The sequence below is a fragment of the Athene noctua genome, chromosome 4 (genome assembly GCF_965140245.1).
Source record: "Athene noctua chromosome 4, bAthNoc1.hap1.1, whole genome shotgun sequence".
Classification (NCBI taxonomy): Eukaryota; Metazoa; Chordata; class Aves; order Strigiformes; family Strigidae; genus Athene; species Athene noctua.
In genome coordinates, this window is record NC_134040.1 from 69,260,009 (window position 1) to 69,380,321 (window position 120,313).

At 39.7% G+C, this 120,313-nt stretch overlaps 4 protein-coding genes across 9 annotated transcripts; 2 read left to right on the plus strand and 2 right to left on the minus strand.

The window, feature by feature from the left end:
- Positions 1-1,278: 1,278 nt before the first annotated feature.
- On the minus strand, positions 1,279-2,828 carry C4H4orf46 (chromosome 4 C4orf46 homolog). Its single transcript, XM_074904058.1, has 2 exons — positions 2,643-2,828; positions 1,279-2,549 (listed from the first exon to the last, which is right to left on the minus strand). The coding sequence occupies exons 1-2, from the start codon at positions 2,802-2,804 to the stop codon at positions 2,394-2,396; spliced, it is 318 nt and encodes a 105-aa protein (XP_074760159.1). The 5' UTR covers positions 2,805-2,828; the 3' UTR covers positions 1,279-2,393.
- A 335-nt stretch (positions 2,829-3,163) lies between these two features.
- Positions 3,164-21,787, plus strand: ETFDH (electron transfer flavoprotein dehydrogenase). Its single transcript, XM_074905685.1, has 13 exons — positions 3,164-3,287; positions 5,329-5,475; positions 6,250-6,479; positions 7,345-7,426; positions 7,692-7,810; positions 8,143-8,220; positions 10,884-11,030; positions 12,792-12,932; positions 14,921-15,064; positions 19,028-19,196; positions 20,205-20,387; positions 20,725-20,946; positions 21,251-21,787. The coding sequence occupies exons 1-13, from the start codon at positions 3,254-3,256 to the stop codon at positions 21,412-21,414; spliced, it is 1,860 nt and encodes a 619-aa protein (XP_074761786.1). The 5' UTR covers positions 3,164-3,253; the 3' UTR covers positions 21,415-21,787.
- Positions 21,788-22,186: 399 nt separating this feature from the next.
- On the minus strand, positions 22,187-38,263 carry PPID (peptidylprolyl isomerase D). Of its 2 annotated transcripts, XM_074905686.1 has the most exons (10): positions 38,035-38,257; positions 35,960-36,100; positions 35,403-35,509; positions 30,753-30,941; positions 29,830-29,952; positions 28,108-28,214; positions 25,379-25,520; positions 23,054-23,140; positions 22,932-22,974; positions 22,187-22,392 (listed from the first exon to the last, which is right to left on the minus strand). In XM_074905686.1, exons 1-10 carry the CDS (start codon positions 38,117-38,119, stop codon positions 22,304-22,306), a joined length of 1,113 nt encoding a protein of 370 aa, XP_074761787.1. In that variant the 5' UTR covers positions 38,120-38,257; the 3' UTR covers positions 22,187-22,303. The 2 variants fall into 2 exon arrangements, with proteins under 2 accessions (XP_074761787.1, XP_074761788.1); XM_074905687.1 differs by lacking the exon at positions 23,054-23,140 and having other exon boundaries at positions 38,035-38,263.
- A 7,654-nt stretch (positions 38,264-45,917) lies between these two features.
- FNIP2 (folliculin interacting protein 2) lies at positions 45,918-96,423 on the plus strand. Of its 5 annotated transcripts, none has more exons than XM_074905689.1 (18): positions 45,918-46,277; positions 68,848-68,974; positions 72,275-72,409; positions 73,492-73,592; positions 73,675-73,746; positions 74,412-74,512; positions 74,660-74,749; positions 75,879-75,950; positions 76,547-76,676; positions 80,051-80,252; positions 80,805-80,893; positions 81,745-81,891; positions 82,018-82,187; positions 85,512-86,829; positions 87,617-87,773; positions 89,879-90,079; positions 93,775-93,890; positions 95,086-96,423. In XM_074905689.1, exons 1-18 carry the CDS (start codon positions 46,183-46,185, stop codon positions 95,162-95,164), a joined length of 3,402 nt encoding a protein of 1,133 aa, XP_074761790.1. In that variant the 5' UTR covers positions 45,918-46,182; the 3' UTR covers positions 95,165-96,423. The 5 variants fall into 5 exon arrangements, with proteins under 5 accessions (XP_074761790.1, XP_074761792.1, XP_074761793.1 ...); XM_074905688.1 differs by lacking the exon at positions 45,918-46,277 and adding an exon at positions 61,924-62,266; XM_074905691.1 differs by lacking the exon at positions 74,660-74,749.
- Positions 96,424-120,313: the final 23,890 nt, after the last annotated feature.

The following is a 120,313-nucleotide window of genomic DNA, read 5'->3' on the forward strand; positions in this document are numbered from 1 at the left end:
CAAAATCATCTATTGGGGGGGGGGGGGGGGGAAGATATTTTTCATTAAACCTTTATATTTTTAAATCTCCCATTTTAATGGCTAATTTTTTTAAGAGTTGATTGGTTTCCTCATTAAGATTTTTTTTTTTCTCCTCGAAATTTCTGACTGGCTGTATTTAGACTGCATCAGCTCTTAAAAGCTTTAGGGAGTAATAGCCCTAAGAAAAATATTTAAATTTCATAATTAGACTGGTTTATTATATTTGTCAAACAGGTGAAAATTTTACTCCTTTTAAAAATTTAGCATTTCACTCATTTAAAGACAATCCTGAAATTGTAATGATCATTCTAATTCAGGCAGAACCAGAACTATGAGGAAGAAAAAAAGAAAAGAAGGTCTTTTTTCTTAACTGAGTGTCCCCCTAGCTATAGCTGCTGCAAGTTTCCCCCTTCAGAAGAGCCTCCTTCCCTGGAAAGACTGGACTGAGTATCCCAACATCTTGATGCTGCTCTTTCCCTCACTGTTCCTTAACGGGCTACCATAAGTAGCTCCTCACAGCTTGCAGACTTCAGCCAGTCCTAAGATGTTTTCCCCTGTACATGGAAAAATGGGCGGCAACCAAATAGAAGACTATTAGTCTTAATAGGTGTCATGACAGCTACATTTTAATCCCCTTGTGCATCTGCATATATTTATTGAAGGGAATCTTTCCCATTATGAATTTCTACAACTTCCCTTCTTTCAGCAGCATGCTCACAGTCCAACAGCCTAGAAGCCCACAAAGGTGAAAGATATGCTTCTTTTTGCATCGACGATTTGAAGCTTTAAAAAATGAAACTAAAAGATACTTCCAATGTTTGCACTTAACTTCTTAACAGCATAAGAAGTAGAATTTTAAAGTGTGACTCACACTTCAGCTGTTTACAGAACTTTGGATCATCCTGAAATCAAAGATTGTTAAGGATCTTGTTTCCACTACTGTATGTGTTGTTGAAATAAAAGATTATCTGCTGAACAAAACAGCTACTTTTTCAAGTTGCTCAGCAACATTTTGGGTTGTGGGGTAAGTGAAATCCTGCCATCTGTATTGCCTTTAAGTGAGGCGATTAGAACTTAATTTATTAGAAATTGTGTACTCTGAGGTGCCAAGCCTTCTCAGTGACTGTAACTGCTTTTGATGAAATGTACAAGGATGTTTGTCCTCAGCATTACTTCTGGTTTTCACTTGATTATGGATATAGTCAATATGATCTTTGTTTCTATAAGTAACATAAGAATATTCATTATTTCAAATTTTTTGTAACATCTTTATTGTTTTGATAAGAAAACTACAGTTTGTCTTTTAAAAACTCCTTCTACCAGTAAAAAATAAGGCTGACTAATAAACCACAGTAGAGCCATGTTCTCCTACAGCCTGCCATTGCATTTCAGTATTACTTTTTTCACAGTGCTCTGGTAAAGGTACAGGAGTTTCAGTACAGCTATTTATTACAGATTAGTGAACTTTCAGGCCAACACACTCTTTTAACAGTACACTCTAGACTAACTAGTAACTGCTTAAGGCAAAGATAAAAAATAGGACCAAATACTGAAAAATGTCTAATGTGCTACTCAAGAAAGGGGAAAATACATTTCACACATACAAATGGAAGCATTTGCTTATAGTTCAAAATAATCCATCCTATCAGTAAACAATGCTGTTAAACTTCTATCATGCAGAGATATATGGTCCACCATAAGGCACTTTATTACAACAAAAGGCAGTGTAAAATTGTTTGCAGTAATCAAACACCTTGCAAAAAATCTGCACCTTTATAGAAATATATTGCAATACTGCTAAAAACAGTGAGGTTTGGGATATAGGGCTTATCTAAAGCTTGTAAATAAGCCACAACTTGCCATAGTATTCTATCCTCAACACGGAGAAATAGTGTGCGTAGAGAAAACCTGAAGTTTGTTCAGCAATTTTCTCTGGAGTTGGCAGGGTTTCTGCTAGTGGCAGCTCTTAAAAAGGAGGGCTGACAATACCTCCTCGCAGGACACCACTTCCCCACCAGTAATGAGTTCCGGACGTACCATACATACTAACTTGGCATCCACCGCGTTAGCCAAAAAAAAAAAAAAAAAAAAAAAAAAGGCAGAGTATTTCATGGACGAGATGGCTTAAGCTGCAACGGAAGAGCCTAGAACTGATGTCCTAAACAACGTTATTTTACTCGGTGACTTACATACAACAACCATACGAGTCAACAAGTACTTCTGAAAGAACTCCGGGCTCGCGGGGAGCTGCCGACGGAAAACAAAAACCCACGTGGACTCCTTATAAGGGGTCGTTTAACAAAAACCCTGATCCCAGTCCGACACGAGCAGGCAGCTCAGCGCGACCCGGCGGAGCCGCCGCGGGGGCAGGGTCAGCCGCTGGGCTTCAGGGCCTCGTAGCCCTCCCTCAGCAGGTCCCGCCATGTTCTGAGGAACCGGGCGTTCTCCGAGCACTTTGTGGCGAGCTCCTCCACCTGGGCCGACACGGCCGACGTCGCTTCCAGGACCTTCGCCAACGAGAAGGCGGCCTGGAGGAACGACAGAGGTTGGGGGTCACCGACGCCCGCCTGGCACCACCCGTGAGGGGATCCCCGCCGCCCGCCCGCACTCCCGGCACTCACGTCGCCGATCTGCATCTCCACCTCCTCCAGTAGCTCTCGCGTGTCGCCGGCCGGCAGCTCCGGTGGCCACGACCCCTCACTCCCGCCACGGACCCTCCGGGGCCCAGCGCCGGGCGGTCCCTCGGGCACCTCGGCGGGCGGCAGCGAGCCCGCCTCAGCCATCTCCCGCGCCGCTCGCCGCCCGGCCCCGCCCCGCCCCGCCCCTCCCGCGCCGAGCCCCGCCCCCGCCCCAGCTCCGCCCCGGTATCCCGGCATGCGCTGGGGAGCGGCGGGCCGTGCCCGCGCTGCCCGCCGGGAGCAGTAGTCTCTGCTGCCGCAGTGCCTGGCGGCGGCAGCAGCTGACACACCGCCCCGCCCCGCTTTGTCCGAGCGCCTCCCGCTCCAGTACTAGAGGAGTGAATCCGTTCCAGCTGTTAGAGCCGTCGCGCCGTGAGGGAAGCTCTGGGAGCTGTGGTGCTGCGGGCGGGGCGGGGCGGGGCGGGGCGGGGCGGGACCGGACCGGACCGGCGTCCCGTCGCCGGCAGCCGAATGCGCAGGCGCGGCGCGGCCGAGGGCTGGCGGGGGGCGGGCGCGGGGCGCGGAGGGTGCTGCGAGAGTCGCGCGCCGCCGCCATGCTGCTCGCTGGGTGCCCGTCCTCCAGCCGAGGTAACGCGCCGGGCCGCCCCGCCGCGGCTGGTCGTCCCGAGCGGGGGACGGGGCTGGGGTGGCCGCCGCCGCCGCTCGGCGGGGCGGGGCTGGCGGCTGGCGCGGCGCGGAAGGAGAGCAAAGGTCGCGGTTGGGGCGCGCCCGGGCGTCTGGGCGGCCGCCGGGCCGGGAGCGGGGATCCTGCGGGCGGGGGGCGTCGGGCGGCAGTTGGTGTCAGCGGTGGCGCGGCCGTGGCTCCCCCCCGCCCCAGCGGCCTCTGTCCGCCTGAAGGCGCTTCTGTCCGGGCGTACGGAGCTGCGCGGGAGCGCTGGCCGAGACCGAGCCGCGTCTTGTTAGTCTGCGGTTTTAGTTGTCTGTGACGTGTGGCATCAAAAGTGTAATGTCTTCTGGAACGATACTAGGTGTTACCTGTTTTAAAGGATAAAATAAAGCAATTGAATGCATGCCCTTGCTGACGAAATAATTGTCGAGACAACATCCTGCCAGCAGTTACTGTTAAAGAGCTGCAGAAAAGTAAAGTGTCTCCTTGGAGATTGCTTGCTTCGTGTGACCGTTTCACACCGCCTTACCAAGTCTGTAAACTCTCAGCAGCGTGGTAGCACAGGCTCAGCTCGCTCACGGAAGAAATGATCAGCCCGTTCAGGGTTTGGACCTACCTTTGTAGTTAACAGACGTATTCTGAGCTGAGTTTCACTTCTTTTGCGTGTGTGTGTGAAGTAGCTGACATTTTTAAACTATTCTATGCGATTCATAGTACCATCAGTTCTGCTCAAGTAAAAAGATCTGAAAAATTAAGGTGTCATGTTTTAATATACATGTATAGGCATAGTTGTTATCATGATTATTGCTTGTTCTCAGATCCGGCCCGGTTGCAGGTGAAGGATAATTAAGAGTCATGAGAGGGTACGATAATAGCTTTTATGTTATATTGGTTAAGTTCAAAATTGCTGTTAAGAAACCAACATAGGTAATACTTCTTACCTCGCATATAGAGACCAGTATCTTGGCTGTCACTGTGCAGAGGTATAATGGAGGATGTTTATGCTGGCCTTGCCAATCGCCATTCTCAGCAAATTTCAATCGTAGGATAATGGTGATTTTTACTTACGTAGTTTTGCAGAAATACTCTAAATACAGTATTCTCCTTCACCTCTGAAATTAGAGAAAGGGAAGGAAAATTACCTGTCAAGGTGCATTAATTCACAGACCTTTTAACTGTAACTAGTTTTGATGTTAACTATACTAGTTTTCAGATTACAGGTCACGCACATCTTCATGATTTTTTTTTTTTTTTGTGAAAGAAGAAAATTAGGGAAAGAATGCAACATGTAATAGCCCTGCTGAACAGAGTCCTGTTTTGATAATTTTAAACTTTAATTTTGTCCATTTAAAAATTTTGTCCATTTGTCCACTTTAAAAAATTCTAATTTGTTTATGAAACTATTAATGTACTGCAGCAAAGGTAAAGATTAAATGTATCTACTGTATCTAATGTATCTAGTTTTGACTTGGGTTTAAGTCTGAGCTTTTATTGTAGACCATGATGTTTTCTTTAGATGAACTGTCTAGTATCAGTAGCCCAAACTGTGTGCCTCAACATGTGTTGAGGTGTCAGAAGAGATGAACTTGCACGTCCTATCTCTGCAGTTGTTTGGTCACTTTTAATGAAGTCTGAAATAAATCTTTCAAAGTTCAAAATGAAATAGGAACTTAAAATGTGTTTCACCTGTGTACACTCATGTTATCCTATGTCAGCTGTCAGAAATGGCTGGTCAGTGTATTGAGTGGTATTATGTGAAGGATGCTTAAAAGGAAAGCTCCTTATTCTTCCCCCCCCGCCCCCCCCCGCCCCGAGATAAAATTATACAGTGCATTCCTAACTTGAAAATTTTAAAATCTGTGTTTATGGTTCCGCATCTTCACATCACCTGGTAGCCTCTGGGAGGGGGAGCTGTTACGTTTGTTGTGCCACTTGTGTCTCTGGAAAGTAAAAAAATTTGGGAAATTACTGATTTGACAAATTTGTTTCTTTTTTTTGCAGCACGTTGGTGCTTTCATGCTCTAAAGTTGATAAAGAGAGACTGCCTTCCATCACTTCATATTGCAAGATGTGCATCTACTGCCTCTGTGCCTCGCATAACTACACATTATACAATTCATCCTCGCGACAAAGACAAGCGATGGGAAGGTAAGATCAAAAATGCATTCTTTAAAAACTTCTTTATTATTGCTCAGACACTGAAATGTGTTGCTGTTCTTTTCTTTTTGGAGAAATTCTGTACTCTTAAATACAGTACTAATACTCCAAATGAAATTTTGTGGTTGCTGTCTCACAACGAGTGTCTTTAGTGCTATAAAATGGGACCAGATTAAACTCAATCCTAGTTATTTAAAGAAAATACTTAAGCAGCTTTTATTTTTGTGACTATCGGAACAAGGTTTAATTCTGTCAGGTATGTATCTATTGGATTTTTTTCAGTTGTTCTTACCATGAGAGTTTATGAGAAAATAAGATTTATATATATCTCTGGGCACTCCAGCCTCTACATTCAATAATTTCAGTGGCTTCAGTTCCAGAAAAGACACTGATTAATTAGTGTAAAATAAAGTCATGTGTTCTGACTAAAGGTCTCTTTTCTTTTATTTCTCTCTTAACTACTTTCACTGAATGTCCTTGATAACCTAGCCAACTTAAGTTTAACATTCTAAGACGATATATGCCATATGTTTTATGGTATATCTTCTTACAGCTTAAAAAGAGCTAATTTTACATTGGGATGCTACTATCCTTCTGCATTATACCAAGTACTGAAGTGGGGATTCTGTTAAATATTTGGCCTTCTTTTACGCAAGGTAGTACTACTGCAATACCCAGTAGCCAGTATCATAGAGCAAGCTTTAGTGAGAGAGAGGCTGGGGGAAATTGAAGATTGATTTATCTTACTATCTTTTTTTATTAAAGGGGTAAACATGGAAAGATTCGCAGAGGAAGCTGATGTTGTCATTGTTGGAGCAGGCCCTGCAGGTCTTTCTGCAGCTATTCGGCTCAAACAGTTAGCTGCTGAGCACAGCAAAGAAATACGTGTTTGTCTGGTGGAAAAGGCTTCACAGATTGGTGCGCATACACTGTCTGGTGCTTGTCTTGAGCCAAGGTCCTTACAAGAACTTTTTCCAGACTGGAAGGAGCGAGGGGTACGTATGAGCATATAAACACTGAAATTAATTACTAACTTGTAATGAACTCCATATCTGATTCATTCTGATATGACTTAGCACCTTGATAACACTGGTACTTAGTACCATTTTAAAATATGTTGATCTAAAAAACCAAAAAACCTTCTACCTTCTTTTTAGTCTGTTTCCTCTAGTTCAAAAATGCTCAAGTGTTGTACCCACACAGATATGCTGTGGCCTTGGCTCTTTTATATAATAGTTTTACTGCATATACGCAGTATGTCTGGTGCATCCTGGGATGCACTACACTTCCTGCATTTGTGCAGAATCCAGCTTCTGTGCACAAGCAGTAAGTTGGTAGTTCTTAGCAATGTCAGACTTGCTGTTTTTCTACAGTAGTTCTTCACAGTCTCAGGAAATGGCACATAGTACCCTGATTTTTGTGCAGACATAGTGGTATAACGGAGGTCTAAGATGCTTTTAGGTGGGAGGATCGCAAGAAATGAGCAGCCAGCTGCCTGCTATCACCTGGGAGCTGCAAGAAGTGAGCCATTGATTAGTTGTTTTGTCTTACTGGGGTAAACATGCAAGTTGAGCTGCCACCTTTAGAAGCATCTAGAATATTGATGAGGTACAGATTATAGAAGTGATTTGCAAGACCCTGTTCCTTTTTTTTTTTTTACCTCAGTAGTGTTGCTTCTTGCCTGTGACTGTCTCATAAATACTTCTATCTTATCTCTTGTGATACCTTCCTACAGAAGGGCTTTATTAAACCTTTGCTTAACTGCCAGTTTGATTGTTTTATTTTATTTTAATTGGTTTTGTTGGATTGGCTAGAAAAACATAACTCTCAGTACTGTTTCTATTTTATTTTTTTTTATAGGCTCCACTTAATACTCCTGTAACCGAAGACAAGTTTGGAATTTTAACAAAGAAATCTAGAATTCCAGTGCCAATTCTTCCAGGTAAAGTTTAGCAAGTGGTAGAGAGTCAAGCTTGCTCTCTTTTTCAACTTTTCCATTAATCAAACAATTTTGATTCAGTGTAGTACAGCAAGTGTATGTAGAACGTAATAGCTTAAAAGTGATAAGGTCTATGTAGATGATGGCTGTGGTAACTTATGACATTACTGTGAAGATAGTGGTTGTAGAAGATACATCTGATGTATACAACATCTGTTATTTTGTGTAGTGTTCTGTGTTTTATGCGTGTGTGTTCTTTTTTCCCTAGGACTTCCAATGGTTAATCATGGAAATTACATAGTACGTCTGGGCCACTTTGTGAGTTGGCTAGGTGAACAAGCAGAAGCTTTGGGTGTTGAGTTGTATCCAGGCTATGCAGCAGCTGAGGTAATAATGACATCAGCGTGTATGTGAAAAGCATTTTTGGAAACCCCTTCAATCTCAATTATTTCTACATTCACAACATTCCTTTTAACAGAGGTGTATTGTGAAAACTGTGTTTCAGTGTCTAAATTCCCTGGCCCAGATCCAGCAAAGTGCAAGTGCATCATACAGTATGCTAATAAATGCATAGTAATTACATAATCTTTGATTGTTTGGCCAACACATAATCTTTGATTGTAGAGACATAGTGCATAGAAGTTCTGCTTTAGAACTTTTTATGAACGGATTAAAATGACAGATCATTGAAATGGTTGTTTGTTTAAATATTTCCAAAGGTTCTTTTTCATGAAGATGGTAGCGTGAAAGGGATAGCAACTAATGATGTAGGCATTCAAAAGGATGGAGCACCTAAAGTAAGTAGCTATCTTCCCTATAACTAGGGGTCTAATTATGGAAATTGTGATATATCTGCTTCTACTACTATCAGTAGTCTTGCTGTAGCCTAAGAAAAAGTGTAAAATTCAGTACCTGTCTTCCCTCTCTGTATATAAAATAGATCAGTTACCTGTGAAAGTGCTGGTCTCGAATACTGTAAACTTCTGAGATTAATAGAAAAGCCTTCGCAGAAAGGAGGTTTGTTTGAGGGTGACTAGAAGGAAATATTTCAAGGTTGTTTTGGTGCATGTGAAATCAGGAAACAAAGGAAAAAATTCCAGGAACTCCTAAAAACAAGGTGCGAAGGTGAAATAGAAAGCTGTTGTCCAGCTGGTAACTAGCAATCTGTAAGAGTTGCTTCTGGCTGACCTGTTTTCTCTGATATTTACAACTGCAGTCGAATTTGTCAACAGTCTGTCTACTTTGTTGGGGCAAGGTACATGCTGAATCTTTATACCTTTTTGCTGGTTGATCACGTTTCTGTATCCAGAAGGTGACTCCCTGCCCAAAGTGTCGGACTTCCAACTGATTTTTAGTTGAATCAGAACCTGCAGTGAGTGTGTTGCTTCCCTATGCAATACGTAGGGAGAATTTGGTACATCAGAATAACTCAGGAAGACATTCACGCAGAATTATTTGGCTCTGTAAATTATGGGATTTGACTACATAAATTATGGGTGTGAAGCTTTTTTCTTAAGATTTAAGGTTTCTAGCTAGTTACATAGAGTTTCAAAGAGGTTTAACTTCCACATAAAAACATGGGCTATTTTTCCTATTTAAAGCAGGGAATGAGAAGAAAAGACTGATTCTTGTTTGGAGAAAATATAGCCTATGGAGAAGGAAGTGGTGGCAATATATTTTCCCAGTATGATACTGTCTATCTCCTGTAGGGGAGAGACACGCTCTTCCTTTCAGGTGAACATGTTCTCCAGTAGAAGGCACACGTAATGCGTACAGCTTTCTGTGGTATAAAGATTTATTGGGAGTTTGGTTTGTGTATGTTTTAAAACAGGGATGAACTATGATTTTATTATGTTTTTTTAAGTATCCTGAAAACCTGGAATTTTTTTCCATTTATTCTGGAAGAATGTGTTTAGTAACTTTTTAAATGTACATAATTAGTGTGCCATTAATGCAATTTTTTGATGATTCAAGTGTTTTAGCTGTCAGTTAGGTCAGATAATATGACCTCCAGTCTATAAAGGTTCAGGTAAATAGACATAGTTTGTATAACCTTCAAGGCAAGAATATCTTCAATGTGTTTATACAGAGTCTAATCAAATAGACTGTGGTTAATGAATAGTTTCATCTTGGAGTCAGCACTAATCAAACAAAAATGCCAATGGTAAAAATATGTAGTAAAATGTTGCACATTGATTCTTGTGTAGATGCTGGAGAAGGATGTTAAGTATAACTTTTTGACATTACAAAAACATTTCAGATTCATTAATTTCTGATATTTACAATGTGGAGTTAATTGATTTATATAAATCTACTTCAAAGTGGATGATATATATTTTTAATTTCTAGATCAAGTAGTAAGTCCCTGTAGTTCTCTTAGTATTTTGGAATATTAATTCATGTTCAGGTTGACAATCAGAAATTCAAAGAATCTACAAAAAATTTGGCAAAATCTTGTAACTCCTGTTTAAAGGTAATTCCTGACCAGAAGGAACATTTTCATTTGCTAGTCTTTTTCAGAGGTTTCCAACCAGTAAGTTACAAGTGGATTGCACCTGAGAGACAATTCAAAACCAAAGCAATAAGCTTCTTCTGGACCTATGACTTACCTTGTGATGGTTTTATTGGGTACTGCTGGATAACTTAATGCAAAACTATTTCCATTATCTTTTCAACATTAAACTTTTTGACCCGAATCAAGCTTTTTTCTTTTTAATTGTTTTTTTTCCCTGCAAGTCTGTGTATTTAGAATACTGTATCCTTACATTGCAAATATAATCCAGTAATGTTCTCATCCAGTTTGCTCACATATGCAGATGACATGCTGATACACAAGTATGCTAGTTCCTCTTATCTTACTCTCAATCTCATTGTTGGAATTTTTGATGAGAATTTTTTTTATAATGATACTTAATGTTAGTTTAATTTTACTGTATGTTTTAACATGTAAGATCGGTGCAACATTATAGTAACTTTATTCTAATTAGTGGGTTCTTTTGGGGACAGGAGTAATGCAGATTTTTCTGATGTGATGTTTCTGTCTAGCCTCTGTCATATGTATGTGTGGGGACACACAATATTTTACTGTAATGTGACTTCATGAGCGAAAATTAAAGTGTAAAGCTTTAAGTTAAAATTCTTCTGTCAGGGTTCCTTTGCACCATATGAATGAGCAGATGTGATATAAGTATCCTCTCATCTGGAAAAGATTCTCCTTTTCAGTAATGAATGATGATTCACTGTAGTGCAGCTTTACTGGAATCCCCTTTACAAGATTTGCCAGGGATGCATCATGGTTAGGTGGAAAAGGCAGTTGGACTAGAGCCATAGCTTGCAATGGTTTGTGGGTGCTGGGCAGTGCCACAAAGTAGCGTAAAATCACTTTATGGCCCTCCAGTTTCTTGCTGTGAGTTTGGTGTGGCAGAGAACTTATTGCTGATGAAATACTCTACTTTTGCAGGCTACCTTTGAAAGAGGCTTGGAACTCCATGCTAAAGTCACAGTCTTCGCTGAAGGTTGTCATGGACATCTAGCCAAACAGCTCTACAAGAAATACAATCTAAGGGAGAAATGTCAACCCCAGAGCTATGGCATTGGACTGAAAGAGGTATCACCTGCATAATTTTAACAATAAGGAAAATACTTTGAAGCTATAAGGTAGTTTCTGTTTGCTTCAAGCTAATTTGTGTAAGACATTAGAATTACTGATTTTGAGTTACATTTTCAGACTTCAGAACCTTTGCTATTCTGAAGTTGGTCAGAGAAGATGCTCCCTGGCTGTTATGTTTCAGCTGCTTCTTCTCATAGCTGTGTTGTATCTAGAGGTACCTGTGAACCCTCTCTGTTAATGTCTTAATTTGATTTAAAATTATGTTCATTTGTGAAATCTGTTTTCAATACTTTTACTAAATGAGAGAGGCGTTCATGCTGCCTAATTTTAGGGAGTTTTAGTACCTGAGGAGGGGAGGAAAGGCTTTCTATACATTTTCTGTATATTGGTATGAGAGAGAGAAAAGAGCTGTTACAGATGATGAGTCATGCTCTCTGAAACACCTTCTGGATGAGCTTTTTTTTCCCAAAAAAATCCCTTTACTTAGTTATAAAATTGGGATAGGGATCAGGTTTCCTTTTTGAAATATTTTATACTGTGGAAATATCATCTATGAAAAATAGCTGTATTATTTACAGTATGTTCAGAGTTTGACTATAACATATTCTTTATTTATTACTTTAAGCACGTGCTTCCAGCTACAGAATATTTGCTAAATAATTAGTTTACACTTCTGTAGAGAATAACCGCTCTGGAAATGTATGACATAATCTTAGTTGCAATTTGTAATACCTAAGTTGTCGTTAAAGCAGCATTTTTGCTGTAGAGTTTCTTTACTTCCAGATGAGACTGTGTCTGCTTTAGCAAATAGTACAGTCCAATAGGAATGGATCTGTAAAGTGAAATTGTTGGTGCTGATGAGCTGATATCCATACTATGCACATTTCAGGTTTATTTTTACTTCTGATCCAGTCCCGTGGACTGAGTGCCCTTTCGTGACTAGAATGCTTTAGATGGGCTTCTGGAGCCTTTCTTACAGTTTAGCTTCATGTGAAAGGAATCTAGTTCATGCCTTCTGTGGCTGCTGTATGAACCAAAGCACAGTAAGTGTGTGAATCAGGAGCCCTGCTCAAAAATGTGCTTCTCAATCTAAACTGAAACATTAATGTAGATGTACCCTCCATGCTTGAGCTGATCTAAAGGCGCTCAACTGACCTGTCATTAGAGTGCACCTGACGTATAGCTCCATGGTGAACAGACGTTTTGTGAAATGATCAGAAAATTGACTTGCTAGTGGAAACATGAAGATGCTTCTGTGGGTTCACCATGGGTCAGATGAGTACTGGAGATGTGTAGGAGAGAGCAAAGAGAGGACAACCTGTTTGACAGCAAATATTTAGATCAACTGAGGCATAGTGTTAAGCCTGACCTTGAAAAACTTATGAGGAAATTACAGTGATTCGTATGAAAAAATAATGGTTTTAAAGAAAAAATTAAATGTCAGCATTGCATCCCTTAGGAGAGTATCTATCAAAGTCACTGATATAAAGAATCTTGTGGCTGAATTAAAATTTTGGGTATAGTACTGGACGCTCAGTCACATTTTCTGATGCACAACATTTTAAGAAAGAGAAGTATTAGGAAATTCTTCAGTGGTATCCAAAGAAATATACTTAATTACCTGGTATTTTGTTGTATGAATTTATGCATTGGTCATAGCAGTAAATTAATTTTCGTCTACATTAGGTTGTGTGTTTGTCTTATATTATTGAAAGGACATTACTTTGCAATATAAATTTTTGGTCATCTGCATGACAGTTATGGACTATTGATGAAAAGAAATGGAAACCAGGAAGAGTAGAACATACTGTAGGCTGGCCTTTAGACCGACATACATATGGAGGATCCTTTCTTTATCACTTAAATGAGGGTGAACCTTTAGTTGCTCTTGGATTTGTGGTAAGTGAAGTTGCTTTTTTCATGCTTGTTGTTGTTTGATCTTCATTTCTATGCAATTTTTTTCTTCTGTTTTAATGTGAAAATAAAACCACAAGAATAGCAATAGACCAAATTTAGTACTTTCTCAATTTTCAGTGTGCTTATGCCCATATTAGGAAAGGTTAATTTGTCATATTAATCTGTCTTTAATCCAGTGTCTTTTATTAAGAACAAAATGGAAAACTTAACAAATAAATTTTTTTGCAAACCAAACAAATTCTAGTAAAGCCAAAACCAGATGATTAATCAAAACTGTGCTCTCAGAATTCTTGCAAGTTAGGAACTGTCTTCCATTTCCTTGTTAATGTGTCAACCTTGGGTGCAACTCCACTTTGAGAGAAGTGCATAAAGTACAAGCACACTGCAGTTCCACAAGCAGCATCCCTTCAATTTCTGAGCTCTTCTGTTTGTTCTTAGTGTTCTTCACCCACTTTTGCCTCGCCCTCTTTAGTAGCTGTCTTTCTGAATTTTACAGGCAGCTTCTTCCTTCTTACTACCTCTATCAGAAGCATTGAGATCACTAGAGACACAGTCTTGTGTCATTCTGCCAGCCAGTGATGCAGGGAGCAATAGTAGGAAATGTTTTCCTAGCACCTACAGTCATAAATGAAGCACACACTATTTATCCTTGCATGTGCTTTACACACAGATGCTGTGAGAGTCAGGCACATGATCTGGACTTTCAGCAGCATGGGCCTGAGGTGACACTTTGGTCTCCTAGATTTCAGAAGGATTCCAGAGTGTGTGTGGGTGAAAACTGTATTTTTATCTAACTGTTTTGTAAGAAACATTGAAAAAAACCTTGTTAGCTTTTCTCAGACATGCATGCTTGTCCTGTGCAGATTCCAGTATTGGAATTAATAAGTACAGACAGTAGACATTCAAATTCTGTTTGCTCTTAGACGGGTAGAGAGCTTTGATTCTTATAGAGAATGCTAATTAGTAATTTTCAGTAATAGGAACGTTATCTCCAGTTCAGATAGGAGAAAATAACTTCTATGTGAACATACAAGCACTTTTTTGTCTTTGAAATTTACACCTATGTCAGTCTGAGCTGATTCTTGTAGTAGGATTATCTTGCACTTAATTTTGAAATCTGTTTATTATCTTTTATCTAGTAAGGAAAGTAGATGCAAGCAGTATTCTAAAAGCAGTGAGCTGCCAGAAAAATCAAGATACTGTTTGTTGCTGACTCATGATATATATATATATTTTTTTTAATCTCAAATAGAGCTCACAGTAACCAGAAATAATCCCTTTCTCAAAAGAGAAAATTCAGCAGCATAGGCCCTTTTAAGAGTACATTCAGGATTGGAAATACAGAGTATATCTTTGGTCAGATTCTCAAATGCATAAAAGAATCCAGAGCATTTAGCCAACTGGCAAAGTGTTTTCCCCCATTTTCTCCTTTCATCATTGCTCCCCCGTGCTTTATTACAATGGCTCACCTAATTGGAAATAATTGACTCTGCTAAACAATGTGAAGAACAGGTTAAAATATGTGAGCACAAGGACGTAAAACTATATACAAATAATTGTTTACCTCTCCTTCCAGCTTTTTTAGGGCAAAGAGGTTTTGAAACACAAATTTAAAACAAGTTTTCTCACTTATCCTGCCCATTAAACCATGCCTAATTTAATTTCACTGTTTTATTTCAAAGGCAGATGGAAGGTGATTACAATGCGTTTAAATATTTTTCATGCTTCAGGTTTCAGGTAGTGCAGAGAACAATCTTGTAGCAGCGAATTCTCAGAATTGCTTCTACTATAATCTTAATAAAATATATTTTTGGCAATAGTTTCTTTAAGTAGAAAGATCCTGGGGTTCGTTTAGTATAAAATAGATTTACAGAGTTGATGTAGTAATATGTGATTGCTTTCTTTTCAAACTCTTGTTGAAATTTTATACTTTTATTAATGCTGCACCTTTTTTTTGTTTGTTTTAAAAGGTTGGTTTAGATTACCAAAATCCCTATTTGAATCCATTTAGGGAGTTTCAGAGGTGGAAGCACCATCCTAGCATACAGCCTACTTTGGAAGGTGGAACAAGGATTGCCTATGGTGCCAGAGCGTTAAATGAAGGCGGTTTCCAGGTAGCTTTTTCATTAAGTTTTTTACTTCGAGTTCTCTATAGCTATGTTTTTAGTGCTGTAGATTTGGGTTCCATGCTGTTGGGAACTATAATAAAGCTGAATAAAAGCCAAAAGTTTTAGTGGACAGAAAAGCCTTGTTATCTTGCTGGATACTGGCTGCTGAGATTTACTACACTTAGGCTGTTATACTAAAAATCTTCTGACATAGTCACTTTACTTTCTAAATGAAATATGAAGCAGAGTTTATATTGGAACCAAATGTGTTCAGCAGCAAAGAAACTACAGGTATTTCTTTGTTGTGCCTGAAAGCCTGGAGAAGAGAGGGTAGCACCACTCATTTGTTGTGGAGTTGGGGGAGGCGTATTTTCCAAATTATATGTTTATCCTAGCAGAGCGCCTTTCCAGTCCTTGACCCTTAAGCCATTGATGGTGCTGAAATTGTTACGTGGCTTGGCAGATAGAAGTCTTCACCTCTAATTACCTTTGCTGACTTTCATGCACAGCTTTGAATTTCTACTTTCTTGGGAGGTGGCGTACTTTGTTCATTTTGTTCCCTTAAAGATCTTAGGAGGTGACATTTTAAAAATGTATTCATCAAGTCAGTTGAAAGGGCTGGAACAACTTTCAGGAGAAACACCTGTTTGCTTCTCATGTGAGAATCTTGAAACAGAGGACATGGCGGTGTGTCCTGGACTCCCAGGTCCATCTTACAGATGCTGCTTTCAGTTTGGAACTTAAAAATAGCTTGAGTGTGATCCACGGGTCATACCACTGTGCTCTCCGACACCTGTCTTTCCTTTTTGAACCTCTTCTTTAGTTTAAGTGTGGCTTTGTGTAGTTTTTGTTATACAAGTAGAATTTCAGTAGCAGCGTAACTCCTGTCATGGTCCATGGAGTTAGGCTTTGACACCAGTATGCATGCCTGCGACTGGGTCACGTGGGTTCACAAAGCAATTTCTTGATTACACACACGATACACATTTAATCCATCTGTGGATTGATTATTTTGTCCACTCTGAAGTGAAAATACCACGTTTTAACATGGCTGTGTTACTAGCTCATTTCAGAAACCATTGTCAGTCCAGTATTAAGACAGGTAAGATACAAAATACCAAGATGTCTTAACCTAGACTTTTTATACAAGAGGGGCTTCTGTTTCCACCCCATGCACTGGTTTCTCTATCACAGTCATTATTGAATTTCTGGCTTTGATGGAGTAGCCAGATTGTGACTTCAGTTGCATATTCCTTATACTGCTTGAAACATATGGCTGAAAGAACACAGTATTTGTGAAGTCACTTACAGACATTGTTTGTGCCGAGTTACACACAGACTGTAGGACTACAGCTCTTGCATATCTCTGTCTAATCTTTGGACTACTTCTTTGCTGGACTTGAAACAACACATCACTTAGTTGGCACTGTTCCTAATACAAGAGCATGTTCTGTTTTCTTAGGCTTTTTTTTTTATTTACTGTAGATAGAATTATCTAGTTAATCATGAAATCACACTTTTAAATGGCTTTTTTTTAATACATGCTTTCAGTAAAAAAAGCTTTATTGATGATTCACTTAGGTTTTTAAGATTAGCTCTTCTTTTGCATGTGTTGCTTTGATTAATAACTGTAGCAGTCTGACTCATTTGCATCACTGGAGTCCAGGAATATTTTCTTATGTAAGTCATTCTGCAGCTTGAGTTTTTATTTTAGTGAGAGTATTGCATCAAATAGGTGTATAAAATTATGGTTGATCTACGCTTTTTTTTTTTGTCTGTTATAGATAACCTTACGACCATGTCCTTTAGTCTTTACCATATAGTGGTGCTAAGTTGGTGAGAGAGAGTGCACACGCTCTTGGATGTTTCCCTGATTTTATAGCTTTTTGGGATATGTGGAAGGAGGGAGGGAAGAGAGTTTAATAGACTAAATCTACATAGCTGTTGTATCTTCTGTTTCTTAAAATTGCAAAATTAGGCACTTTAAGAAATTTCTGTGCAACTTCTGTTTTGTCTTCATTTTATCAAAAACTTTGAAAAGGTTTAAGAGTTTTATGGAAAAAAATAAAAGGTGCTGCTGTTGCTGAGCAATGTATATTATGAATATCAGGGGAAAAAAAACCTTCATATTGATGACCCAAGCAAGTGTCCAACATTAGACTCGCTTAGATTTTCAGCCCTGAGCTGAGCTAAGGGGAGGAGAATGTGGGGTTCCCTGTCTGCTGGCAGAGAGGACTCTGCAGGAAGCAGGTGTCTTCCCTTCTTCCCTCCCTCAAACCTGCTGCCAAGAGAGTGATTGCTGCTCCAAGTGCTCAAGGTTGAAAGGATTTCACCTTGTATCTCAGGGGCAGGAAGGGCTTGTGCCGAACTGGCAAGATGGGTTTCTTCAACTGACTGCGAGAACAGGCACTAAGTTCCACACTACTAATGATGAAAATTACTAACAACGCTGCAGTACATGTAACCTTTTGTGTTATATGACTAATCTTTATTCTCATTTATACTTTGACAGTATGTTGGTCACTGTGTACCTATTAAGTGAAACAGTTGTTGCAGAAGAAAACTACTTTATCACCATTTCTTTATGTAATTCAAAGAGTCAGTCAAGAATCTTTCTGTGCTTGTGTCAGTGCTGTATCATCGTGTTCTAATGAACGTGACAGAATGTTTTCAGCCAAAGGTCTTGTGAAAAGAGAGGATATCCTACTACTTAATTGCTTTAAAATGTTATGTAGCTGAAATTATGACTTCTGATCACTGAAAAGTGCGTTAAAATATGAAATTTTGTTTTCAGCCTAAACTACATTTCCTACAAACCAAATTACTCAGTCTGTGATTAAACAAATTGCCCAAAACACAGGGAAAATGCTGGGTAGTACAACTTTTTTTAGTGACTACTATATGAATATTCAAAAGTAACCAGCCCTGGGTGAATAGTCAACAGATAAGCAGAACAAGCAGAAGAAACAAAATGTTTGTTTCAGATTATTGTGAATTTCAAGGGATATGTTTTTTGGACATTTTTCATTAAATAAAAGTACTTGTTTGGGGTCAAATTATTTAGGCTATTAAAAAATTTATTATTTCAGGCAGCTTTAATAAAAGCAGGATGCTATATTCACAAGTGCTGCTCAGTACTAAAGACTTTTGAAGGAGGGTCATGTTCATAACTTAGCTTCATCAGTTTCAGGCCTAGGGTGTGATCACAGCTTTCTGCTCAAAGTGCTGCAGTCAGTGTATGTTTTGAAGCTGTTCCCTGAAATCCTCATCTTATTGGATAAGGGTGAGAATAGCTATCTTGATAGTTGAGATATTCCTTAGTTAATATAGGCACATTACATAGTATATTAATAATACGGACCTGACGTTTGCAAATCATCTGGCTGTCCTAAGTTTGTGAGGTGAATGTACTCAGTGACATGCTTCTTACAGAACGGGAATAAGACAATGATTTTGCACCAAAAGTGTATTTGTTGGCTTCTGAAGAACTTTCAAAATAAGTGGGGCCTGGATGGGAACAGGGAGAGCACTGTGTGGTTTCACAGAAGAGATCTATGGAAAAAAGCACTGAGTAATAAACTGTGAGATGAGATGCATACAACTTGTGTGGAAAATGGGAACATGAATGTCTTTTTTAAAAAAAAAAAAAAAATTCACTTACTCTTGAAGGAGGAAAACAGTATCAGTGAGTGACATTACCAGTCTTGTTGCAGATAAAGTAACTGGAGAGAGGATATAAGGAAAACGTTGTCGTTATTTTATCCTCAGCCCTAGTACATCTGTATCCATAATTGTTTACTATGCCAAAATTCCTTGATTAAGTGGAGTAACTGGTGGATGTTTAGATAGTGCATATGCAAATCTAAAAATGCAAAGGACACTCAAGCCTCATGCCAGTTCCATTGCCAGAATGTTATTCTCATTTTAAAAACCAATAACCAACCATCTTTCTTTCTGTTTCCTCTTCAGTCAATACCCAAACTCACCTTCCCAGGTGGCTTATTAATTGGTTGCAGTCCCGGACTCATGAATGTTCCTAAGATCAAAGGGACACATACCGCAATGAAAAGTGGCATGTTGGCTTCAGAAGCCATCTTTAGCCAATTAATCAACGAAAGTCTCCAATCAAAGACAATAGGTAAGATTGCTGTACTTTGATTTGTAATTACCTTTTGTTCCATTAGGATCACTGGCAACTTAGCAGTAACTAAATGTGTCTGAAGGAATTAGTTGGAAATGCAAAAAAAATCATTAAATGAGCCTGGTGGCTTAAAAAGATATCTATTGTTTATTTACAATTTAGACTGACAAATTCTTTAAGAAAGAAATGAATAAATTTCTGCTTAGTTATTCTTAACTATTGATCCTACTGCTACAACAATAGGCCTCAAGTATTCACATAAAGACAGGGCTTAAAACTTACTATTTAGAACATCTATTCCTACAGAGTAGTAATGAGAATGGTGAAAGGGAAGCTCTCAGAAAACTTCCATTTGAAGAAACATTTTTTTTCCTGAGATAGTTACTTGGCTTTAACTATACTGCAGTAGATGTGTCATATGTCAAGCATGCAGTGTCTAGTATTTATAAAGGGTACAATCCAAGAGTTTAAATCAAAAGCTTGTAGTCAAATATATCTCATTAACTTGCTGATTAAAAAGGGAGAAAAAATGTTCTCTAGCAGTGGCATCATCCATTGGTCCATAGTCATAGTTACTGAAATCAGAATGTTTGTGGTTGCATAACTTGTCAGGTTCAGAGCTTTTTCTTTACAATATTAAAATTATAAACTCTTGGATCACACATAAACTGTCAATTCTTAGATTCTATGAGCGAGTAGCTATTTTCCCATAGATGTGCCAATACAGCCACCTGGCCAGTTATTGGTTTGAGGCAATTTAGTGCTGCTTGTGGGTCATTTAATAAAGGCTACAAAGAAGCACTAGATACCTGCTGCTAACTGCCAACAAAATGGATCTCTTCAGGAGGCTGAAATGCGTTGTCTAATGTATTCCTAGCTTACTATTCCGAAATTCTCATTTTGCTGCCTTCATTGCTAACAATTGCCTTTATTCAGCTATTATTTTTTATTTCAAGGATAGTCTTTATGTACTGTAGGTACCTAACAAGTAATGTACTGCCTTAGGACTTGATGTGCAAGAGTATGAAGAGAATCTGAAAAAGTCCTGGGTTTGGAAAGAGCTGTATGCGGTTAGAAACATCCGACCATCCTGCCATAGCATACTTGGTGTGTATGGAGGGATGATTTACACGGGTATATTTTATTGGCTGCTGAGAGGAATGGAACCATGGACATTAAAACATCCAGGTAATTTCATTATCTCCTGAAAGAAGATACTAAATGTGTATGTCAGTCTTTGCTAGTCTTAGTTGAAGCTAGAGCATACCTGGTCAAGTGGTGAGGCCTTAATGTAGAAAAGAAATCGGTAAGGCATTGAAGCAGACTTTGTCATTACCTAGCACATAATGTAAATGAAGACATTAAACCACTGTTAGCATAGTTTTTTGTCTATGAAAAGGCTACCTTTTATAAAATACTTCATTCTGATGACAAGGAGTTAAAATAGATTAATAAAATTGCTCTTGAGTAACTGCAAATTACAGTAATTCTGTACTGAAACTGTATTTATTAAAAATGTATTTAGGACCAGATTTTGCTCAGCTCAAGCCAGCCAAAGATTGCACACCTATTGAATACCCAAAGCCTGATGGAAAAATCAGTTTTGATCTCCTGTCTTCTGTGGCTTTAAGTGGTACGAACCACGAACATGACCAGCCTGCTCATTTAACTCTCAAAGATGACAGCATCCCAGTGAGCAGGAATCTGGCTGTATTCGATGGACCGGAACAAAGATTTTGTCCAGCAGGTAGGTAACAAAAATGTGTGTCTGAGCTGTTTTTGCAAGATGAAAGACCTGAGTACTTCAGGAAGAGTCTACCTGGCCTACTACTTACTTCAAGCAGTCCATCCAAATCTTCCTCCTAGAAGAGGGTTTGAGTGCCTTAAAATATGTTAACAGTACTTTCATGACAGAATTAGTACATATGGAAGAAGGCAGTTGAATCACACTAGTAATACACTTCCCTCATTATGTTTGCTGGTAAGTAGTAGACCATACATGCAGGGGGAGACTGTTCAGTGAAGTGATAGCTCTCTTTTGCTCTTTGCAGGAGTTTATGAATATATTCCTCTGGAAACAGGAGAAGGATCAAGACTGCAGATAAATGCTCAGAACTGTGTCCACTGCAAAACATGTGATATTAAAGACCCAAGTCAGAACATTAACTGGGTAGTGCCTGAAGGTGGAGGAGGACCAGCTTATAATGGAATGTAAACTGATGGGAAATCTGTTCAGTGACTTCCGATCACCAACAAATAAGTTGGAGTATTTTATGCTGTGGTGTCATTACAGCACTGACTTGAATGTTAAAGGAGTTTGAGACTAATGTGCCATTGTGAATTTTAGGTACAACTGTTGCAGTAAATGGGAAGTCAGTGCCTTCTGGTTAAACCCTAGCCTTATTTAAATAGGACTTCTCTACAGGAGTTGTGTGGCAGGCAGAAGACAGTTCTTCTCAGGACTAACAAAGGAGCTTTGGAACTTGGATTTATTGCTGAAGTTCAGTGATAATGGGAGCCATATCCAGAATTGTGGGTATGGTGGAATTCAGTACCTGCCCTTAAAAAATAAAAGTATTTTCTCTCTATCTGGAGTGATTTATTGTATGTAATCCTACCTTGCAGTAGGGAAAATACTGTTACTGCTTTTAAGTGTTACATATTTTATATCAAATTTACAATTAGATTTCCCCCCCCCCCCCCCCCGATGGTAACAGGGAGCCCAGCTACAAACATTGTAGAAAAAAGAAGTGTAATAACTTGCATCTTCATTGTATGTCTACCAGTATTTTTATTTCTTACAAGAAAACAGGCCTGCTCTAATAAAATCTCTAATATAAACTGCCTGAATTGTCCTGGTGTGAAACCAAGCTTCTTAAGAAGCACTATTAAGCTGAAAAACAGAGCCACTACTGATTTACATGCTAGGAAAACATTCAGGTTGCAAAACACAAGTTACTACAGCTTAAAAAAGAAAACAACTCCACCTTTGAACAATTCGTGTTTATTATTAGACACAGAAAACTGCAGTACAGGGCAAATGAAAGAAGCAGCTCTTTATCCTTTTGCATGAGTTAGTGCATAGATTTAAGTTAGAAAAAAAATCAAGCAAACATTTTAGCATAAGCTGCCTTCTCTTTCTCCTTTTGGGCTTTTATCTTCTGCTTGATTCTGAGTGTTTCTGTCTGGATAGCTGCTTAAAAAGAAAATCCATGATACAGTTATAGTAATCTCATTACATTAGGTCTCCTAATATGTCAAGACCAGGTCACACTGCTGCAAGTTACCCATGTTATTTCATTTAATAGAACCTCATTTAATCTTCTATTAGGTCAGATACTAGGAGCAAGAAATCCCTTGTCCCTTACTTTGTTTCACCTGGTAAGGTAGCCAGGTAGAGGAGAGTGTAGCAAGCACAGTATTGCTGTCAGCACAGAATTTATGAGATAAAAATTTTGTCCAACTAGACCAAGAAATTAAAGTTAGTAAGACCCCTATGACATAGAGGCATGGTCTTGACCTACATAAGCAGGTTTCCCAGCACAACAGAAACATCACTACTTTATAAAAACAGTCTTTCCACCTCTGTGGGCTCCAGGCTCAATATATCAGCATTTAAGCTGTTAGAAGGTAGCATTTTAGGCATCACTGATGTGATTTACTACTAAGTATTACCCTCGTTATTTTTCTTTAACAATGTAAAGAATTTAGAAACAAACAGCTTGATTTTACCTTTGTCTTCAGGGGCTATTTCATGAGCCTTTTTAAGATCAGCCTTAAATAAAAGAGAAATATAAATTAATGTTCTGATTAAATTCTTAGAATAAAAAAAAATTAAATACTGCGTTCATTACCAATGCCTGATCGAGATCTTTTATTCCCTGCCATCCTTGAGCCCGTCTGTAGAGAGCTTTAGTATTTGCTGGATCTATTTTAAGAGCCTGTAAATTTAATAAAATTGTCACATTAACATTTCATATACTTCACAGCCTCCCATTTCCACAAATGGTACAGTTCACACCAGCAGACAATCTCCCCAGTTGGTTTGAGGGTAAGCTGTCAAAACATTAACTGTGTAAAAAGGAAGGCTATAATGTAGCACACGGAATAGCTAGCTAATCAGTTTTAATACTGTTGCACCAGAAGTGGTCTTCTGTGAAGGCCCAGCATATCTGAGGATAAAATGGAACCTCTGTGTGTGTGTGTGTCTCTCTCTGTCAAGGCAAAGGTTGCTGCAGTTTAAATTATCCTAACCTTGAGTCTCACCGTATGACTTTCTATATTGCAGCTCCTTCCTTCACACCAAAAAACCCTCAAATGGTGTCATAAAGAAAACACAGATTTCCTGTAAAGCTTTGTAGGCTAGAAGGATACATACAAGCAATCCATCTCATGCTTCAGGAACCTTGCCAAGTTCCAGTCATTATGCCTTTTTTGAGCTGAATGATTTCACTAACGTGCATATGTCCGCTCTAATATGACAATATCAAAATAGGAAATACAGTGTCGGGGCAAAGATACTGTTCCACTATTTGATTACTTAAATTATTTTTTCAAAATACCTCAGTTAATTTTGCCAGCTAGCTCTTTTGTTTTCTTGCCTGTGAAGCACACACTATAGAACTCTCCTGCAGATCATTCTATAATGTGTCTTTTTTTGAATTATTTTAAAGAACATAGTTTCTTGCCGATTAGAGGAAACTTCTTTGCATGTATATGTGGCTCAATAAATTAAATTAATAAACTTTAAATCATTAATTAGGATTATAGACATTAGGTGATGCATCCAGATTTTTTACAATCGCTTCAGTATTGGCTGTTAATATAAAGGAAGGGTTACTCTGGGTGCCCATCTTGATCTGTCTCCTATAAAGCATAAAGCCTCTTCTGTATCAAGAATTAGAAAATTAGGTGTCTGTATTGTGTACACTTGAGTAGCATTCCTTGGTTTTAGCTCGACCACTGTGTTTACAGCTACCTTAAAGCAAGGTTTGTTAGCACAGGTTCAGGCATTTGTAATTCCTTATTTACACCAAATAATGTGTGTATTACAGATTGTTAATTTAAATCACTTTGGACCTTAGGAAATCATGAAAGAGGAAGTGTCTCGTTAACAATTACCTTGAACTCTACTAGTTAATTTTAGGAAACTGGTGTTCTGATTAAAATACTGATACACTGTTTAACGCTTTGTTATGAGATGTATGTTAAATAACTTACAGAGGTCTGTTACAGCTATGGAGTTGCCTTTACCTAACAATTCTGTAATTTTTAGAAAAAAGGAAGCAGCGGGTTTTTTTCACAATGGCAAGTATTATGATTAATAATTTCTATCTGTAACACTTAAACGCTGTTTCAATTTTTATCATTTTCTAAATGACAGATATCACTCCTTACACAGTTGCGTTTTTTTCTTCCCTCATTCCCCATTTGTCCATTCTGAATATAGGTTTATGAAAGTTTTCCATCAGCGGGCTAGAAAGCAAGCCAGCTCCCTAAAGACCCCTCACACACCGATTAGCCTAAGCCTGCTGCTCAGGATCCTCTGCTAACAGATAAGAGCATTTTTTACTCTGTTTCCTTCATAATTTCATAGTTCTACTGAATTATTTAAAGTTTCCTCAAATGTACTAAATTCTGTCAGTTTGTCTATTAACACTGTTCCTGTAATTCTATTATATTTCAATATTTACATATTTATTTTTCTTTCCTTCTTCCTATTCCCTGGTTTCATTTCATCATGAAGCCTACTCAAAAGGGCTTTAGTTAGAAGAGTCACTTCAACTAATAAAATACAAAACCATCAAATCTAAAAGCAAGTAAAACATTTTGCTCAGACTAGTCTTCCTGAGAAAAGTATTCCTCTTTCACTGAAGACAGCTTAACTCTCTGTAATATAAAAATTAGCTCAGCAAACCAAACTGACAATGACAACATGCGTTTTTTCTGGCAGTAAGCAACAGCCCTCTTTTGTTTGTTTCTAATGAGTCATTTCAATTTCAAAATCTTTTTAAAGAGCCACATACTGGAAAGTTAGTAATAACTTCACAATCAGCCTTCTACTTTGTTTATTTTCAAATCATAAGCTTGTCAGAAGACCCTTTAAAAAGCTTTGTAGTTTCAGTCTTCATTTTCTATATAGGCCAATTGTTCATCAAAATACTAAACATTAAATTTACCTCTGAACAACTTTCAATGGCTCCCTGCCAATCCGACAGTTTTAGTTTACAAGCGCCAATGTTTAAAACACAGGTCAAAGCAGCTGTCTTTAACTTTGGTTTGTCTGTCTCCTCTGCCACTGTTTCAGAAGCTTCTACATACCTGCAGAAAAACAGATTTACAAAGAACATGTATTAATCTTGCAACTTCCATCTTCTTCTGTCCTTAGCTATCTTTCCACAGATATGTGCGAACTGGCCTCTCCAAACTGGTATTTTTAAAGCAGCTTCAATTCCACTACTACAATTACTTTTAAAACTAAATATATAAAACCTACCCTGACAAAAAAGTTGAACACACTGATGAATGTTCTCCTGTAACTCCTAGTCCTCCACTGTACTAATGGAATTCTTTTTCTTAGAGAAATGCACTATTCTAGATGGCATGAAACCATTTTAATTTATCCCAATGACTGTTCATTCTCAAAAACCAAGTTGCTTATCAGTGGCAAAAAGTCAGCACCACCACTGCACCTTCCACGTTCACAAAAAGCCTCATCTCTTCTTCAGTTCCCTCAGTAATATTTTAATTAGTTTAGGCATTTATGGCTAAAATCTGAAACTAATTTATACTTTGTAAAGGAGGGTGGTTTATGAGCATTAGTAACTTCTCCTTCTTTCCACTGTCTTCCTTCATGACTTTTTTCCTGAACTTCAAAACTGACACTGGTTCAGGACTAAGCCACATCATTTACTGCTTCTCTTTTCATAGGCAAACTATATCTCATTCTTCTTAATTTACAATGTGCTAATGCTTTCAGCTTTTTATTTCAAGTGGCAAAGGTCTGTTGTGGATATAACTCTTTTAATGGCCTACTTGATAGCACTTCTGTTGTTTTTATTTAAAAAATAAAAAGCATGTGTTTGCATACCTTCACATTTTAAGCACGCTATGATTAATGCAGTCTTTGAAGATCAGTGCCTATGTAAGCTCAATTTTTGCATGCCTTATCTTTTGAATGTTGCATGGTTTGTATACAACTTTGGATCACAGAAATAGGAAATACTTAAAAAGTAAATTAGACACAGTCCCAGTGATTTTTCCACTTGCTGGGCATCATGTAAAAGATGAGAACCAGAAGAGAGAGAAAAGGATGAAAAGCTAAGGAGAGTTAGAATACAAAACTGTGTTATGTTCAAACCAAACAGAATATACATACAATATTTATAATTCACGCCAAAACATGAAAGACTGCAACCATTCTGGAAATAAAATCGAAGCTTCCAGCTCAGTAAGAAATTAGTTAAGATGAATATCAAGGGAGACAATAGGAAGTAATACTTTTTTGACAAAAAAGTGTCAATTCTTGCATATAAAATAAATTTTTTAAAACTGGTTAAGCAGCAGTAAGACATGAACAGAAAGTTATAATGGTTACTGTTGGTACAAGGAAAACAGCACTGCCAGATATTTTGCTAGGTGAGTTGTACGTAAGACATGAGAGATACCCCAACAAGACCTATTCTAGTCTTATCAGTTTTGGCAAAGTGACAGCTAAAGTGCACTTCCTACCTAAAGTATTAGATTTTAAGATACATTAACATGGCGTGTCCACAGAAGTATGACCTATAGAGAAGAGCTGGAATGATCAGATTTGTTTAGTCTAGAAAAGTTACTATCATCTTCATCCACAAGGACAAATAAGCACCAAATAGCAGCTGTCTACTCAAACTGGAAGAGCCTTCATTGGGTGTGCTTAAGAGTGAGCAAGACAGCTGATGGTAAGGGATGGCATAATTATACCTGATATTTACCTAAGAAAGGGGAGAGGAAATTGACAGACACAACACAAAGGTCCCTAAAGATCCATTCCAGCCTTTTTTCTGTATGATTCTAAAAGGTTTACATAGAAATCCTATTTACTTAGGGGTTATTGTTGGTCTATGATGGGCTTTTTGAGGGCAGGCATAGATGTAGCATCTTGGCTTAGTATCTGTAATTAAAGGAGTCATTTTTATGTTTCAGAAAGACATCATTTGTTTGAAACCCAGTCATTTAAAAACTCAGCTGAAGCATTAAGTATGCCTGAATTCTTTTTTTTTCACTATTGTTACTGCTAGTTAACCACTGATCATTAAGAAGGTAGGGATAAAGATCAGTATTAAAAAAAAAAAAAGGGTTTTAGAAGAAGATCATAGTCAAAAAGCTTGAGAAGAAGAAAGGAGCAGCATGGAAATAAAAGCAGAAAGACCATGATTTTGAAAGCAAGTCTGAATTATACATGGAGTCAGAATGATGGTATGAAGCCTCAGAAAAAATCATAATGAATTAATAAGGGTCTCATTTGGGGGTATTCTCTCTTGAATTTAGCAATTTCCTAAACCTACTGGTTTTTAGAAATCAGAGAAGTATCTCCCTCCTTTCCTGTCCATTAACTACCCAGTATACCATTGTGCTTTTCTTCCCAGTTATGCACCAGCACAGCAAGTATATTAAAAAAGGAGCATTTAGTCAGTTCTAAACAATACTTCCTGTCATCTATATCTCTTACCTAGCAATGAGTAGAAGACCTACTTGAATAAGTAGCTAAAAATCAGTTAAATGTTTTCTGGATTCAGGAGGCTCCTCTTTTAAAAAAAGAGAAGAAAAGAGCACAGCAACAGGCACTTTTTAAATGCACATATCATTGCTTGATAGCAGTATGCATTTGGGTTACAGGAACTACCTGATTGAATGATGATAGCCTTACCGTAAACTTTTACTATACTTTTTAGCTGCCACTGCCCAATTTTGCGATTTGAAGAAAGTATTTCCTATATTCTTTATGTCTTCTGCTATGGCCACAATCTTGTCAACCTAATAAAATAGATGGAAAATATAAAGTATGAATGTACCTATGAAAGAAGAATTATTTAATGTTTAACAGTAGGATCCCATGTCCATCCTCTTTCAAAGATTATAAAATCTGAATAAAAATATTCCAACTTTAGACAAATACTAGCTTCAAACCAGTGCTATATTCTCTACTTTATGTAACACAGTAGTCTGACATATGAAATTCCTAATGGGTTTTCTACAGTGTAAAGGGTGAGAAAATACCAGAGACAACATAGCAGTTCAACTCCTTCCCCTAAATGCTGCTACCCACACAGAGCTATATAAAAAGGTGTTGACCGTTATTCATAGAAAAGAAGACATGCTAACAATCCAAGTATTCAACCAAGACTGCCTTATTCCCAAGATTTTCTCTTCTGCTTCTCAAAACGGTGTTAGTCACCTGAACTCTGCATGCTCTTAAACTAGAAGTTGTATCAACACAATTCTCCTTCTTTCAAAACACATAAAACATCTATGGAATAAGAAAAGGAACCTGCCTGTCTTTATCAAATCCATCATTTCTATTTCCAGAATGGCATACATTTCAAGCGTTAAGTTACTCTTCCAGTGGCTTTAAACAGTGTAGAATTACTGCTGTCTACACCACAGTTGTCTTAAGCTCTGTCAAATGTATATATTGCCATTTGTAATACTATCAGTTTACACTTCTACGCTACTAGAATTAATAACCTTGAAAAAAACCTGATCACAACATGAGACCAAAGTCACCATGGTTTCTGTAGTTGGTTTATCTGAACAAGTTTAAAGTTAAAGGAGGCAGGCACCTGCCAACTTCTGAACCACAGCAAACACTATCCAAAAACATTTTCACAAGTTGAAGTGTTTCTTAATAGCCAGATACAAGGACTTTCTGGTTTCTAGCTGTAATGTTTTTTTACTATTCTAATTCTGCATTTGGAATCTACACACGCAGTCCTCTTTTTTTCCCCTCTCACAAATCACTGTTTGATTTAGACAGTTTATCTGTTTCACTTTCATGATAAGTAAAAACCTGGAGAAGAGTTGCTTGCTTTCACCAGTCTGCTCGCTAACTCTCAACAACAGGTCTTCCTTCAGTTTGAACAACCTGAAAAGCAAACAACTACTGGGAACTGAGAATGACTAGCTCTTTCTCAAATCTTTTAAAAAGGTGGATCCTTTTATTATTTCTAGTAAGTGAGGGAACATCATTTTAAGAGTGGTTATTTAAAAAGTTGCACAGAAAAAGAAAAGCGTGTAGGTATAACACTGAGTTAGTTATCTGCAGGATGGAGTTCTAGTAATTGCAATTTGTCACTACAGCACAAACAAAAGTAAAAAGAAACGAAGAACAGAAAAAAAGTAAGTGTAATAATTGTAAATAATTGTGGCTTTAGTTACTGGGGAAGAAATCAGCTGCAATTAGCATTGAAAAAAAGAGACAGCATCTCCTCTCACAGCATTCTCTTTCCTAAAATTGATTGTCACCACTTAATCAGGACCTTGATCAATTCTTAAGAAAAAAGGCTTAGTGAACATCATCACAGACACCATATAACTCAGATTACCTACAAGTCTTGCAATCTGTAAAATACCTTAAAAAAAAAATACTTACATCTTTCAAGTCTATATCTGAATCTTCAGGAAAATCTGGATGAGCATCTCCAGATCCATCCTGGGGAACAATTCCCCAATCATCTCCTTCCTTTAGCTCTCCACATTCTGCAATAACACACAACTGAAAAAATAAAGGGTAAATAGCAGTCTTGCTTATTAAGACAATTTAAAAAAAAAAAAAAAAAGCCACAACAACTGAGTGCTCTTTGAAATTCAGTAAAACTGCTTTTTCATCTGTTGTTTGGGTGCAGAAACCCATCAAATAGATCATTAGCCTATCCTCCTCAAAAGGCTTTTAACACAGAAAGTGTTGCATTCAGAGGAGCAGCATTCCAAGAACACCATACCCACGCTCCACAGAGAAGCTGGAAGAGGAACTGGCAGCAAGCTGAGCTGCAGCAAAACACAAGACATGGAAGTTCTACTACATTAGAGAAGATGGGTCTTTCTTAAACTGCCAAGTCTTTTAAAGTTACAGAGGTATTACAGAGGTATTAATTTTTCAAACAGCCACAAACTGACATGGCCCACATACTGATTGGTTTTCCAGAAATACAATGACTTCGGAGAGAAAATTTGCAAGAATTATATATTGCTTAGATAGGGTTGTGAATTCCACCTTTTAATTTCGTCACCCGTCCTACACTTCTAGCTGTGCATTTCTACCTTCACCCTGATTAAAGGCTTCCACCCTCACAGCTGTGTTGAACAATAAATCAATTGTTTGTGCAAGGGAAATTCACATCAAAAGAACAAAAGCCTCTTAACAAGGAAAGTAAAACGGAAACTAACATTGTTTGTAAAAATAACTGGCTAACATTTAATAGTTCTAAACATTACACCAAGCATTTAGAAAAAATTAATATACATCATATAATGGAAGAATAAACATCTTTGCTAAATGCTTTGGATTTTGTTTACCTTAACCGGATTTTCTCCTTTTACTTCAACATTTTCTAGTATTTTAACTACACCCATTCCTTTGATCACTTGGCCAAACACCACATGCTTCCCATCCAGGTGAGAAGTAGGCACCGTTGTAATAAAGAACTGAGAGCCATTAGTACCAGGTCCTGCATTTGCCATGCTCAGCAGCCCTGGTTTATCATGCTGCATTGGGGGTGGGGGGGGGGGGAAAAAAAAAAAAAAAAAATCACAATCATCATATAAAAGATACATTATAAAACCATACAGAAGGCTATTAATATATACAGGACAGCCATGACAACTTGAAAAACCACACAGTTAAGTACAGTTGGCAACTAATTTTACCTGTCAGGACTGAAGAGGACAAATGCCCAGCTCTGCATCTTCACTTGCTACCTAGCAGTCTAGCAAGCAGAGCCACATGTGTGACTCGGTGCTGTAACACCTGTCTGCTGCTTGTACGCCCAATTCCCTGCACAGCTTCTCACTTCACAGATCACCTTGACAGACATGCGAAGTTCCTCCCTGGATTATTCAAGACCACTGGCCTCAAGAAACAACGCTAAATACCACTTAAACCAACTTTAATGTTATACTGTCAAGATGGGTATATAAGGACTACTCACACAAAGTGTGTTGTATCGTAGAACGTTGGTTTTAGGGAACTGTGGTCTTTATTACTTAAAAGGTTGGTGGGGTTTTTTTAACTCTTTCACTTTCCTAGAGAGACAGTTTTTATTCTTTTGGGATTTTTAACCATGTAATTATTTTCATTCATGCTACCAGGCTACAAACTAAGAAAAATTTATTAAACAGCCAAACATGAGAAGATAGTTTATCTTGTTCCCTCTAAATACTTTTTCCTTCTTTGAAATAAAAATTGTCTTGCTCCATCACACAGATTGTTTCACTTTCACTTGTACTGCAAAAATGTACTTTTCATATGTGTTATGAATCTCTTGTTGTTAAAGTGGCATGACACAGCCATTAAGATATTGTTCTCTCTAGGTTGAGCTTGTTATTAAGTGCAAGGAACTCTGTTTAATGCAACAAAGTAGGTCATACCAAGACACTGGTACATGTCTGAAGCATGCAAGCTGTGGTATCCCTAAGAAACTTGATACTGTGGGGAGGAGGGGAGGGAAAAAATAAAGAAGTATGACACCACAGAAGAGACAGAAGCAGAAATTGCTGTGAAGTAGAGCTCGGAGCACGATGAGAGGTGGATTAGTTTGAGACAACAGCCTGGGACAGCTATATTTATATAGGTTTGTCCCTATAGTTTCTACCACTTTGAAGAACCTGTTGTTTTGAAATCTGTTTCCACACAGTGTTTGGATTTCCATGGTGGTAGGGAGAACTCCTTGCCCGAGGTGTTCATCCAGTCATATGGCACAATGAGTCTGAATTTTTCAACCAGGATTTGGCTCAGGAACTCTGGGAAACACTGGTACCCCTGAGAACTAGAACTGCACCTAGCCAACAGAAAGCTACTGGAATAACCTTGGCTTTCCCTCTTCTAATCTAGAAACTCATCCTGGGAATCAGATACAGCAAATGACAGAGAGGAAGCCTGTGTTCCACAGCAAGAGAAGGCATCTGCTAGCAAGCCTGCAGGAATGCAGCCTCAAAAACAAACACCTGACATTTTGCATTGTAGGTGCTGGCAAACAAGTTACTCAGAAGGGTCCCCCTTTGCAAATATTTTGAGGCTCGTCACTGATTCACTGCCCAAGAGGCTGAATAAGACCTGTAAATCTTAAATTTTTTTTTAAAATTAAAACTAATGCTAGACAGCAACGATTTATAAACAAAGAGCCAAGTAACAATAAGCTCTGGTGTTGCCTTACACCCGCACGTTTACCTTTTGTCTGTAAAGATCTGGAGAACAAGTTGTAAAGTTATGGTCAGCGGTATGGCAACTCCAACCTTCACACTTACATGCAACCCCATTTTGTTTGGGACCAAGTCTCAACAGTAGTCCCATGATGAGAGTCCCTATTTATAAACAAAACTGTTGTCACTCATGCATTTTCTTGCAATGAGTGTTTTGAAAACCACTGCAGATAGCTAGTGTCATTCCCATGACAGTTTCTGCTTGTCATTTTGTAAGCTCATACAGCAAGTAAAAAAGTCTGGAGAAAATCACATCCTCCGATAGAGGCTTGCAAAACTATGCCATGGTAACAACACTGCTTGGGGACTGTGCGAGTTGGGTGTTCTACAACAGCACTGCCATTAGCTGAAGAAGTGACACCAAAAAAAGCCTAGTGGGATTGATCTAACATGGTAAGCTGACTACTGACAAGGTTTTGCAGTTTATTGCTATTTACAGGAAACTGTACAAACAACACAAGAACAGAACAGGTATCCCCAGTGTCCTCAAGTGTCAACAGAAACAAAGCATTGTTGTTCAAGACAGTGGTTTGAGGCTAATCTGCAGGACTGCCAAATTAAGTGCAAGATCCAGTGAATTTCTATGTAGTAGAGGGCATTTAAGTTCCACTAAAATCCTAACATACTTGGCCAACAGATGATGGCAACTGAGCTCCCAGACTGCACAAGATCCAAGTGAGTTCTTCCACTCATGCCCGGCACGTTGACAACTTTTGTTATAGCTGAGCCGTCAGAGATGTACAGCAATGGGGATCATTTCCATTCCATTCATAATTACCTCCAAATCTCACTTGACAGTACAACCAAAAAAGTAACTGACACAAAGTCTCCTTCTTCATGGAGCTAGAGATCCTGTGAACAAGGGCCAATGCAGAAGAGTAACTTTAAGCAGCAGTGCTTTGGGCACCACCACAGCAAGTGTCAGACTTCAGAGAACTCTCACAACTGTAATTAACTCTATGATGAATGCTGGAGCTACATTTACAGCTATTGCTCTGAACTGGTAATGAACTTTGATGCCTGATTAATGGAGGACTGTCGTATTTTCTTTTCCTAAAATACTATTTGGAACAAGCACAACTGCAGTCAGGGCTTTATTTTAACCACAGGACAACGATGTAAGTTTTTTAGTCAGTGTTGTTGAAGAGTCATTCATTCATATGCTATCACATCATAACACAATATGAAAACAGTTAACACCAGTGCTGAGAATTGTCACACCTACAGCAGTGGGTGTCCTGGCTGTTGTAAGGGGTACTTGCAGAACATGTTGTTTCCAAGTAGTACTCCTACCCAGGCTCAAGATGCAATTACTGATAGCTCAAGCACAGGGGATTTTTTCCAGCCACACAGCCCTTTATGTACAGCTGAGAACACAGATGAGCACTCAGAACAATTATTACCGTTGCCAGAATGGTAAGTAGCTAGAATATATCCAGAATAGCTAGGTCTGCTATCCAAAAAATTTAAGTCACAGCACAGAGGTAATACTTAAATTTGGAGATCTTAAAATACTGTATAAATTGTATGCTTGAGGTACACAGACCAGCTGTACGGTATGGTGAAAAACAGTCTTCCTCCCTTTCTGGAATACCCATTTTTAAAGAAAGGTAGAACTAAAATGCTTTAAAAACAAGAAAAGATTTAAAAATACATAAGGCAAACATTTCTTCTTTGAAAGCATAAAAAAGAAATCAATCTTATGTCAAAAGACAGACCCTGGGGGCATCAAGTGCATTTGATTTTGATGACAAAGAGAAGCCTGAAGAATGATAATGGACATTCTGAAGGTTATGTCTTTGCAAAAGAAACAAGACACAGGACACATCCTGATAAAACTGTTGTTCAAAAATCGTACTAGTTATGTATTGCACCTGCAGTCTTCCTGGTGTCACGAGATGTGAATTTCAAGGACAAAGACAGTTTTAGAATTTCGTACTCTTGCAGCACAGCTCCCTCCGAGCTTCCAGAATCTGGGCTGACAAAACTCCTTGTGGGACTGCACTAATGGTTGCTAGTAATGAAACAGTGAGCTCTGATGCAGGAATGGGAATAAGTAATGGGAGGGGTAGGAATTTCTGCCATCAAAGCCAGCATCTCTTAAAATGACAAATCAAGACCTTTGCATAACAAAGCAAGAAGTTGCTTTGTTCACATCACATTTTCCCAACATTTTGGGTGAAAAAAAAAGCTGTTCGTAAACAGCCTTTTATTTCTCATTTCTCTGAAAATAACTGTAGTGGGGCAAATGCTTGCTTTTACATTTTCCTTTGGATTAATTCTACAATCTACCACGGATTCCCCACTTCTTAAGAAAGGTATTTCTCACATCTGATCTTATGAATGTTAGTAGTATACTGGAAAAAAAGCACATTTAATGCTAACATGCTGTATATGCTGAGTGACAACATTTTCCACTCTTTTAAAATAATATCCCTATAATTTGATGAGAACTAAAATATTGTTTCAAATTAATTTCTGATGGTGAAATGAAAAAGAAAATGTGAACTATGGTTTTCTTTGTGTTAATGAGGTTGACCTCATTTTGTATCTATTCATACATGTATTTGTTCTGTATTCAACAAAGACTTTGAGGACAAACCAGTTTGTGGCTTTTTTGCTGCATCCTTTCCACTGCTTAAAAATACGTTAACCTTGGACTAAAGAGCGCTAATTCTGAACTTGAAGAAAAATAACAATCACTGAAACTTCAAAAACTGAATACAATTAGTAGTTTCAACAGAGTACCTTATAATGGAAGTTCTCATCTTCAAATTTTTCACCATATATACTTTCTCCACCAGTGCCATTTTGGTTTGAGAAATCTCCACCCTGGACCATAAATTGCTTAATAACTGTAAAAGAAAATAACTATAAGATACAGCAGCAAGGCAGGAAAGACACAAAGGAAAACAATTCAGAGATGAAGAGCAATCCCTGTCACCAGCATCTGCACCTAAATAAAACCAAACCCCACCTTTTATTTATCGTGTCCCCCAAGTATTCCGTGTCAGTTAAGTGGACATCACTTCATATTTAATCCTTTACCTGAAATCCATTTCAATCTATTCACAACTCATAGTAAACTAGTTTTACTATTACTAGCTTACTAGTAAATTTATAATTTACTATTCTCAATGCATGGTAAGAACATCTAGTCATTAGGAGGATCAAAAAGTCAAAAACTTACTTTCAGTCAAGGTATTTCTTAAACAAGTGTTCCAAAACACTATATAACATTATTTCAATACTGATAATGGAAGACTTTTGTTACCAAGGAAAACAGAGGATTTCATAGAACTTACTTCTGTGGAAAGGACATCCTTTATAATGGAGAGGTTTTCCAGTGGTAGGCCCTGTTCCTTTCTCTCCTGTACATAATGCACGGAAATTTTCAGCAGTTTTAGGTACAACATCAGCAAATAATTCAAAGACAATACGTCCAACTGAAATGACAAAGAGAGAACAAGACACAGTTTTAAGTCCTGTCCTTGGTATGATGATGCGTTGAGCATTGGACAAGTGCAAAGGAAATTAAATGTTTCAGACTTGATTACTATTAAATTTACATTTTGGGGTTGTTCCACCGCAATCGCTGGCAGAGTTGGTAGGTTTCTAGCAAGCTTATTACCAACAATGAATTCCACTATCAAAAATAATTTAGGGAGAATAAAGACAGATTCTGCCAAAAACTACCAAAATGCCAAACACATTTTCTGCCAAAAAAAAATGTGTGTGTGAAATCACACACACATAAAGCCAAATTATGTATTTTAACATGCATACTTATGTCTATTCTAACATGCTTATGTAGCTTACTCAATCGAAAATACAACAAAAATAGACTGTCTTGTGGAGATTTTTTTGTGATCTAAAAGCTTATGTCAAACACATACACCGACCTTACTCCTTGTTCTCTTAAACCCCAATTTTACTAAGAGAAAGTACTTTTTAACATGCATATGAATAACGGCTGTTTACAGTTACAGACACCACAAGCAGTTGTTAAATCAAAAAATGTACGTTTTAACCAAAGGAAGTGAATCTGGAGTAGCTAACAGATCCTGTAATAGTCGATAAATGGATTCTGTGTCAAATGCTCATTTTTTCACAAACTGGCTTCTCAGAGAGCTATTTCTCACTCCTAGCAGCCGCCATCAGCTGATGCTCCTGTTTGCTCATCAGCCTCACAAGTCAATTAGTTAATATTAACTTCACTCTACTGGAAGCTAAATGTAAATATACTAATTCTAATTAATACAGGAATGAAAACAAATTAGACAACTGAAAGTCAATAAAAGGCAAATCATCTTACACTCTTCTTTTACTCTTTTGAGTAGCAGGATGAATAAATGAGAGGCAATATCTATCTTCACCCATGCAAATTCTGAAAACCCACACTTTCAAGTATTATCCCGGCTTCCGCGCTGTTGTTTTCTTGTTGCCATTTTGACCGTCGGCCCAGATTTTCGAGTGACCTCTGGCAACACCGGCGATGCCAAGAGAACCGGCATGGCCCGCCAGCTGGTCCGAGCTCTCAGCCCGGCAGGCCAGCGCTGCCCAGGCCGGCGTGGGGCAGCGGCCCGGGGAGGCCCGGCATGGCATGCTGCCGCACGTCCCCAAGACGCGGCGGGCGGGGGGGAGGCCGCGGCTTGCAGCCGAGGAGCCGCGGCCGGGCAAGCGGGTCGCTGTGACGGAGGCCGAGCTCGGCGCAGCGGCAGCACGTGGCAGCACGGGGGCGGGAGCAGGCGGCCGCCGCCACCGTCACGCCGCCGGGGACCGGCGCGGCGCCGGGCCCTGCGCCAGCCTGCCGCGCTCCGCACGACGCGGCCGCCAAGGGAGCGTGGCGCTGGGGTCGCCGGCGGCGGCGTGTGTACCTCCTCCTCCCCGGCATCGCCCACGGGCCTCCCCTCAGCTGGGTCGCCGCGGGGGATGCGGCGCCGACGCTGCCATGTTGCCTCTCTCTCCATTTCCCCGGACCTATCCGTTCCGGGGGGGAGGCCGCAGAGGGAGGGCGCGGGGCGCCGCAGGGAGGCCCCCGCCCGCCCCACAGGAGGCCGGTTCGCGGCGGGGCCGCGTTCCTCCTCCTCCCCGGCGCCGGGTGCGTGTGCGCCCGCAGCCCGCGGGGACGACGCCCGGCCCGGCCCGGCCCGGCCCGGCGCCACCGCAGCCCAGCGCCGCCGCCCCGTCGAGAACGTTCTGCCCCGCGGCATGGCCCGGCATGAGCCGCGCCGCTCCCGCCCCGCTCCCCGCCGCCCGGGCCGGGCCCCGCGCGTTCCGCACCGGGGTGCCCCGTTCCCTCCCCCCCCCCCTCCGCCCCCCCGCGGCGGGTCTCGCCGGGGCCCCCGCCACGGGGGGTCCCTTCCCGCCCCCTCCCCACCTCGCTCGCCCCCGACGTCCACATCGAAGAAGGCGCGGGGGTTGCAGGGCTTGCTGGGCCGGGCGAGAGGGGACGGGTGCGACATCGCGCAGCTGCCCGCCGCCGCGGTGGCTCCGCCTGCTCGGCCGCCCGCGATTCCGGCCGCCGCGGGGTCGGGGCCGCTTCCCCGCTCCTCCCACCGGCGGGGGCGGGCGGGCCGCGGCCGCCGCGGGGAAGGAGACCTGGCCCCGGGCGAATGGCGGCGGGCGGGGGGCGCAGGGGGAGCCTGGGCCGGCGGGGCGGGGGTGCCCCCGCACGGCCTCGCACTGCCGGGCGGCGCCGCGGGCGGCGGGGCGGCGCGGGGGGCCGCACGGCGGAGCCAGGGCCCCGCCAACGGCCACGGGGCAGGAGAGCCGCCGCTGAGCCGCCTGGCGTGACGCGGGGGGGAAGCTGCAAAGAAAAAGCGTTTCTTTCTTGAGGATAGATACACACAGAGAAGGCCTGGGAGGGCGGGTAAGGAGAGGGAGCTTTGATTTTGCCTGGGTTTATGTTTTCTGAGGGAAATGCAGGCTTTGTGAAAAGTTGGGGCCCATGAAAAAGCAGGCAAATTGGCAAAAGTGACGCCACGTAAATGTTTAGGAACACCGGATAACTCCAGTCTTCTTAAGGGCTGAAAACAAAACGTGTTGCTTCCCAAAGCATGACTGTGACAAGAGTTGCTCCAAGGCAAACAATCTCTTTCAGCCACTCTGTTGGCCAAGGAACGCAGTACCATCAACAAACTGTTGGGGCTCCTCAAGGTGCGGGATTCCCTGGCAGATGAATGCTCAACACGGCCACGTCCTGTGCTCGCTGGCATCATGAAGGTAAGGTATGTGTTGAGGCAAAAGCAGAAGGGGCAGAAAGGTGCTGGGCTCTGACTTTTGCAAACATACAATCCATCCAGGAATGCTGTTGATCAAAATGAGCCTCTCTTTTCCTTGGACTTCTCTAATCCATGCCAGAAGCTTCTGCACTCGTTCTTTGATTCATTGTATCCTCCAAAGGCTTTCGTCTTTAATTCACATCATCTTTATATGTTTGGACTTGAGCTTCATCAAGCTGGTTTTCATCTTTCTTTTTCAGTATGTTCTCAATATTAGACGTGTCAGAGGGAAGTTGTAACTCCCAGACTGAAAGAAAAGGTAAAGTAGCACTGATACTAATAGCACAGCAGTCCATATACTGCATCGTGATCATTCCCACAGCCTCTGTACCAGATGTTGGATAGAAGAGGTGATCGGCACCGAGTGCTGTTGCATATCGCATCTGGGAACCCTTAACAGAAGGAAAAACCATCTGCTACCATCTGGGAACACTTGGTGAGGAATCAGTGCAACCACGCTAAGGCATTTCTTGTTCCGAGCCAGGTCATGCAGCTGTGTCAGGGATTTCACATGCTCCACAGTGTCAAAGGCCACCGAAGTTCTGAGTCATCTCTAAGTTGCCAGGCATCTGGCCATGGTCACTGGCTGAGATTTTTATCATTACACTTAGCCTAGGTGAGGAGCAGTGGTGTAGGAGAAGTGATCTCAGTGAGGCAGTTGCTAGCCAAGTGAGTACGGTCTGGAGGAGATTTCTTTAGCAGACATCAGAGTAAAGTGTGTTTTGTTGGTGTGTGTCCCCCGCAAGAGCTGTTGGCAGCTTCCTCTCAGGAAGAAGCAGTGATTCATTCTTCCAGGAGCAGACTTACGCAGTCCCTGCAGTTTTTTTCCTGGCCAAATTGGAATAGTCTAGATTCTAGATTAGTAATTCATATTACAGTAGTTGCTCTGAAGTCCCTATGTGCAAGGTACTTTAAAGGGGCAACGAAAGAGACAATCTAATTTGAAGATGTGAGCTGAACAAGAGAGAAATTAAACAACCTTCTCAGTGTCAGTAGGAGGTTCTGAAAAATATGTGAGCTGAATGAGTATCTCCCAAGCACTGCAGTAGCATAATGACTATACATATTACTTTATAGCCATTGACAGATTATACAAAGCAAGTATAGTGTGACTTCTGTCAAGAATTTACTGACTGATTTTATGTTCAATTTAATATATTAAGTCATACACTAAACTGATACATAATCTCTTTCAATGTCAGACTTAGTTTATAAAGTCTTCTAAAATCTCTGTTTTCAAGCAGTAAGATTGGCTTTGTGATCCTCTAATGCTTTGTGCTTGTAATTTAAAAATAATTCCTATCACCAATGCTTCTATTTAGACACTTCCAACAGTTACGTAGTAAATACATGTAAAGCAGTGCATTGAAAATAGGCCCTATAACTGAATGGTCTGTTAAATGTTTTGATTCAGGTATTTATTTTTCTGCACATACAGCTTTGGCTACCAAGTAAAATTAGTGTGATTATTATCATTAGATAAACACGTGCTGGGGGTGCTAAAAACTTGAAGCCGTTGGCTTCAAGTAGAGGTCTCCCTTCCACCAAGTGCATCAAGCACATCATACTTGTATGACACTCCAGCCTAACTGAACTCGGAGATCAGAGAAAGGCATGTGGATCTTATATGTCCAGTCAGTTATAAAATCTTTGTTTTCACCTCTTCTTCTCTCCCTGACTAAAGAAGCTATCATTGTATAAGTGCATGTGCTCTGATGGAAGACATAACAAGCAAATTTATTCATAATCATTCTAGCCTGTCAGATAGCATTCACAAAAGAATAAACTGTAAAATAATTATTTATAATTGTTGCTGATTGTGTCAGATGGTCAAATATGTACACATTCAAACTAGGATTTTTTGCCTTTTGCTTAATTTTCTTGCTCCTTTTTTCACCTCTAATTCTGTATTTGACACTACGAAGAAAATGGAAGCTTAAATATGTTAATTCCACCACAAGGCGAGGGCTTTGGCTCAGCACAGAACTGCTTTGTCTAAGGATATCAAAAGCCATTTTGTTTTGTATAAAAGTAATCACATATTTGTGGGGTTTTCACTGGACTGAATTGTAGCTTCAGAATATGGTCCAGTGGAGTACTGATGTGATCCATCTGACAAGTGACTGAAACACATACCTCACCAGCTTTTCAGAACAGCTGTCAAGAAGCTTCCAATATGCAATTTTTTGATAACAGTCTTGGTACGGATGCTTTCACTGCTTGCTGTGAAATAGAGCAGCCACTCAGCCTTTCCTGTGCCGTGTGACACACAGGGTGCATCATGTGCTATTCCCATGTGACCTAGCACATCAAGCATGTCACCTTCATGAGAGAGACACGAGACAGAGATTAATAAATCTGTTTTCTCATCATCAGGCTTATTGTTTCCCATCTGCACTGAGTCTTTTTCTGCATAAAGCTGTCCCAGATTAAACTCATACTGAGCAGATTCCTCTAAGTTGAATTAAAATGCAATGTTAAACAATCAAAGAACCATATGTTCTTGTCTCAGGATGTTTTAAAAAGAAAATTGTCTACACAGAGATGACATAATATGACAGAAATTGAAAGAAAAGTTACGCATTTTACTCATCACTAACTTTCAGATTACAGCTGACCCCTAAAGAAACGGTTTAGCTAAGAACCAAGCAAAAATAAACAGACTTTTTAGCTATATATTTTAGCTCCGCTTAGAACATGTTTTAAAGGTAAATAACCAGAGTAGCATTTAGGACCTCAGGACTTGAGGAGGCATGGCAGAGAGTGCCTCTGACTCCTGGTAACAGTGCAAGCCGTGGCTGGCAAGGAGAGGCCCAAAGTGTGAGCTAGCTGCTGGTAGCTGTTGTCACAGTGCTGATGTGGGATGTTGGTTTTGTTGCTAAATCCCTGCCCTCACTTTTGATACAAATGTATGCCCTGTATATTACTGCAATTTCGTGTGTGTAATGCTGTCTATCACAGTTATCACCAAAAGGTATTACAGTATCGATTATGATGCCTGCATTCTTTATTATGTAGAAAGCCTTTTTTGGTCTGCATCTAATGTGGGTAGGATGGAGTCCAAGGTGAACTACATCAGCATGGATTTAAAGTCAAGAGCGCAACCAGCAAATACGAAGTCCCACGACAGATTCTGCCATTGAAAATCTGGCACATGAGGATTTCCAGCTAGACTTTGGACAGAGTCCTGGGCAAGAGGCTTAGAAATAGTCAGCCAGTGCTAACAACTCTGCTTCAGAGAGGAACCAAACCAGGTTCTAAACAAGTGTTTGAACATTCACGGGTACATACATCTTCAGGCTCTTCTGGAGGAAAAAGTAGTGTACCTTTGCTTTAGGAAATTTGACAAGATACATAAGTAACAGTATTTCAGAGGATTGTGAATACCTGTTACCTTCACACAATCAATTCTCACCATATTACTTTATATTATGGTGATTAAAAGAAGACATCCCTTAACTGGCGTCTCTATTTTTAACACCAAAGACTGTTGAAAATTAGTTGTTTAATTACATACATCAATACTTCCCAGTAATTTTGAAACAAATTAATATTTCCCTTTAAAATGTCTTTCCTTTTTGACTGACTGTATCTTCTATGTAAAAAGACAGTGAAACTGCTTATCTATATTAAGGCAGCACCTTTGTGGCACTGTTCTGGGGCTGGGAAAAGTTGCTGCAGCAACAACGCAAGTTATGTAACACTCCATTCAATGAAGGATGAGTAAGCTGGTTTGCAGGGGGCTGCAATCCCAAGCGCTCCATTTCTGTTGGTTTCTGTCCCTGCTTGCAAAGTGGAATAGACGCTATTATAATAGGTTTTAAAATTCTCTGGGGAGAGTAGTTTAGACTTACAATACTGAATGGTAATAATAGAGAGAGAATAATTCTAAACTTTTCTTGATACCACATTTTACTTGGCATGTTTGAAGTGGCAATAATCAGATTTTATTTATTTTACAGAACCAAAAATATTGCTGATGCTTGCAAAGTGTAGCAAGACTTATCTGTATTAATGTAATTTATACAGCATGCGTCACCACACTAAGCAGTAAGTCATTAATGAGCATCCAGGATTAACAGACTTTTTGTTAAATTTTCAGAATTTACCTCTTCTGGCCTCTGTCTTTTTTTTTTTTTTTTTTGTGGTTCCTCCAAAGCCTGGTTCTGGCAACAGAGGTTTAGGAGCATTTTGGACTTGTGTATTCAGAGCTGAGTGGAAGGGAAACAGCTGTAATGGAACGCAAAGTGTCATCCACATCTAAGTGACAGGTAGGCAAAGTGTGACCTAGGAGACTTGGCTTTTAACCCGTCCTGTCCTGGCTATAAAACCTACATTCTCGGGAGAGAATCTTCAGAGAGATTTATGCTCTATGAAGTACAGAAATACTTATCCGAGCATTCAGCTGTTCCAGGATTTGAGTGATCCTTTTTATGCATTGACAAGTTTCTGACAAAGTTCCATCTATTTCTGCATTAAAAATCTGGCTCCTTTTCTGACTGAAGTTTCATCAATTACATTGTCTTTCTCTGCATGTGAAGAGTCTGATCCTTAGTCAGAATATTACAAATAAGGTTTCACTTCTCATGTGCCACATTTTTATTTCCTGTATTTCCTAGAAGAGTGAGGACTGTAGACACACTATCTTGCTGTAAATGGTCTTTGCTTGACAGATGGTATGGCTTTTTTCTCTACATCTGCTCGTATTTTGCACTCATCGGTTAGTGAAAAATCACTGTGTCTGCTTTGCCAGGTGTTCTTTACAGCCAAGCTCTGTTTTGGGGTACGTACTGACTGTGAAAGTTATATTGTAGTCCTTTGCTGATCCTCCCCATTGTTTTTTTCACAAATAACCTTCAGAACACTAGTGTCTTAATGTTTTGTTATCAATTTTAGACCATAGTGACCGTCACACACATAACAGAAACTATTGAGAACTAATTTTGCACTGAGCATCAGCCAACATGTAGGGTGCATTTACACTGCCATTTTTGCTCAGATCAGAAGAGCATTTTTGAAGTCGGTATCCCAGTTGTCCTCGATGACTTTGTCTTGCTTCACATTTTGGAGTGGCATCTGGGCATACAAATTGGATTGTTTTCAGATGAAACTAAACCAGATGTTTTTCAGACACACATTCAGTGTCCTCCAACCACTGACACTCAGTCTGCTGTCAGGACCAGATTATAACTAGTCCAAAATAAAACCCTGTAAAATGCTCATGATGTGGACATCAGGCTCTGTAAGACAACTGGTTTAGTCTATGATTTTTCCCCCCACTGGTCAGCACTACTTGCTAACGCAGATGTACCACAGAGTGGCAGCCATGGTGTTTGCAACTTTAAGTTTCTCAAGACTGTTCTTTGAGAAATACAGTCCGATGCTTATTTCTGGAGCTGGATGCCTAGATTCTCATTAGCATTGATTACTATGTCAACCATGACATCTTTCATCTTGTCCAGCCACACCCTGCTATTCACTTTCAGTGTACTGTCATCACTGTACCCTCACTTTTCTGTCCTTCAGCTTTGGTTGAGTGGATTGACCTTAATGACTGGGGCATTTGGTGAGGATGGTGGAAGTGAAGAATCAAAAGTGGTAAGATCATCCAGGCTGAAAGATTTATGTCGGGTATTCAGTCTTATAGATGAAGTGGTTAAGAGCGTTCAAAATGGTGATCCCTTCTGAGAACGGACCTCCAGACCGGGTCAGACGAGCATTACGAGATTCAGTCTGCTGTTACAGAGGGATCAACTGATCAGATTATCAGGCCAGTAGACAGTCACCTCTTGATGTTTATTTTAAAGAGCAAGCAGCTTCTCCAGCCACTGAATGACTGGCTCCAAAGCACCAGCATGTCCTCCACCTCACCTCTTCTGCCACTACTGGACGTTGAGTTTGCAGTCCACTATTGTAATGATCTATTACAACTATTGCATGATCGCCATTTGCTGTGTCCCATCTCCAGTTTCCTGAAAAGAGCAAGAAGCTGTTGTGATTCTGCTTGCTACCTAGCCGGTTAAAAAGGAGCACTCACAATTGTTTTCTCTTGGTGGGTGCATGGTGGTGTCATCCTGCTGGTAGGCAAAACCATACAAACAGCTCTTGCCCCCAAATTAAACAAACAAACATAAAGCTCCAAGTGACCCCCAAATACTGTAGCATTATCTAATTATTTTGGTGATGAAATAGATCAGTTAAAGAGAAATGAGTGAAAATAGGTGCCGCCACAGCACAGGTACCTTCCTGCAAAAATGTTCTTGCTTGCCTGGTCAAAGACTTAAGTCAAAGATCAGATTGTCAAAGGGAATTGCAGTACTTCTACAATTTTATGCCTGGGGTCTCTCCGTTACAGAGACCATGACTAGAAAAAAAGTCAGATTAAAACTTTCCCGGACAGGTGACTGGAATTTGTGCGTGGAGCAAAAAATACATGTCCCTCGTGAGCTTCCCAAAACCCCCACGGATTTTTGTTTGGCGTGAGGGAGGAGGGGAGGCTGGAGCGGCCGCGTCCTCGGTGCTTCGCCGTCAGCCCGGAGGGGGAACGGCCCCGTCCGACACAGGTGGTCGCTTTGTTCGCGCTTGCTCCAGTGCGCGAAAACGTTGCTGTGAATCACAGGTTGGTGGTTGATGTGCGATATGCAGGGGACGCACATGGACGTGGGTATGCACACCAACACAGAGAGAGAAAGACGTAAAATGTATGTTATAAATATACGCATAGGCGCGCGCTCATTCTACGGGCAGATGACCCGCGGGGGGCGCATGTGCCCAGACATACCTGCGGGTCCCGCCGCCGCGCACAGGCCCACCGGCCGCCCCCGCGCGCGGGGCAGGGCCCTCAGCCTGCCCCGGCGCCTTACCACGTGCTGGGGGCGGGGCAGGGAGCGCGGGCAGCCAATGGGGAGCGCCGGAGGGGCGCGGCGCGTTCGCGTCCCCGTCGCGCCGCGCTGTGCCGTGCCCCGTGCGGCGGCGGGCGGGCGGCTGTCAGCGCCGCCGGGCGGGCGGGCTCGCTCGGCCCCTCGGTCAGGTGACGGGCGGTTGCCGGAGCGGCGCGGCTGAGCGGGCCGGAGCTCGCCTCGCCTCGCCTCCCTTCCCCTCGTCTCGCCTCCGCGCAATGCTGGGCGGCTCCGCGGCGGCGGGGATGCTGCCGCGGCCGCCGCCGCTCGCCGCCCGCTGAGCCGCTGCGAGAGGCGCGGTGGGGCCGCCGCCGTGCGGGGCGGCGGCGGGGGCAGGGCGGCAGCATGGCCCCTACCCTGCTCCAGAAGCTCTTCAACAAAAGGGGCGGCGGCGCGGCGGCCCCCCACGGCCGGGCTCTCGGGGAGGGGCCCGCCTTCAGGTGAGCGGCCGGGGCGGGGCGGGTCCGGGCTCGCCGGAGCCAGCTCCACAGGGGCCCCGGGGGCCGCCGCGGGGTCGGGGGTGGCCAGGCTGCCGGGGAGGGGCCGGCGGGGAACGCGACAGGCGCTGACCCCGGCCGCCTGCTGAGGGGCCGCGGCGCAGGTGTGAGCCGCAGCCCCCCCCGGGGTCCCCCACCGTGAAGTTTCCGCAGGGGCCGGGGGGAGCAGCCCGCGGGGAGGGGTCACCCTCGGGGGGACACACGGACGCCGCGCCGGGGGGGGCTCTTCTGCCGCCTTTCCCTCTCGTTGGATCTCTCAGCCATTTTATATCCGAGCTGGCGGTGGCACGGCAGGGAGCTGCGAGCCCCTCCCCGCCCGGCCCCTCGGCAGCACCGGGGGAGAGGCGCCAGGCCTGCTCCCTCCCTGCGTCTGTATGGGATCGCTGCGATAACTCGTGTTCAGGTCTCATCAGCACGGGGAAATCAAAAAATGGCTTAATTGTTGTGACCTAAATACACGTGCATAGTCTGGTGACCCACTGAGCATCAGGTACCTTTCACTACTTTCTCAGCTTGTGGTATCGCAAACCCTTAAAGGTGAGGTTTAGTAGCTATTGCTACTTTAGGGCCCGAATATGTAATCTTCATATCATATGGAATTCTTACTGTTTTCTGAACCTTCGGGGACAGCATTTTGCTCAAGCTGGTGGTTTAGAGCTTTGTTACTTTCAGCATCTGTTCCGCTCACAAGACCGAACTGGCCCTGGTAAGCACAGAGACTATCACATGTGTGTCCGGCAAGTTCTGTGGCTTTTCTTTAGTTCGGCATGACTAGTCCTGTGATCAGGTAGTATACAGGATAGAACTGGAATCTGGGCTTTCCCTGATGGAACTTAACGGTAAAGGAGTGGGATGGAAGATACCTTGATCCACAAAGTTCTATAGCGCCAAGTATGAAAGATCACAGTCACGGAGCCACTGAGCTTTCAAAGATGCTCTATGTGGGCCATGGCCATATGTGTGCCCAAAGTTGGAAGATCATGGTGAAAAATGGAGTAGCATCAAAATGGCATTAGGGTGTTTGAGTTACAGGCTGATTCCATTGAAAGCGGTAGGACGCAGTACTGGCTTTGCATTCACATCAGAGAACAGGGCTGGTGAATTTCAGGAGGCTGTAAAGTCTATATGCTGTACTTGCTAATTACTTTTTGTAGCACTTATTTAAAAGAAAACAAATATGTTTTCCACATTTAAACTGAGTGACAATTCCCAACTCTATGATTTTGCCGTGTACTTAAAATCTTATCAAGTGCTCTATATCACAGAACAATGCTATTAGTTCCATTTTTAAGGTTATTGGATTTGTTGATGATCTCCATGAAGACAGATTGCTTGCACAGTGTGTCCCTCATTAAAATCAGTAAGATTGCTCCATCTGGAGTATTTTCTGAGGTTAAAGGTTCTATGTGTGTTGGTCTTACTATTCCTTAGGTAAGTTATTCCACACTTGGTTTTCAGTTTGAATAACATTTAAGTGATGTAAGACTTCAAACAAAAACTGTTATCATTAAAATACTATTGTAGGTACCCTTCACTTTTTATCCCCTATTTTCCCCCATTCCCTTGCTATCTTGATTAGGTTTTTGGCAGACTTAAGGTTAATAAAGTTATTTGAAGCATTTTGCATATTGGGGTTTTTTTGCCTGTTAATACTGCTTTAAGCATTTTCCTTATGACTTCTAAATGTGCTGCAATGTTTTTTCTTTCTAGTCATCTGTTGATACCTGCAGGAGCATACTTACTGGATCTTAGAAGCTCTACTACGATGTTTTTAATAGACTTTCTGTTGAACAGTAATCTCCGTTTGAATGGAGGGGTGTGATAGACCCAAGTAAAAGGGGAAGACTTAATCCTCTGGTAGCTTCTGTATTAAGCATATGCTGCTGGTCACCCTTAGAGGCAGAGCGGCAGGATCATTTTCTGCTTTAATAGCAAGCCTGTATTTTTAGGATTTGTTACTTTTAGTCCCTCTTCATGTTTTGGTTAGTAAGGTCCCTCCACATCCGGTATATTTTGCTGTACATAGCTCTCTTAAGTGGCCCTGTAAGAACAATAACAATCAGTATCCTTGGATTTGAATTGTTATGAAAGTCTTGAAAGCCTAAGTGTATTTACGCACCCTCTTTATCCAGAACAATAGCAGAATCACCAAAAATCTCCTCAAATTAACTTGACAACTTTTTCCAGTACATTGGAAGGAAGGAAGCTTTGCATTTTCTAGTCTTCCCTGGAACACCAGGAGAGGCTCTCTTGCAGAGGGCTGTCAACCAGGCTTGAGGTTTACCTGTAACAGGTACTGCATGTGCTTGTTCTGTTTCCCTCTCTCCTTTATGGGAGCTAAATCTTGACCGAATGTTGCTGTTGCTTTCTCTCTTTGGCTCTAAAGAAAACAGCAAGTTACAAGGTCCGTGCTGCTTACCAGGATGAGCTGGCACAGCTTCAAAGAGAAAGAGAGACATGATGCCTGTAGCTGAGCCACAGGAAATAGTTTCTTGGGTGCATGAGCATTAACATCTTAATTTGGATCAGGAGTGCCCTTTTAAAGAAAACCCCTCAATTGTCTCCACTTAGAGCACTTTGGCTCATATAGACAAGTGGCTTTGGTGCATAAGCTGGATTCCTGTTGGAATGAATGAAATTAGAATGTGTGTTCCAACCACTAATGGGCATTCAGTCCCTGGGACCAGGCTACAGCTGGTCAAAAGTAAAACCCCAGAACACGTATAGTGTGGGTGTCAGGTCCTTAGCACCAATTAATTCATTCAGTGGATCTAGGCCTCTTGGGCTACACTACATGTTCTTGTAAACACAACCCTTACTTGCTGGGTGAGGAGAAAGTAAACATGAGGTGTAGATGTTAATATAGAGCTATTAGGATGGTAGGATTTCCTGCTGGTCTATGCCTCCCTTCAAAATAATGGCAGCATGAAGTGGTAGAAAGATAGTAGTTAGAATTCTAGAATATCTTAATTCTTTTTTTAAAAAAAGAAATTATAAACCAGCTGGAGAACAGATGGGTATTAGTGACATGATACTGTATTTGTTCTAAGCAGTTTTGTACACAGATCTTCAGCTTCTGGTTTCTGTTACTACTGCTTTTTGCTTCCCTTAACTAAAAATATCTGTATATGTGTTTGTGTATGTATGTGTATAGTGCATACATAAAAATATATGTGTATCTGCATACACATACCTTTTAACAGAGACATCTGAGTGACTGAGATATTTCTATATATCTATAGATACATATCTATCATATACTTACCATATTTCTTTTTAGCTTCCAGCGGTCTGGGGAAATCCTAATTACTTTGTGTGTGAGAAATGTGTATTTATGTGGCTAAATTCCCCTAATATTTCTTATTTCCTTATCAAGTGTTGTAAGATTGCTTTAGAGTAGTTTGTACAGGTTTTTGGAGTGCTACTAGGGTCATGTGCTCAGCAGAATGCTAGCTATTACTGCAAAACCAAAGCATCCTATTCCCCATGAATTTTAAAGATTGAGTATTTCATAAGCACGTATCTCAAGACCAGAATGTCTCAAGTGCTAAGCATATATTTGAGTAAGGTGTTAGGGATGGCTCTAAGGACATGGATATGGGTTGCAGATAGTTTGTGCTTCAATTTATAGCAGTTCCTCTGTAATTGTGTTTATCTGAATCTAGAATGAGATTTCACATCAGTGCTTTTCTGTACTTTTGAATGTGAAGGATTGCTGCTACACTTAAATTGAGGGCTAAGGTTTCACACTAATTTCTGATTTTGATAGTTTTGGTGGTTTTTTAATGAAGTACCTATATCCAGGGATGTAAGAACAAAAAGCAGTGCCTTGGAGTTTGTGGAAGACTCTGCTTTTACTGCTAAATATTGTAATTTCTGCACTGCAACCTCTGATGAAATTTCTTTGATATTGGTATGTTTATTGAAGGAATGTTGTAAAACAGGGAATAACTTCATTTTATGTAGATTCTATTAAAAAAAAAAAAAAAGAGGTGTTATTTCAGCTGTGTCTGAAACTTGCAAACGGGCTGTTTCTTCAGCTTTAAGTATCAGCTGCTCCTTCTGGTGTCTGTAATGGAGTGGATGTCATGTTGTAACTGCAGGATATCTATCTGGTAAGAGTTTGTTAGCTTTGGTATATGAGATCATTTGTTTGGCAGCTGATACTAGTAATTCCTTTGGTCATAGCGCTGAAATGCTTGGTGAGATCCTACTCGCTAAGCATTATTTCACAGCATTTATAACCAGCCTGGCAGTGTTCCACCTTCTGAAAAAGGAAAGCAGGCAGTAGTGAGCTTTGAGTCTGCTTGCATGTCAGTTTATTATATCTTTGTTAAAATGAAAGACTCCTCAGTAAATTCTTGTAGCTTACTTGAGTTTCTCTTGAGCTTCTTGCAGTTTTGTAGACATCTACACAGCAATAATGCTACTGAGCACCCATGTACATCTTCATACATGGAAATATTATTAAGCATCTGGTTACAAAGCCTTCAAAAAGCATTTGAAAGAGAATCACTATTTTATATCAGGTAGAAAGGGTGATGCAGTTTAGGGCCAGATCTGAGCATGGAGGCAAGGAAGGTTCAACAGCAAGTCTAAGCCATTTACCTCATCACTGACAGCTGAAGGTGAGCCTCAAGGTGCAGTATTATGCCTCTGCACTGGCATTAGCCATTCCTCAGTAATGAGAGCTAAAGAGTAAGTTTTAGCAGAAAGAGATTTATTACAATCTTGCTCAAGAAAACAGCTCATTTGAAAGTATGGTCTTGACGTGGAAACCATGCCTTCAGCTTGAGGCTGTTTTGAAGGAAAAAAAACCCACCTCAAGTCCTCCAGATTTTGAGCTTTGCAAGAACCAAGGCTGTTCTTCTGAAGTTGTTTAGATTTCCCCTCCCCTAAATAGATTTGTGTCACTGAACAACCTCGTGGTTTCCTCTAGCTTTGCTCTGACAATAACTTTCGTACTCTCTTAAAGTTGCAAAAAGACACTCCCTTCTTTTTTCTTCTTTCTTTTTTGCCACAGATGGCTAAAACACTGTGTGAAAATGCTGCTGATGTTTGGAGAGGAATGGTTGTACCTTGGTTATTTAATTCCATGAAAAGATGCATGCTTGCCTGACTGATCAAATTGGTTTTGCCAGTGGGTTATCTTATTTGTGATTTACAAGTAACTTCTCCATGTGGCATAACCAGCTATTAGTTTATTTCCTACACACCTGATTCTTGAATTGATGCACAGATGGATGGTAGTTTCTTGATTCCTTATTTTTAGGGTACTTTTGCTGTTTACATGTCCAAAACTGGGTAGGTGAGTACTCTGCCACATACTATGCTCAGTAGAAAGTGATTTGGGGAATAGCAACAGAAAGCCTTGGAGCTACCTTCCCTTGTCGGTGCACAACTTAAAGCAGAATACACTACAGTTGAAAGCAATGATGCTAATACTGGTAGGGGAATCCTTTGTTGATGTGAGCGAGAAAATAGAGCTGCTTGGGGCTGAAAAATGTGGTCATTCGTTCATAAAAGCTGAATTTGTAGAGGAACTTTTTAACAGCCGATGCAGAGCTTTACTGGCAGTAGAGCCTGGCTTCATGTAACTGTGTCATCTTTCTTATGTAAACTTAGTTGAAGTAGCAGAATAGCTTTATTAAAACTTGAGATGGAAGAGGTTTGACAAAAATTTTGTAATCATTAGTCAACATGTCATCCTACTTTGACATTTTGTTATGTAGGTGTTCCAGTGCATGGTAGTGGCCTTTAGCTGTAGCTTTTGGTCTGAACGTTGAATAACAGCAAACCAAAAGCCTCGAGCGAGTAGATGTGATAAAACAGCTGGACTCAGAGGGGCCAGAAAATAGAGTAATTGTTTTCATAAAAGCAATTTATTTCTTGTTCTGGCATTTCAGTAGCATTCAAGCTGCTGAGGACTTCTTTTGCAAAGATAATTTTTTGGACTAACGCTGACTATGTGTGCTACAAACCTTGGTGACATACCTGTTCCTTTAGGTATTCCTTCTGACACTAACAGTCATAAACTTTCATTGTAGATGAAATCTGGAAATCTACTTTGCACCTTAGTGATATTTGGGATAGCTTCTGAAGAGAAGACTGAGTTTTAGAGACATGTATTGGATGTTATATTTGTCAACAGTTGTCTCTGCTAAGTACACCCTTGATTAAGAGCTTGTTGTCTTGCATGATGCTTAGACAAAATGTTGTAAGAAGAATGTTCTTATGCTATCCTAATTATCAATATTTGATATGTGAGGGTTTCCATGGGTACGCTTGTTAGGCAAAAGGTGAGGAATACAATTCTGTAAGATGGTGGTTAACAGGCTTGCTAGAGAGAATAAGCGAGAAAAGGAGGACTCTGAATTGAGTGAAGACAGCAAATGTGTCTGTCTCCACCATTGCCTTCGCTTCCTGCAATGGTGTTCTGATTACTGCTGATCTGACTGACAGACATGGATGTAGTTGTTCACCTTTGCCTGTTGTGAATCAACTCCTCTGTGTGTCCTCTGCCTGCTTCCACTTCTTCATCTTCAGACCCAAATTCTTCGTTCTTCTTTCTCCTTACCTTAACAGTGCTCGCTGCCTTTCTTGCCTCACTCCATTTGCCCTATTTGTATGTGTTTGTCACTCAGATACCTTAGCAATGTCATATGACCTCAATCTTGCATATAAAAACAAAACAAGCTCCCTCTCAGAGTGCAAGGCAAAGCATTCTTGAGGCACCGAGAAGACTAGCTTAGGAGTTTCAGTTAGTGCTTGTGCCTTCCCCACTACAATTAGGGCAAGTATGGGTGCTTTTATGTGACCAACAGCCAAAATAATCTGTTTTGTCAGTTAGCATGCTTCCTGGATATTGGTGAGATTCTTAGAATTGTACTCATAAATGGGCATAAGGTCTTTACATCACATTTGCTGCTGTTAAAACTGACTCATGATTTTCCTTCCATAGACTACGCTGAAGTGAAACTTCAACTGCCTATGATGTAATTACTGAATCAGTATGGAGCTTTCTCTGCAGAATGTTTTCACCTCAATGCAATACACTTCAACTTTTCTCCTCCAAGGTGCTCAGTGAAGTTTCACACATGCTAATGAAATCAGCTGTACGAAGTAAACAATCTGACAATATTTACTTTTCTAATAGAGGTGCTAATAAGCTGAATTTGGTATGAACACTTTCAAATTAGAAATCTGAACACTTTAGTACTTTAATATTTTATAATGAAGTCAGGAAGTTTCTTACAATGAGAGCTCTTAGCTTTTATTGTCATTAAGTTTACTGACTTTTAGGAAAGAAAACAGTGACTTTAATGAACTCAGTGGTATGGATTTCTGTGCAGTCTGCACTGAATTCTGAATGCAGATATTATCTGACACCTTGAATTGCACAACTTTTGACGTTGGGTGTATGAATGTACAGCTTCAGGAGTACAGAAAATCTGAGCAGAGTACATTAGATTATGTTTTTGAAGGAATCCACAGAGAGAATGATCTACAAACTGTTGAATAGATAGTTCTAAGCAGGTTATTCTTAAATTCTTATTCTTTCACTGAACGTGGATGTTTTTAGGGAATTTAATGTTGTAATGTTAAAGTGCTCTGTGGTCTGGAAAAGACAGTTACGGAATATTTTTTTTAAATCTACAATTTGAAGGAATTGGCTAATGTTCAGACAGATTTTTGTGTTTGTCTTCTGTTTTCCTGTCTATGCACAGGAGCTTGTCCAGCTCTTGCTGTTTAGTTGAGTTCTTGTCTCTGTCATCTTTCCTTGCCTTTCCTTTCATGTTCTTACAAAATGACCTTCTAAATTCTTCACATTTAACACTCTGCTCTCTAACTTGCACTCTAAAATGGGTTGTGCTTTTTAAGACAAATCGTACTGTAGGAAAGGTCATGGGCCTTTTGTTTCTGAAGTCCTGGCTTCTTTAACATGACAGGGTTAAACAAGCTGGACGGAGACCTGTTAATCTGCTGGCAAGGAAAGTTGGTAAGCTCTGGTCAAGACACAAGGAAGAAGCAAATTAGGTGCAGAAATCTCTGCTCAGCTGTACAGCAGTGGGGCTAGTCCATGTGTGTTAAGGCTCTGGTCTTGGCAAATGGCTGCAGTGGTACAAGATGCTATTGCATTTTCCCATGCTGTGTTGAAATTGATTATTGGTTGGACATTTGTCACTAGTGTTGATAGAATAGAGAGCGTTGGAGCCTTCCTGGGTCATGTCTGTGTAAAGGTCAGTGATATAACCATCTCTTGCAGTAGTTTGTGTTAAGCTGCCAGACTTCATGCAGAAATGGTTATGGAGGGCTCATGTGTTCTAGTCCTCAGCTGTGTTGAGAAGACTGGAATAAAGAGCTGGGAATTGTAACTACTTCAGTTCACTTGGCAGACAACTGTAGTGACATGCATCTGAGTTCTTACTCGATCTTGGCTTTTAGCCTGGAGGAAGGCTGTTCTCACATGGTATCCAGTTCAAACAGCTTCAAGAGTACCAGCCTCTGCCTTACCAACTGTTAAGAGAGTTTTTGAATCACATCAACTTAAAGAGTTGGAAAAATTAACCCTCTCTGATTATAAAGATATTTATGACATCTGGCTGTGGATATACAGCACTTACTAAGCTCTAAAACAATTTCATGTATGATTCTAAGTTCTGGAGTGGGTGAGTAACACCTGATGACTTAAGTATTTGGGAGACTCGGGGATGTAAGTTAGTCATCCACTGTGGACTAGATCAGAGTAAAGTTTATTTCAGAAGCAATTTGGATACTAAAGTTCTTGTGTTCAGAAGTTCCTGTGTGCAGTCTTACAGACAGGAGTATGTTTGGGAATGCTTTTGAATGGAACTAGGAAAATAATACATATTTGAACACCAGATTTTTCTGTTTGTCACTTGATGGTAGCACTTGGTAACTGTAAAATGCCTGTGTATAGCTGAACTGGATAATGGGTCTAGGGGTGGGTATGCAATGGAGAGGAAAATGAGAAAAGAACACTGTATTTTGTAGTGGACGTGGGGTTTTGAATCAGTCAATTCAATGAACCTGTGTACACATTGATACTCCATCTGCCTGATTTCTTTGTTTTTAAGTAAAAAAACCACCTGGATAGAATGTCAGAGATGACTTGAACCTCTGAATTAAACTTTGCTTACTGCTTAAAGAAATAATTGTATATTTGTATTGAAATGTGGTGTTGGCATGTGAACTAGAAATCTGATTGAAGCAGTGGCTTTTTGTTTGCATTACTGAAGCACTAAAAGTTGGCTAGAGTGTAGACTTCATTAGAGTTGGATCCTTGGGCCCTGTTTTGACTAGAAAAGAAAGTGAGAGTTTTGTTTGTTTTTTAATGAAGTTGTCCTGAATTTGTAATTGTTATGGCAGCTCCTAGTGAGTCTACTCTAGTAGACTTCATCTCAGGAGAAAGATCCATTCTAAAGGACTTTCCTATGCAGTGTTTTACTGGGGGATACTGAAGGAGCTTGACCAATTCTTACCTTCTCATGAGGAGAAAGGTTTCTAATTTGTCTGAATAGATAATTGCTACATAAGCTCACTGACTGAAATTTTCATTTGTTTCTATCACTGAATCTTCAATGTGTGAAGAATTTTCCTATTGCATGACGTTGTTGCAACTGGCTTTTTTTCTTTGAGTTTTGTCTGGATATTTCATATCTGATGGACTGCTACTTGGCAGCTAAATCTTAGCATGTTACTGGGTGTGGTCAACTGTAATTATGTATGAACTTGGCTGTATAAACTTTAAAATCTAAAATAATACCAGTACTTTTGAGAAAATGTTTAGGATCCTATGTGAGTAGTTAGAGCGGTTGGTCTGCTTTAAGGAAGAGGCTATTTCATAACCTAATGACTATTTATACATTCAAAGTCCTACGCAATTGGTGGTAAACAGAATGTAACTCTTGCATAGTGTATTGCAGCAAGGTTACGTTTGCCCATGCCGGTCAGCTGCAGGACTGTGGTTTGTTTCGTTGGTTTTGTGTGTAGTCTTTTTCATTGAGAAGGTATTATGGTATGTGGGATTTAATTACCCTGATCTTCTGTACAGGGCCCTAAGACATAGCTCCTCCTTCCCTTTCTAGTGAGACTTGAAAATAAATGTATGTAAGCCTTCAAGTTCGGGGCTGGTTACTGGAAAGCTACTTTCCATGCTGTCTCCAGGAGAGGGTTAAGGAAAATGTTTTGGATGGAATAGACAGATTATTATAACAAGAGGAGCAAAACATTTTTGGCTAAAACAAGTGAAAAATGCTGGAGCTGACGTTATATCCGTCCACGTTATCACTTCAATCTAAGACAGGATTTCCTGGCATTCATCTAGACAGAAGCAATGGACTTTGCTGTTCATGCTATAGCAACTTTTGGGTGATCTAGCATGGCTTCTCCTGTACGTGTCCTTTCCAATATTCTCGGCAGTTGGATAAATCAGTAAATTTTCATAAATATTCAACATACTTAGTTTATCTTCATTCTTTTCCTCATTACTGCAGACTTACCTTTTCAATTACAATCTCTATTTCAAAAGAATCAAAGACAGTCTTGCTCTTAAAACAAATTAACATAACCATTTACAGAAGGCTCACCAATATTCTGTTAGCTGATCAGAAAGACTTTTGTCTGCTTCAGCTATCAGCACTGCTGGAGAGCCACATCTGATATCTTTGATTTCATATATTATGAATTTGGGAGGATACACCTAGAACCAGGTAACTCTTAATTTTATTTTATTTTTTTTTTTTTTAGTGAAATCATACTGTTAAATATGCACTTCTGGGTTAGTTGAAACTGACCTCTTCTGAAGGAATTTCCCTTGGAAGAAGGGTGTGGGGTCCCTGGGTAGCGCTTGCCTCTGGCCCCAGAGCGTTCTGTTGTGTGGTGGGAGTGTGTGTTCAGCACAAGGACAAGGAGGGGATTTGCAGTGCTTTCTGCGCCCCTAGAGAGAGTACCCTAAACTTAATTTGACTGTAAAGTTTGAGAGAGAATTCCACATCCTCTGAAGTTTACAAAGCCTTCTTTTGAACATAGCCTTTTCATAGCAGGAGTGGAGGAAATTTGTGAGGAAATTCTTTCTCATAATATGCAGGTGGTTTTAGTTACTTTGAATGAAGGTGTTTGTGTGTGTTTTACCAAAAGGAGTATTTCTCAGCTAAGTAGAAAAAATCAGGAGGGGGGATGTTGAACATCAAACGTTGTTCGTATCTCTGTCAGTTTAATGTGTATTTATTTATGTCAAATTATATTGTTTCTTAGTCATGTTTTTTTATTTTCATCTTCTAAAACTACTCCTTTGAACAGAGGCTTGAAAGCTGCATGCAGATGTTTTCTTATTAAAAAAACAAAAAAACCCCAAAAAAACCCAGGGCTTTACAGAAGAGTGAGAAGGAACAGGAAAGAGCAGGCAACCAAACCCATGCCTCAGGGATACCACCCCAAAGGTGTGGTGCTGATGTCTGTGCTGGCCTGTTCATTTATGTAGGAGATAATAAAGGTCTGAGATCCCTCAGTACTTTCATACAGCGTTGAAATGTACCAAGAACTGGTACAGTGTTATAAATACCACATTCTGCCTTGCATTATTGCTTAGAATCCTCCTTCAGATGTACAATGTGTAGTTCTTCATTCTGCTCAGGAGAAGGTGGGGAAAGGCAGAAGCAGTAAAGCTGGTAGGATAAGAGATTTCTATTCATCTAATTTTCTGGCAGAGGCAGTTCTCAGACGTGCCTTGGCAGTGTCTGTATTTAGTAGCTGTGTTCCTGGACGCTGGCCCAGTCACATGGCGCCGCTGGAACAAGTGACATGGGAATGATGCATTAGCCGAGACCCGGCACTGCGTGCCAGAGGAGGTGGGGAGGCCCGGCTGTCCGGGTGGCCTGCGCCCTGGTGCTCAGCAGAAATGCTGGACCAAGCACCGCTTGCTCCCATCCAGCTGCTGCTGTTTGGCTCAACCTGTTTGGCTCCAGTGAAAGCTGGAGATTGGTTCCTGGAGGTGCCTTAAAAAAAGATAAACGGGACACCCTTCCCCACCACAAACCCTAAAGAGTGTTAAATTAGCAAGTAAACCTTCAGTTCTTCAAAAGAATAAAGATTACTGCTATGAAAATCTTCTGCAAAATATTTGACTTAATTTAGATCAGCTGAGCTCTCCTAGCTGTTAGAAGATGTGGAGGCTAAGGGGGGAAAGTTAGTTAAGAATACGTAAGGCTTTCTGTGCCCAGGAAAGGACTAGGTGATGGATCTAGGGTTCTAACCTTATAGCATAGTTTCCCATTCTTTGTTTAAAGTCCTACTTTAACAAAAATAAACACACTTTTCTAAATGGTAAAACACAAATATATGCACTTTTTTGTGCAATTACAAGTCTTGAGCTCTTCTCTTTGCTACTGAGGAATTCCATTTCTGGAGCCAGCAACTGAGAGCACTGTCTTTGTGCTGTTTATGGTACTAATTCAAACACATTGTTCTTGTTGGGTTTTTTGTTTGGTTAGAGTGTTCTGGGTTTTTTTACATTATCACTGAGAATACTCTATGAAACCTAGCTCCCAAACTTCTGGCTTGTTAGATAAGCCAATGAACAGTGAATCCAAGCTTACTGATGTTGGCTGAGTTGTGAAACACTAGTTTAATAGGCTGTTCTTGATGCTTGTGGAAAGCTGATGTATGCAATTTATGGTGACTTTAACTTGTACAGATCTGTTTGTTAGCCTCTATCAGGTGTGTGTGGTTTCTGTGGTCTTTGCGCATGTGTGTGATGGTATTGCTTTCTAGCAACAAAGAGGATGAAAAATGCTTACCATCTTGCAAAAATCCAGTATATTCTCTTTCCCTAAGCAGGGAATATGTGAAATGCTAGTTTTTCAGTGAACAAATATATCCAGTGTTGTTTTACTTTTCATACAGTAACATATAGAATTATCTTTAAAAAAAAAAAAAAGTAACCTTTCTGTACAGTGATCTGATACAGAGAACTTCATTTTTCTCCACCAGAACTATTTCTACAGGAAAATCTAAACTGTCACCGAAGTGCTGCAAGTACCATGTTCCTTCACTTGTTGCATGACTAATCTGCAATGTATCCTGCCTAACTTGTGTGAAACTACTAGCTATGTATCATGCTTGAACAAGGTGGTTCATCTGAGGTTAATAGTGCTTTACCATATTAGGACTACTTTAAATCATCCTGGAAAAAGAATGTGGTGTGGCATCAGCACAACTCTTCCATATCCAAGGTTTTAAAAAGAGGAGCAATGCAGGGTAAATACTTCAAATTGAGAGGGAGGACAGGAACCTACATCTTTTACATAAGCTATTCAACAGACTGTAAGAGGGAAATTCATCGTTAAGCAATTGAAAATAGATTCTACTTCACTTTTAAACGTGTGTTTTGGCACTCATCCTGAATGTCTGGGTCAGACATTTTTTGTGTATCAGTTTTTCTAAGTGTATGTTTTGCAAAAACAAATGCTCACTGAAACAGCAATTATGGTTCAAACTTTCTGTTTTCCTGTGTTTCTCTATCCTGCTTCTAAAAGCTCTTTGGAAAACAAAACCTTCCAGGGGACTCTGCAAATATTCTGTTAGATCTGAAAACAGTACGTAAGTTTTAGTGGACAGCTGTAACTTATACAGAAAATTACTCTTCATTAGATAACTCCATTGTATACATTTCCTCTTTCCTCCACCCCAAATTTTCTTGCTAAAGTATTACCTTGAGTTGAAATCCTTTAGGCAAATTGTCTCGCAGTGGAGATGAAGGACAGGAAATGACCTACAAACAGAGCAGGTGACATGCTGTCACACAGCTTAGAAAAAGACTGGTTAAACTTTACTTCCCAAAGGATTACTGGAGAGCAGGACTTTTTTTCCATTTTCTCTGTTATCTGCTCCTTGGACTCAGGGTGTTTTCCATGTGTGTTTGCATTTTTGTTGTTGTTGTTCAGAAACAGTTCTGTGGATTTTCAGTAGTAATTCCTGAGGTATTTGGGGAGTTCTAGTTATAGTCTGTGATGTGAATCCAGTATTGTGGTCATTTAACTGAATGTTTCAGAATTTTGTTTTGGTTTTTGTTTGGGGAGAAGCTAGAACAGAAGTGAAGGCTATCAGTTGCTGATCTTAGGCTCAGTGTAGAAACCTGTCCGTCAGTTGCTTGTTTCATTCGCACTTCAATGGTGGCTAGGAACACTGGTGTTTAAAGTAGTCCTCCTCAGTGAGGGGATGGCTAGGAGTCACCCCCTCCTAGATCATTTGAATAACTTGAGAACAAGCCAAGGGTTTTCGCTTGTTTTTTGATTGTGATCTAGTACTTCTCACTACTCTGGGAATTGAAACTGAGCTCTTTTTTTAATTTTGCTGTAGGCTTCCCTCTGCAACTGAGCAAGTTGTTCAGCCTAACCTTGCTTGACTTTTGTCCAATGTTTAGAGGTTGGGGTTTACTGAGATTACAAAATCCTTTTAAGAAGGATGGTGTGCTATTTAGCAGGTAGCACGTAGCACTCACTAGGTTTTGAAATCTTACTGTGTTTTCTAACTCCACTGCTGTGTTTCTGCATGACCACCAGTGAGTTTATTTTCCCTTTTTAATCTGGAAGGGAAATGGCACTGTCACTTCATCTTATAAAATGTTTAAAATTTTACTGATGGGAGGGGAAAGCAATGTAATACATGAATTATGAGCAGACATGTATGGATAGCTTTTTTTAAAAGCAGGAGTGGGGAAATTCTGCAGTGAAATTACCTGAGCCTGAACAAAACATCATATTCCTTCATTCTGTTTAAAAACGTGTATTTTCTTGGTCAGAAGTGTTTTATGACATATTTTTGTCATCAGTACTGCTGTTAAATTGTTTTAATAGCCACATGGCTATAAAAACTTCTCGACGAACTTGCTGTCTGTGACAACCTTTTTTTGGTGGTGGTTTTTACTTCTATTTTTTTTAAAAAAAAGCTCTTCAAAATAGTAATTTCAGACTCTTGGCCAAGTGTAAATACTATTTGTCCTTAAAAGTAAAAGCATTACAGTGCAGAATATCTAGTGTGTTTCTTGCTGTTGTTTTTTGTTTTTGTTTTTTAAAAAAAACTGATAACCATATGGCAATGATGACAGATTCTTATTTGCTCTTAAGCTGTATGAGGTTGCTAGGGGTTGTCAGATGACACTTGCTCACATGAGAGCCATTAACAGGGTGTTGTAGCCAGTGTTAGAACAACCTTGCAACTAAGGGCGAGTCACTGCAAAAGCAACTATGCTTTTTTTTTTGTTTAAGAGGCCATATGGTTCAGTCTTGTGACTACATAATTGCTAGCTACCTAATCACATACCAGGAAACAAACATAGTTAAAGTCAATATTAGCTGTTGTATCTGCTACAGCTTTGTGCCAGGCTTGGTAGGAAAAACTCTGAACGGCAGCAAGAGCAAGTCTACAGTGGCTTCTGAAACTTGAAAGTCATGTCTACTCCTCTGCCTGGAATAATTGCAGCAGTACATTAGCTACAGCTACCTTTTTGTATTAATGGCTTATAGAATATATGAAGATCTCTCTGCCTTTTTTCCTCCTAACAGGAAATTCGGCAGACTGTGCGTCTGTATAGGGAAGAAAGCCGATGATAAATTACCATTGTTAATGGTTGATCTATAGTAAAGAAATCCGCTTGAAGCCGTAGCTCTTCAGTGGGTATTTAATTTCTTTGAGGGAGCTTTACAAGAGGATTTGTAGCAAAAGAAAATGTGTGGGGGTATACCAAAAGCTACAAATGGAACAGGGGGACAAATACAAAGAGTAAGAAACAACAACGAAGTACCACTTGGAAATAATCTCTCTTGTACCAAATTGGATGAAAGGATTAAAAAATCTTGGAGAGACCAAAGTGTGAGCTATGTGAGCAAAGTGACAGGACTTCTGCAAAACAGGTATGCATGTAACTTTTTTGATATATATTAGACAGGGAATGGAGGTTTTTAGTTGATATTAGATACATAATCATGTGCCTGAAAGGTTATTTTGTAAATAACTTCAAGAGTTGTATTAGAGGCTTATTCTTGCTGCTGATGGTGACTGACACTCCAGAAGGTCTTCCCTGTTTAAAACTGAATCTGCATTCTTGACTCTGATGTGTAAGATTTATGTATATGCAAACTGAGGCATGAAAGTAATTGCCTTTCTCTTCAGTTGAAGATAATTAATCTTACGTTCTTTCTAGTTTTCTAACTAATTCCTCCTCTTTGCTTTTTTTGCCACCTCCTGTGTTGGTGGGTCAAGTAGTAAGTGTGCAGAGCAGACAGGAGAGAATGCTGTAAAGTGAGGGAAGAAGGGAGAGGGGAACCTTCTGCATTACTTGTAAATGACCTCTAGATCAAGCATTACATCAAAGTATTCTGGAATATGAATAGTGTTTCTTTGACTACTTTGTGGTGTCTTTTTCAGGTGTGTGCCAACATGTCCTCAATGCCTGAGTGTTTTCTGCTATATAACTGTTGAAAACACAGTTCATGGCAGCTTCTTCCATATTCTACATTGAGGATTTCTGATCTAAGAAGTAGGAAAATATAGAGTTATAGATAGGTATATAGGTATGTTACAGCCTTTTTATTTCTCTAGGCTATAGATGTGACACTAAAGTAGTGAGTGATTAGTCACTTTCAAAAACGTTTTCAGGTCAGTTGAAGTAGTTTTTGAACATAAATTAATAGGTCAGTCTTCAGTTATTGCATGCATGCTGATTATTTTAAAGGTGAACCAAAAGCTTTCTTTGTAGAGATCAGGCTCTGGAGTTCTATATTAACTGAAAATACTGATCCAGGGCAGAAAGGGGCAAACTTTTTGTGACTTTTTTCCAGAAACAAAGGAGTCTGCTTTCCCTTAAGTAAGAGAGATCTCCTTGCCTTGATGTATCTGTAATGGAAGAAATGTTGAACAAGTCAGAATAATAGAAAATAAAGGAAATTTAAGCTTAATATGGAATCTGGGGAGAAAACTTGCCAGGATAGCTGTAGGCTGTTCCAAACTTGTGGCTTTCTTTTAAAAAAACCCAAAACCAACCAACCAAAAATATTATCCATAGTGTTTTAGTATCTTTAGCAGACCTGATTTTCCTGTTGTATGAACATGGACATCTTGAGTTTATTTTTTTTATTTTGACTTGAAGATGATGTTTATTAGTTCTAGCATCTTCCACATGCAGGAAAGATCCACTCTGAAAGTGAGGCTAGATAAAGCTGAGCTGTTCAAATAGATTGCTGATGCTGAAGGAAGTAATCGCATTGCTTCCTCTTCCTTTGCTTTCTGGCATAATGCTCTTGTCTTTTTTTTTTTCCCCTTGTGCTGCCCTTGGCCTTTCCAATCCTTCTGGAACTGGCTCCCCTTAGGGAGTCAGTTCAGCTCTCTAAGCAGGCAGAAAACTGACTTGGGAGCAGGAGAACTCAATTAACATTCTAACAAGCCTCAATACTTATTTTGACTATACTCGGAATGTTTTATTTGTGCTCTTTTCCTGAAGGTATATAGCTCCATGGATGAAATGAGTTAGTATAACTCATGCTGCCACCAAGAGGTGGAGGTTCCATTGCCTTTTACTTCTTCCTTCCTTTTGCCAGCTGTTTCTGATCCACTTTTGTGTGCTGGGACAGACTTCTGCTGCAGAGAATTTGGTTCATTTATGGAAGGGTCCAGCAATTGCCAGAGCAGACATGAGTAATAGGAAGGCTCATCTAGTTAGAACAAGGGGAGAAAGGAAATGTGGGGCTTTTATTTTTGCGGTCAAATAAGAAAACACTATGTTCAGTCAAAATAGCCACATTTAACCTGAAATATGAACATCTGCACAAGCTCATATTAATCAGTTGAGCTAATTTTTAAGAATATGCAGGACCTGTCATAAGGCATTGTTTATAAGCCAAAGTGAAACATCTCAGCTATCAGTCTTTTCACTTCCTTATCTTTCTAGGATGTAACGTTATCAGAAGCCTGTTTTGTAGTACATTGATACTCAGGTGGCTGAAGAAAATGCCTGCTATAATTTTGTTTTATTTGTAACATTTGTTTTATGTCGCTTAGCAATATGTATTCCTTCAGCACAGATCTTTTTTCATTCTGTTTATTAAGTAGTTCTTAAAAAGGAATTGAAACGTGTAAGATCTTTCTTGTGTAAGGAGAATGAGAAGACTTACAGAAAAAGGGCTAGGGCAAATGATGTTTCAGTTAGTGTTTAGCAAAACTTATTTTTGAAGGCTTTTTTAAGCTGACTGAAAGAAGCAGCCATTGTTATCCAAAAGTAGTGATTGTAGCACATTTATTCTTGCTAAACATATAAGAAATATGACGCTTATGATGGGGACTGTATAGTTATCACAAGTAACAGTTTCAGCAGTAGGTACATAAGCAAAACTACTTGTATTATGTAACTCTCACCTAGCTTCATTCAGTGCTTACGTATGGTTGGGTGAGCTGTTCTAGACAGAAACAGAAAAAGGAAACAATCAACAATCAAGTGTGCTAGCTGAGATTTTACCAAATTAGTATAAGGAAAACAACTGAGTCTTGAGACATGAAGTAGGGGAGTGTCAGGAGTGGTGGTGAAAAGCTATTTTGATGTGAATAAACATCAATATTTGTTATAATTGGGCATGGAGTAGACTGTTAGAATCTCATAATGTGGTGCAGCTGGAAAATAAGGGGCTTTTTGTAAGTGTCTTGAGGGTTTGCTTTCTAGTCTAAAAGTGGAAGAATTAATAATAGAAATTGAATCTGATAATGTGCAAATTTTGGTGCAAACTTTTCATGTAACACTTTCAGAATCTTCTCTTTCCTGATCCTCTACCTATCTCCCACAAATGAATCATGAGGTTTTTTTGTTGCCTTAAAGTTACCATTAGCTCATATTGTGGCTTTGGAGAGGGAGGGGAAAGTCTGTTATTTTCTTCACTGTTTATTTCTGGAGGATAGAAATATGCATCCCTTGGTCAAACTTGGTGATTGATTAGTGAATTAACAAATAATTAATTGGTCAGGGTGAACCTGTATGCATATAGGCTGCCTGTGAGCATAGGAGCCTTTTTTCCTTAAGAAAAAAACAGGCTAAAATATTTCTGTTGCCTATTTCAGACATTTTAGTCTTACTTTTTAGAAACAACTCGTGGAAGAGAGAGGGTTTTTTCTTCTTACTCAAACCCTTAAGCTATTACTTTCTAACATCTAAAGGAATGTTAACCTATACAAAGTGTGGTGGGGTGTTTTCAGGAACTGATATTTTGTGCAAGGCAATCTTATCTCTCTTCCAAAAACTGTATGTGAAGAGGAAACAAAAAAGCTCATGCCTTTCAGCATTGCTAAATAAGCAAGAAGCTGATACAGAGATAAGTAATGGGTTTGGGGTTTTAGTTTTTATGCATGTGAAAATGGAGCTGACACAATGAGTACGTGTACTGTCAGTATTCTTCAACACTGCTTTTGGGAGATGACCGAATACTCCCACTGTCCCTGTTTTGGGGACTGTATGTTATGTAAGCTGGTTTAAACAATAAAGAGTGGAAGTAATGTAAGCAGTCTGCTCATCAGCTTTTGTGATAGGGAAAAACAACCCGGTCACCTGACTAGTCTTGGGCCTTGTCTAGATTCCACGTGGAAGTAATGAGACTGTGGGTTTATGTGCATGTATAACTTGCCTATAGATATGCTGGATTTCATCAAATGAGGCTTTAGTAGGATGGATCTCTTCTGTAATAGAGCTGCTGCAGAAACTACATCTGTGTTCTGGGTAATCAAAGTCTGAAAGCAGAAGACTTCATTAAAACGTAAGTTTGATATTTGGTTAGTAATATAAAAAGTGTTATCTGAAGTTACTTTCCTAGATTTGGTCTATTAGTTGCATAAAGCTCTGTACTATAGGTTTTTTGTAACTTCTTAGCTTGTTGCTGTCTGGTACTAGAATCTGAACTTCTGAAAGATTGCAGCAGTCTCTAATTCTAGTGTGCTGTATGGAAAAGGCACCTTAGCAAGCTGTTAAACTGGCTTCTACTTCAGCATTTGTTATAAAACCCAGTTCATGTCTTGTACAGAAGTTGGCACTCTACAAACAATGTGAAGTTTGCTTTAGTGCAGAATGTGGGAGTTCACCTGTTCATAAAGAAACCTAAATTCATGCAACACAAGCATTCGGTATGGCTTGAGCATTGGTGGACAGGTGCAGGGCTGGATTGACTCAATCCATGCCTGAAATGAATCTTTCTTAGTTTAGAGTTGCAGTCCTGTGGTCTCAACTATGCATCCTGCTGTGCTGGTCCTGGAGACAAATAAGGCTTTACTCTTGCATAGAATTTAAATGAAGACCACAGAGATATAGCTTTTTGTTCCTAAAAGGAGGGAAGACCTGTGGTCTTTCTAAGAAAGCAGCAGCGTTGCCTCAGGTATTGTCTGTTGTAGAAAGTATGTAAGTAAATAGGTAGCTGTATAACTGAAGAGTTGTTTCAGAGTACCTGGTACTGGAGAGCATCAGATTCATGCAGCAGACTAGAATGAACTCTATTGATGGCTCTGACTTCTCTGTATTCTGTATAACTGTATTTTGTAATAGCACTGAACAGGCAGTGGGCTGAGAAACTAGTAACAGACTTTTAAAACAGATGGTGTAGTTGCAGCTCTCTGTATATGTGAGGTGTGTAGGATCTTTGTTGGGCAACTATCAACAATGGTATCAGGTCTGATCTCATGCAGGTTAACTTAATGCTGTGACTCCTTTTGAAAGGGAGGACTTGAAAAGAAATCTGCCTGGCACTCCTAGTATTTTGGAGGCAACGTGTTAAAAACACATCAACAAGTTTTCTCACTGTTAATGGCAAAACAGAATGTAGCATCGTTCCATGATCTGGCTTTGATGTGTACTGGACCCTTGTATATTATGTACACAGAGTATACTTATATCAGAGTGCCTATCTCCACCATAAGGTATCTGGCTTATTCTGTCCCAAGCTATTTAAAAATAGAATAAACCCTTCCCAAATTAGGTCTTTCAGCTCTGAAAAAGGGGCCAATTTAGGCTTATTTTTCTATCTAGCCACATAGAAAAGGGAGTTGATCTCTGAAATGCAAGATGAAGCACAAAAAAAGTAAGCTGGATTTACTGATGATTTTAAATTTGCAAGTGTCTGTGTGTTCCTCAGACAGTTGCCCATGGTTACCTCACTGATTGTAGCAGGAGTTGATGGTGTTTACCTCGCTATTGATTTACATCTGTTAACAGAGCATGGAATAAAAGAAATATCTTCAGAAATTCTTGTCTTTCAGCAGAATAGAGTTTTTGTGCTCTTCCCTTAATTCTCTACCTTCGTTCTCTGTAGAGCATAGTTTGGGAAAATTACTAAATGAGACATCCTTTTGGGTGGGAGAACAGTGTGGCCTTGACTGAAGCCTGTTATGTAATTTGTTAAACCAAGAACTATTAATAACAGTTGTACTCTCACCCCTTAGATGCAGTCCATCCAGGTCAGGGATGAGGCAATATGACTGAGCACCAGTACTGTGTGGCACTGCTTTATGCAGTAGTCTTTTTTTTTTCCCGTTAGTTCCAGCTTGTCAGCTACATAACATGAAAAGTATATTCTGTAGTTGAACCTGAGGCCAAGCAAATTTCCATGTTCTGATGTGCAGAAAAACTCACTTTGGAATTGGGAAATAAAGTCTCTTGCCATCACAGTCATGACCAGTTGTGCTCCTCAGCCTCCTGTGTAAGCACAAGGAGGCAAGTCGTGTGCTGTGGTGTACCTCTGAGAAACAGGCTGATTCTGGCTTGGGAGAGTTTTTTTGCTTCAGGTTGAATGTCAGTGGTATCTCGGTTTCATCTACTAAATGAGTTTTCATCATAGTCAGAGATCAAGTCTTGATAATCTATGATTGCTCTGTAAACCCTGAAACATCTCAGAAAAGAAACGGGAAAAATAATGGAACAACATAAACTTTGTCTTTCGGTTTCAAGAATTAAACTTTGGATAAATCATCATTTATATTGACAGGAATATGTCAAAAGGAATTGAATTTGCTTTGTTTAGAAGAGAGAAGGATGAGGGAGGGTGTAAGCTTTGAGCTTGTGAAAGGCTGTAGTAAAGAGTTTGGCAATCCATTGCTCTTTATTGACACTGAGAGAATTGCACAAAATAGTACACCTACCTAAGGGTGATCCAGACTATGTACAGAGAAGGGACTAAATTTAAGAATAGTTAAGCCCTGAAGGAATTGCTGAGACAAAGTTTTGAGTTCCCTTTCTGGAAAATTTTGAAGAAAGGTTGGATGAAAAATATTCTGGCTGTGCCTGCCTGTGTATGAGTGATGCTGGGCTTAGATACTCCTTTGAGTTCCTCTTTGGTCAGAGGAGGTCTGTGATTACAGCCTGATTCTTGTAAATCCCAAGTAAAAGACATATTTGCTGAATACCTGTTTCTTCACTTAAATAAGCCTGCAAAGTAAGCACACTATTTTAACATCTTGTGTTTATAATCTGCAGCTGGTCCTCTTCAGAGTTTGACTTGAATGAAATCCGCCTGATAGTTTACCAAGACTGTGAGAGGAGAGGCAGACAGGTTTTATTTGATTCCAAAGCAGTCCGCAAAATTGATGAAGCTGTGGTTCAGGTATGAAATGCTAATTTTGCTTTTGTCCTACTGCTCTTTTGTTTCCCTTCCCAAAGTAGGAATTTTAATATGACAGGGTCAACTTCTTAATCTTTCTCGTGATCTTTCACTTGATCTCAATTCTGTGATAGCTGCAACAAGAGAATCTTAGATTCCAAAAAGCCTATGAACACATCTGGTATTTGGTATTTATAATATAGGTATTGAAACTTAAACCTGATTTGCTTTTAAGTAAAGCAGTCTATACCTCTTTAAGATGAGTATTTCCTTAGCCTTTTTAATGTTGTCTGGGATTGATTTTTGTTGTTAGCCCTGGTTGTGCGGTCCCATTGTTCCAGTGATGTCTAGCATGTCTCTAAATGTGCTTGTCTTCCTTTGGTGTTTGGATTAGTAAAGTTGTTGGCTTTATGTGAATTAAAACAACTTCACTTTGGCTAACCATGCTGTAATGTGTAAGACTGACACATGGCAATATACGGCCACATAAGTTTTGGTGACACACATAGAAGCAAGAGTAGATGCTGTCAAGATGCAAATTCTTTGTGCTGCTCTCCAGACACACAAACTGTGGAGTAACACTTCCAACAAACTTAGGTTATTTGAAGACAAGTAAAACAATAGTATTTTCTGGTTTGTGGTAGTGTTTTTTTTTTTTTTTTTTTTTCTTAGCTCTGTGTTTTTCTTCTGTGTAGAATTTTCGATTTTTTGTTTGTTTTGAAGCCTTTGTTACAACCAGCAGCCTCACCTGTCAGACTAGCATGGATTATTGGAGAATAACTAGTTATATATGAGTAATTGTGACTTGTAGAAATTACTTATGAAGATGCTTTAAAAAAACAGCAATCTCTATTTCAGTCCCATGGCAAATATGGCATTGTGCCAAGTCAATAAGACTTGAGCATCATCAGCTGACAGATCATCTGCTTAAGAGGTTAAATGGGCCAGATTGGTCTGTTAATCTTGCTCTTCCTCTCCTCCTCTCACTGCCAAATCAAGGTTGTTAATTTGTATCTTAAAAGTTGGTTTAAAATGCTCAGTATGTGAGGAAGAAATATATTTCTGGCTTCATTGAAATACTTAAATTATTCCACTTACTTGAATACTTAAAAGTTAACTACAAAATGTCTGACAAAACAGATTATAACCTCCCTCATAACACATGATGCAGTCTGTAATCTGTTTTCTAGCCAGACACTAATCTAGGTACGCTTTTAAAACAGACAAAGCACATTGAATACCATGCAAACACACAGATGTTAGTGATATTGATGCTTGGTCATTTGTCTAGTATGTTATCACACAGCAAGCCTAAAATTTGATTCATTTAAAATTAAGACTAAATTAATATCCAGCTCAGTCCTGTTTAAACTGAAGTCAAGAAAGTGTGTATGTGTGTTTATCCATTTTCCTGAAATACAGTAAAGCTTATGCACATTGAATATTCAAATACATTGTTTATCTTTAAAATATCTAATAAATTTACCTGGGGGAACTAGCAGATCTATATTCCATTTAACTATATATTTGCTTAATATGCTGCATTTCTGCTCAGTGCTCTTAATCTAATTTCCAATTCTTTCTGCAGATGGTGTATATCAGACTGCTTTTATTATGCATTTTTTGTCAATAGCTCATTAAACACATGACTACTGACACTAATGACAGTCACAATGGGATTAAATAAGCAATAGTACATAAATACTACACCAAGAAAAACTGCATAGGAGGAGTGCAAATATAGGATATAAAAGTCCAGTATTTTACTTTTTTAATGAGCTTTAGTAGGCTTATTTTTAAAATAGGTAGGGGAGCTGTACTATCACTGTCATTTAAACTCAACTTTTTAAAAAATGACAGATCATCTACTCTACTCTTCTTGGCTTTCTCTTCCTCTTTTTCTTCTGCATCTTTCCTTTTGCCCATTTCATCATCTTGTCAAAGTGACTTGCGTATTTTAAAATTTACTACAGTTACTGCACTTTAGTACAGTTCATCTTAAAAATCAATCTTGTGGAATATTGGATTCTACTTTTATTTCCATTTAACTTTCTGTTATTGTCCCTTTCTTGTCTTGCTGAGCCCAACATATGTGATGTAAGTTTGGCTATGGATACTTTTTACTAGCATCTAGGTTATTAATATTTCTTTTTGCTTGCTCGCTTAGTTTTTTTTATAAACTATCTACATGTACCTTGCTGACATTAAAAAAAAATTTAGTTGATCTCTGCCACTGCACGTTCCCAATGAGGTAAACCATGCTGATATAAAATGAGACTTATAAAAATAAGCTTCATTCTGATGTGCACCAAATGAATGAATCTTTAAATTAATACATTGTAAGGGATTTTGAATTTCTTAAATATATAAGAAGTTTAAGAGTGTGAGATAAGCTTTCTAAGATTTTCTAAGTTTTCCTTGCTGTAAGGTTGCAGTTTTGCTCCCTTTATACTTCAAGTGCATGTGAGAAGCGTGTTCGCAATGATGTGGCCTTTTTAACTGACATCTCATGGACGTTCAAATTGAAAAAAAAAAAGCAGCTGTTAAAGAAAATAAGACACTGGGTTTTGTTCAAGAAAACTGTAGTAAGGATATCCAAATGAAGCTTGTCTTAAGAAACATGTACGAATAGCATTAATGTAACTGATATCTTTCTGACACTTCTTTTACACCTTTTTGATCTGTTCTAAAATGTTGTTAAAACAGTGATTTGAGAGCAAACTTTGAATTAAACAATTGAACAGTCATCTGGATTTAAGCATTCATTTGCCTTTTTTTACATACCTCTTTTACAGGTTTAATAAATAGGTTTTTACAACCTGGTAATTCTACCAAATGATGCATTATTCACCCCTTGTTTTTGTTGGCTGTTCTTCTGTTTTAGAAATCTGTTAATCAGCTGGGGAGTAAGTTATATGCAATTTGAGTGATTAATTGTGCAGATGATTACAGAAATTGGTTTGTAAGCGACCCATAAGCTGATATTTCGTTTACATAAACTTTGGCAAATGTTACACAGAGCATTTCATAACAATTGGGAATGATCTTCCAGTGGAACTTTGGATTAATTACTCTGTATGATACTATGAAAACTCGTCTGACAATATAAATGTGAGAATAATTCTGCACTTTCTCTGATGCTGGCCTTTTAAAAAACCTTTTAAAACTGATACGTAGTTTTTGAATCAAATAAGAGCATCTTACTTCTGTAGCTGAAGAAAAGTCTTGCCATGGTATGTTTACAGATCAGAGTTCTCATGTTTGCTTTCATTGTTTTCATCATATTGCTCTGTTTTGACACAGAAAATGGCAGAGGATGCTTCTGTAAAGGCTTCTGCCAAGAACTGCCAAGCTAGCAATGGGAACAACAATATTTCCTCCCATAGTCCCTCAATAAGCTGTATGCAAAATATCAAAGAACAGATACCGAAGTATCAGGTAATGTTCATTACTTTTCATGCTTGTATTTATCCATTTTACTGAAGAAGTTTGTGTAGAAAGCCTTAACTTACATGCATTGAATGACTGGTTATACTTATACTATATTACAAGTTAATCTGAATCTTGAGATATCTACCCTGTCTTTAAAGTGTTGTAGACTAAGAACATGTGGGTACATCTTAACCTGTTGGTCTGTCTTGGTCTTACCTTTTGTAACTCTTTCAAAGACATTTAATAGCATTATTAATTGCGAAAGTCATAAAAAGCACTATACTGTTCTCTGTTCTTGTTTTGAAAGATGTCTACTTAGGCTTTAGGTCAGCTCTTCTGAAGAAGCTGTTGAACATGGTATATTGAGAGTCCCTTTTGTTGTACTATAACATGAAATTTTTAAGAAAACTATTTTTTAGGTACTCTGGCTGTTTCTCAGTAAAATCATCTAGAAAAACATAACTTGAAGCGTGTATAGATTAAGGTAGAAAAAATTGTATTTAACTAGAAGGTGAGGGATTTCCTTCAGAATTAACAAACTTCTCTTAATATTTTCTGTTGATGATCAGTCTTTGAAACAAAATAAGAAATCAGTCTGATTATATTTAGAAACACAGTCTTCACAATTTTTCCAGTCAAAAATTTTTCCAAGAAGCTTTCTATATATATAAATACAGAGAAGGATAATTTACTCCTTTGATTGAGGAAGACAATGCTTGGGGATCCAGAGCACAGAGTCTAAGTCCTATGACCGGGTTTTATCAAACACTCTGTTGTATGGGAATGTTGCTGGACACAGCTATTTATTTGAAAATGCAGTAGATCTTTTTTCCTCTTTCATGCCATTGGAGGTTACCTTGGAACAAGTGTAATAATGCCTGTCTAGTGAGCAAAACAGAGTACATCTTCCAGCTGTACTTGCTTGTACTTGCACTCACTATGTGGGAACCACACAGGATCTTTGTTTGTATGGAAAAGTAGAATTTATTTGTATTCTGCATTCAAACTGTAGCACTATGACACTATATTAAATTGAAATAGTATGTCAAGTTATTACTGACCTTGCTCTTCCCATCTTGTCTGTGTAGTACACCAGACCAGCCTCTGATGTCAACATGCTGGGAGAAATGATGTTTGGCTCAGTGGCAATGAGTTACAAAGGCTCCACCTTGAAAATTCACTACATACGGTGAGTGTCCTTTTCTGTGATGCGCACTCTTGTCAGGCACTTGGAATTGATGACTCACTGAAATGACTGTTTATCCTTTCAGCTCTCCCCCACAGCTGATGATAAGTAAAGTCTTCTCAGCCAGGGTAGGAAGCTTCAGTGGAAGCAACAATAAGTAAGAACATATTTTTTTTTCTTCCCCATCCCATGCAGTTGTTTTTCCTTCTTTCTCATTCTGTAGTCCTTCTGTCACTACTTCTAAATTTGACTTAGCTGAAGTAGAAAAGTCTAGTAGAAAATCACAAATGGTAGGCATGGAGAAGGATTCACTTGATAGATCCCAGCCAGGCCACCCAAGTTTAAAAAATAAAATCTCTCAGAGTTTCTGCTTCTTAATTTGTCCAGGGCATGCAATAAACTTCAGAGGTTAGGTGCTTTGGACAATCAAAGCCTCTATCTTCCTGCTGCCAGAAAGGTGAAGAAGGAATATATGTTGAGAAAGCTTTGTGTCCCTGTACCCCACTTCTGTTTCCTTCAATAACAACAGAGGATCCATGGTTTCTCATCTGTTCCCTTTTTCCTTGTCCTCAAAATGGGCAAATATGAATAAACTGAATCCCAAATGTGACGTGCATATCTTTTAATAATCAAAGAGGGAGCCTATGAAGAAAATAAATGCCTATTTCCTTACAGGTTCACAAAACCTACTGGTCCTTGAGTTTGATTGTAAAGTTAATCTTCAGCCTTCTATTTTTCCATAAAATGAGCCTAATTCTCAAGATAATATTAATGCCTATTGATCACATTCTTAAGGAACACTGGCTTTTTCCCCTTTTTTAGCTTACAAGATAGCTTTGAATACATCAATCAAGATCCTAGCCTGGGAAAGCTGAGCTCAAATCAGAATGGTTTGGGAACCTGTCGCAGTGGAAGTAATTTAGGTAAATATATCCAGGTTCTATGTCTTTCTGACAACATGAGGCCATCTGTTTGTTCAGTTTAGTTTCTTTCCTGTGTGTCACCTTTTTTCTTTTTTTTCTGTTTTATTTTTTGCATTGCATTTTCTCTACACTGCTTTTGTTTCCTAGGTGTGTTACAGCTGTGTAGCAGCAAACTGCTGCAGGGTGTGTCTGAAGGAGGTCCCCTCCGGCTCATCCGCAGTGCTTCTTTCTTTGCAGGTTTGTGTGGAATGCCAGCCACAGTGTGACCCATCCATATGCACACACAAATCCAGCTCCTTCTGAATCCTTGCAGGACATACATAATTACTCTCTAGAAACAGAAAGGGCTAAAATAGTGGCAACAAATGTATCTGGCTTATGCTTTAAAATCTTTCTTCCAAAAAAAAATAGCAAAATTTCTTTTTGTTCATATTTCTTTTCTAATTCCTGTGATTAATTCTAAAGGTATTTTTACGTAGTATTTTTAATAATAAATGAGCCTTTAAGTTTCTTAGAGAACTTATGTTTCCTGGCTTATACCTGATTTCTTGCGAGTATGCAGGTGTCTTGCTGGTGTACAGCTTTTTCTTCTCTGACCTCTTGCTACTTTTGTTTTTTAATTTGATAGCAGACATTCAGAATTATTTGAGCTAAGTCTGAAAAGCTTTAAGGTTTTTTTTTTTCTTTAACAATATCAATTTCTTTAATTTTCAAAACTTTATGTAAAGTCTGCTTTTACAGGCATACTGATGACCCATGCAGGTGGGTAGATCTTAGGCCTAGTTAGTTCTGTTAATTGCAAAAATATGAACTGGAATACCAATGAAGTTTCTTCACAGCCTTTGCAAATCTTGCATGCTCTACAATTTGGGTGACTCTGCACTACTAACATTATGTAATACAACATAGTCTGAATGTTTCTTACTGTGAGGACCTTGGATAATAAATCTCTGCTTGGGGAGTAAATCAGAGCTTAATAAACCTTGTATTTGACTATTTCATTATGATGTTAACCTGTGTAGAATTACAATCTTGCACTTACAAAAAAATATTAAGAGTAACAGATGGGGATACCAACAGCCCTTATATTCAAAGCATATCTGGTAATGTCAACTGTGTTCACATTCTTAAGCTTCTTCTAAAGCTTTTAGATTGGGGCAAATAACACACTTTCTCTAGTAACATGATAGTATGGGAATACCTTTTGCTGCCCCACCTGCTCACACCATACAGCTTATTTGGAGTAACAGTACAGGATGTAACTTCGCTGTTTTATGAACTTTAAACTTAAGCTTTTTTTTAAATCCTGACAAATAGTATGATGACTTATGTAATATTTTCTATTTATCTGCTCTATTTGTTTTAGCACACAGCACGCCTGTTGACATGCCTAGCAGAGGACAAAATGAGGACAGAGACAGCGGCATTGCTCGGTCAGGTATCTGCTGTCTGTCTTGTTTGGCTGCTTTCGTAAATATGTTACAATTCTTTGGTGCAATGATTTACCCAAAATATAGGTACCTTATGACCAGTAAATCCAAAATTTTTTTTGATCTGCTAAGTGGTTTTCCTTCTGATTTTCCTGAAGCCTTAATGCAAGAATATTTTTTAATGATATTCTTTTTTTACAGCCATCATTTTCTGGGTTCTTAACCAAGATTTAAGGTTAATAATGCTGGAGCCTTTATTAAAGCACGGGAAGAGAAGATGGGTTTTGCACTGAATAGGAAAAGGAGACTAAGAGATCTGACTATTGTTATGGAAGGGCACTACCTCTTAGGACAGAAAGCTTTTATTGAGAATAAGATGACTTTTTAGTATGTTCTAGTAGGGAAGATCTCTGACTGAAAAGAATGTCCTTGGGTGGGAAGATTTATTTAAAATAATTGTGTCTCCTGTTGCAAGTGACTTATGTCAGAAAGATCAGCAAGCTGGAGCAATATTTGTGGGAATTTGTTCCCATTACAGTACAAAGAAAAATATTTAACACTCTTTGTCACTCAGTGTATGTGTGGTTTTTTGCTTTCTTGATAGCATCTCTGAGCAGTCTTCTGGTCACTCCCTTTCCATCTCCAAGCTCTTCATCATCATCTTCTAGCAGCTACCAACGTCGCTGGCTCCGAAGTCAGACAACCAGTTTAGAGAACGGAATTATTCCGAGGTGGTGAGTGAAATACCTTTCTTCTTACTACAGCTGTTTGGCAGTAATTTAATAGTAAATAGAGCTTAAGCCTCTCTTCTTTAAAAGGACAAATCCTGTTATTAAATGCTTTCAATTCAGTCTGACTTCTGTGCATATTATGTAAGATTGCCAATATGAAGAAAAATCAAGTTTTGGCTGATAAGACCTTCAAGGCCTGATTTGAAATATACTTACTTTTATTGAACATACAGACTCTATCTGAAGCCACATTCCGAAAAGCAAATTAAACTGTTTTTCAAAGAGCATCCTGTTAAGATGAAAGGGAGTGTAACAGCACTGCTGACATAATTGCATTATACTATGGTGAAGTCTGACTAGGGAGCAGTTACTGAAATTTTGGAGTAATAGTCCATGAATACTCTCTTGACTGGTACAGGATGTTCCTGTTGTGACTTGTGCCAAAACAGGAAGAAAAAAAAAAAAAAGAGCTGTGATCAAAAAACCTTGGCTTCTGTTTTGGAATTTTATTAGCTTTCAACTCAGTGGCATAACAAAGCATGGAATGCAGCAGACCTTTCATAGCCAATAAGCTAATTCTTCCCTTGTCAGTTGCAAAATAGCAAATGGTTCTCGATTATCTGCTAGTATGTACTCATCCACCTGCACCAAGAGACAGCATGGAATTAGTGGAGAGCTACAAGAAATTTCTACTGTTTGGCCTCTCTCCCTCTTCACTGTTTCCAGTTAAGAGAAGCTTAAAAGCTGCCAGTTGAAATATGTGGTCCAGTAAAAACAAAACCTTTTTGAAAAGATTTCTTTCCCTAGTGTCAGCACTTGAAGCTTTTCCCTGGATATTCTTACCAAATAATTTTTAACATGAGGAATTGTGCAGCAGTCTTAATGTATCGGTTATGCTTTCTAAATCATGCTTGCAGCTGAGAAGAAGTTATTAAATGTTTTGGTTTTAGTAATTCAAATTCAAGTACTAGTCTAGTTTCCTAAAGAAGTAAGGTTGAGAGTAGTGCATACAAAACATTTAGAGTAAATAAGATCATTTCAGTCCAGTTTAGGAAGTAGCCGAAGTTTGACAAATAGAAATTTCCTCAAAGTGTTAAGGATGTAACAAATTGTTTAGAGGAGAGTAGCCTTTTTGGGCTGCTTGTTCACTGTAGGGAGTAAGTTGTCTTTCTTCCCCATTGGAGGGTCTGTGCTGAGGAAAGATACTGGAAACAGGACATTATTATTTCCACTATCTAGAACTACTCTTGAATTTTGAGGCTCTTTTGAAGCCAGAAAGCTTCTTCAGATACTTGTTTTCTGATTACTTGCTAGAGAAACAGTAGTCTTTGAGTTGAATGCTTCAGTGACAGCAGAATTTGCACTTCAGATTGTACAGCCAAGATTCTACAGTTTCTGTGGCTGATGTTTTAGGCCAATAGCTCAAAGAAAAAGAGATGTCTAGCTGGAACTCCATGTAGTCAATTGGCAGGCAAGCTAGATTTGCAGCTTTGTTGAGAAGACTTCTCACAGACTTAAATTCTTCAATTTTTGTTCCTGGGAAGCAGTACAAAAGCTTGTGATGTTTCTTAGATGCTGACTGACCATCCTTTCCCAACTTCCTTGGGAATTTCTGTCTCTGCATGCAAGTTCCTGAAGTTCAAATGAGGTTATGTTTTTGTCTTGAACTCTGGTTTCCCACAAGCTGTCTTTTGCTGGGGTTTTATTGTGTGTGTTTTCCTGTATTCCTGGACTGATACCTCAATGATGAGAAACTTTTGTATATTTAACTTTGTCAAACCAATTAAGCTGTAAATCACTTATTTTTAGAATGAACTTAGAATGAATGCTTAGCATTCAGGCTTCCCTCTTGTTAATTGCTTCATAGTGGTCTATAAATGCCACAGGCTCCATTTCAAGATAGTTCTGATACGAAAAACCTTCAAGCTTTTAATTACCACTCACTGACGTTACAGTCTTAACTTACAAAGAAACTCCAAAACCAAGCTATTTCCATATGAGCTGCTGCTCTGAATGTCTGCATTTGCATTCTAATGGCTTTCTTGTCTGTTCTTACCCTTCTTTCCCTATAATTTCTTAGTGGATTAAAAGCCATTATTCAATTAAAGTTCCTTCCAAAAGACATTTTGACTGTACCATTTTACTCAGTGATATATATATACTTTTAAAAGGCTTTTTTTCAGTGAAGCTGATTGAGAAACATTAAGCAAGAAAAATAGTTGTTCTCTAAATCCATCAGCATTAACATCTAGTACTGCAATGCAAGTATTTATGGAGGAACAGAATAAGGGGATTGCCACCCTTTTGTGTAATCACAGAAGAATTTATGCTAGCTTGAGACTTGTGGGTATCATCCAAATCAGTTGCCTGTGCAAAGGACTAGCTTGAAATTTAGATCAGGTTGATGTGGAACTTGAATTGAGTCTTGAAAATCTCCAAGGATGGAGATTCCGTGGCCTCTCTGGACAGTGCCCTCTGCTGTATTGACCATTTTCCACATCTGCATCTGTCACCTGCAAACTCACTGAAGGTGTGTTTTGATCCACAGGTCAGGCTGGTAGTGAAGATATTGAGCAGTATTGATCCCAGTATCAACCCATGTGTAATATTGAGAAGTGGCATAACTGTTGAAAGAAATGTGGCAGAACTATCAAGTGAACAAACAGAACTTGGGGAAACAATAATGGTTGTAAAGTAGCCACTGGTTTGGTTTTTTTTTTTTCATAAAGCAAAGCATTTTAAAGTATATCCAACACTGAGCTAGGCACACATGTATTTGTAGGCGTTAAGTTTGTGTTTTCACAGTAATTACTAAGTGGTGACATTTTGTCTTCAGTTAAAATAGAAGGTTTTATTTTGCATGGGTAAGTGCCTTAAAACATTCATCTTAAGATGCCGAAACAGTATAGGTAGCATGTTTCCCAACTTCCCTCATGAGCAGCAGATTCAAGAGCATCATGGGCATACTGCTGAGCACCTAGGCAGGAGCTTGAGTGTTGAATGCAGTTCACAGCTCTGAAATTACCTTTAACCTTTCTTGCTAATGATTTTTTGCATTGTGTCTCCATTCCTTTTTTCTTAATCTCAGAGATAAATCTAGAAGGAGGGATTTTGTAGTACCTCTGGTTCAGAGGAAAGTGTTCATGCCACTTTGAGTTGATGGGCTCTTTGGGGGTTGCCCTCCTCCTATCTGAGCAAATGTAGGCCTTATCCATCAAAATGTTGGGTATCCTCTGTTCAGAGACAGGTGACAGCAAAGTTTTATGTAGTCAGTCAAAGGAGGCCTAAAATTAATTACTTTCTGCTATATGGAAAGATGAATAGAAGATGAGTTACCTCTCAATACATTGGTAACTGTCCTAACATCTGTCTTACAGGTCCACCGAAGAAATGTTTAGCATGGCTGATGAAAGCTGCAGCTCCAATCCTGCAATGGTTCGGAGGAAAAAAATTGCAATCAGCATAATCTTTTCTCTGCCTGAAAAAGAAGAAGCACAGAGAAACTTCCAGGATTTCTTTTTCTCTCACTTTCCTCTCTTTGAATCTCATATGAACAAGCTGAAATATGCGATAGAAAAGGTACAGAATACTAGTTTGGCTTAATGTGGAAAAATAAGTGTCAAACAGAGTGAAGTATTCTAGAATCTGATGGATGAAGAGTGGGAGAAAGTGCGTGGTTTCAAGCTTCCCTCCCTCCTTACACATGTAGTCTTGAGCCTGAGCCCAGTGTAGGAATTCAGCATTTGATGAAAAAGAGGTGCAGTTTCTTTTCTAGTCAGAATGAGAATGGAGAGTTTTATGCTATGGGTGGCTTCTTGTTTTTTTAACTTCTCACCATATTTCACTATGAGGTTTTCTTGACTCCTTGGAGACTGTATTCTATCCTTTTATACAGTCACTAAAAGAGACACACAAAATGTTTGTTGCTGTCTTCCCTTCACTCTCTCAAAAATGTGTTCTCCCTGTGTCCAGTCTTAGGTATTGGTCTCTCATGAGGTAGAGGGAGGTTGGCAACTGTTGCTGTCCTGAGTGGCTGTATAGCACTGGGGCTAGATCTTAATTATTTTGACATGTTAATGAAGCATGTGAATCCTTTAAGAAGCTGTTTTGTGTCTTTAACTCTTAATCAAGGCCATGATCTCATGTAGAAAAATAGCAGAATCCAGCCAAAGAGTGCAGGTTTATATCAGCCGTGTCATGGATGCCCTGGGAGAATTCAGGTGAGTTGATGGAATTCTGAATTACAAGGAGAGCTCTTCTCATGCCCCTCTAAAGATATTTGTCACTTCCAATTATGAGCAACTGAATGTAGGGTCTTGTCATTTAGCCAGTCTTGAAGTTACTGTGAAAGAATTTTCTGTGTTGGGTATGGGGTAAATGTGTTTAGAAAATTTTAGTGAAACCAGCTCAGCCATTTTCAGAATGAATGAAAAGTAGTTGTGTTGCACTCGCCTGTAGCTGGGACTGTCAGTTAAAGTTTTTAAGATCTCATCAAGAGTTGAACTCTGATGATGCCTGTGCAGACAAGTTAATTGATTGTTGTGTTCAGGCAGATGAGTTGTCTACTCCTAGCCACAGATGATGAACAGTGTAACTGACAAAAATCTTGCTGTCAAAGGCGCTCTTCTTGGTACCTAAGAGAGGAAGAAATGGCCAGAGGCCAAGAAAGGCAGCCCAGGAAAGAGGTGTGAGGCTTTGGTGGGATGGAGCTTCTGTAATGTCTGGAATGTGGAATCAAATCACTGCAATGAATAGAATGGGCTGTGTCCCCCCTCAAAATATCTGAATCGTTTCTCTGAATACAGATACACAGGGGAAGGCAAGAAGGGGAAGACAAATATGTAACTCATGAAGACACTTAAGTTACTGGTACACTGGATTTAAACAGACTAGTGTTCTAGGACACTAGTAATTAGTGTGTCTGGAAAACTCTTCCAGTTTTTTTAGTTCCTAGATCTTACAAAAAATAAATAAAAATCAATAAACAGTAGAAGAGGAAAGGGGCTACTTGTACTTGCAAGATTGAAATGTACATATTAACACTTACTTTTGTGGAATTTTCGTTGAGCAGAGTTACCATCTGGAACCTATATTCTGTTCCAAGGATTGCAGAGCCTGTCTGGCTTAATATGATGTCCAGCACCCTAGAAAAGAATCAGCTATGCCAGCGTTTTCTTAAAGAATTTACATTTCTGATAGAACAGATCAACAAAAATCAGTAAGCTTCCCCCACCCCCTTTTTCTTAAAAAAAGCTTGTGTACTTCCCAGTACATGTGGATGTGTTAAAGCCCTTAATGGGATATTCTTTTGCTAGTGTTACTTTGCTCATATTCTTTTTCCTAGGTTCTTTGCCGCTTTGTTAACTGCGGTGCTGACGTATCATCTGGCTTGGGTCCCAACAGTAATGCCGGTTGACCATCCTCCCATAAAGGCCTTCTCTGAGAAGCGCACATCACAGTCTGTGAACATGCTGGCGAAATCCCATCCGTATAACCCTCTGTGGGCACAGCTTGGTTAGTAAGAAATGGAAAGCTTCTGACTTCTCTATAACTACCACCTTCCTGAATCCACTCCTTACTTAAGAGCTACTTGTGATCTAGATCACATTTGCTGATTTGACTTGCTGTAATCTGGGCAGAACTGCTAACGGATATCTTGTGCCTGGTTAAACAGGGCATTTAGAGGCCTGCATGCATAGCCTGAGTGCTCTGCTTTTTTTCCTTGGTCCCTTGTTACCATCCTCTGTTACACTGCCTAGTTAAGTAACTTGGTATAGAAGCGTTAAGACAGTGCAAGTGCTATGAATGATCTGAGCAGTTTGGGAAGAACAAGAGGGAACAAACTGGACTGAGGGGAGTTCTCTGGGCCTTGGGGGCTGTTTGTAGTTGAAACTGCCCTGGCTACCTCCTTTTATCTCTTTCTTGTAGAGCTAGGATGGACACCAAGGCAACAGGGTAGAAGTCTGGCAACTGGCAGTGCCTCCATTCAGTCACAGTTTTTGTGAGTGGGCTTGGGCCAAGATTTTCTTTCTATGCCCAGCTCCTCAGGCTGTTCCCTGACAAATACTTTATAGCTTGTAAGTTATCTTCATACAAGGGATTAAATAACTGCTGTCAAATCAGTAGGTGAGTGAGAGCTGAGAGAATAATACTGCCAGTGGTAAGTTCTTGAAAATTCCTCCTTGGTATGGCTATGAGTCTTGACATCAGATTGGTCTTGACTTGAACTAATATACTATATTGCCATGTAAAACAACACACATGAACACTAAAGCAATAACATGACTTTTACACTGTGCTATTGGTTGTGATTCTTGCTAATTGTCTTAGTTATGTTTGTTATTCACCACAGTCGTCATGAAACTAAAAATTGCTGTCTTGGCCACGTAGTTGTAGTAGAAGTGTTTCTTTTTTTAGGATGTCTATAAAACGTTTTGCAGAGGAGTAATGGATTAGACTTGGAGGGGAAAATAGAAGTTTGCTCAGGGTGTTGAGGATGGAGCCAGGCCTAGGGTTATAAAAACCATCTGGACTGGAGGCATAAGATCTGCAGTAGCTCTTGTGGTCACTCCCAAGAGCCGCCGCTGGTGACTAGTCAAGAATCTGTTTCTCTTCTTGCCTTTCCAGTCCGTACGTTGCTGCTAGCATTGGCCCAGCCAAGTTCTTGCTGCCTGAACTCAAAATGCTTTCTGGTTTCGTTTGGTTCTTATAAGCCCAAAAGCCATTATCAGGTGGTTGCAGTAACTGATAATGAAAGTAAGATGTTGCCCTCTGCTGGCTGTCATCTTTAGAAAGAGGAGAGAAAAATAAAAAATCATGGGCCTTAGGGCTTTAAAATGGGAATGACTTTTTATAAGAAGGGATTTTGACACACCTGTCTTCCCACCTTCAGACCCATGTTTTCATTACGTATTAAATATAAATTACTATTCCATAGTGATACAACTGTAAGTACCACTGTCACAGTCTTAACAGTAGGCATTAGTATGTTTTGAAGACCATAGTTTTGACTTCTTGTACTATCTTATTAGTAATGGTTTTATATAAAAGTCAGTTGTGCAAATGAACATGAAGCCTGAATCCGATTTCTGTAGCAACTGTACTCAACTCAGAAGTAAAAAGATATCTTCCCATTTCCTTTTCAGATTGCTAGCCCTTGTAGCCCATCAGACATTGAGATTAATTCCAGCTGCGTAGTGTGAAGCCCGCTTTCCATTACTGGGGAAGGAATTTGCTGGCATGTTAGGTTGTGGGGCTAGTTGCAAGGGTGCTTTTAACAGCGGGTGGAGAGCACACTGATGCCACCACACAGCAGCCTTTCCAGTACATTGCTGGCATTATGGGAGATCTTTGCAGGGGAGACAGTAAGTGAGAACAGTAGAATTACTGTCTCAATGATCCTTGTTTTGCAGGAATGGCATCAGGATCCTTACTGCTTTTATGTTCTCTGTGGAAAAGAGAAGACTGGGCATGAATGTGGTTTGGGATTTTTTTGCTCCTTTTAGCCTCCTCATGTTGAAACCAGAGGTCCCCTTGCCCTTTGTAGAAACCTTCCTGAAGTTCTGATTACAGCTTCCATTTAGTGTTGCTTCTTGAGGTCTAGTACAAAATCCTGGTGGCAAACTCAGTCCAGAATATTTGAACACCCCTGAGCAAGGATTTAGCACTTAAAACAATCTAGTAGATTAGCAGGTAGCTGATAAAACTTCAAACCAGAGAAGCCTGCTTTCAAGGTGAGCACTTAAGGTGGCTAAAGAAAATTGAGCTTTTGGTGGTTGTCTCTTATCTGCTGGTGATATTAGTCACAGTTTGGTTAGGCAAAGACAATTTAGTGGGTGTTTTCTAATGGGGATCAGGTGAAGACAACTGGGTTAAATCAACCTGGTAATAGACATTTTCTTGAGTTAACCCATTTGTCTGATAGAGCATGTGAATGTCTCCTTATTGGCTATCTGTGTTTACTTCTCACAGAACTTTGGAATAGAAACCATTCAGCTGGTGGAAGATTGTAGGCAGCTGGACAATAGTTACCACTCTCCCAAACAAATATGTTGAAAGTAGGATATGTATAACCTTAGTTCTGTTAAAAAAAGCAGTTCTTCAGCATAAATGAGCTAGCAAATAACCAGTTCTTGGGGGAACTCGGATTATGCAGTAGTGCCTACCTTTCATATTACAGTTGTATTTTAAGTAGTGAATATATTTTCTAGTTCACCACCACCCACTGCCAAAGATAAATGCTCCTGTTGCTGAGATTGACTCCGAGTACATAGAAGTGCATGTGTCTTGCCCAGTAAGATGGTTACATGCCTCTATCTATTAAGTTAATATTGAATGCTTTTTTGATATCTTAATCCTGAAAAATATAATTTAGATTTTATCTGTATGAAAATTCCTGCATTTAACAGAAAATGGGACTGCAATAAAACAGCGTAAATTTGTTGTGAAAGAAAATAAGTAGAAAAATAGAAAATAGTATAGCTGGCTTCACAGTTTAGCTGGTTCTGTATTCATCTTCACCTGTTGTGTCAGTTTTCAAGTGACAATATTGAAGGCATCTTGTAAATAAAAGGCTTAGTGGTTTTGAACAGAAGGAAACAGCAATAGCAGCTAATCCCTTGACAAAAACACCAAAACCCTTCTGGACATGAGAGGTGTAAGAAGTGCTAGGGGACTGCTTCTGTTACTCTTTGTTTTAAACTTTTAGGAACTTAACCGTGGGAGAAATTTAACTGATTTCTGTCCATAGTAAATGCTGTTTCAAAGTGTGTTGAATTTACATAGTATAGCTTATATTACAACAAAATAAGCATGTGAAATTTTTGGTTTCCTTTATAGGTGATCTCTATGGTGCCATAGGCTCTCCAGTTAGATTGACTCGAACTGTTATTGTTGGAAAACGCAAGGAGTTGGTGCAGCGCTTGCTCTATGTTCTAACTTACTTCATTCGGTGCTCTGAGCTGCAGGAAAATCAACTGACATGGAGTGAGAAGGCTGGGGAAGGAGAGCAAGTGCTAAACGGAAGCAAGATCACAACTGCACTAGAAAAAGGAGAGGTAGAGGAGTCTGATTATGTAGTTGTCACTGTTAAAAATGAACCTGCTCTTGTGCCTCCAATCCTACCTCCAAAGAATGATGGAAGTAAGAACAATAGTATTACAGAGTGGGTACATGACCCAGAAAGCACTCATGCTGTCTCAGCCTCTTCAAAAGAAAAGAGAGAAGTGATAGGAAAGGCCAGTCAGAACTCCGAAGCATCTGTCGACTGTCTAACTAGCAGTTTTCATAAAGGAGCAGGTGATGGTAGGAAAAGAACTGTCACGGATACAGGAATCGTATCCTACCACTTTGAAGAGCCATCTAAATTGGAGGATTTAATGGATATAAAGAAGAGCAAGAACCAGAATGAGAGAAAAGTGGAAAAGCAATTGTCTAGTAGGTCATCTGCTTTACCTTGTCCTGAAAGGACTGGCCACAGGAGTTCACACTTAGAAAAGGTCACCTTTCAGATTGGAAGCTCTGCATCACCAGAGTCAGACTTAGAAACTCATAGAAAAGAAATGGAAGAAAGTCTGAAGGCATTCAGAAGAAATCCAGAGGTGATACATTGTGCCTCAAGTTCCACAAATCTGACTGTGGATGCTTCCCTGAATCAGAAAGAAAGTTGTGAAGCTGTCTTTATACCCTTCAGTAAACATAATGTTTGTTATGCACAAATCCCACATTGTGAGGGCAAGGAGAGTATACTTAACCAATGTATGGAAAGTAAAGGAACTGAAACGAATTTAGTGAACACTATATCTAGTGAACCACTTTTGTCCACAGATAATATAGAAACTGTAAAATTGCCAAGCCTAAAAGAAACTAGAATTTTATGTCCTGGCAGTCTGGAGAACTGTTCCCATGGCTGCATGGAAGTAGGTTCTGCTGTCAAAGAGGATTCCCCTAAAGTAGGTGCTAAAGATGTCCCCTATGGGGATGCTGAAAGGAAAATCTCCTTCAGAGTTGAAGGGGACATTCCAAGGAATGAGAGTTCGGACAGTGCCCTTGGAGCCAGTGATGAAGAAGGTGACTGTTGTATCCCTGATGAAGTGCATCATGGTAATGTCAGCAAAAGACTTGAAGAGTTTGCAGAAGTGGAACTTCCTTTACCAAGGTAAGGAAGTTTAAATTAATTTAGAACTAAATGGAGTCAAAAGCTGTTGTTACTTTAGAGATGGTCAGGGTTTCAAGTCTGAAATCTTCTGGGATCTTGACAAAGTTCCTTGCAAACAAATTCATTACAGACCCTGATCTGGTTTGGATCCTTGTAAACAGACTTGACAAAAAGAAAACAAAGATGGGCAGGCTTAGGTAGCAAAGTTTTGTGACAAAGGTGTTCTTCAAATGTCTAATAAGTGATCAAATTTTTTTTATATAAGCTGCCTGAAACAATGTATACATGTAGACAGAACATCTGAGGACAAGCAGAACTTTGCTTAAACTGACAACTGTTTAGATTTGACATGTTTGGCAAATCAAAGACAGATGTGAAATAAATAAGGGCATCCTATTTGAAAAGTTTTGAACTTTGCAGTTACTCACGAAACTTGCTGATGCTTAAGGCAGGTATCTAGAAAGAGTTTACTTGGGCTGAGTTGAAGAAAATTCAGATTTAGCAAATCTGTTAGGTGCAGAACAGAGAGCTCATACATACCACAAGCTGTAATACATGTAGGTTTGTCTTTTCATAAATTTGAAGGAATCAATACACTGTTAAAGTTCAGCTTTTAAAATCATTGTTTCGAAGAGCACCAGTAATTGGTTTACTGTATTTTGAATACAATTGTTGATTAATATTTGCTGTAGAAACAGGGGTGATAAACCTAAATCTAAACTAATGTAAAATCTGAATGCAGTTTGTCGAGCAAGAATCTTATCTGCTTTGTATTTCTGTATTTCAGGTCAAATACAATCAGCAGTCAATGCGTGAAAAATTTTGGAAGATCACTTCTAGGTGGTTACTGTCACACATATATACCTGATCTAGTGCTACATGGAATAAATAATGATGAAAAACTCAAGCAGTGTCTACTAGCAGACCTACTTCATGCAATGCATGTGAGTTAAAGTTCTGTTCTAAGTCATAGTGGGAGTTGTGATATTACTGAAATCTACAGAAGCAAGTCCTTTGAATAGGCTTCTTTCTACTTACCTGTTCTTAACAGCCACACCTGACATGTCTTCCTTCTAAAAAATGTAAGCCCTTAATTCATTGTATGCAAAGACTGTTCATGCAAGAATCATGTGTGCTTTGCTTTACCCTCTCTTAAGGCTTCTCTTCAAAGATAAACACAAAAAAAGTTGTTCACAACTTTGAGTTACAAACAAGGAAAAAAAACCCATCAAATTGCTTCTCTTTTCAGTCACAGTAGCAGACAGAATCATCTATATTTCATAAAAATTATATGCAAGTTGAAACATCTTATTTTGCCACTTAGTAGCATGTGTTGCAAGGGAGATGAAGCCTTGTGGAGGCCTATGTTAGACTAGACTTCAGCAGAACTGACTACAGAAAGTAATTGTCTACAGGTAGACAATTGTCTATAGGTAGACATTGCTTTGTTCTCTAAGTACTCCTAAATTATATAACTAACTTATAACTAACCTTTCACTAAGTCACTGTGACCTTAGTATGCAATTTTAAATGTTCATCTATTACTAGTCAACAGTTTCTCTCTCTGGCAATTAAGAATCATCCTGCTAGAATGAGTTCATGTACTATCTGAAAGTGATGAGTATGTATGTAAATTTAAACAACATCAGATTGGTCTAATAAAATACTGTCTCTTCATACATACCCTGCCTTGATTGTGCATGGTGAAATCTCTCACATATTTCTGGAACATTAAATATACTTTCACCATCACTCGATCAGTTTAATTACTACAGTTTTCATTTTGGAAGAATCATCTTTTTAGAGAAGGTGGAATACTTGGAAAAAAAAAAAAATTGGAGTCGTGACTTGTGAAGCACTACTTACTTACACAGAGTCACAGAATCATCTAAGTTGAGAAAGACCTTGAAGATCATCTAGCCCAACCATTAACCTAACACCGACCATTCTCGACTACTCCATATCCCTAAGTGCTACGTGAACCCGACTCTTAAACACCTCCAGGGATGGGGACTCCACCATTGCCCTGGGCAGCCTATTCCAATGTCTAACAACCCGTTCTGTAAAGAAATGCTTCCTAACACCCAGTCTAAACCTTCCCTGGCACAATTTGAGGCCATTCCCTCTTGTCCTATCGTTTACTACTTGGTTAAAGAGACTCATCCCCAGCTCTCTGCACCCTCCTTTCAGGTAGCTGTAGAGGGCGATGAGGTCTCCCCTCAGCCTCCTCTTCTCCAGACTAAACCCCCCCAGTTCCCTCAGTCGCTCCTCGTATGACCTGTGCTCCAGACCCTCCACCAGCTCCGTTGCCCTTCTCTGGACACGCTTGAGTCATTCAATGTCCTTTTTGGAGTGAGGGGCCCAAAACTGAACACAGGAATCGAGGGGCGGCCTCACCAGTGCCGAGTACAGGGGTCAGATCCCTTCCCTGTCCCTGCTGGCCACGCTATTGCTGACACAAGCCAGGATGCCATTGGCCTTCTTGGCCACCTGGGCACACTGCTGGCTCCTGTTCAACCGGCTGTCAATCACACCCCCAGGTCCCTCTCTGACTGGCAGCTCTCCAGCCACTCCTCCCCAAGCCTGTAGCGCTGCTGGGGGTTGTTGTGGCCCAAGGGCAGCCCCCGGCATTTGCCCTCAGTGAAACTCCTCCAGTTGGCCTCAGCCCATGGCTCCAGCCTGTCCAGGTCTCTCTGCAGAGCCTCCCTACCCTCGAGCAGATCAACACTCCCACCCAGCTTGGTGTCATCTGCAAACTGACTGAGGGTGCACTCGATCCCCTCATCTAGATCATCAATAAACAGAATTAAATGCCTTGATCAAATTGGCAGTTAAGACTTAACTGACCTGACGTTGGTGAATGTAAACTCTGTCACTGAAGCTGGTATTCCTCATCATTTTTGAGATGTCTTTGTTTTCCTGTTGGACAAAAAGATTCATTGGATCACTTATTCCCTGCCTCAGTGTGAATAAAAGCAGAATCTCAGTCTAAGTTGTGGAAATGTATGTGAAAGTGTCACATAATGTTTATATTTTGTATTTGTTGCAGCATCCTGTGCTAGATGAGCCCATAGCAGAAGCTGTCTGCATTATTGCAGACACAGATAAATGGAACGTTCAAGTAGCTACAAGCCAGAGAAAGATGATGGACAATATGAAGTTAGGCAAGGATGTTTTGGTTTCAAGTCAAGTATCCAGTTTATTGCAGTCTATTTTACAGCTTTACAAACTCAACGTCCCAGCTGACTTTGTAAGTATTTCTTTACTGAAGATAACGAAATTTCTTAGCTTAGATAGAAAATGCAGAGTGTTGTGTACCATGTTTCTATACCAATAAACTAATGTCTGAAATAATGCAGAGTTGGTACAACTTACTTAAATGAATGCATGCTACAGTCCAGTAACAGGTACTGTTTTATCTGTAACATATCTGGTAGAGTAGCTAACGTTAATCAAATCTAAAATACATATGCCAAAACTAAAGTTGTTCAGGCAATTTTAGCAAAGTCCTCATGCGTTTATGATTAGGGCTCTTAAATTTGGCTTTTATTTTTATGTTAGTATAATTTTTACACTTTATGTTGTTGAAGCTTCTATCTACCCAAGCCTGTTCCTGGTATACAAGAATACTTTGTATTCTTGAGTTTTGTATCCTGCCCCGTGCAGTGGATGCCTCTTCTCTCTCCTCCCCAAATAATTGTGCCTATGTGTGTGTTTACTTGACCCTTCTTCTGTGCATTTTTTAGCTAAGCCTGTCAGCAAGTGCTGTCTCAGCCTTGCTGATGTCTCCATAGGATTGTTGGGAGGAGTCTGAAACCTGAAAACACCTGAGGGTGGGTGGCTTGCAGCAGGGGATGTTACTTTGTCATATTGTGTACTCCCTATCCCCCAGCATTCTTTCCTGTCCTCATTAGTAGTGGAATTCATCAGAGCAAATCAGTAATGCTGGTTTTGCTGACTACAACAAATTACCCACAAGTCTGACAGAGGTAATTATAATAGTTTTTAGTGCACAATTGTGGGTGGCAGGAGATGGGGTGTTTTTTTCAGGAGTAACCCCTCTTTCAATTACTGCAATTGATTTGTCCTTCAGCAGATAGCCTTGAGAAACTTTGTAGGAAGCCTGTGCTAGCAGATGGAAGAGGAAGATAAAGCTAAACACTAACAGCTGTAAAATAGTATTAGTTGGCACTGTTTTGGATAAAATTATTGGTATTGATTACACTGAGTTCTTGAAGTCAAGTGCTAGGCAAAATATGTTGGATACATTGTCAGTGTTGTCCCTGGATTCTTCTGGTCATCAAAAAAAAAACCCCAATGTAATTGGATTAAAATAGTATCCTAACACTTGCATGGTAACACCTTAAATTCTGACATTTTTAAACTGAATTGTTGATTTTGCAACTGAAGTGTTCTTTCCAGTGTTGTTTTGGGGTTTCTGTATGCAATTTCTGTATGCTTTGTGTGGTGTGAGAAGGGTTTGGAGGTGGAGTGTTTTTCAGGGTTTATTTATTTCTTTTTTTTTTTCTCAAAAAGAAACAGTGAAGTGGCAGTGCTAGTAGTTTGTAAATTTTCTATAAGACACGTTAGAGACACTTTGATCCTTCTGTCAGTGGATTTTATAGCTCTTTGCTAAAACAGAACCATCAGTGTATGGAAGTTAAGTGTTCCACTAAACTCTAGGGGGAGAAGTGTGACTTTTTTATTTTAGTGATTCTATTGAGTTAAATTTTGACAAAAACATATGTACTAATATTGATCAGAGTGAGCATAATGTTGTATGTTTGAAGTTTCCTTTAGGAGTGCGTGTTTCTTTACATGCAGTTACTGTTCAGATGAATAAGTCTTTTGGGTTTTTTGTGATACAACAAAAACCAAAACCCAGCTTGAGACTGGATGAAAGGCAAGTGGTGATATCTTTGTTGTGGCATTTCAAACTAGTAACCATACTGCAGAGAGCTTTGCAGTATGTCAGGGCAGGAGGGAAGTGATGAGTGCAACTGCTGTATGTCAGCAATATGTCAAAAGTTTTACATGCACCTTTAAACTCATTTTAAGCTACTTTTCTATTATTAGAAGTGACTTGACTTTTTGTGTTTAGTCAATGAGAAAAGCTGCAGAGGGAGCTAACATAAAAAAAAGACTTCTGTACCTCGCTTAATGTGGACATTTTGAACAAAATGGATTCAAGTACCAAGCTTATGGGGAAAAATGTCTTTTGATTCTTTGCTGGCATTCAGGAGGAGCAGATAATTTTACGTAAAGAATCTCTCTTCTAGAATAATGTGGGATTCTTCCATAGTTGCTTACAACTTAAAAAAAAAAAAAAAAAATTCCATAATCTTTCAGCATGATTACTGGAATTGAAATATATTGAATGCTAGTTTCTGAATTAGCTGCATGCTCCCCTGAACCACTGAGGAAGTGTTCATAGGCTTTTTGCATTTGGGCTACCTGGAATGGTAAAGATAAGAATGTTTCCCTTTCAATTAGAATCAGAAGTGTTATGATTATAATGACTTGACTGAAAACTTGCTTGAAGCAAATAGATCAAGCTCCTCTCAAAAAGCTTTTGCCTCTCCTCCACTAGTGGCAGTGATCTTATTCTACTATGTAACAAGGGTTCTTTAAATGCCTCTATCTTCCATGATTAAGACCTGATATAAGCTCAGAGAATTGTTAAAAATCTTCATCTTGCTCCAGACCATCAGAAAAATACATGGTAGGCTATCTATAGGCATGAGTTGTCCTTTTGCTCATTAATTAGCAAAACTGGTTTCACGGGATCTCATTTCTAATACTTGTGATTTTCATTCAACTTCAAAAGTACATTGGACGATGGCCTGAAGCTGTTTGCTGCTACTGTTTCTAATTGCTGTCTACACCTGCCGGATGATTATATATTTGATAATGTGTGGTTCTGCATGCGATTCCTGCCTTCATCTCCTGGAGTTTGGAGAGCTGAACTAATTTAACTTCTTTGAAGTGGTCATTCCTGTGAAAAGAAGGAATATATCAAATTGAATGTACCTTTTGTCCTAGAACAAAACACCTGATAATACATCCTACCTACTCACCTTGTGAAGACATCCTACCTACTGATCTTGTCTTACCAAAAAATCTTTTGTTTCTCTTTGAAGCTGAGGTCCATCTGCCTCTCATGCAGTTGGTGTATGAGAAATTACCATGCATCACATGACTGTATTTAAAAATAATATTCATTTTTAGCATGTTCCTGCTGAAAGAAAAGGGGAGTACTTAAATTGGTAATTCAACTTGAACTGTTACCTTTTGGCAAACAGCATCAAATGTTTAAGCAATTTTAAACTATAAGTACCTAGGACTAATAAAAACAAATGCCTAAAGAAGATTCATAACCTAGCTTTTACAGTAAAGCAGTGAACAAAAGAGCTATAATTTTATGACAAATAAGATAAGGGTGTCTTATACTTCTTGTGTCTTAGTTTCTTGAATGGCAGATTCCTAGAGCTAAAGTGCTATTTTTAGGAACTGTTGTCTAAAGTGAGTTTCAGAAAAAAAATAGTACTGACTTATAACAAAGACATCTTGATCCTAGTATTCTGGTTTGTCTCTTAGATGTCTTGAGTGTCTTTGAACCTGGTTAAAACTATTTTAGGTCAGCAGAAACATTGTGGCTGACTGAGTGGAAAAGCGATGTGCAGTTTGTGCAACAAACTTGCTGCCCAGAAACACTAGAATGCCCCAGTTCTATGAGGGAATTCCCCTTTGAGGGGGTAGTGTAACTTTTTAATGTAGCTAGCACCGCTGAAACAAAACCAATTGCTGCTTCTGGATTTTTGGAGTGGAGATTTGGTTTGAAAGATGTTCTAGCTAAGATAAAAGCTAAAATTATATGCTTACATTTCTGTAAAATTTGCATGTGATTGCTTAAGCCGTTCTGAGGTTTCTGGTCTGTGTTTACAGTGCATAATGCATCTTGAGGATAGACTACAAGAGATGTATCTCAAAAGCAAAATGCTTTCAGAATATCTGCGAGGACATACAAGAGTGCATGTAAAAGAACTAGGAATTGTGTTGGGGTGAGTATTGCGGGTATCGGTCTTAACCAATGGCAAAACTTGGGGCAGTTGTTTTCAGTTTCTGATGTTGACATCTTGTTCCCATGAGGACTTGATTCTTACTTCGTATTTAGCACTCTCCTCTTTCATGTAAGTGTAAAAATGGGTTCTGCTGAGCCAACTGGAAATCAGGAGGAAGCACAGTTCTACAGCAAGAAAAATTACTTTTCATTCTGAAGAGTTAAGAATGACAGAAGTTTAGATTTTGGTCATTAGGAGGTTATCCATGCATTTATTCCCACTCTGTCTTGATCTCCATAATGAAAACTTCATGCCAACAAGTACTTGAGAATTTTTGGAAAGTTAGGTGGTGCAGTTGTATCGAGGGTTCTCAAAAAGCAGGTGTAGGAAAATAGACAGGTGCCCTGTTTGGCAGTTGTCTTCTAATAATAGTACTTGATTAGCACACAACCTTTAGGGATGCACCTGCTGACATCAGAAGAGGGGGAAGGGGGAAGAAGTGAATACATGTTCCCAAGAAGATAAGTTTTAGCACTGTAGCTAGAACTTAATTTATCTTTATCCACACTGTTAAGATTTCATACTGAGAAATGTAGCTGTGAAACCCTGAAATAGCACTTTTCTCAGTGTGTGTATATGTGTATAAATACATACACGTGTTCTGGCCTCTTAGCAGCTTTACATTTGGAAGTGGTTGGTAACTGACCGGTGCATTGGAGAGACATTCTGTTATTACATAATTAATAAGTGCATCTTTTGGGCATTTTTGGTTAAAAATGTGCTACTATATGGTGGACTGAGTTATATTCAAAACATGAAATGCAGTCTCCCATAAACCGATGTTTAGCACTTTCTTGAACAGGTCTTATTGGTGCCCACTGACTGTAAGACTACAAGCTAAGGCTTATGGCTTAGTAAACAAACAAAAGTTTTCATTTCAACCTCAAAAGATATAATATACCACAAACTGTACTAAATAGTAGCATGCTTCTTGGTTTTAAACATTATTACCTACCTTTACTGGTATGTTATGACTAATGACAATAAATAATAATTAAACAATGAACTCGGTTATAGCAAGACATTTCCAGTTTCTTTAAAGTGGATGAAAAATATCTTGTGTTTATCTTCTTTTGTGAAGGTGACTGTGTATTTTAAAGTCTGTCTCTTTTTTTTTTTTTTTCTTAATTTCTAGGATTGAATCCAATGACTTGCCTTTGTTGGCTGCTATAGCAAGTACACATTCCCCGTATGTTGCTCAAATACTCTTATAAATTAAAATCTCAGGATAGTCATTCCCTTAAAGTAAAGAAAATGGGAATGTTGAATGAAGAAAAGAGGTGCCAAACACTGGTAAAGGGGAACACTGAGGAAAGCAGGTGATGACTGTACATTCTCCCACCTTTCGATTCTGATTTCAACCGGATGTTTTATCGGAGGACTTCAGTTTACATAACGTAAAAGGCATTCAGGTTTTTCTTATAATCTCACTTCTGACTTAAATCAAGAAAGTGACTGCATCCTTGCATTTTATTTTTATTCAAAGGACAAAAGTTAACACTATGTGGCAGACCAGGAGCTGCCGTCCAAAACGCTGCTCAAAACCATGAAGTCACAGTTAAAAGAACAAGTGGGTTAGAATGGATTTCATAATACTACGCTTGCAAGTGTGGTGTGCTGTATGTTTCTTGGCTGACGAGGAAGAGGAGCTGTAAACTAATGTATATAACATTCCTATACACAAGTGTATTAGATGGGACATGATTTTCTTGCAGAGTATAGTAGAAGTGGTGGCTCGGAACAAAGAACCTGGATTCAGCAGCCAAATGTAATGTGGGAGTGGAGGTGTACATGAGGTGATGTGACTTCTCCCATTAAGGATGAGGCTAGAAAGCTGTGGCTGCTTATGTTTTAATGAGGAGGCATTCAAATGAGCCCATGACTAGAAGTGGAATGGAATGAATTTCTGAGATAGGGATTTTGTTGGAAAGCCTTATGGAATTTCAGTTTACATTTGTTGCTGATGCAACTTCAACAACTCTTTTGAGTTTCTGTGTGACTGTAGTCCTGGGAACTAAACCTGTGTCTTGGTGTCATCAAGTATTACTATCTCTGAGGAGTATGAATTTGAGAAACCTTCTGTATGATACCAGTGCTGTTAGCGCGTGTCTGTGCGCATGTACACCAAGCAGTTGGCACAAACTGAAAACAATCTTATTGGGAAAATAACAAACACCCCCCCACCAAACCTTTAGTCAAAAGTATTACTTTTTCCAGCTACTAGTTACCACTCTAGGAATAAAAGAGGAGCATTGTTTGAAGTAAAATGAAATGTAGGGGAGAAACCCCGATATTTGATATTACTATGAATGTTTGCAATTACCCTTTTTGATTCTACAGAAATCTTGAACTATCATCTGGGTGCCTTTCCTTAATAGGTTAACTACTCTGAGACCAGAAACTACTTCTCCACTAGCTGATACTGGCCTTCTGTATTTCTAGAAAGCAAAATAAAATTTTGTATTTTAATGTTTTCATGTGGTTGATAACGTGAATGTAAAAAAAATACAACTTTTTTTCATAAAGCACTCTTAAGCTGGATATGAAACTATGGATCAGACTGAGGAGAGAACAAAGAATCAAAACAAACATTCTTAAAGAAACAGAAAACTCAATGTTGGACCATTCTGTTGTGAGCCAGCATGAATGAGGTGTATGAAATTGTCAGCTTGCAAGCAAATTGATAGCAACACAATTGCTTGGGAATAGTAAATTCTAATAAGAAACTCCTGGTCACTGGTTGTAAGTTCTCCTCGTTGGTGATTACAGATTTTTAACACTGAAGGGACACACTTTTATTAAAAGTGTTTTTATTTCCTACTACCTTGATGTTTGGACTTTTCTACAGTAAACTTTCAATGATTTGAAATAATGAAATGTGCATATTGTGACTTGTTTAAATGTGATGGAAGTCTTGATTAACCTTGTGTTGCTTTTTGAGGGAAATAGGTAGACTGACCTACTGTGAAGAGAGGTTGTTTCCAAGTGGAGGGATACTTAATATTCTGATACAACGCTTCTAAAGCTGTTCCTTATATGCTGGGTTTCTGACCTGACATTCCAGATGTTTCTTTTATTGCATTTTCATACTTGTCCCTACTATTCTGCCTAAAAAGGCTAAAATGGTTCAGATTTTCTCCTACTGCTTATAACTAAGCAAACATTTCATATTTTTGGTCTGTGAATCCTTTTATCTGCTGGAAAGTAAACTTACCTCTGCATATAACTGTTAGCAGACATCACTCTCTAATCCACAAGGTTAAGACAAAGTGAGAACCGTAGAGCAAGGCACATATTCATAAACTACTGCTGTGATGAGAATGTGTGCGTGTGCAAGATTATGAAACTGCTTCCCTGAGTGGATATAGAAATCCTCATGTGCTTTCCCTATTTCATGTCACTCTTAAATAGTAGCTGAGTTCATTGAAAGTCAATTCCAGTTCTCTTAAAGTATTAGTTGGGTTTTTATCTGAACAGGCTCTGGCAATTCTTCAAAGAAATATGTGCAAACATAGAAATATGCTTTTTTATAGAGTGTACTAAGGAGGTCAAAGGTCAGACAACACTCAGTGATTCCAAGACTAATACTATTATCAGTAACACCTGATTTTACTACATCAACTATTTAATTCTTTTTTTTTTTTTTTTTATCTGCCTTTTGGCAAAACATTAAATTAACCTAAGGGATGGCATTTGAGCCGGTGGTGAAAAGAACTTGGATTTTCTTCAGCCCAGGCTAAAACTTTGTAGTTCTTGCTGCTTTCTCTAACATTTTGCTGCTTTTCAGAAATTACATGATGAACTATCTTGTTCTCACAGTTTTAGTTTTGGGGGAAAAAAAATCCACAGTGAAAGCTGTTTATTACCTTTAAAAGACTAGAGAGTTAACTAAGAAAGTTAAACACATATTTTTCCCTCCACCAAATGTACTACCTCAGTTGACAGGATTCCACCTTCTAGGGCTTTTTTGACTCTTAAGTCTTGTTTTTGGTAGCATCTTGCTGTTTATGTAAATTAGCGCAGCATGTAAGTACTTACAGATGTGTTGTTAGACATCTTTAGGGCATGTTTCTGATTTTATTTTAATAGGATGAAAAGTGATATGAATGTACAAATGTGTTTAAAGTTGATAATGTAGCTTAATTTTCAAATATTCCAAAGTTGGTTTTATCAGTATTACATAGTTTTTTGTAAATTTAAATACATACTTTCTTGGTTAAGTGGGAGTGCACAGTCTTTCCAAAATCCCACATAAATGCAGTTTACATTTAAAGAATGTATGCTTTTTTCAGACAAGACTAAACCTTCATCCACAAAGGGGAGGAATGAACTGCTAAATTGTAGTATTTGATTTAAACAGATTCTTTAGCCCCAAATGATACCAAGATCTAAACATGTTAATTTAAGTAGGTATTCTGAACTAATGTATACAACTTTCTTCTGCCCAAAAGAAACTCTATAGACACTGGTTCTGTAATTCACAATTCTAATGGCATCCTCCAGTTACAGATTGATCTTCCCCACTCCCTATTATATTCATCTTTACTCTTAAAGTCAAAACCCCTTTTCAGACACACTAAACTGTTGTATATAAAGTTTATGCAAAATTATCTCTTATCCCTCAAGTATAACTTCTACTTCAGTTAAAAGGACCTAAATTAAAATCGAGTCTGAACTGCTGAATATAGACTCTTTTTTTTTTTCTTTTTTTTTTCTTTTTTTTTTTTTTCAGGTCAAGGGGGCTAATTTGACATACATAGCAGGTTTTCCATAGTAGAAAAAAAATGTGTGTTGCTATTGCATGTTTGGAGAGCATAGGCTTTTTTAGGAATGACTGAATACCAATGTCAAACTACATGGGTTTTTTTCTTATAGTTGTTTATGTATGCTATCATTTTGGTCTATTTCTTTGCGGCATTTGGTGCAATAAACTTTCTGAAATGAATGTAAGTGGTATTTGGTATCTTCATTTTTAAAACTTCTGAAATAGCTGTTCTTGTTGGAGTTGAGATCTAATAGTGCTTGGGCATGCAATAACCTATTGGTGGAGTAAATAAATGTTCCAAGAAATGTCTAGCAGGAAGGTTTCACAAAATTTGGAACCTGATTGAACCTTTCAGTATCTTTGTTACCCCACTTATATATGTAAGCAAGAGCTCTCATAGTGTGAAAACTAGCTGCAAAAAATAATGGAAAGTGAAGACAGTAACTGTTGGAATAGGTCCTGCAGAGGTTTCCCAGACCTGTGTGGCTGGCATTTACCTCAAGTGCATGTGAAAAGAGCTATCTGAAAATGTGTTGCTATTACATAATATATCCAAATTTAAAAATTATTCAACCTAACAGGAATGAGTGACACCTTGTGTCTACTAGATGGTGAAATGGTTAATGGACTTGACATGAATTAGTTTAAAATAAAGAGGTCTTCAATTTGTGTCAAACTTCCTGTGACCTGAATTTCTATTTAGTGTTCTGCAGCTTACTGGAAAGTCCTTATTTATGAAATAAAAATGGAGAAGAGGTGGTCAACTGTAATTATGCTAAACGTCTTTGAGCAGGTCTGAGTATAGTATGATTTGTAGGGTGTAAGCACTTCTTACCTGTTGACTGAAACGTTAGAAGTTTCCTTGTTGGTCAGGCTAACGAGGATTGGAAATAAAACAAAGGCCCAGGAGCTTTAGCATCAAGGATTTTTCACAGTGCCTGGAATACAGCTTCTGGCTTTCTCATCTGGCTGCAGTAATTATCAACTCTGGAGCACTTGGAAATAGCTGATTTTTCTCATGCCCAAAGGTGCTAAATGCTTGCGTGGACACACTTGAAATAAGGAGAAATGCCTGTTGCATTGTCTACTATGAATCCTGTGTAATTTGTGCTCCTGTTAGTACTCCGCACATATGGTGACCTGTTACAGAGAATAACCAGATTTGGTGTTTCACGAGAGTGAAATTTTTTAGTATGAAAAGTACATGAAATGATGGTGCTGTGGTGAGCTGTAACCTCACTCCACCTTTCTTCTTGACAAACTGTGTCACTGGCTCCACATCTATCAGCCTTCGCTTTCATGAGAAGACTTGAAACCATTTAATAGCTAACCCCTATAAGTAGGGGCAGACCCCAGTACCTTGTTTGGTCTTTCCTCCTGCAGTCTAGCTCCATCTGCAAGTTTCTTACACTGTGGCTTGCTCTGTTGCTCATTGAATCACTCATAGCCAGGTGCAGCATGTTTGCATTAAAAAAGATGCTGATGGTTGTCTGCTGTGTTAACAAGTTGAATTTGGCTCCAATAAGTGCTAGTGTAAGGGCAAGGGAAGAGATTGGACCCCTCAGCTAGAAACAAGAGAGGAAAGGAAGGAGATTGCTCCAGCTCCTGGTGTCTTTGATACTTGTGGGTCACTGGACTGACTCTGCAGTTTCTGTGGGGTGGCAAACTGGGATTCTACCCAGGCTTTGTAAGACTCCACAAAGCTCCTCTGCTCTGATTTCAGCACTTCTAAAAAACTGTAGTTAATCTGTCAGTCATATCAACTGGTTTAACTTTTTCTAAAGGATGCTTAACCAGTCTCTTTCAAAATTCATATGATTGGGACTGTGGCAGGTTAGCAAGAGGCAGATGCACAGACTGACCAGTATAAAATGGCCAAGCACTGGGAAAGGCTGGAGAGGGCTGCCAAGGAGCTTTTAGCACTGACAACAGTAGAAGATAAAATAATACCTAGATTTGAAAAACTCTTGAACACTGCAGTCAAATTCTGTGATTTGTTCAAAAAATGTGACTTGAAATAAATATTAATGGTGAACAACTGATTTAACTATTTTCTCTCTTATATAAATGAAAAGGAGGACCTGTAACGAGGACTTCAAGGCTACAGCAGGCATAAATAAACATGAACTGTATCACAAAGTATTTAAGTCCTGTGCCAAATTCTGCCAGTCTTTCCTCCCTCCTTTTGTCTCTAAATGAAAAAGTCATATAACATAGCAAAGCTTTCTGCTAAGCATCCATGCACCGTATTCTTTGGTTTTCTGTACATATATGGTTGAAGAGAGCGTGACTGAACATGTCAAACTGGATTTTGGACGTGAAGGACATGCAGCTGAGTGACAAACCCTGAGACTGTGACCTATAAGGCTTCTGATCCCATATAAAATTAGCTTAAGTGGCCACATGCTTGTAATCCACATGCTGGAAAATGATTCTTACAATAGTTAGAGTCAGTTGTCTGTCTGGCACAACCCGAAAGCTAAAACAGTTTAAGCGGTACAAGTAAGAGTAGCATTTTGTCTCGAAATTGTAAAGGTCAATACAAAACCGAAGGACTTAGGAGTGACAGTCAAGCACTTAGAAGAAATCCAGTTTATGAGATTATACTTATTTTTGTTTGGCGCTACAAGAGAGATTCTACTGTGATCTGAGTATTTGAGAGAGAGCAGACTCCCCTGAGGAAGGAGTTTCCCACCAAGGAAGAAAGCTCCTGCTCCTATAGGCAGAGAAATGTTTGTGGATGTGGAAATACAAAGTGATCCTTAGGTCTGCTTGAGATCTTCTCGGGGAGTGGTTGTGTTGTCTGATAAGAGGGCCATGGGATATCTGGCTCATGAAAATGTTTTCCCTTCCACTGGATTGAATTCAAACTCTGTATATATCAAATTGTTTCAAATAGTCCTTAACTTTAACTACTCTTTTAGCTTAGGCAAAATGAGCCCAGTGAGTTTTCTGTGTGTTGCTGTCATGAATGTTTTCGTTTTCTACAGTATTGTATCACTTTTTTTCTTTCTAAGATCTGCAGAGGCCCTATTAGCCTTAAGATAGATAAGTCTCCTAAAATTGTTCACTTTCGTTTTGAAAAATATAGGGGGTTTGAATTGAGCATTTTTTTGTCGAACTGTTTGTGATTCCCTAGAACATGCAACTTTTTTGACCTTGAAACATGAACATGCTATGAGCAATGTGAAATGAAAAATCACATTTCCAAACCATCAGTTCGTCCTGCCCTCTGTAAGGGACTGGCTCATATCAGAGCACTAAATTTCTGGTGCAAGTGCTTTAATTCTTCAGGTTTGTTTCTAATAGAGAAAAATCTACCTTACCTTTTGATTTGGTAAGCAGAGGTGCCTGGGATGCCCAAATCACTGCAGCGTATTTGCTGCATGGGTGAAGACAGCCTTCCTGGCTGCCTGAGTCCCAGGCCAGCCTGGTCCTTGCATTGTGGCCTTGTTGTTCAGGAAGATAGGGAGCAGGCTGCCTGACAGGGGGATAAAGCAAAAATGGGAGATAGCACTGATGGAAAGATTACTTTTTTCCTTTGCCCTGCCTGCCCATAATTGCACTTCTGGCATCCTCCTGTCAGGGCTTGATGTCCCTAACGTGAAAGGGTGACTGACCCTGAAGGCTTGTTGAGCAGTGTCCTCTGCATGCCCGCCTGGCATGGCTGCCAAAGTGAGTGACAAACTGACCAATGTCAGTGCAGTACAACTGGGGACATAACTCAGACACCAGCGTTCCAAGTGAGTTTGTCAGGTCTGTGGTATTTAAACCATGTGTATTAGACCTAGCTCTGGCTACACCCCAAAGGTAGACAGTCGCCTCCGGTTTCCTGTGTGCCATTTTCTTCCCACAAGAATGCAATGATCTCTCCTGTTGCTCAGCAGTGGGTAAATACCAAAAGATGCAAAGCCCATTTGTGATGTTGCTAAATAAATTCTGAGTGTCATAGGTAATTAATTGGGTAGTGGGAGCAATTGGAGGAGTAGCTCTGTGTTATTATATGCTTGAATTAAATAAGCTCTGAAGAAGACCTGGTGGCTTCCCAGGTGTGAGTGACAATGCTCTTGATAGATACAGGGAAGCTGGTAATTCAAGAATGCTGTTCTAGTCTTCAGAAGGCTTCCTGTCCTGACCCTCATGATATTTAAACTGTGTTGCTGCTAAGGACCTAATCTAACTAGCTCATCTCTGGGATCATACTAAACTTTACAGGGAAAAGCTGGCTTGCCTCCTCTCTGCCTTGCTTCTCTTCAAATTAGTATTCTCTCTCTCCTTCTAAATATGTGAAGCTTTTTCTGCCTGTCTCTTTTTGTGGCCAGCAACTGCTCTGCCAGCCCCAGAGAAAGCTGGTATGGACTTTGCGATTTGTGCTGAGGAGATTTCAAACCTTGATCTAGTTGGAGAGTAAGAGCTGGGTGGTCCCATCCTGGAGGCAAAGTGCTTGAAGCAGAGGTCCCTGGAAATCACTGTCCCAATGAACCCAAGTGGCAAACTGCACCAGCAGGTCATCTCACTGCTGATTGCTGAGTGTCAGTAAGTGTCACTCTTTCCCCAACAAAAGGGGACTACTCTGAAAATCATGTAACTACAGTTTTGCACACAGATGAGCTCGTTCGTCTGTGGCGAAGTGTCTGGCAGCATCAGACCACCCTTTGCATTGTAACACTTCCAATAGTTTGATGACGGTTGGCTGCCAACATGCACACCACTGCCCTTTTTCTCAGGGCTGTGACACTGAACTGGGATGCGTTGTAGTTGAGGTTGAAATGTAACTGTGAATTTTACGGTGTGGAGGACTTGTTCAAGTTAAATGCAGTTTTACATGCTGTGTGGTGTTGTATAGCATAGAGCATCCTGAAAGCACAGCTTGTCAGTGTAGTACAACACTATGCAGCAATACTGAGATCATCTCTGGATTCATTAAACCTGTCTCTAATCACTCTGTAACACATCTTAATCTCAGTACCATGCTGAGTTAACCACACTGATTAATCATTCCTAATTCGTGATTAAGCTTGGCTGGTGGCAGGTCAGGAATTTTCACCCTGTGTCTGTGGCTCAGCATAAAAGCAGCTTCTGTTTGTTTTCTCAGCGTTCTGGTAATTACTGCCGTTCATTACAGAAGGATGAGGCACTTGGCCAAAGGTATGCGGGGAGGCTGCGGCAAAGGTTAGTACCTGGTCTTCTGAGTCCAGATGAATGCCTTTGTCATTGGACAGTCCTACTGGCCAAGCCTGGGTGGGGGGATGTATACACCTCCCTTTTTCCCTTCCTGGCAATTGCTTTAAGGAGTCAGAGACAAAGTGTGTCTGTCATCCAGACGGCTGTCTTGTGGGAAAGAAAAAAAGAGGAAAACCATTCTCTCATTCTAATATACTGGCTCAAAAGCTTATTGCATACAACTGCAATTATACCTATAGGGATAGTTTAGCTGGAAGTGTCTACTCGATGGATGCTGCCAAAGAAATTTATTTTGGTTTTCCAAACACCAGCTTCTTTGCTTTTATGTATCTTTATTTTTTGCTTGGGATGCATGAATGATGTGGGGAAAAGTAACTCATGACAAGCTGCTGAGCAACACTTAGTGAGAAATAGCAGGAGTCATTAACCACTCAAGAGAAGTGCTAGTTTTCAGAAAAATAGAGGCAGAATTGAAAGATCAAACTTGTCTCTGAGTGAGTTTCTTGTTTGAGGCAGTGGGAAGGTGTTACAGACAAGCATGTGGAGTGTACAAGATGTTAATTTACTGCTTTACAGAAACAGCTTATGTGCTAGATTTTACACATTGGCATGCAGGTATCTGTAATGAATATTCTGCTGTGGGAATGCATCATCTTCATATCTGTCTATTTTAATATAGAAAATAGAGATATAATATAGTTTTGCTCTGAAGTATGCATGCAAGCTGAAATACTGTAACCAATGTTATGGCTTTAAACTATGTGAAAGGACAGGAGGAAATAGAAGAAGAATGTGAAAAAAAAAAAATAAATATGGGTCATAAATGCCACTTGACTCCATACAAGTGTCTGTTATGAGTTCCTGATTCAGTCTTGGTGCTGCTTATTTTAATCCATGTGGTGGGAATCAGAAGATGAAAAGCAACCATGAGTAGACAAGATGTGACTGTCATTCTGTAAGGAATTACATTCTGTAATAGCCATGGTGATCCTGGCTGGTGGTGGTGGTGAGCTGGCTGGTTTTGGCCAGCTGCTGGGTAGCTGGAGATGGTGGGTCCCCTTGAGGATAAGGTGCCTTTTGAATAATTAGATAAACATACAAACTGTCTCAAAACAAAGGATATGCAATTATTTCTTTCTGCTGCTTGAGATTAAGTAGTGGCTCTTGTAAAAATGAGTAACTGAGAGGCACCACTGGTTTCTGAAGAACAGCAAATGCCAAACCCAGTGGGAGCCTCAGTTTTTCCTGGATGTCAAGGGGAAGAAATGCAAGGTTTCACACCAAGAGACAGAGGATTAGGCGCCTGCTATGGGAAGGAATACTGTTTATAGAATTATAGAATAGTTTGGATTGGAAGGGACTTTTAAAGGTCATCTAGTTCAACTGCACTGCAACGAGTAGGGACATTTTCAACTAGATCAGATTGCTCAGAGCCCCATCCAACCAATAGGCACATTATTTTGATCTTTGTGCTCATCAGATGGGGCTGAGTCTGAGCTCATCTCTCGAGCATGTGGGTGCCACTGCCAGTGCAAGGGAAGTGGCTGCAGCAGGTGAAGAGGACAACAGTCTGCCCCTTTCAGCATAGTCATCTTAAAGCAGTGATGAAATTGGAATCCTGGGCAATGGGTTTCATATTAGTTAATCCAATCTGCTGCTGATCACTTCTGTTTGTTGGTAGAAATCTACATTTACCTACCTGCTTGCAGTAGGGGTCAGATGAGAGCTACTACTGATGCCTTGAGAATTCATAGCCAGGTGTTGAAGATGAGAGGGAGGAGTACGATTTCTCTTTCCAGCATTGCCTACCCATTACTTCAGCTTAGGTGTAACGTGAAAATTGCACCCTGAAGGACTGGTGAAGTAACAGAGGTACAGCTGGCTATAATATCAAAACGTGTGTTTTGTGGGACTGGTGCCAATTGAATTCTCCTTTTCCCCAGCTGCAGTTAGTGTAAAAGCTGGTTTCGGATTGCTTGCCTAGCTCTAGATTGGCATCAAATCACTCAGCTTTGCAGACCTATTACCCTTTATGGTATGTCATATCGGACCTGTTTGTTATTCCACTGGAGACTGTCTAAGGTAATATCCTAATTGTTCCCTTCCTCACCACTAAAGCCCCCTGTGAGGGTAGCTATCATTATTTCTGACCTTAATAACACTCTAGCAAGAGAAGTAACTCCTGGAAAAGTGCAGAATATATTCATTCCATTTCCAGTTTGTGACTGTTTCCTGACCGTTACAGAGCATCGGCAGGGATGTGGGGCTGGCACTGGCTATCGGCAGAAGCAGGACCCAGCAGTCCAGCCAAGCATCTCCCACAGCTGTGAAAGCTGTAGAAGGGCATCATGTAGCTCTTGTTTCCTTCAAGAGTGGAATCCCAGTTCTGTGTGAGTTATGACCACGACTGTCAGTGCTCTGAGCATGAGCAAAGCAAGCTGCTGATAAATTAGGTGCAGTAGCAGCAGCTGCAAAATTGCTGTCCTGCTGACTGGGGAAAGGCAAAGTCATCAGAGAATTAAGATGAACTGCTAAGCATATTTTGCACTCAGAAGGCAGCTTCATAGAAATTATAAGGAAGACAGCACCATATAAAAGTTTTTCTAACTTCTGCTGGAAGTAGCTACAGCTGTTGTTCTTCAGGCCTAATATTCTTCCACACAATGAACTGCCCCCACTCAGCTTCTTCAAATAGGATCAAAAGGGTCAGCTGGAAAAATCCATGAAGTGGGGGAACAATTTGAAGAAGAATGCAGGGGCTTCTCAGAAATCAAGGTCAAATCATGTCTTAATAGCTAAGAGTACACTCCGGAGTTCAGACATCTTAAATCAGACCTTAACAGTCATGACTGGGTAGAAAACAAGAGTCCACATCTCTCTTTAAACTCTTGTCTATTGTGTGGAAAATTGGCTGTATACTGCTAGCAGAGAATAAGAAAATGTTGTCTTCCTCTTTCAAAGCTTTTTGCTGATGCTGATGACTTCACACTAGCTATCCTATTAAAAAATCGGTAGGGAACTCCGAAGTATTAACTACTCAAGCTGTGCTGTGTTTAGGACATGAGAGTCCCACTGAAACTGGGAGTTGGTCATGTTGTTATTTTAGACAAAATTATATTAATGATATCAACTTTTAAGTTGCTTTTCAACCTTGTGCTTCAATGTAACTTGTCCTCAATTATTTTGGTCACATGTACCTCCAGTTCAGGACTTGAGACCACTGTAGTGCTATTTGTACTTTTTGCAGTGTATTATTTCAGTTATACATTGCATGTAGCAAATCTTAAGTTTCTGTCATTTACTTTGCAGCTAGCTTCATTTGCCCAAACTAACTGGAAGCTATTAAAAACTTGCCTTAAAACCAGCAACAGGAATAAAGCTGCCTTCTGTATTTCATTCTTGCTGGCACCCAGTGCTTCCTGGCACAGTAAAAATTCAATTTAAAATTACCTGTAAATGTGACCATCTGCAAATCTGAACTTTGCCATGCTAGAACTTTGAATTAAAAGCATTTTGTTAGCGTACCTCTGATACCGTGTCACCTTCAGAAATTGCTCCCACCTAAAGAACCTGACAGAAGTCTGTTTTGCTGAGCAGCTGACTCCTACCTGGTCAATACAGAGTAGATTTAAATAGACTTTAAGACTAGTTCTATATGCATTTCTCAATCTAGAGGTCATGAGCAAGACTTAGCAGGCTCTGAAATCAAAAACCAGGACTCTTCTAAATCTGCCCTCACGATGAGTGCATGCCCAACCACAGCCTCTGCGTCAACATGCAGTTTTCTTATGTATGTTGTGTCAGTGTCTGCAGTGCTGCTGCAGACTTCTGGGCTTAGGCTTCGCCTTTCTTCCTCAGGTCTAAAAGCAGACCATGGGCTACAGGCACTATGGCCTGTTGTAAGGGGGTGTGTGTTCGTTTCCCCCATCTGAGCCCCCAGATGAATCCTCCTCTCTCACGTTGGCAATGCTGTGCTCCCTTAGCACAGAAAAAGGCAACCCAGCTGCAGGGGAGCGGGTGGTGGCTGCCAGAGGCACGTGACAGAAGCAATGATTTAGTCCTTTAACTCTGACAGATCTAGGCTCTTTCACCATCTCCATCTGACCCAGATTGTGAAACCTCTTAGCACACCGCAGAATTCCTCAACAATAGTAATCCCTCTTTCCCAAAGGTATAATAAGGTGAAAAGCTGGCCCCTCAGCCTGTGGTTCAACATAGCTTCCATGAGGCTACAGGGCAGAGTACGTGGCTGGTTCATTACTATTTCAGAAGACTGCCTGCGCTGCGGTACAAAGCTGCATTATTCCCAGGGGCTGGCCTTGCTGAAGTTAAATACATTAAATTCCTTTATCAAACTGCTTTCTGTGATTTCTGCATGTTTCGCAAGATGGTTGAATTACTGGTGAGTAAAATTTACAACTTAAAACCTCGGCCCCTTTAGAAAACAAAAGACAAGTTGCAAGGCATTGCATGCATCTCAAATATTAGTTTTGGGGTGTTCTGACATGCAAGTTGAACCAATGTTAATGTCAATGTTTGGGTTTTTTTTTCATTTAATAAAATCTGTGCAGCTCAAAAATGTGATCACTCCAACAAAATAAAAAGCTTAACCTGCAGAAATGAAGTGTCTGCAGCTGGCAGTTTGGCTGTTTAATAAACTTCCTCGGCTAACAGCCTGTATCCATGCTGTCTTAGTATGTGAAAAATGTGCTCAGTGCCACAGCGATGTCATGAGCCCCAAGCTGATAGCTGCTTATGGCTTCCAGCTGGGCTGTGGAGTGCTGGCAGGCACCGCAAGCCAAGCAGAGCCTGGTTTCGCAGAATCATCTAGGTTGGAAAAGACCTTGAAGATCATCTAGTCCAATCATTAACTTAACACTGACAGTTCCCAACTACACCATATCCCTCAGCTCTATGTCGACCTGACTCTTAAACACCTCCAGGGATGGGGACTCCACCACCTCCCTGGGCAGCCCATTCCAACGCCTAACAACCCCTTCTGTAAAGAAATGCTTCCTAATATCCAGTCTAAATCTTCTCTGGCACAACTTGAGGCCATTCCCTCTTGTCCTATCACTTGTTACTTGGTTAAAGAGGCTCATCCCCATCTCCCTGCTTCAGTGGAAGCAGCATCCAAAACCTACATCATTTCCAATGTCTCCTGACCCAAATCCCTGATTAGTCAAAATGTTGACCTTCTCTGCTGTAGCTCAAATGCAGCAGCTAATGTAGCAGCTTTCTCTTCATTTTTCTGAGCCCCTCCCTTGGTGATTGCTGAAGTTGGCTCAGTTCAGGTAACCTTTCTGCGGCAACACAGGTAGTTGTGTGTTCAGTAATGCAATTGAAATCTGTACTATTGGAGAAGGTCTGAGGTGAGACTGACTAAGAGATAGGGGCCAAATTTAGGAAGAATTCCTGTTCTGATGAGGGGATAAACTCCAGGGAGATGTTTAATCACTGTAGATCAAGTGATATTAACAGTAAATTTTTTTATCCTTTGTGTTAATATCAAAATGTCATGCTGTGTGGATGGGCACAGAGAGTTACTCTGTTCTCTTACTGGCCAGAATTCTTTCTTTGCTAACCCTACTCTCTCTAAGATATTTTTCTCCTGTTCATCTTGGCATATCTAAAATTAGATGACCAGCTTTCCCAGGCAGACACCTGTCCATGCTTATAAAGTTTCTGGTGTACTACTTGAAGGCCACAAATAGATCAGTTAGCTTTTTCCCTTACTGTATCATCTCAAAAGGGAAACTGCTGAGACAAGATCTTTCAGGAATGTAAATGGCTCCCTTTATCTATGCTACAAATGAAGAAACAAAAATAAATGTCACCCACAGGTGACTCCTTTGGAGAGTACTCAAGTCCAGCTGGATTGCTGTGGTTCAGGCATTCCAAGCCAACACTGTTTTCATATCTGAATTAGGAAACCCAGAATTTAACTGGTGAATATGATGCATGTATTTTCAAGAAATCACATATGTATTAGGGGTTAATCTGCAGTCCAAGATTTGGGAATTACTGCAGTGCTTCTCCCCAGTCTAGAGGATGGACTGGAAGGCAGAAGATGACTGACAGTGAAATCCAGTTTTCTAGGCTGGGTGATGTGAAGAGGCAGTGTGCTCTGTGACCTGCCTGCGAGCAAGGCGTGCAGGTGAGCAGAACTTAGCATACGAGTTTGCATGCACAAGTTTCAAGAATTCTGGCTCTTGTGGTGAATTCTCTTCACCTATCTTTTTCATTTCAGACAGAATAATTCCCAATGTTTGTGGGTTTTCTTCTTTTGAGGTGGGTAATACATGAACCATTGTGGCACATCCAGGCTGCAGTTTCTGAAAAATTGCTTGAATTTAATGTTGATGAAAATTTGATGTTCCAACTTTGAGTCAACGCATCATGTGTCAGGCTTTCAGCAGCATTAACTTGCCAATACCTATAATAAAATCCTTATCCATCTGGCTATCCCTAGCCATAAAACCAACAAAAAAAATCTCAGCTACTATCCAAAATCTCAGCTACTAAACCAGATACTGAACCAATCTGAATGTGTCATATGCCATGTAAAAGCTCATATAGATAACAGAGTTATAATCAGTGTTTTTGTTTGAATACCTTGCCATTTAGAGCAGTAATTTTCTCTCAGAAATAGCCTTGAGTAAGAGGGCATCAATTATGATTTTTTATTTTCCTAAGTTGCATGGATAATTGATCTTTAAGATGTATGTAGGCAAAAAAGCCTGTAACTGATAGGAGGAAGAATTTATATCCACACAGCAGTTATTGTGTAAGGGGACCAGAATTTCTATGTTGTCAACTCAGTTGGTTATTTGTATTCCTCCTGTGCTTTGCCCAACAGTAAAATCTGATTGTCTTTTATTGCTGCTACAATATTGCTGCTACTTTATTACATTAAAAAAAAAAATCAAAATAAAATTAAGTCATTAATTTGAGGCAACATTTAAAGGTAGGACATGAGGGGAATGAGAAAACATGGTTTTCCCCATTGGGTTTTGTAGCTGTTTACTAGGCAGCAGAGGTAAGTTGAGGCTCAAGAGCCAAGTGTGAGATAGGACTGATTAAGGACCTCTTCAGTTTACACCTCTACCTGTCCAGCTTCTGCCTTTGTCTCCTCCAGGTCTGCAGCCTTTTCCCACATCCTTTGCTCCTGCTGTTGCCTTTGGGGTCTTCTGCTGTCATCTTTTTCCATTTCACAGTCACCTCTACTTCATGTTATTTTCACACCTTCTCATCTTTCGACCTGTTCTGTCTTTTCCCTGTTCAAAGGACACAGGGCACATTCGGTACTGGGGATATTCCCTGAACTTAGGTGACAAATTCTTATAGATTGCTTCTGAGAATGATGAACTGCTTGCCCCGAGCTGTGGGGTTTGGTGAAGTGGAAACTGCAAAAACACAACCTCATCATGATGGCAAACTTGAGGAATTTCAAGTGTTCTTTCTGGAGTTACTAGGTGTGAGACGTAATAAAACCCATTCCTTTTGCTTGTATTTTATAATAAGGGGGAAGCAATGTACTTTTCCATTCCCCAAATTCTGAGATGAAGGTGGTCCATTATAGCCGAATATTTTAAAAAATGAGACTGCCCATCTACCATCAGCCATTTTAATTGGTTTCTTTGGAAAATATATAAATCACCAAAAGTAGTTGCTTAAAAAGGAATCATAATTACAGTCGTTGCTGCATCTAATACTTGACATACAGAAACCTAACTTTGAAATATCACTTAGGACAAAAAAAAGAGAAGAATGAATGTCATAAGCAGTACTATATTTCTCCCCATCTATCAGGACTGATGAGTATTCATCTTTTTGCTTGGCCAACATCTTAAAAAGACAAAAATTTAGCCAATACAATCAGCAAAATTCTCCTCCTTCATTAACTAAGTGTTTAAGAGGCAAATGGACAAAGAGCTAGGCTCTTCTATTCGGGAGAAGGTTTCAGATTAAATGATGTAATAAATTTACCACTGGGTTAAAAGTGAGTTTTCTGCTAGCTTTCAAAGATGTTGGAAACTTTGCAGGATGCAGGCTAAAATGATAGAAAAAAGCACTTTAGGGCTATGGATGAGATAATGCAGAAGTGGTGTACATCTATGGCAGTGTCCTTTACACTGTTGCTGGGAACAGCTACTATGGCTGCAGTCATTTAGGTGGAGAGCAGAAACTCCATGAAATGGCAGGGACATAAACATTTAATGTCTTAAATATTTAACGTTTAGTATCAAGTAGCTGTCTTCTAAATAAATGCCGTGGAATGTTGTGCACAATTAGGTAAACTGCTAAAACAAATAGTTACTGTTTTTTTTCCAAGATTATTGTTTTTCCCTGTGAGACTCTTAAGAGTGCATTTCCCGTATGTTATCCACTTTATGGAAGTGTATGTGTTATTTCACACATGCCTCATTTTAAATATTCAGTAGTATGTACTTTTAATTTTCACCGAATATTTCAGCATCTGAGAAGGTAGGTAAATATTATTTGTCTCATTTTTGTAGCTAAGGCAGCTACAAAAGTCAATGCTTTGTAGCATGATATATTGGCATTTTGCTTGTGACTAGCAGCCTCCTCAAAACTGAAAGCATGACCTTTTGTGAAATGGCATTCTTTTGTTGAACAAATGTGTTTTTAATGTATTCTGCTATAGCTGCTTGCCGTTGTGATTATATGAAATTGAACTGCCTTTTGCAACAGTGAAAATTACACCAGGAACAGAGGGACTGAGCTGGTTTTGACTCTTTATTCTCTTCTGCAAATCCGCAGAAGCATTTGTTGTAGCCTGTGCAAATCAGTTGCTGCAAATATTAGATCTCACCTTCCACAGTTTTGCTACGGGGTAGCCTGAAGTTATGAGTTAGTGAAGTTAGAAGAAATGAGAGAACCTTGAGCTGCAATGTTTTCATTATTTATTTTTTTTAAGTAGAACATTTAGTCAAGCCAAGTAAATCTTTATTCATTTGACTTGCAATTTTAACTCAAACTATAAACCAGCAGTGGCTGAGAACAGGTTATGTGAGTTCTTTGTGAAATCCCTTTATGTAAGAGACAACATCCTCTTTCCCTCAGCTGAAGACTGAGAAAATGGCAGGTCAAATTTCTGCTTATACCAAACCCCCACTTCTCTGTAGTCCTGCAACAAGCACAATGTCAGCAATTATAATTCCTGACATTTCTAGCTGTGAAGAGGGGAGTGAGAAGGGTAGAGGAAATCTATTTATTTTAGAGAAAAATGGAAGATATGTTCACTGCTGAGAATGTACCAGCAGAGGGCACAGACAAGAAAATAATTTTTGTAGTTCATTGCTTAAAGCAAAAATATATTCTAGGTCTTATACATAAAGAAAACCTTCAAGATTTGAATCAGTGTGCAGCTGACAGTATGAAGGTACAAAAGCTAAATTCTCCGTTGGGAACAAGACTGTATATGGTGAGACATGACAGCTGTGAGCTGGAACTACCCCCTTCATTTCTGAACATGTCCATGTTTTGAACTATTTTGCTGCTGCTCACTTCAACAGATAGAGCTATGTACATAGGCAAAGCTCAGAAGATTATCACCATAGCCTTATCACTAGATTTGGTTGCATCCATGGAGATAGAAGTTGTTGAGAAAGTACATGAGCACATAATTACAAAGAACTGTGTCATGTTAATTATTGATACATTCATTTTTTCTTGTTGTCTAAAAGGAAGATACCAAGAAAAATGCATTAACAGTGGGAAGAGAAAGACTGTCATTAGTAATTTCTGGGTTAAAAAATTGGGATACACATGGAGGGAAACTGAAGGCTAGGTGGACCCAGGAGAGATTCCCCGAGGTACCTGTGACTTGAGATCCACTTAGGACATAGATTGGATTTGTGATTTCTGAGTCTGTTTATGAGGATTTGTCTCCAGAACACGTCTGGCTTTGACAGTTCCTTTCTCTTCTTCTTCCCGAATAACTCACAGCCCATCCAGGCAGTATCCATGGTATGCAATCGTAACTGACCTCTGCATAGAGAGGCAACTGCCAGCATTTTCTGCGGCAATCGTGTGCTGACTGGATGCAGTTTGGCAGCTTTGTTTGTCTTATGATAGATTTGGTCCTGAGGTTTTCTTTCTTTTGTTTTGTTGCTGCCTTATGTTTGCATCTACACTAAACACTAAGGAGTAATGAAGAAAGACAATGGTCTTGTGGTTAAATGGAACTGGGAACTGTTTCTGGCTCCACCACATCTATGGCCAAGGACAAATAATATCTCTGAGTCTCAGGGTTTTCCCATTTATAAGATGAGGATGAAAGCTCTCTGTGGGTGACCGAATGGTTTGAGTGTTTTGATTGCCAATAGAAAGAGCTAGAGAAAATATAAAAAGGATTTCCTAATTGATAAAAATAAATAGCAGATAATTATTCAGTCACTGACTCTTCATCTGCTCTGTCAGAGCAGTTCTGGTTCTCAGTGAGAAAGAGGATGTCCTACGTTGCCTGGCCCACAGTCTGTTTGCCACAGCTGGTCTACTGCATGGTGAGACAGGCAGGTGCTTATCTACGTGCCAGTGAGATTTGAGACAGAAAGTGGTGTACATGTAGGAGTTTATCTTCTTACCTCGCTCTGTAGCTGTACCTGAACAAGTAGTTATCCTGTCATCAGGAACAGCACTGAAAAAGTGTAAAGCAAGAGTCAATCTCCAGTTTTCTCTGAGTACTCCAGTGGGCTTTACAGCATTAATGGTGAATAGCGGAGAAATGGTGTATTTATTCATTCTGATTTCGCTTGCTCTAATGGGAAGTAATTCCCCTGAAGTCAATGGGATTGCAGTGGTGTAAGAGCTGTATCAAGTTCTGTGCCCTCAGGCTGATGAGAAAAATAATATATGACCATGGTGTAGCAAATATATCTAGAAAAGGCCTCAGGGCAGGGAAACATTCTGTAAATGATATAAAAGCAACATATTTAGTAGATGAGCATTTAAAAAGTAGGAGCCTGAGGAAGGCTTGCTCTTTAGCCAATATACAGAGCTCTACCCAATATTTTGCCTTTCCACAGAGCTTCAGCTCTTCTAGAAGCAAGCCTCCTTCACCAGCTGTCACTGATGAGTCACAAAAGTTCACAATAAGGCAAAAATGTTTGATCCCCATAGAAGATTGATGTGTAGGAGAGGTAGCTGGAAGTGGCAGCAGTCATCTTTCTGGCTACTCCAGTGTCATGCTTATGTGGGAAGACAGACCAGAAGCAGGAGGAAAAAGAGGAAGGAGTCTGAGGAACCAAGGGGACAGAACCTGTTGCTCTATCAGAGGGTAATTCCCTCCTATGGCAAACTCAGAGCATGAGGCTCAGCTGTGGCCCGTGACCTTCCCCTCCTTGCAGCCCCAGCCACATGTGATGACTGCCTGCCGTGCACCCCCTCTGCTCCTTGATGCTGGCCCCAGCTTCAGTGGCTGAACATGATTGAGCAATGGGTAGGGAACTGAAAAAGCAGGATAGATGAAAGCTAAGAAACCAAAAAGGAGTTCAACAACATGGGGGTACATCGTAAGGATGGGGAAGAGAATGGTGTTGCTCTTTTGGCTTCAAGAATGTGATATGGGTTATTATTCCTTAAAAAATAAAAAAAAAGAGATGTTTGATCCACCCTTCCCCGGGTGATGTGGCTGCAGTTATTGAGGACAAGTGGGGTGGAAGGTGCAGAAGCCACAGGTTGCTGGGGGTGACCAGGACGATGCTTGTGTCAGGTAGGTGATGAAGGACAGGTTAGGCAGTGGGGGAACCAGTAAGGAGACCATGAAGAAATGTTTTCTCTTCTGTGCTGTCCCTGCTTTAGTGCAACAGGATCTGCTTTGGTTCTGAAGGGGTGGAAGGCTCAAGAGAGAGAGAAAAAGAAGGCAAGTTCATACCTCCCATTCTTTGCAGCTGACCAGTCTTTTTTCATCTATAATAGAGGATTTGGGTACATTCCACACACAACTCACACCTGATTAGTTAAAGGGGATTATATTAATGCAAATTTGAGTGTAGGCAGTCTTATAATCAGCTTTAACTTTACAGAAGCATATTAGCTGTAGTGATTCTTTAGGTTTGGTTGTTGTTTTTTTTTTTAAATTACTACAAGCATGTCCTCAGAGGATGTTGCAGCAGTTTTGCTGCAATAGCTAAAACATTTCTGAGCTTTGTAAAGGAAAGCTCTACATTTTCTGGTTTCACACCCTAGTCAGAAAAACCCCTTTTCACTTCTTAAGTCAAGCCCAGAGAGATTCACCCAGTAAATGACAGTAAAAACCAGGTTATTCTCAGTGGTGGCTGCAGGAGGAAGAGACAGCTTGCTCCAGGGAGTTGAGGGTGGAAGTTCCTCATTGGAAAGCTACTGGGGAAAGTACCAGTGCTGGGCTGGGAGAGGGTGACTGGGAAATAGGGGAAGCATTTTAAGGTATGGAGGAAATAGCCAGAGGAAGTGGTTGGGCTGGGGGGATGGTGGTGCTGGTGGATACTTAAGCACTTACATCACCAGTCCTAAATATCTGTTACTAAAAGCTGCCTACAACTTAGTTATTTGCTTTTTCCAACAAGGAAAATATTATGTCTTGTGGGAAGTCATGAGGATGACATACCCAAGAACATTGCATATTTGATCACTAATAGTATAAAGTAAACATCTTTTAAATATTTCCAGCAACATCTGTCCTAGTTTAACTACTGGTTCATGTTGCATTCCTTTATGGAATAATACCCATTCCAGAAAGCAGAGCATGTGTCACTGCCATCCATTACAAGAATTCAACTTGTGGGATTTTCCCTGTCTACTGAAACTGAATTACCTTCAACCTTTAAAAAACGCTTTCTTCTCATTTTCCATCATTGCATAATCCTGATTCTCCAAAAGTTTAAGTGCTTGCCTATGATCTTATATAATATAATGTTAGCCTTGGATAAAAAGGGTACACAGTGAGATAATGATTTCACTCATACTGGAGGAAAAATCCAGAAAAAGGAGCTACACCAGTTTAATAGGAATATAAGCTTAATTTTCTGGAAAAAAAAAAAAAACAAAAACAAAAACAAAAAAAAAACCCACAACCAACCAACCAAAAAAAATAAAAAAACCACCAACAGAACATCTTTGAGCCAATAGAAAAGATTAGCCTCATTCTCCAATGGGGAAAAAAAAAATCAATAAATTACTTAAAGCTGAAAATAGCAAACAATAGCAGAGAAGAATGCGGACAGAACTCCTTCTATAGCCACAGATGCTGAGGCCACCTGGACAAGGCACATTTGTCCTGTACTAAGGTATATTGTTTATATGTGCTAAAATAGACAGTAATCTGTTAAGCAGGTATATGTGTTTGCATTTTGGAGGAAAACATTTCATTTTTATTGACAATCGTTTTATTGACTGCCACCTTGGTAGATTTACCAATTTTGCCAAAAAAAGTAAATTTTTTTTACAGCAGAATTGACAATACATCACACTTCTGAGCAAAATTGAAATAATTTTTTTTTGGGGGGAAAAAAACCTTTCTATCAGTGAAGAGACAACTTTTTGTTAGAATTAGAAAAACAATGAAAAACCTCTTCTCTTACTAGAGTAGTGAAATTCTAGCAACTTTTTTAAAGTTCTGGATGTGAATTCTCTGTGATTTTGAATTATGCAGAAAAGTCTTTGGAGGCCATGAAATACAGACATATATATTGGTCCTTGAACTGCCTCCAAAAAAAGTCATTTTTTTTTCTCTCCCAGTATACAAAATGACTGAGAAAAAAACAAAACAAAGAAATGCAAGAACCTTATAGCTCCATCAGTGCTGTATCATCCTGAGAATGTCACTGGTCCAAGTTGGGGTAAACTGTAAGATGAGGGTTAGCTGAATCATGCAGAAGGAGAAAGGCTGGGAGGGAGAGGGAAAACCCCAGATTTTGCCATAAGGCAGATGTCCCAACATAAAATGGGGCCAATCTGTTTTGGTACCAGCCCAGTCACTCCTGTGGCAGCAGTCCTTGTCCATGCAGTGGTAATTCCTCCCACTATTAATCTATGGATTGGAAGAGTTGTTTAGCAGTTCAGAGCATCGGTGAGCATTTTGGCTCACTCACCCAAGCATGAGAGAAACAAAGAGAGGACAGCTGTATGAGGCCAGGTTTGCCTATGGCAATGTCTACCCCTGTATGAGGTCAGTTTGCCTGCTGATGCTCCTATGTCAATTGTCCATACTATCAGTGTAAATCCCCTCATTTGTCATTGGCACTGAAACCAGTAACCTGGCGTTGAACTGCTGCTATCAAAACTTTCTTTCCTGTAAAGGCTGTTGGACTCTGCTTTTGGCTACACAAGTGAGACAAAGGGTATTGGGGAGTGGGACTGAAGCAGCAAATACAGCTTTTTTTTTTCTTTATTTCCCTTTTTTTTTAAGATTAGATGTGGACTGCAAATCAGAGATAGCAAGACTGACCTAAAGATACAGAGTTAGTTTCCATAGCAATGAGACCTATGAGTTCTCAAAATATTCAAGTCTTTATTAGGCTAGAAGCAGATAAAAATAATTTGCTTACATAAGGGCATGCCAGATCTCATCCAGCAAAGCACTCGAATTTAAGCATGAGTATCAGGACAATAGATCTCCATATGCACCTGACTCTTTTGCTTGCCTGGGAAAGAAACGCTATTTGTGAAAAGTCCTTTATGTCCTTAGATGACTATTTTTCAACCCTGAGCCCCTGTCCAAGACTTTTGCCTGTGCTTCCTGCTGTCAAGCTATCGTTAATGCAGACTTTGTGTTTTCCCATGGGACAATTCAGTTCCTCTCCACTGAGAATGAGAGGCAGCGCTGAGCACTGCCCCTGCCTCCAGCCTCCTCTCTAGCTCGGCTGGGAGGCATGTTGGACCCTCCACCTCTTGATTTGCATGAGATTAGATATGCTTGCAAAGAGGAAGGAAAGTGCTCTGAAAATACATGTACTGAGTAGGTATGTACTCACAGGAAATATCCTCATACCTTCTCTCCCATGTCTTCAGCAAGGTCTAAGTGGAGTTATAAAGATGTGACTGATCAGGCACTGCATTTCATAACGACAGACCCTGCAGCATCCCAACCAGGATGGTGTGAAGGGAATGGCAAGTCTCTGCCGTCACACCACGCAGAGCACACCACTGTGGTAGTGCACCATGGATGTATGTCTGGTTCGTCTGTAACTGTCACAAACAAATGCCACGCTGTTTTTAATTAACCTAATATAAGTTGGGTGGAGCTCATTCAGAATAACGTTGCAAGGGCAGGACTGCAAATTCAAAACACTTCCATCTTCCATTTTTAGTTGTTTTGCTGTAAAAAGGCATAAGAAGACACCAGTGAACATGCTTGAGTAGACTCTTTCTGTAACCAGTGGTACTAAATCATATAATAGCTCATGAAAATGATCTCTGAGAACACCATGTTCCATTAGAAAAATCTGAAATATATTCTTGTACTCATGAATTGCACCAAAGTTATTTAGCTTAGAAATGCTTTTCACAAATTAGCACTGATTATAAGACTGAAGAGAATCAGGACTGAAAGGTATGTCAGGGAAAGCAAAAAGCCTATGATGAAAAATAATCCCCTGAATATTTCAGACAATTTCTAAAAAAGAAAAAAGGTACCAATGACTTAAAGAATCTCAGCATATTAGGAAGAACTAATTTAATTTTCTAATAGTGCAAGGTTTTGTGAGACACTCCATTAGCTAATTAAATGCATTTCATTTATTTAGTTCCAACTTGGGTGACTGTTTTCCTATCCACCTTTCTATGGCGAAAAGGAAAGAAAACATTCCCCAACAGCAAATTGCTGCTGCTTTGTTCAACAATCAATTTAAACTAGGATTACTTTCCAAGTGCTTAATAAGGTGCATGTTTTCTGAATGCTTTACAAAAGTGACAAATGCAACGCTGCCTAGTGGTGCTGGCTGCCTTCCAGTGATGGACTGAAGACACCATGGGATCACAGATTTTTGTGGAAACAATTTTTATGTTGTAGCTTGTCACTGGGCTACAAAAGTCTCAACAACACACTACTGTAATAACCAAAATAAGCAGTAAGTTGATAATGACTTCCTACTCCCGGCACACTAGGAAGCACACTCGTGCCGTAGTTTAGAGAATGATTATAGCTTTTGAAGACCAGCTGGCCCATCTGTTCCTGGTACTGCTGCTACTACCAGCAATGTGGAGTTCAGCTTGGAGGAGCTGCTCGGGTTTTCATGGGTCTATCTATCACACCCAGTTGAACCTCTGGCAGCTGTGACAGCATGGCTTCTGCTCCAGGTTATACAAACAGGCAAGGAAAGAAAAAAAAACCACTTAATATGCTGTGGGAGCTCCTGCTACTACAGGGCACAGTGCAGGGAAGCAGCGTCCTGAGGGCAGCAGCTCCCGTTTG

Bases quoted from the DNA above. Each gene is read 5' to 3' on its own strand.
- ETFDH (XM_074905685.1), top strand. From the start codon at position 3,254: ATGCTGCTCGCTGGGTGCCCGTCCTCCAGCCGAG. The intron at 5,476-6,249 runs GTAAGATCAAAA...TTTTTATTAAAG, and splicing joins CAAAGACAAGCGATGGGAAG to GGGTAAACATGGAAAGATTC. The intron at 20,388-20,724 runs GTAATTTCATTA...AAATGTATTTAG, and splicing joins ATGGACATTAAAACATCCAG to GACCAGATTTTGCTCAGCTC.
- PPID (XM_074905686.1), bottom strand. From the start codon at position 38,119: ATGTCGCACCCGTCCCCTCTCGCCCGGCCCAGCAAGCCCTGCAACCCC. The intron at 30,942-35,402 runs GTACTCTGTTGA...CCCCCAATGCAG, and splicing joins ATGAGAACTTCCATTATAAG to CATGATAAACCAGGGCTGCT. The intron at 28,215-29,829 runs GTAAGTATTTTT...CTATTTTATTAG, and splicing joins CAGATATAGACTTGAAAGAT to GTTGACAAGATTGTGGCCAT.
- C4H4orf46 (XM_074904058.1), bottom strand. From the start codon at position 2,804: ATGGCTGAGGCGGGCTCGCTGCCGCCCGCCGAGGTGCCCGAGGGACCG. The intron at 2,550-2,642 runs GTGAGTGCCGGG...TCGTTCCTCCAG, and splicing joins TGGAGATGCAGATCGGCGAC to GCCGCCTTCTCGTTGGCGAA.
- FNIP2 (XM_074905688.1), top strand. From the start codon at position 62,082: ATGTGTGGGGGTATACCAAAAGCTACAAATGGAACAGGGGGACAAATA. The intron at 73,747-74,411 runs GTAAGAACATAT...CCCCTTTTTTAG, and splicing joins TTCAGTGGAAGCAACAATAA to CTTACAAGATAGCTTTGAAT. The intron at 93,891-95,085 runs GTGAGTATTGCG...CTTAATTTCTAG, and splicing joins GAACTAGGAATTGTGTTGGG to GATTGAATCCAATGACTTGC.